Source organism: Callospermophilus lateralis, chromosome 1 (genome assembly GCF_048772815.1).
Source record: "Callospermophilus lateralis isolate mCalLat2 chromosome 1, mCalLat2.hap1, whole genome shotgun sequence".
Lineage (NCBI taxonomy): Eukaryota > Metazoa > Chordata > Mammalia > Rodentia > Sciuridae > Callospermophilus > Callospermophilus lateralis.
Window position 1 is genome coordinate 112,860,802 of NC_135305.1, and position 144,179 is coordinate 113,004,980.

A 144,179-nucleotide genomic window follows, 5' to 3' on the forward strand; every position below is an offset into this window, starting at 1 on the left:
TAAAGGGGACTCAAACACTCTCAAGACAAGATCCACATGAACCATGTTTACAGTAGCCTTGCAAATCAAGGAGTGCAAAGGATAAACAAAAGGATAAAAATACTACAAATGAGTAAAGAAATCACTGCAGAAAGATGTCAGAGAAAAACCCTAGACACTCAAGATAATGGAATACTTATAAGCAAAATATAAAACAAAAAATTTAAATGTTTATAGAACAGGCATGAAAAAGTAGAAAACATAAGAATAAAATACTCTCTAGAATGTTGGGAAGAATTAAAATTAGCCCAGGGATATTACAGAATGAAGAAGTATAACCAGTAATAGCCCCAGACTGGAAGCTGGATGTATAAGTGGCATTGTATTTATACAGTGGAATGCTCTGCAGCCATAAAAATGAATGGAAATAGCTACAATACAACCTGAGGGAATCAGAAACAAAATGTTGAGTGAAAGAGGCCAAATACAAAGAATTCTTACTATAGGATTATATTAACATATGTTTCAAAAGCACACCAGGCCTTTGACTTGTACACGTTAGGTGGATATGCATGTGAGTTCTATTTCAAACTACCCAAACTATCTTTTATATACTATCAATTGTCAGAAATTACAATTTATTAAAAGATACTATTTACAATAGAAAAATGTACGTGGATTTTAAGAACTTTATTAAACATCTACAATGTGGAGAGACTAATTTCATGAAACATCAAGTTCCATTATAAAGACATAATATTAATGTAGAATGAGATTTGTGCAACATAGACAATATGGCCAAGGGAAAATCTGGAGCCAGCACAAGACGCTTTCGTGTGTAAAAACTTGATGCATGTTGATATCAGGGGAGGCTGTGCATGTGGGGGGTGGGGTCAATGGGGAATCTGCACTTTCTGGTCAACTCTGCTATAATCTAAAATTCTGCCTTGATACAGAGGTGGCTTTATGGTCAGTGGACAGAAGATTTTTCTCCCAATGTTCAATGATAGAAAATTTGGTTTTATGCACATTAAAAATAAGAAGATAGATCCTTCCCACATATAATAATGTCCTAAATATAGAAAAAAATTAAGACTTTTAGAAGAAAAAAGACATTGTCACTATGGTATGAAGCCCAAGATAATATTTTTTGTGACACAAGGCACAACATATCAACTAAAAAAATGATATGTTGTGTTATGTTCTATTATTTTAATTAAATTAAAATCTCCTGGATGTCAAAATACATCATAATCCAAATGAAAATTCAAAAACAGAGACTTGGAGATGAAAACTACAAAGTGTACAAATTATAAACTGATGTACATAAATTAATATACATCAGTATAATTATAAGAGATACAAATGAGACAACTCATATCTGAAGAAACATGAAAATATGTTCCATATCACTATGAGCCAAGAAAATCCAAAGTTCATCTTCATTAGTTTGTATTATCACATGGATGATTTTGAATTTGTCAGTATTAATTGAACAAGGTGAGCCAAAACAACTTTTAAAAATTTGGAAATGTAAATTGGTAGAATGATTTGAAAGTATCTAATAAAGTTCAAAACCTTGTAATTACTCCTAGATAAAGTTATCTTAGAGAAATTCTTATGTATAACTCCATGGAAGCAATAGATGAACTCTCAGGGGCATAATACTTGCAATAATAAAAAAAAACTAGAAGTAATATAAATTTTTACAAAAGAATATATAAATAACTTGAAGTATAGGTATGTGAATTGAATACCACAAAAGAGAAAAATGTAATGAACTTCAGTTGCAGACATCAATATAAATACATCTTGAAATATTTTTTGAATGAAAAAGTAACTTTGTGAAAGGATATGTACTATGTGATGGCATTTATTTAAAGTTTAGAGATATGCAACACACACACAGGAGTCCTTGCTTTATATAGTCTGATATACATTTCAGATTTATGGTTTAGTGAAATACACCAGTCTCCAATGTGATCCAAATTTCAGTCATCAAATTATATGCAGCCTGAGTAATTGCACTATACACAAATTCTCTAAGCCTATGAACAATGTTCAAGTTTTATTGTTAGCTCTCCTGTCCACAAACATGGCATAAATAGAGATGCATCATGATCAGTGACCAGCACTCATGTCTTGCAAATTCTGTTGAGGACTGGCTGCTGCACATATGCTATTATTTTCAAAGAGAGTAAGACTTGTGGTTGTGTCACCTTGTTTCTCAGTGATGAGACTAAGTGACATCTTGAAAAGGGGACACTGGAAAGGGAATTGGTAAATGAAAGCAGATCAAAAGACAAAAGATAGCTGATGCAGGAAGTGGAATCTGAGTTGAACCCAAAGGGGGTTGCAGAAGAATCAGCCAACCTTGCCATCTTTTAAGAAGCTCAGAGTCTCCAGCCAGAGCAATCAAGGGAACTAATCTACATGAGGAGAAAAGTCATCATGGTGAGAAAGGACAGATGATGCAGCAGAGGAAGTGACATTGCCACCCTTCACAGCAGAGGGGCTATGTCACTATGTCAAGGCGTTTTGTGACATCAACAAAAGGACAAAATGCTGGAAGTGGATCCAGACTTGGAAAGAAGCACAAGGGGCATCTAGGTCCTCAGTGGAAGTCACAGCGGGAAGGGGAGGAGAAACAGTGCCCCAGCTCCTTCTGGGCAGGTCTTACATGGAAACAAAATGCTTTAATCTTGGTGTTTCCAGTGCTTTAAAATTCAGTGTGCCCAAATTATTAGTTTTCCTGATATTTTATTATAAATTCATCTACAGTAAGATTGTTTATGAATTTCAGCCACTGATTATTAATAGTGTTTGAATGGTTTCAATTTGCACATCCATTTTTATGATCTACTTCTGCACAAACCAAGAACCATACTCTACCTCTATATCTATACAGGTTTATGTGTATTATATGTTTGATAAATACAATACACTATAAAGATCTGCAAGTTAATGATACATGACATTTTCAACATAGATATTCCCTTTGAAGTATATGGAAGGGAAACTATGATTAAGGACAGAGGATCTCAATGGTACTTATTATGTTTTCAATGCTTTATCTGGTAGTGGCAGCTATTTGAAAATTATTTATTACTTTATGCTTTTTCTGTAAGTCTGAACTATTTTATTGGAAGGAAAAGAAATAATAAACATGTCAAAAAGGAAATAATGCTATTTTAGAAAATGTAAGTGATAACAGGAATCCTGGAAAATATAACTTCCTCCTTGACTTAGGCTGTCCGTCAGTCTTACAAATGCAGTGCAAAATCTTTAAAGAAAAACATGAGCTTCTAGACATCTCACTGTTTCTTTGATTACAAGTTGCTATTAGCAAGGAAATAAAACTGTACACCGTTACCTAACCCCTTCTATTCAACACACAGGCTGTTGCATGGCTTCAAGAATTAACTCCCTGGTTGAACTCAAGCGCTCATGAGTCACATCTGCCAATGCCATAAAGGAGTGCCCTGTGTGGGCAGTAGACAGTGCTCAGTGCTCAGCTGCTGGTTTGCACAAGTGGTAAAGGAATGGCAGGTGTGAGGAACAAAACATGCCTTCCTAGCTTGGAAACATCTCAGGAACACTGGCAAGTTCCCACTCCTCTAACACTCGTTTTAGCATGGTCCTTCTCTTAGGTTCTAGTAAAGCAAACTGCTGGACTCGCTGCCTTGAATCAGCACAAAGTTATCATCTTTCTGTAGGTGAGAAGTCTGACCTGGGACTTGAAATTGCAGGCTGCATTTCTCCTGAAGGTTTGGTGGGATGGGGTGGGGGCGCATTTTTGCTTCTGGAGGCACATTCCTCTCGGAGCCACTTAGCTATACAGTGCCCTTCAGCATCTCCCCTGCCTTGGGCGGAGGCAGGGTGTGCGGCAGGGCCCTGGGAGGACAGAACAGCAGGGCTGCTTTCCACTCCACAGGTGCTGCGATTACCTGGCATGAGGGAACCCGCAGAGTCGGCACAGATGAGCAACAAATGCTTCTGCACCCCAAATTCACACGTGGAAAACTGAATTCTTGGTGTGACAGGATTGGGAAATGGGCCTTGGGGAGGTGATTAGTCATGAGGGTGGGATCCTCATGAATGGGATTAGCGCTCTTGTCCAAAAACACTCAAGGGAACTTATTCCTGACGCCCTGTTGAGCCACGAGGGGAAACAGGCGGTCTGAGAAACAGAAGTAAGCTTGTCAGAAATGGCCAGGCTGCTGCTCTGACCTCTGCCTTCCAGCCTCCAGATCCACAATCTATAAATTTCTGTTGTTTGTAAGTTACCTGGTCTATGATGTTTTGCTATGGCAACCCACATGGTGAAGGCAGTAAGTTGTAAGAAAATTGCAGGAGCTGATGTGAGGCTAGCACACGAGGAAGAGCAAAACTCTCAATCAGGCCTATTGTTCCTCAGGATGAACAAGTAGAATCCGTGCCTGGGTCTACTCTGCAGTTCTCCCTATGTGTTCCACCAACTCTCTGCACTGGGTAACAAAGAGATAAAGATGCTCCCTTAAAAATTCTTTGCTGGGCCAGGCTGATAGGTACCCATGTGTTATGCCTCCTTCCTGTCCAAAACACAGAGAAAAACAAGTTCTATTTCAAAATAAAACCAAACTATAAGTAACAATGAGGCTAAGAGGTTAGGACGTAAACATTTCTATGATGAAAGAGAAAACATTTTAATTAAATAGTGAAGAACAAGGGTTGTGAAAGAAGCTTTATTTGTTTATAATGTTCTAGGAAGATACATCCCTGGGTCATTGTTATCTCGTGAGAGCTTGCGGGGAGAGTTTCCACATGAAAGGATAAGAAAAACAAATTGATGTCGGAAACTAAGGGACCTGCATCCAAGGACCAAGGAACAGTTTCTCATACTTCGTGAAAGGTGTTGTGCTCCTTGGAGATGCTGCATGGTGCTTGCCAGAATGAACATGGGGTGCTCTCAGCCATGTTCACATAATTGAGCTTTTCTTGTTAATGTTTTTTAAGAACTAAAAAGCTATTTTAATGCCATCACAAGTCTAAGAAAAATTTCTGTGATAATTCAAATTTACACTACAAAATTCATGTAAAGCAGACAATTGAGAAATACTTTTTAAAAGGCATAATCACATACTAGAAATTATATTCTAAGGTTAGGATGATACTTGAGGAGTTTGGAATTTTGGAATATTTGCTTTACCCTGGTTTAAAACAGACTTAACTTTTTGGTGGTATACTAACTACACAAGGAGGTCTTGTAGAGTTTAAACAATTTTATATATGCTATATAACATTATTTCATTTACTTTATTTCTAATATGTTTTTATAATGTTTTTAAAATTTGATGTTACCACTTATTGAATGAATTTGTGTAAGTCATCTTAAATCCCTTCTCAAATTAACCAATAAATCATTTAGACTTGTAATAGAAGTTTTTGTTACCTTCATTCAAGAAAATATACAGGAAATAATTGATAATGTTGAGCCCTGATTTAGGAATTGGGATACAAAGATAAATAACTAGTAGTTTTGCTGCCAAGATGTTAATTGTCCATTTATCTTAATTAGTAAAATCTCTAAGATGAAAACTCTACAAGAAAACCCGTTTGACAAGGGGGAGAAGCGATTATTGCCTTGGTCCATTCTGTGCTGCTGCAACAGAAACCATGGACTGGGTAAATTATAAAGGGGATAAATTTATTCTGACAATTCTGGATGAGGGAAGTCCAAGGTCGAGGGGTCTACCTCTGACGAGGGCCTTCTTGCCATGGTGTCCAGTGTTGGAAGATGAAAGGGCACAGGAGCAAGAGGTGGCCAAAGTTGCTTTCATTCCATACCTAGTCTCTGGACAGCTACCTGCTCCCCACATAATCACATGCATCTGCTCATGACCTCATCGCCTCTGAATATCCCACCTCTCAACACTGTTACATTGGGAATCAAGTTTCCAACAGTGAAAATGGAAGGAAAATTGGATGAAAGCAACACTGGAATGGAGTCCTGGGGTCCATTAGCAAAGGGGGCTTTGAGCACAGGTCCAGCTGAGGCCTGGACAGTGAACTTTGGTAATCTTCTCATTACAAGCATCTGGAATGACCGAAATACCAGCAAATTACATTGTGCCCAGAGAGTCCAGGTGTTCATCAAGAGGTTGTCAGACTCTTTGGTCATGCACAATTCTATGCTATCATCTTTTCTTTATCTTCTATGAGTCATGTCGGCCCTGCTCCTTCTCAATCTACTGTAGCCTACATGAGCTCCTACTTCTGCCTGCCTTAGAACAGTGATTCCGAAGTATCTGAACCCAGGTCTCCCACATTGCAATTCCTAAGACTACAAAATAAAGTTTCTGAGTTCAAACTTGCCGACATAACACGTGTACTCCGTGGGATCTATTCGAACTACAGCAATTATCTATAAATAATAAATTATGAAGTATTTCTAGAGAGTGGCTAAAGCTGTAAAATAATTTTTTATTTTTTTTACACCACATTTCTACATACACTTACCTAATGAGAATGACAATAGGAGCCACCCCAGGGAAAGATGCTGTGTGTTCCATTTGCCATTTTCTCCAATCCCACCTTTGGCTGCCCTCTTTCACTCCCCTAGCTCGCCCCCCGCCCCTTCAGCTTTGCCTCCTCAGTACTTCTCTTTAACAGAATCAGAAGGGAGGTGTGCTCCCTCTTGAACTCTTGGTGGTTCCATTTAATTTCAATAGCAAAGTACTTTTAGAATGAGAAGTGTTATGGTGGAGGGATTTCAGGAATGAGCCAACAGATAGAAAGTACTGGGATCTTGGAGATGTACCCAGAAAGTGCTTCTAATCTACTTGGAAGCCTCATTAATCTGATCAGCTTTTCAGGTGTTTGGGATGAGAGGTGGATGGCAGCTCTGATATTTCACACCCATCTCCAGTCCAGGACCCATGGCTGCCTGGGAAAGACACAGCTGAAGGCCCTTGAGCACCCTTGCCAAGGGCCACTGAGCATTGTGTCTTCTTCACTGTTCCCTATTGCAGAATGTACTCTGTCAGCACAAAAGGATTCCAGCCACTATCTCTGTTTTCCTTATATAAGTGAAGGGCAGGTCCCCTGGTCCTTCCTCTGTATTTAATTCAAATACCCCTTTCAACTTTCTGTAGGTCACACATCTGTTTGAGCACCATGTCTTCTTTAGTAGTGTGCATTAAGTTTTTATGAACACACAAAGTAGATGTTCATAATTTTTAAGGTCAGATACTAAGAGTGACAGTATCTGTGTTCTTTGAGTTCCTTTCAGGTGTAAATTTTCATGCTTGGTTTCCTTGCAGATGCAGATGACTAGGCTCAGCTCCCACTGAGTACACACTGGAACTTTAGTGGGGGAGCAAAATCGGCAAGGGAACCATAGTGACCAACTCAGTGTGTGGGCTTACAGATCCCGACCTGCGATGCGGCATCTTCATATCATTTTCTCCTTTACAGTCAAGATTTTGAGTAAAGTTAAGTGTGTTATTCAAATGAATTTTACTGGCTTTTTAAAAGTATTTTTAAGATAAGGGATTAACTCTTAGTAAATGGGTAATAAATGTTGGTCTCCAAAGCTGGTGTTCTTAGCCTGGGGACCACATGTGGCCTTCCGAGTGTTCAAATAGCAATGGGGATCACAAATCAGGAAAATCATAATTCAAGTAAAGGTAAAAAGCCACTGAAAGCTTCTTCTACATATGTACTCAGTCTGTTATATTTTAAAGAAATTCTCAGTGAACATTTTGCTTTCATTCTGAACAAACATATGCTTAACATCTTCCCCAAAGGAAAAGACATGTGGCCAGGGTAGATGTGGGAACTGGAGGAGGAAGCATAGTTGAACCATCAAATTTAAGTATCTTGTAGAAATTTGGAGATGCTTTATTTTCTCGTAATAATTAACCATACATGCAGCTAATTATGGTGCAGAATGATAGCACCAAGCCATGAAGAAAGAGTTTGTGAACTTAATGGTCTTTTTTAGTAGCAAGATCTTTTTTTTTTCCAGGAGCAGACTTTTGAGGCATAAAATGACTTATGTTTAATAAAAAATTTTCAGACATAGAAAATATGATCCATTTGGAAAACCACAAAAATAAGGTGAGTGTGAATTCATGACTGGTTAAGCTTATTTCTGAACTTGAGCTAGTGAATGAGTCTTACTTAACAGCTGAGCTGCTAAAAAGTAACACTTGAAACAAGCAGAAAGGAGAATCATATATATATATATATATATATATATATATATATATATACATATATATACATACATACATACATACACACTCTTCTATATGCTCCCCACAAAAAATAGTTCATTTTAAAAATCTTTCTCACAACCCATTCTTAGATAGAGATAAATAGACAGATAGATGATAGATAGATAGATAGAAACTCACTGGTTCTGTTATGCAGTACTGTATCGCTTTCCTACAGTCCAAATATATGTAACTCACAATTTGCCTTCCATGTATACAGCACCTTGAGCAAGAGTCCCAATTCTTTTATGCTTCCACACTCTTTATCTGGCCACTATAACTAATGTGATTATAACATTAGGCGTCAAGTTCTCTTATGCTTCAAGGAATATTGATCACAAGATACTAAAACACAAATTTTATATAATAAATGTGGTTTTAGCAATAACAACTAGGCCAGGGGGCCTTCGAGTTGGGCTGCTTGGGATCTCTGCTAGGTGAGTCACTCCCATGGAACCTGATCAACACAATGTACATAAAGCCATGTGTTCTGTAAAGATCTGTGCTGAGAACCTGGCCAAGGTCCAGGAACCACAGACGTGGGGCTCAAAGAACTGAAACTTTCCCCAGTGGATCCAGTCCTCAACTGGGCTGGGGACACATTTCTTGACCATTGTAGCGAGTTGAATATCATTCCATTCCCTTCCCTTCCCAAATCATATCCACCTAGAATCTCAGACGGTGGCCTGATTTGGAAAGAAGTTCTTTGAAGATTTAATTAGGTGAGAATCAAGATGAGATCATACTGAATTAAAAGGGCCCACAAATTGGATGAGAGTTTTTCTTATAAGAAACAGAAACAGAACATGAACACATGGTGAAGAAGGCCTTGTGCAGATGGGGGCAGAGATTAGCAGTAGATTTCCACAAACCAACAAATACCAGGAGTCCCACAGAGCCTCCTGAAGTAAAAGGAAGACCCTCTTCTAGGAAATGAATGTAGTTAATTATCTTTTCTGTGTTTGCAAGTACCAGGCTGTCAATAGCACTCTGGGCTCCAGAGCCTGCTAGGATGCAGCCAGGGAATCCTTGTTAAACCCAGGACGAGGGGTTCCTGGTCTCCATCTGGTGCAGCCTTGCTAAACCATAAAGGCTAAGTACGGGTTTTGCAGCCTGGCTGCCTGGGTTAGATGCCATTCTGTCATTCACTATGTATTAGAGCAAATTACTGATTTATTCCACCAGGTTAACAACATCACCTTCTTAGAATACTTGTGAGAATTAAATGAGCACTTTGGTACAGTGTGTAAGTGATGCATGATAGATGTGCAACAGATGGTACCTCTAATCATTACCTTATAATGATTATTATATGATTATCATTATTATCATCATTCCAGGGTCTCACTCAAGTACTTTTTCTCTTTGGGAGGGCAGGTACAAGGTAGCTCTATTAGTCCATTTTCTGTTATTACTATGAATAACCTGAGGCTGGGAATCTTAGGAAGAAAACAAGTTTGTTTAGTTCATGGGTCTGGAGGTTCAAAGGCACAGTATCTGCATCTGCTTGGCTCTGGTGAGGACCTTGTGGCAGGTGACACTGGAAAGGCAGGCAAGCTTGTAAGGAGAGAGTGATTAATAGAAGCCAGAGGAAGTGGCCACGCTTGCTCCTTTTATAGTTCTCTTGTGAAAACTAACCAAAGTCCTATGAGAAGTACATGATTCTCCTTAACCACCTCCCACCAGACCCCCACCTCTCGAAGTCCCACCACCTGTCATGTTGCTCTGCTGGGGTTTGAGCTTCTAGCACAGACCTTTGGGAGACAAACCATGGGGTAGATATTCCCTTCACAGAGTAGCCCCAGGACAGGAGCTTGGTTCTCCTATAAAGAAGAGTCACCGTCTTTGATCTTCCAACAATTTTTAGCCACTCTTTACACAACAAACACAGGCTGCTCCTCTTGCTCTGAGGTTTCCTCTGAGTAGGTCATTATTCTGTTAGGCTCTAGGGCTGCTTCTACAAAGTTCCACAATCTCAGTGGCTCAAAACAATAGACCCAGCAAGCAACTCAGGAGGCTGAGGCAGGGGGATTGCAAGTTTAAGGCCAGTCTCAGTAAGTTGGTGAGACCCTGAGCAACTTAGGAAGACTCTGTCTCAAAATAAAAAACATAAAGGGATGGGGGTGTGGGTCAGTGGTAAAGTACCTCTGTGTTCAATCCCTAGTACCAAAACCAACCAACCAACAAATAAATAAAGTAAAATAATAAGGCAAGGTAACATTTACCCTCCCACAGTGCTGGGACTAGCAATCCCGAGGCCTGGTGCTGGCTGGTTTGGTTCCTCTGGAGGCTTCAAGGGAGGGTCCACTTGCTGCCTCTCTCCCAGCTTCTGGTCTTATCAACAGTCTTCCCCACTCCCTGGTTCCTTAAGTCAGGGCAACTCCCATCTCTGCCTCCATCTTCATGGGGCCTCTCCCCTGCATGTGTTTGTGTCTCCTTTTCCTAAAAGGACACCAGGCCCTTGGTCCAGGGCCCACCCAAAGCCAGTATAACTTCACCTTCTGTTGATTACATCTGTAAAAACCCCATTTCCTAATCAAGTCACAGTCATAGGCAATAGAAGCTCGGATTTTCACCATGTCTTTTTGGGAAACACGATTGAATCCACAATAATCACCACATATAAATGAAACAAAACAGAAAAGCCAGAAGTTATCAATATTTTATGGATATATATATATTAAAAAAACCCACTACTATCTTTTAATGGAGTTTTCACACAATTAAGAAAGGTAGGGTTTGAGTGTCCCCCCGAAAAGTCCTGTTGAAATTTAATCCCCATTGTGAGAGATTACGGGATTAAAAACAGAATTGAACGACTGTATTTGGAGTGGGACTCTTGGAAGGTAGTTAAGGGTAAATGAGGCCCCCAGGGTGGGGCCCTTATCCACTGGGACTGTGGCCTTATAAGAAGAGGAGGGGAGACCTAAACTAGGATGCTCTGTCTTGACATGTGATGTCCCAAGTCACCTTTGGGTTCTGCAGAGTCCCTACTGGTGAGAAGGACCTCACCAGATGCAGCTGCAAGATATTGAACTTCCCAACCTTCAAAAACAAGGAGCAGAATAAATCTTTAGTCTTTATGAATTATGCAGTCTGTGGCATTTAGTTACAGTAACAGAAAATGGGCTAAGACAGCCTGCCCAACGTTAGTAACTTTGAAAATTCTTAAAAGGAAAACTTTGTATTATGATGAGCCAGTGGCAAATTTTGAATGTGCATTTACATTACATCATTGTCAGCTGTGGAACTATTGGGAGCCCATGATTGGATCACCTCATTTTCTCTGTTAGCAAATTTCCTTTATTTTTTAAAACATATATTGGAGAAAGATGAATGGCATGAGTATACATCTTTGCAATTAAGCATAAGTAAAGGGTTTGATATTTTAATTAAGTTAAACCTTCAAAGACTGCCCACTCACCTATTCCTATTTCTGGCTCACAAACTCTCCTCTCTCTGCAGAATATACTCAGCTCTGGGCTTAGCATAGGCAGGTTTTTCTGATTCCTTCTCAGGTCTCATTTTCTCATTCAAGTGATGCTACCTATGTGTTGGGTGCATTTTTTTTTTCTGCAAGAAACTTTTGTTTTATCCCTTTAGGCTACTTATTATCTAATATTCTCTAGCTTAAACCTTTGACTGACACTCCCCATGGAAAATGATCTTTCCCTTCCCTTGGGGGCCTGCTAAAGGTGATTTCGTGGTCCTTTCTAGAGAGAGGCATCTTTTCATCTGTCTCACTCTGAACCAGATTATAAATTCCTTGATTGGTCAAGCCTCTGTGTCATCAACCTGCCAAATGCCTTGTGTATAGTTGGTGCTTGTCTTAGTCTGTCATAATACATAACAAAGTTCCATAAACTGTGTGGTTTATGGACAACAGGAATTTATTTCTTACAATTCTAGAAGCAGAGAAGTTCAAGCTCCAGGCAGATTCAGTGTCTGGTGAGGGCCCACTTTCTGTCTCATACATGGAACCTTCTTGCTGTGTTCTCACTTGGCAGAAGGGGTGAATGGACTCTTTGGGGCCTCTTTCTTGAGGATACTATCATGGTTTAGATATCAGGTATCTTCCAAAAGCTCATGTGAGACAATGCAAAAATATTCAGAGGTGAAATGATTAGATTATGAGAGCCATAACTCAGTCAGGGGATTAATCCACTGATCTGGGTTAACTGGAAGATAACTATATGCAGGTAGGGTATGGCTGGAGGGAAAGTGTCATTGGGGGCATGACTTTGGGTTTTATTTTGTCTCTCTCTCTGCTTCCTGGCTGCCATGTCCTGAGCTGTTTTCCTCTACTACACCCTTCCACCATGATGTCCTCCCTCACCTTGGGCCCAGAGCAATGGAGTCAATTGACGGTGAACTGAACTCTGAAATCATGAGCCCAAATAAATTTTCTTTCTATAAGTTGTTCATTTCCAGTCTCTTGGGTTACAACAATGACCTAAATAAAACAGAGTAGACACTAATCCCATTCAAGAGGGCAGAGCCATGATTGGTTCCCAAAGGCTTCACTCCTAATGCCATCACTTTGGTAAATAGGTTTCAACATATGAATTTTGGAGGGACCCAAACATTCAGACCACAGCAGTGCTCAAAATATGTTTATCATCGATAAGTGATTGGTTCTTTTGTTCATTTCAGATTGTAATTCATTATTTCTGAATGAGTTTAATTTGTTTTTTTTAATTTAATTTTATTTTATTTTTTATTGGTTATTCAAAGCATTATCATAGCAGTTGCCTTCAGCAATTTGTATTGAAGCTTAATTTGTCTAGTTTTATAAAACTTATGGTTTTCAGGAAGTTTTACTCATTTTGTATAATATTTATAACTACCATTATTGATAACTTACTGCGCCAGTGACTGCTTTGAGCTCTTTACATACATTTGTCTCATTTTATTCCCATAGCAACCATTTGTACTAAGCATAATTATCTCTATTTTACAGATGAGGAAATTGAAGCTTAGTGAGTTTAAATAACTTCCCAATGTCACAGTGCTAACAAATGGAGAATTTGAGCCTAGGTCTGTCTGCCCTCAAATGTTGTGCTCTTAGTCAAAGTTTCTGTAATTTCCCAGTCATAAAAATCCTTTCAAAAACTTCTTAGAAAGAGAGTTCTGACTTTCCCGTGGAGCTCAGAGGTAGAGCACTTGCCTAGCGTGTTGCCTTGTGTCCTTTTGCTGTAGTAAGTCATGCCTGTGAGAGCTACATGCTCCATGCTGTGAGTCCCTGGGAGTCATGGGCCCTGGGGCTGGACTCAGAGCCCCCAGACATGGTTTCTGACTTCTCCATCTTGTCTTTCCTTAGTTGGTGTGAATTGGTGTTTAGTAGTCACACTTCTGTACACCCATCTCACATCACCTTCCCTGAAAGACTAGTGTATAGATCTAAGTTGTGCATGACTAATATTCAGCTGGTGGGCTGGAATTGAGGAGCACTGTGGATGGCAGAAAAAAGGTTGGGGTACAGCATGAGACTTAAAGGGGCCCAGAAATGGGGAGGTGGTAGTTCTGTGCAGTTCTTGCTGGCTAACCACAGGTCTGTTGAGGATGTCCCTGAAGCACTGTACACAGTTAAACTGACTCCCTTACCGGTTTACTTATGCCAGGGTCACCATAAACACAAGTGATGCATTGAGCTTCAAAGTTTGGAAGGTAGGAGAGCCAAGACATCACCAGACAATCAGCATTCAGCTCCATTGTAACCCCCTCACCCCTAGAGTGCTGGGGATTGAACCCAGGGCTTCACACAGGCTAAGCACATACTCTACTACTGAGCTCATTCCCCAACCCCACTCCTTGATAATTTTATGAAACTATATCTTAAATGTGGTCTTTATGTGGTACATGACTGTATTATCTCTTCTCAAAATATTATTATTTGGGAGTTTTGCTAGCATGCAAAATTTGAGATTGTAGTGTATTTTAAAATGAATCCTAAAATAAAGCAAAATTTAAAGAAGATGAAGCTGATTAGTATGTTTCTAAAGATACTCCAATTTGCAGGTAAGTTATTACAAGAGTAGCTTCCATAAATGAAATGAAACATCATAGAAATATTTATTTGGACTCAGGACACAATTCCATTGTAGAATATTCTTGCCTAGTATGTGCAAGGTCCTGGGTGAATCCCCAACTCTGAAAAGAGAAAAGAAGGAAGGAAGGAAAGGTAGAAAGAAGAAAGAAAAAAAAAGTCGTGTGAGTGTGTGTGTGTGTGTGTGTGTGTGTGTGTGTGTGTGTGTGTGTTTGAAAACTGTCGGCCATGGGTCAAACCTCTGAAATCATGAGCCCCAGATAAAAATATTCCTCTTCTAAGGAATATTTTACATCTCATTTTTTCTTTTTTGAGTATTTTAGTCACAGCAGTGAAAAGCTAACTAACATACCTGTCATCTCATTTTACTTTCTTTCCAATCCCCAACAAGAGTTCTTCCAAATACACTGGTCTGGAGCAATTTCAAACTTGGTCGGTTAATTGGATTAAAGTAGGTTTTGGACTGAGGTCACTGTCAACACAGAGGGCAAATGCTAAATTCTGAGGTCATCATGTGTGTGTGTGTGTGTGTGTGTGTGTGTGTGTGTGTAACAGCAGGATAGAGGAAATCTACATGGCAGCAGAAACAGTAGAGACCATATCACTTTATTCTGAAAGTAAGAGGCATCCACTGTTTCTTGATTCCGTAGTAACTGGTCCTCATGATGGGGATGTGTGTAGGTAGAAAGGAAGGCCAGCTACTGGAGTGAGATTGGCCAGGAGAGTTAGAGGAAAATTAGCAGTTTTCTTAGACATAGAAAATCCTGAGAACCAATGTCCCAAACTTTTACTTTTGTTGGATTCTCTTAACCTAACAACTTCACTCATTACTCTCTAGGTCATAAGATGACGTCTGGTCTTTACACTGTCCACTCAGAAATGACCAGTTTTAGATGTAATAAGGCCACCTAAGGCCCAGAGTGGGCTCCATATTTCCTTTTTTATCCTCAGCCCAGAGTAAGGGTGAAGTTTGCTGAATTACAGATGCTACCCTGAACTTTGGTCTTGTTTCCACAGATGCCATTAGCAAAAGCCAGATATGAAGGATTAAGTGGAACATAACACCTCTCTGAAATAGATAAGTAAAGAATAAATAAATTAAGATATTTAAATAAATAAAAACATCAGAGCATCTTCTCATCTGATGCTTGGGTCATGTACACTTTTCACAAATTCAGTTTCTAGGTATTAAATTATTTAACAAAAATGCGTTTTGTTTTTTTTTTTAAATAGAGAAAATTTAAGCAGTTGGAACTAACTTGGTATCTTTGGCCAAACAAAAAGGGAATAATCCTGGGAAATGATATCCAAAATGTCATCAAAAACCAAAAGGCAGAGAAACCCTGCCTTCTCAAACCCATTACATTATTGTCTCAGGGATATCAACAGGAAAACATGAGCAGAATATCTGAAAAATATACAACTTGTTTCTGTTAGATTATAGGCCATATTTTAAGCTCAAGTATTAATTTGCATTCTATTCAGTACAATAAAATTAAATTCTAAAGGTCTAAATACCATAAAACAAAATTGATTAGGGTAATCTAGTAGAATTGAATTAAGGAATACTTAAAGCATTAGACATAGGATTACAGAGAAGATTGTGTTGTCACTTCATTGTCTAAATCTTGAGGCAGTGGAGAAAACCCTGAATAGGAGAGGCAGGGCTAGAACTCTAATGGGCACATGACATCCAAAATGTCACCAAAAAACAGGGAATCCTTGCCAGTCTGGCTTCTCTATTCACATTTAGAAACAGAGATATTCCTGGTTATGCGTTAGTCAACCAACTAGTATATTTCCCCTCAAAGAAGTTTGAAACTATTTAACCTAAAACAGTTGACCATTGGAATTATTCAATGATAAAATGTGTATGAATGGAACACAGGGGGGTCTCCTTTCCTTCTTAATTTGGGAGCGTCCCTCTAGTCCAAAGAGCAGTTTATAATGCCAGTAGGTGGGAACAAATTCAAACACACTATTTCCTACACAATCCTCATAAATTTTGAATTAGGACTTATTTTAAAGAGAGTAACACAAATCTCATATGTGACGTTTACAATGGTTCTGTGCATTGTTTTATATTCTGATATTAAGATGGCTAATGTAGCACTGTGCTATTGTTTGGATATGTGGCGTTCCCCAAAAGCTCACAAGTTGACAGTTCCATCCCCAGTGTACAGGGTGGGGCTCTGGGGAAGTGATTGGATCTCCAGGGCTCCGACCTCATCAGCTAAATAATCCATTAGAGCTTAATGGGCTGTTAGGGGTGGTACAGGCTGGAGGAGGTGGGACCTAGCTGAAGGCCTGGGGTGTGCTCTTGAGGACTACATCTTGTCTCTGACCCCTTCCTCTCTCTCTTTTCCTGGTAGCTGCCAGGAGCGAGCAGCTTCCTCTGCCACACTCTTTGGCCACTGTGTGTTTCTGCCTTGCCTCAGACCTGAAGCAATGGAGTCAGCCCACCTAGGATGGAAACCTTTAAAACAAACTTCATGAAGAGTTTTACTTTTAAAGTTTTCTTCAGTGAAGTTCCCAAGTTTCCAAGGCTTGCACAAAGTTTGACTGTGCAAGGAAGCTTTGTGCAAAGCCAAGTAGGTATCATAAAATAAGTGAACTGGAACACGGTTTTAATTATGCCAGAGTGAGGTTTATAGCTCAGAGTTTAGCACCTGAACAATAGGGTTGAAGTACTGAATAATTGTAATTTTGTCAGTAATAACCTTGAGACATGGGTAAACAAAAGTGTGGAACACTCCCCTGGATCTCCGTGGGGCCAGGAGGGTTAATCTAATTTAGATTAAACAATGAGTTCTATAAATTTAATACTTCATGTGCATCTTAATTTAGAATTGCCAGAGAAAGTATAAAAAACTTTAATTTTTTTTTAATCCTTAACTTGAAGATAATCATCGGATTCAAGGGATTTTCAAGGTACAAAGAAATAAAAGTTTTCATTTAGTGAAGATGAATAAATGTGCAAAAACCTTGCTGAGGTTGAAAATGGTTGTGAATATAAATCAAGTGATGGCTCTTTGCTTGGACCTCCTGTAACAATTATAGTCTGTGCAAGTTTTCCACAATTTATCAGGGAGTGCCCACTACACTGCCTCCATTGTTAGTCTACAGTACTTATTTAAATCTTTTGTGGTTATCTAACCATCAAATGAACATATTAGAATGCTGTGATATGGCAGGGGCCCTCCTTGGCACTGGGCTGTAGACTTCTGCCTGAGGATTCCATCAACGTTGGGAGTGAAGGTGATAATAATGCAAATGAACAGAGAAAGGAGACAGATGTACCATCAATCGTTCATGTGGTCCTGAGTTCCTGGGACTGAGCTTGCAAACACATGGAGATTGAGTTTGATCACAGGGGCAGCGATGTCAGCCAATTGTGCCTGCATAATGAAATCTCAGTAAATGCTGTGAGCAGCTGAAGCTCATGGGGGCTTCAATGGTTAGTAGTGCACATTGATGTGACAGGAGAGTATGACATTCTCACTCAAAGGGAAGAAGATAAGGCAGCTCTGCATTTGAGACTCTCCCAGACCTTGCCCCGTGCATCTCTTCATCTGGGGAGTCTTGATTTGGGTTCCTTGTGATGCATCTCTTAATTCCAACATCCCTGAGTTCTCTAGGTCTTTCTAGTGAATTATGATGAAGGGATAGTGGGAACCCCTAAATTATAGTCCATTGGTCAGAAGCATGAATGGCTTGCAGCTGGTGTCTGAGTGAAGGCCACCTCCTGGTTCTGTGCTTTTATCCTGGACTGGCTGTGCGGATTCTGGGCTTTAATGTGGGAACTGTGCTGCATATTGCAGGGGTGGCTTCAGGCAGGGCTAAGTGGTATGGAGAAGGTGCAATGGCAGTGGGAGGTGTGGGCTCAGGAGGAGCCGGCTCAGGTAAGGCTTGGGAAGAGAAGCTTCCAGGCAGAGAAAGCCACCTGTGAAAGTTTCCAAGGCAGCACAAGTATAGCACACTGGAGGCAGGAGACCCCTACAGCTGGAATGGGGGACCTGGAAGGACTGAGGAGCAGGGCCGATCATGCAGGGCCTTTGAGGGTGGTAGGGTGTTTGCATTTTAAGACCCATGGGGAGCCACTGGATGGTTATAAGGCAAAAGAACTACCATAATTTGTAGCTTTGAAAACTTTCCCTGGATACCAAGTGGAAAAACAATTGTGGTGGTGAACATGACCGTCGAAGGCTTGTGTTCTGCTTGTCGACCTTCCTGCAGCTTCTTGATATCCACACAGTGCCCCAGATCATTGCTAAGCACGTGGAGGGTACTGTGTACATCTGGGTTAACCTGCGAGCATACACAGAGAAAGAGAAGGATAGGCTGAAGGGGAGAGTGAATGCTTACTCAGTATATACCAGCAGGTGAAATGTGAGGTTTCTATGACTGAGTTTAAAAAAGAGGTAAAATCTCAATTAAAACAGCAAAACATTCTGTGTAATATTATATATCTTCCAAATTTTATGTATTTGCTCAAATTTCTCCAAAAGATGTTAAATATCTAGTTCAGGGGGCAGCAAATGATGACCCTTGGGACAAATCCAGACTGCCACCTGTTTCTGTCATTAAAAGTGCTTTGGATTCCAGCCAGGCTCATTAGTTTACATATTGCCCTTGGCTACTTGTGAGTGACAGGGCTGAGTAAACAAGATTCCATTGGCTCACAAAGCCTACAGTGTTTCCTCTTTGCCTTTCTGGAAAGAGTGAGCTGACTTCTGATCCAGATGAGCTATTTGTGGTGGAATGGGTTGGTGAAGACCGCTACATTATTGGGATCTAAGTGCATTCTGTTGGGGTTCTCTAGGTTCTTTGAGGGAAGGTACAAGATGGCAATGAAGAGAAGGCTATTATCCTTTGGAGCCAGCAAAGAGGAGAAAGAAGATGAGGAATCATTTGTATGGAAGGACATGGCCCCTGGGACTCAGCAAATGCAGGTGGGCTTTAAACAGGAACTGGCCATGACCATCTCCACGCTAGGAGGATGCAAAATGAATGGCTGCCATTTAGCCAAGAGTGTAGGCAGGGCTTCTCCAGAACAGGTTCAGAGAGGAGGGTAAGAAGAGCTGACAGGAGAACACAGAGCAGGGAGATGGGCAGAACTTTTCTGATTTCAAACCTGCCAAACTTCACACAATGAATGCCGATAACAATGATGAGGGTGGCTAGTACTTAATGTGTACTTAGAATATGCAAAGGTGATAATTAGGCTTCATTTAAGTGACTTCAGTGATGTTGTTACAATCACATCATTGAAACTGAAGTAAGGCTGTAGGTGGGTAGTGGAAGCCTACAGAGGTGAAGTAATTTGTCCAAAGATACAAGTTGCCTGGAGGGAATCGGGATTTGGAACTAAGGGTGATACAACACATAGCCGTGCACCTTTGTTACACTAGGTGTGGTCCAAGGCCAGCTGCAGGAGTTCTTTATAGCATTTCAAGTTTCTGCCTAAATCAGAATCTGCATTTGACAACATCCCAAGTAACTTCTAAGAACTCTAATGTTTGTACAGGGCTGATCTATAAGGTCTCCAAGCTTTATTTTCAAACTCACAGGAGGAATCCAAACTTCCATCCTCACTCCCTACACTTTGTTAAATTTTTTACCCTCATTAAAGTGGAAACTGGTAAATAATTAGGGTCTTGTCCCGTTTTCCTAAGTCAAAGCTCTTAGGTTGAATTGATTCTAGGAGCACGAATCCTTCCGTGAGTTATAATCTGTGTCAACTAGTGTTTTTCTCAATTCCAAGTGTATTCCACACTAGGAAGTTTTGGAACCAAGAGACAAAACCTTATTCTCTTCTGCAAATAGTGAGACAGATCCCTTGGTTTGGGTTCCATGAAGGAACCCACCTATGGGGATTCAATTTCCAAAAAGATCTTTACTTTGGTGTTTGGAATAGTGACTTCTGCAGAGAGTGCCAAGTTCATTGAGGGACAGTGCCAAGTTCAGGAAGGGACAGTGCCCAGGGAGAGGACAAGCAGCCTCAGCCATTCAAACCTGCAGACTCCAGCCTGGACATCTGTCCCTCTCACACTGACTCCCTCCTCTGTGGGATGTGACTAATCCAAATACAAATAGTATCTGAAAGAACAGGTGAGAAAGCCAGTCACACACATACACAGCACTACACACAAGTAAAATGGAGACACCCTTAAAAATATTCCCATTTCAACAGTAAATTTGTAGCTGAAGTTGAATGGCCAGATCATCTTAAAGAGCTGATTCCTCCCCAGAGAAATATCCATTTCTTCTAATTGTTTAAAGTCACTCACTGTGAGTGTGGAAGACAAAAGAGAAGGCTCCCTTCTCCTGGGACAAAGTTGCTGCCTTTGTAATTAGGACAGATCCCAGAGATTCCCAGAGGCGCCATCTTTTTAATGGGAATCAGTCTAGGCTGTGATCCCTAAAATTTCACTTTCTGCTGGTTCCTAAAGCCTTTCCTGCTCCTTAGTTGTCAGGTGCCCAGGGCAGCAGCAGGTGCCCAGGGACATTAAGGGAAAATGGAGGTTAAAGATTTTATACATCACTCCAGGTTTCCCTCTGCCTTCCATTATCAGCCAAAAACAAACAAACAAACAATGACAACAAAAAACTACTAGGACTGGAAGTAAAAGAAAAGTAAAAGAAAAAGCAGCAGCTTCAACTTTCAGCTACCAACACCCATGGTTTTCTATCAAGTTTGCAGATGGCGGAGCTCGCAGTGGGTTAAGATCAGGGACTCTGGCACCACATTTTCACATCACTCAGCTGTTGATAGGCAGGGATCCAAGGTCAGAGTGTTGGTCTCAGCATTCATCTTTGTCCAGGGGAATTACTAAAGATGCAGGGTTTTGTCGAATTCTCTATCCATGTGGCTTTCCATGAACCAGCTCTGAGACTGTGGGCCAGGCGTCTTTTAACCTCAGGAGACCCAGATCCTCAGTGTAAGGTGAGAAGTCTGCACTGGCTGATCTCTGAGACTTCTCCACCCTGAGGAAGCTGGGCTTTGTTCTTGATTTGAGCTGTCCTTGAGGCAAGTGGGCACAGCTTTGTTTTATGAGAAGAAGTGGGGAAAGGAAAAAATATTGGAGTATCTCATCAGAACATAGTTGAGGATAGTGATCAAGCTCAATTTATTCTGGGGGGTGTGTTATTGCTCCATTGTGATCATTCTGAGCAGATCACGATGATGTAACAGTCACACAGGTGAAGAGAAACCCAAGCCCAAGTAAACAGGACTTAGTTCATGGCCAGGGCAGGGATGGAGCAGGCAGGAGGGGGTCCTCTGTGCTGATAACACAACCCTCACCACCCTGCATACTGTCCAGAGAGACTTCTCTTTCCTGGGCGGGGCTAAGGTAGTGCCAACCTTTCACAGCGAAGATAGGGAAGCAAAGTGAGCCACAGTCAGAGTCAACTACACAAGGAAGTGGCAGAAAGGTCAGGGCAGAAGCAAGAGCTGCACCCAAAGAGGGAGGAGAGGATCTTAGGAAAACAGGCTCCACCATCCAGATGACACAGAGGAAGTGCCTTTACCCACACCCAACTGTACAACCCTCCCAGAAATCAAGTAAAAAGAGGCAACTGTTAAATTTCCCACATAGGCAAACTGGCACGACAGTGCTTTAACCCTTACCTCGTTACAAGTGACCTGTAGCAATCTGATATTAACAAGTTCATTTTTTTTCTATTGTTTTATCTCTCTGTCACCATATTATAAGGAAGGTGACTTTGAGATGACCAGTCTACTTTTTTTTTTGTTTTTTCCAGTTCCTTCCTGCTGTAAAACAAAGCTCCTGTGCTCAGCCATTTGGATTGCAGACTCTATTTTTGGGGGGAATAAAGTGTTGCCTGATTCTAGAAGCAATTAGGGTCTTTAAGCTAAATTACTGCAATTATCCGTACCGTTAGGGGAGGCGGAATCTATGCAATAGGGGAAAGGAGCAATCCTTTTACGATCTGTCAGGAGGTGTGGAGAATGAAGCTGTGGCTTCCTTCCACCATGGATATGACAGGAGGAGACTTTGTCAGGTCTCCTTTATTCCTTCCACCTCCAGAACTAGCTTCAAATTCAGATAGTGTTGGAAGACACAGGTTAGCAGACACAAAACAAGTCCCCACCATTTCTTTCCGCAGTCATATGGGAAAATTGCACTTCCCCGCCACCCTTGCAGTTAGACTGGATCTCTGTGAATTTTGCACAGTGGATGTGGGCAGAAGTGAGTTAAGCCACTTATAAGTCATCCCTTAAAGATAGTCCTGTGGTCCCCCTGCTCCAGTTCTCTTCCCCCATACATTGTCAACTCTGGGGCTCCATGTTCTGGAGGGTAGACCTGGAGGAGGAAGGGGTGTTGAGGGCCACAGAAGAGTCGGGATGATGTATGGCATTGGGGAGAGGGGCTACTGTATTCACATGGGACCCCCTCCATTCCCCACACTTCCCAAGCTGCCTTTGCCCAGAGAGTCATTCTTCATCATTCATGTGTTAGAATTTATGATCCAGTGAGACTGGTCAGTATCACCTAACCCAGGGTGCCCATCTGCTGGGAGGGGACTGGGGCTTTCTTACAGAGGATGAAGTGGGTGCAGGATAGTCTGGGAAAACGCAGTGTGGGGAGGAGCCACGGGTGGCTTGAGTTGGGTGCTGCTGGTGGGATCTATCTAGGCAGCGGGCAGGAGAGATCCCAGGCACATGTGAAGCTGGGAAGAAAAGATTTCAAGGGTTTGGATGAAAGAGATGATTTTAAGATAATTCATTCCTCTTGGCCAGTGTTTAGATATGTCAATCCCAAGGAGCAAAAGAGGCATATTTCCCCTCTCCGGCTCCAAGCCTAATATCCAGGAGAGCAGAAATGAGGGCTCTGGAAGGAACCTTCTAGCTCCACCCAAGACCTTGCTTCTGCCTCCTTTTCATCCCACAGGGACAAAGCCTTCAGCTCTCCAGCTCCCAGGACATGGGGAGATTCGAGGAGGAGGCGACAGGACATGCTTGCTTTAGAGCCTGCACCAGGCCCTTTCCTTGCCTTGTCTCTTGGAAGCCTGAGCAGCAAAGTGGCAAAGAGGGAAGCTTCCCACCTTTCTCTGTACCAGGAAGCTGCCTCCTCTTCACAGTAAAAACTGTCCCCATGCCCCACTGAGCCATTTTCTGTCCCTCTGTTTGTCTACTCCTTTTCTGCTGCCCCAGCGTTTGGCAAAGAGCGTGGACACAGAGTTGTGTGGCCTGTGTGCATTCGTGGCATATTAACTGAGAGCTAGACCCACGTGGAAATATTTCATCCCTGGAAAAACACGTAGACCCACGCGTTGTGCTGCCTCGTGGTAAGGGAATGGCAGCATACAGTCCTGGTTTGTCAAATGCTTCTATTAGAGAGACTTGGCCTTACTATTACTCTAGCACATCTGATTATTTTCCCAAGGAACCAGCGTCCACTGTCCTTCCGATGCAACTCCATCGCCGGCTTCCTTGCTCTCCTGCTGCACGTTGCTCCCGCCTGCTGTGCTCCTGAACTGTGTCTACTGGCTGCCTTTCCTTTTCTTGTTTGCCTCTGAGCCACCTCTGCAGCTTTAAGAAATTGAGTTTTCATCTGAGACCCCCCGGCGTGACTCAAGTGAGTGTTCTGCCTGTCAGCTCTTGCAGCCAGAGCCAGTTGGTTTCTGGCATGGACTCAGGAGCAGTCCTTGAGCAACACATTTTCCAAAATTGTTTCTATCTGGGTTTATTGAAGACACTTGCTTTTGTAGCAAACTTGCTCCTAATTAATTGTTTCAAGTCTCTGCATCCCCAGAGGAGATATGGTAAATCTTTACCTTGCATGGCTGGACAGGCGGACAGCTGGCAGTGTGTGTCTCCACCTGAGTTACAGTTCTCCCTCTGCTCTAACCCTAAGCAAACTTTTAAATTAAACCATAAGGGACTTAAAATTTAAAATAAGGGCTTTAAAATTCTGGTCCCAACATCTTAACTTTTGTATTTGATCCACATACTACCAGTCAAAATCCTACTTACCTGGGCAGGTGGTCAGTGTAAGTCACCATGAAGCCTATAGCCTGCTGAGTCTTTGGACAGTCACTCTGTAGCCACAGAAGTCTCTTTGGGGAACACTTGCTGCTGAGACAAGCTTCCTCCAGGTCATTTGAATCTTGCCTGCACATTCTCCCTGAGAGCAGAACAAGGCCTTTGTGTAAGACCAGAAAGCATTCCCAAGTACAAGTGAGAAAAATAGCCTAGTGTGTATCAGGCATTCCCACCAGGAAGTGTGTTGCTTTGAGGAGGTTGCAGGGGAGAGAAACAGGGAAGAGAGGAATGGAAGGAGCCATCCTGAGTGGATTCACCACCAGCCACATGTACCATCTGGATTCTGTGACCAGCCTTCTCCCCAACCCCAGCCCCATGGGCTCAGCTGTCTGTTTAGATCCTGGGCCTGACGTGACCAAGAGACCCTTCCTAGGATGCCTGAAATACCACCATTAACTACACCTTTAGAACCAACATCTCCCTTTTCAGTCTTTTCATCCATAACCAAACCCAGTTCTCCTGGAGAAAGGAGAGAAAATAAAAGTGCCTGATTGTTTCTGTGGAATATGTTTCAGAATGTGTCTTTCTTAGGAGAAGTGAACCAAGAGAGTCCTGGACATGGTAGAAGGATCATGAAGTCTCATGACTTTTTCTGTGTTTGGATGTAAAGATCTCAAAAATACTGTGCTCAAAATGTCTTGGGAAACCAGCTAGGCAAGGTGGGAGAGGGTCAGGAAAATATTGGTTGGACTCATTGCAGTCTATGTGTATCTAGAAAGGATGTCATTTCTAAGATTAAAAGTGCACATCATTAACATCAGAATTTTGGTCACTGTTGAGAGATGTTCCCACAGCAAGGGGCCTGAGGGACTATAGCAATGGAGAGAGTCACTGATTTGCTCACCCCGTCTCATGACTTCACCTCTGATAGGACAAACTCAGCAGAAAAATCTAGACAGAATCTCAGACCCTACCTGGACCCTGATGATGTGCTCGCGTGTTTGCTCACATTCTTGTGCGAGTGCATGCTCTCCCTTGCTCTCTGTCAAATGGCATGTAATTGAATTGTTGTTAAGTTAAACAGGTGTGATTCCATTAGCCTGGGGGAAGAACATTATTAAGAAATAGAAGAGTTCTGCTTGGGAACGCCACGCATGCTGGCCACGGTGTCTTAGAATTAACTAAAGCAGACCTAGAGATAGCCCTGGGGTCTACTTTTCCTAGGTCCATCTGGACACTGGACACCTTCTTCCATAGGATATTTTGTTCTTTTTTGTAAAGAGCCGCTGGGTTGAGCAGCTGTTCTGATTGATGCATACTCCAATGAGACTCAATAAATAAATGACTATCTTGCCACACTTTCTGGGAATGTTTTAATGAAAAGTTCTCCAACATATGTGGGTACTTCATCTGCAATTAAAAAGGCAGGCATTGTAATTAATTATCAGTGGAGTGTTATAAAAAACACAAGTTGCTATGTGATTAATAAGAAATTATTTGAAAAATTAAATCTAATATCATTAATATCCTAAGGATTTCCTGAAGCCCTCATAAAATAGGCAATTACAGCTTTAATTAGTGTAGAGAACAACTGATTTAGAAATGAAGGACTTGGGGTCAGTTATTCTACAGAGCAGATAAATTGTAAGCAAAGTTGCCAGTCTTCTTTTTGAAAATCTAAGACTGTAAATGAATTTGACTGTATCAAAATAAGGGCCAGGGAGATTTTACCCATTCTTAACATCATAAAGAGCCATGCATTTATAATTTCATTTTATTATTTTTATTTTCAAATTAAATTACCTCTCCATTTACAGAGAAAATATGGTACCCGGGGGTGGGAAGCTAATTTTAAAAAATGAAATTATTATGCTATGGATAGATTGGAAGGACTACCACATTGTGTTATATTTAAATGTGTGGGTTGAAATAATTAATCCCATTCAAGTCTTTGAACAGCCTTAGAAAATGGAAAACAAAACCCAAATCTAAACCCATTACTAAGCAAAGCAGCAACTACTATCCTAGTGACTTCACTACAGCAATATCTCACAATGTCTACAAAAATGGTCATGCCTGCCTGTGTTACACTTGATCTCTGGGTTTCTGTTAAAAAATTGATCTCTTTATTGTGCTGAAATTGTCTTAGAGTTTCTAGAAGATTCTAGTCCCCTGTAGACACAGATTTCTCTATGACATTTGCTTGATTTTATTCAAGACTTATTACACTCCCTCCCAGTAAGTTGGTAATCTTTATTCTATGGCCCATTATCCACAAAACTCAGTCTTCAGTCTCAGTGATGTTCCTTTTCATGACAGGCAATACCCCATGATGTCAGGCTGTTGACTGGATAAAGCTTACCAGCATATTGTGTTTGCCACACGTGGTGTTCAACTTCTTCTCCACTGGGAGATTTAATAGCCAGATACGGACTTTGTGTAATGTTGAAAAGTTAGAATCCTAGCCATGCAGGTATTAGATTTGCATTAAAAGTGTTCAGCAATCAGCTAAGTTGGTCGTAAGACTATAAAGACCAAATACTTTAATTTGGTCACAATTTTGTGATTCTTTCAAACAAAATAAAGACAGTTATAGCATCAATTGCATAATCAAAATTTGATATTCCATTACTAAAGTGTTTGTGGCCCTTTGGTGTGCAACAGTAATATGATTGAAAAGATTTACTTTAATTCAAGATGTTTAAAGCTATTTTTCTCTACAGATTGCAAATATTTCACATTATTTTCTTTCTTGATGGAGACCCTAATGCCTGTTTACCAGAGTGATATTTATTGATTGGTAACTGTTGCTTTTAGGATATTTTGAAATCATTCCATGGCACTTGAGTTATTTCTTTCTTTACTTCTCTCTCTCTCTCTCTCTCTCTCTCTCTCTCTCTCTCTCTCTGTCTCTCTATCCTGAGATATCTTTTGGCAGAAACTCTTCTGAGTGTTTCACATGGATTATGCCATTTAATCCTCAGCATTGCATGATGAAATAAATACTCTTAAAAATCCCCATTTCATATTTAAAGAATTTGAATCTCTGAAAGATTAGAGGGATTGCTTCTAGCCACGTAGCCAGTGATCAAGGAATGAGAATTCATTCCAGGTTGGAACCGAGACCACTCATAGCCATATAACTGTTTTTCCAGGTTTTTTTTTTTCTGGAAAATAAGACTTTGCAGCCAACCCTGAACTACTAATTAGGTCAGAACATTTTGCAAAACCATTTATCCAGGCAATTAATTTGCTCACCTGAGTAAACAAGTTCATTTATCAGCCAATAGTTTACTAATTAACATCCTGACCTGGTTCTCTCCACCTGTTTTAAACAATTAAACCAAAAAATTACTCCAAATTCAACCAGTTCTGACTTTGAAAACTTCACCTTAAATACACTGAGCCCAGACACCCAAAGCATAGAGATTCCTCACTGTGCCCCCGCTTGTGAAATATTATTAATATCCTCTGAAATCCTCTTTCATGCAGTTGGGTGATTACTGCCATCTTTGTTCCTTAAAGAAGATCTTTTCTGTTGGTTTCTGTGAGTAAGTAGAAAAGGCCACAATAGGCAGCAACCTCATGGTCACAGTCACTGACTGTCACAGTGACCATATTCTGGTGCCACCAATAGGCTGGACAGTGAGATCAATGCTTGAAGGTGGCACCAGCCATTTCCCTCTTCTCCTCCGTTGTCTGTTTCACTCACGGCTCATGGCTCATTTAGCTGTGGCTTTGTGAGCAGGTAAGAAGCAAATTTGGAATTATTTTATAGACAAATGACAAGACTGTTGTGATCTAAACATCAGGAAGAATAGAAAACTTGATTTAAGAAAGAACAGCCCACAGGGACTCTGAAATAAATGAGTTCTACAAAGAGCTGTCACCTAACGCACAGAGAGTTGAATGCCCGCTGATCTGGGGTCCTAAAGGGCCTGTTTCCTGGGTGTTGACTGTCCCATGGATCTATGTAAACATTAGGTGTTGCAGCAGCTTCCCCTGGGGAAATTTGACTCTCAGCCAACCTGAGTGCAAAAAGGAATTTAAGGAATTCTTAGAAACAAAGAGAAGACAGGACATTTGAATAGAAAAATAAAAGCAACCCCTATAACATTGCCTCCAGGAAACTTAAATAATAATAAAAGCCCTACTCATAAAATTACCCTCTGCTTTTTGGGAATGACACACTGAAGCCAAATTAGCCCATGTTGCCTGGATTTTACTTGCTTCTAGGATTATCTTGACTCATGGAAGAGTTTTAATGTGTTGGAAGCTGTGAGAGTCCAGCAGGTGGTGATTGCTGGGCATGGTGGGTCCAGCCTTCGCCCTCCTCAGCAGTGGAAGGAAGTGCTGGGGACTCTTAGTGCCCTGCACATTTTCTTTTCTGACATGAGATGGATGGTCTCACATAAGAGCATGTGTATGTGTGTGTCCACAACACAGGCAGGCGGGGAGCCATCCATGAGCCATGTGGGAACTGAGCAATGTCCAAGCCACTAGGCAGGGAAGCCTGGTTTGGGGAACTCCCAGTCTGATTCCACTGGTTGGAGAAAGCCTGATTCCTGTGGTGCCCTGTTTGAGCTCACCCTTCATGTTCAAGCACAGCCAGGGAGTGACCTGCTGAGAGCCAAACAGCCTGCTTCTCCCCACCTGTACCCTGTTCTTTGTGAAGAAGCAAGCAGAGAGACAAGACTCCTCCCACCTCATACCTACCAAGACCTTTGATCTGCACTGCTATAAACCACAGCCAGCCTGGCTCCATCTTTGTTAGAAGCCATACCCTTCTGGTAAGCCTAACCTATCACTGTCCCTGCTGTTTAACATATATTTCTTTTATTTCTGAGTAATATTCCATTGTGTATCTATACCACATTTTCTTTATCCATTCATCTACTGATGGGCATCTAGGTTGGTTCCACTGTTTAGCTATTAAGAATTGTGCTGCAATAAACATTGATGTGGCTGTGACACTGTAGTATGCTGATTTTAAGTCCTTTGGGTATAAACCGAGGAGTGAGATAGCTGGGTCAAATGGTGGTTCCATTCCCAGTTTTCTAAGGAATTTCCATACTGCTTTCCATATTGGCTGTAACATTTTGCAGTCTCACCAGCAGTGTATGAGTGTGCCCTTTTCCCAACATCCTTGTCATCATTTATTGTTATTTGTATTCTTAATAGTTGCCATGATGACTGAAGTGAGATAAATATTAGAGTAGTTTTGATTTGCATTTCTCTAATAGCTAGAGATGTTGAACATTTTTTCATATATTTTGTTGATTGATTGTATATCACCTCTGAGAAGTGTCTGTTCAGTTCCTTGGTCCATTTGTTGATTGGGTTATTTGTTATTTTGCTGTTTAGCTTTTTGAGTTCTTTATATATCCTGGAGATTAGTGCTCTATCTGATGTGCAAGTGGTAAAAGTTTGCTCTTAAGCTGTAGGCTCTCTATTCACCTCATTGATTGTTTCTTTTGCTGAGAAGAAGAATGACATTTGCAGGTAAATTGATGGAGTTGGAGAATATAATCCTAAGTGAAGTTAGCCAATCCCAAAAAAACAAATGCAGAATGTTTCCTGATATAAGGAGGCTGATTCATAGTGGGATTGGGAGGGGGAGCATGTGAAGATTAGATGAACTCTAGATAGGGCAAAGGGGTGGGAGGAGAAGGGAGGGGGCAAGGGGGGTAAAAAGATGGTGGAGTGAGATGGATATCATTACCCTAAGTACATGTATGAAGACACGAATGGAGTGAATATACTTTGTGTACAACCAGAGATACGAAATATTGTGCTCTATATGTGTAATGTATAATATGAATTATAATGCATTCTGCTGTCACATATAACAAATTAGAATTAAAAAATAAAATTTTATATATATATATATATATATATATATATATATATTTTTTTTTTTTTCCTGGTCTTTGGTGTCTATTTCATGGTTCTACTTTCATAGCTTTTATTTTGCAGCTGGCCCATCTCTCTGATGGGAATCCATTCTGTCACCCACACCAGATGTGAGATAGGCAGATATGTGCATTTTTGTAATTGCATGCATGCATAGATGTATTTGATATCTAGAAATGTTCTCTTTAGGGTAATAAATCCTGTTTATTTTTCCCATCTGAAATCCTCATTGCACTGCTGACGGCATGTCCAAGTTTACCTCTTCTCCATTGACCACCTCAGGTGCTCCTAAGATGCCTCTTGAACCCATTCATCCCAAACCTCCTTCCTCCTGTAGCTGTGAGGAGTCCAGAAGGCACTGTGTTCCTTGGTAGATAGGAAGATACCTGCTTTGGTCAGCCTGGCACCCTCTTCAGAGCTCCACAGCACCACAGGAGTGCCCAAGCCTGAGGGCATCATCTTCCCTTCAACTCAGAGTTTACTGCGACCAAGACTAGAGCTTGACCAGGAGGTCACCCCATTGCCTCTCGCCTCTGAGCCTATTCCCAATAGTGATCCCCTTAATCTCTCTTAGTGGCTGGAAGTGGAAGAGTTGAAGCTCCAAAGACCATGCTTGGCTCCAACATGGACCATCCCTATGGTGCTCAGAAGCTGGAGAATCAGTGGAAAAGCACAACATGCCCTGGGACCATCTGCAAACACCATGCAAAGAAATGTCCTGCTTGCCGTGGATGACACGAAATCTGGTAAACTGCCACCCCTGCCAAATACGTGGCATAAACAGCTTTTGTAGAACTTGTTATTCCCACCAAAGTTTCCTTGCAAGTTCCCAAGGAAGAAATGAAACAGTAAGATATAAAACTCTCCCTCTGGGTCCTTCTGAGGCCACCACAGATTTCCACCAATGTTCACAAGCTGCTTCTGTAAAACAGCTTGCAAGTTGAGCCTGAGAAGAGATGGGGCTTTCAAAAGCAATGCACTGGAACAAAAAAGAACCAAAAGCTTAAATAGCACATCTGAAATGCATTGAAAGCATCCTACCTTCAACCGGAGACTATTTCTAATTTTAATAGCATAGATCTCAAGGGACATGTCCTCTTAGTATGTACTAACCTCACGTGAGGTGGTTCTTTTTCTATCATTTATTCTAAAACTATAACCTAAGCTTAAAGAAAATGAAAGAGAATGAAGGGGGATTTCCATTAATTGGACATATTGCATTTCTAATAAACATTCCATTTAATCCTCAGAGTCAAGTTTACAGGGGTACAAAGTAAAAATGAAGAAGCATCATGGTAAATGTTCTTGGTGAAGAAACAATGACTCATAAACTAATGTGGATCAGCAGAGAAGGAGGAAATAGTTCTCATTCCCAGCCACAGTGGAGATGGGTGCTTTTAACCATGTAGTGTTTTACTTAATAGTAGATGATGGAATCCTCAAACTGTGGTCCTAACATGGTCATTCACATTTGCTCAGATGTCTATCCCAATCTTTCTGCAGAGACGTTTAAGGCGTAGCAACAGCTTATGGTGGCAGTTAGAAAGCAGAGATTCTGCTATGCTAGCACTCAATTTTCAAGTGCGTGTGACCATCCCCTCCTTTCAAAAACATCTATGCAGCTCATCTGCATGCCCTCTGCAGGCATGTTTTTCTATAAATTAACTCATCTTCCCCCCTCGTCCCCCTGGAAGTGGTTTTTGGCCTCCCAATTTGAGGAAGGAATATTGCAGGTTGCAATTTGCATAAGGCCGGCTGACAATTAGGAACTCAACATGGACGTGCATGCCCTAGGCCACCAGCTCTCCAAACACTGGGCAGTATTGATGTAGGGGCTTAAATGCCCCGTGGCATTGCAAGTCCTCCTTGCTTCCTTCATTATTTGCTTTCTTCTCTCACTTGAGAATCTACCAAACAGAGAACCCTTCAAAGTAAGGTCAGACCCATGACGTCATACGCTTCCCCTCCTGTTTTATTTATCTTTCAGTGAGATCTTCAGTTATTGTTTATTACTTTAAGGTAAAAATGATGTTTTTTTTTTCTTTTTGAAATGACATTGCAATATTATGGGTAGTTGGAAAGTAAATACTGCTTAGCATGATGATTAATCATTTCTTAAAGGAGAAATATTTGCTTTTACAAATTAGTTCTGAATACTGAAATCCTATTGTCTTTATGTATATGAATAATTTTTGTAAAATGTAAAAGTCATTCAATTTTTTGATCTTCTGATTTCTTTATTGATTTAGTTTTGCCAAGTTAACCGATTATAAGCAATTTTATTCTGAAAACAACTTTCTTAAACCACTTCCAGTCAGTAATAATGACATACATGCCATTTTTAGCCTGCTTCTTCTTCAGGTGAGACAAGGTGACTTCCTGGTGTATCAGAGACCCCAGGCAGATCCTGTGGGTGTCCACTGTGCACTATCTGCTACAGTAGGTAGGGGTGGAGTTGTAGAAGTGCATAAGATACAGCCCAATATTTACTCAGTGGTAAATATGCTTCACTCTCAGAAATAAATGCAAACCTGGATTAGTAATTATTAAACAATGTGGGAAAGATCAGTACCAACCACAAAACTCAGCCTAGAGAAGTGGCCCAGCAAGACAGGAAGAACATAAACCCAGTTCTCAGTGGGAGAGAATCACGTGGTAAACATATTAATTGCATGTCCCAGGTGCCATCAACTGACAGCGAATATTTCTGAACTCAATCAAAATCAGCTGAAAAGTCACTTGTGTTTGAGGGATGTGAGTGGTAACATCACACCATGTGGGACCATGGTCTGGTGTCCCCAGTAATATAGAAACTCTAAGTAAAGACCTTATAAGCATAATGTTGGTAAAAATAGCTACCAGGTTGCTTGTGTCTTCAAATCCCCTAGCATCAAGAAATCTCTTTGCAGCAAATGGATTTGCTTGGGTGTAACTTCAGTTTGTTGGACATGGCGTAAGAACAGGGAGCAAATACATTAGACATTAACCACGCAGGGGATCTGTGAGGGTGCTGGGATCACCAGGGACTGAAAGTGTGATGGACCTCAGATTCAAATGTCCTCCAGCACCTGGATTTCAAAGACAAGAAAAAAAATAGGAAAACTGTTATTGGAAATGTTTCTCATTTATTCCATTTGCAGAATTGCCTTTGTGGGAAAGTGTTTGGTATGAAATCATAATCATCTGGTGAAACAAAAGTTAAAATCCATTTTTTCCTTTTGCCTTGCCCATTATCTGTATCTGATAAGACTAAGAAATGGAGATAATTATGAACAGTAAATGGAGACTGTACTTCCAGATGTGTGCCTGAAGATCAAGGGTACATTTTGTATTTTACTCTTTTCTTTTTTCCATTTGGAAAACTAAAGCTGAGAGGAAAGGCAGAAATTAACTCCACTACTTTAAGCCATTGTTCGTGCCTTTTGTTGTTTACTTAAATCACTGAGGAATGCTGTAGTCTGCCAGGGCTGGGGTCCTGGAGAAGTGTCCATTGTTCCAAGGCACCACTAGCTCTATTTTCTTCAAGCTGAGATGAAGCACATGGGGAGGTAAGCCATTCCCAGAATCAGGCTGGTATAGAAGCACCCTGTTACTCTGGGAAAAGATTCACAAATAAAATAAACCTGAATGTGGAGTCTTAGTTCCCCAGGGGACCCTGGTAACAGGGCTTTCAGCCTGGGGGTGTGGTGGGAACTGTGCAATGGGTGCAGATGTTGTCTTCACCCTACCTTGTAGGAAGCCTGCATGACCCAGCTCCTTTGCAGCTAGGTTGGGTCATGTGACTAAATCTGGCCAGTGGAATAGGGGAGAAATGATCATGTGGGATGGGCCATAAGATCCTACAGGATTAATGTGCACATAATTGCACAGCTCTCTGCATTTAATCCCATGAATTTGTGGCTTGTACTTTTGTTTAAGCAGAAAATGCCTCTGAGCATAGCAGCATTGTCCCCTCCCTCCCTCTTGTTTCAGCTGTGCATGTCAGAATTAGGTAGCACTCAATTACCTCTGGAGCTTTTTTTACCATAAGAGAAAAGTCCACCATGGAGAATAATAATAGTCAATGCCATCGAGACCTATGGAGCACAGATTGGCTTCTTTCTATTCTGTGCTAGGTATGGAGGCAGCCCTGGTGGTGGGAAATCCTAACATGGGCAGCTGAGACTGTAATCTAACCAGTGTGTGCGAGGAGGGGCGGGGCCGTGGTTTACTTTTTACACCCTGGTGGATACAGGATTTAGAAGGCAGGAGTTCCATAAGCAATTCAGTCTGGACTTCCAAAGTGACATCCTTCCTCCCTGGGCAACCTTTATCCCAGACTTCTGTCCTGCCAGTTACAGAAGGCAAACCTAGCGAGGCGGGGTGGCCCTTGCCTGTCATCCCAACAGATGAGGAGGCTGAGGCAGGAAGATTGCAAGCTAGCCTCAGAATTGAGTGAGGCCCTAAGCAAATTAGTGAGACACTCTCAAAATTAAAGGGGGAAAAGAACCCCCCAAACCAGGGGCTGGGAATGTGGCCCAATGGTTAACTACCCCTGTGTTCAGTCTTCAGTACCAATAAAAAAAGGAAAGAAAGGTAAACCCACAGAAACTCTGTCCATCTAGGAAAGCAGGTGAGCATGATGTGGGAGGGGCTCCTTTGCCAAAGCCAGCAGCTTGGTTTGTTGGATATTGTGCCCTAAAAGTTTGGAACTCAGAAGATTCATGCCACTGACATTTCTATTTCTTGGATACACATAAAAAATTTAGTTTATAATAGCTGGGGCTCAGTCATAGAATTCAAATTTTACTTTGTAGAAAAGGAGCAACATATTCAGAAAATAAATTAGGGAAGTAGATTTTACTTGATGATATTCCCTCTTAATATTAACTACTGTAATTCCAGATTTCAAATCCCTGGCCTTGGTTGTGTGGATAAAATGACTATATAACATTCATAGTACATAGTTACTTAATAGCATAAAATACATTTAAGTATTTCTTTAAGTTTCAGAGAAAAATTATAGCAGAAAGTGAGTAACCTAAGTTTTTATTCATGAAAGAAGAAATTTTAATATACTCAATACCCTAGGAACTAATACAGTGGCTCATTTTATTTAAGTTACTAAATAAATGTGGAATTAATGAGTTGAACAGAATATAACTTGGAATAAAAATAGAAACAAACACTGACTGATAGTCCTACCGGATATAATGAAATCAATAACCCACTGATTATTAAAATCTGAGATTTGCATATTTTAAAACATGATTTTTGGCCTTTAGAATATTTTTAGATTCGAACAAAAGTTGCACAGAGTCGACACAGTTACCAGATGCATAGCCTCCTTCCTCCTACATCTTACATCTTACACCTCTGTGGCTTATTGGTCAAAATCTCTCAGCCAATGTTGATGTGATTAGTAGCTAAAGTTTGTATTGAATTGTGATTCATTAGAGTTACCCAACGCCCCCTTCCTGTTCTAGAATTCTCTCTAGGAAACACTGCGTTTCGTGTCCTGACTGCCCTGAGGACAAAGCCTCTGCTCTAATCTGTTGTATCATATGCCTCCCTGTGCAAAAGGTGAGACAGGAGCCATGCAAACCCTGGACGACCCTTCCTGTGCAGTGAATCCTGGGCTGGACAAAGCAGACCAGGACTGAGATAAAAGGACTATATAACATTCATAGTTCATAATTACTTAATAGCATAAAATACATTTGCGACTCAGAAGATTCTGAGAAAAGACAAGCACTTGTCCTTGGGAGCTCCGACTCATCAACTGAATTTGGTTGCTGAAAAAATATCTTGAGGTAAAACTTAAGTCCTGACACTTTTGTTGGTTGGTTTGTAGAGTGTGATTCTCAGGCAGCAAGTGTGACTAAAAACCAGAAATGGAGCAGGAAGGAAGGAGGACTAGCAGTAGGCCAAGTGGGGGGAGGTCAAGGGGGCTCCAGCTTTCCACCAAGGGGCAGTTGACCACGGATGCACACAGCATCCTTTAATCGCTTCTCCAGAGTTCCTTTTGGGAAGAGTTTACTTGACCCCTGGGACAGGTCCAGGATGACCAATGTGACCATGAGGCCTTCAGGAAAGACCTTGAACTAGGGCCTTAGTGGGTCTCCCTCCAGGTTGCCTTGCTACAGGGTGGAACTTGGACATTATGCTGGGGAAGGCTGAGGTGACAGATGTCAGAGTTGAGGTCCTGGTGAAGGCGACTGGAGCTTCGGACACAGGGAACCACCAAGTGGGACTGCAGTTGGTGGAGGGGCAAAGACACCTCATGAGTGTGGAGGGGGACGTCTAGCCGGTCTAGTTCAAGAAGGACGCTTCCAACTCAGGCTCACCTTTTAGACCAAGGCCTGTACACTTTCTTGCTGGCTGTTTTGCAAGGGCACTGTCGGGCCTTAATCTAAGGACAGATTCCTTCTGAAGAAAGCATCACTGTGCAGACATCTCTGGTAGGTATAGAAAACTGAGAAGGCTGGGGAAGCATTAGGCAGTGTAGCCTTAGGGGACGACCACAGCATGTGGGGTCCATTGCTGAGCAAAGAGAGCCAGAGGATGCACAGCCGTGTGACAGCACCTGCCCTGCCTTTCTTCTCTAGAATTAGATGCACCAAAAGTTTTGCCCTTTTACAAGTGTCTGATTTTATTGGAAGACTTGCATCTTGTGGCTGGAGGTGCAACTTCTGATAAATATTGTCTATAAGAGGCTCCAGGGATCAGATTACTGATGGAAAAATGTCAAGCCTGAAGGAAAAGGTAAACACACCATGAGATTCACTGTGCTTCCCCAGTCTAATATGCAATGCCCCCCACCCCCATCCACACTTCATACCCATGTCTGGAAGCTGAGGAGCCAGGAGGGACACTGCTTCACCAGGAGCAGAAGCCACCACTCGGGATTCAGAGCCATGCCTGGGCCTTAATGTCACTTCTTAGCTTTGTGAACTTGTTCGCTCTTCTTCTTTCCAGTTCTCAATTGCTGCAGCTTTGTGAGGGAGATGACAGTATCACTTTCTGTGTGGGACGCTTAGGGGGAACTGGAGATGCAGCACTTCGCACGTGAGAATTCCTCACTTGATAAAAGTGGAGACAAGCTGTGGTCCATGGGCTTAGCAGTCATCTTCAACTCATTTATTCAAAGGTATTTGCTAGGTGCCTGATCTCTGGATCTGTTCTGGCTGTCACCTACTAAACAAAAGAGAAACGTTTTTATTCTCCTGTTGCTTATTTTCTACTAGGCGAATCAGAGAACTAATGAAACCAAGAAAGCAAAATCTTCCGTTAGGCAGCAACAATGCGGAAAACTGAAACCAGGTGAGTGGTGGAGGCCATCTGGGGCTGGTCTGTTCAGGGACAAGTGAGAAGGCTGGGTACTGCCACAGGGATGGAAAAGGGGCAGCAGTGACAGACTACAGGGTGGAGAGGCCACGCTGGGGACTGGCAGACTGGGCTTTGCATTGTGAGGACCTAAGTTTAATTCTGAATAGGATGTGAGCCAGTCAGGTGTTCCCATGAGAGGAATGAGATCAGGTGTCCTGTATTTAAAGTCTTGTCTGGTTCGTGTGTGGACAGGAGGGTGAGGCTTTTCTGCAATAACTCAGGTGGCTGTGGTGGCCAGTAGTGGAGCCAGTGGGTAGGAGAGGCTGGCTCTCTGAGGAACTTTGGAGGTGGAGAAGGGCTCACAGGTGTACTTCTTGAATTTGCAGGTTTTAATTTCTCTTGGCAAACTCAGGACGTTTTCAGCCATTTCTGCAATTATCTCTAACCCGCTCCCCTTTCCTCCCGGAGCTCTGAGGACAGTAGACGTTCACACAGCCCCTGGGCCCCCGAGAGTGTGGTTATTTCTTGGTTCCTCTGTTAGCCTCTGCTTTTCTGGCTGTGTGGCAGGTGCTGTTCTGCTCCAGCCTACCCATTTGTCCTTCTATCCGCCCGCCCCCCCGCCACCACTCTACCATCTACCATCGAGTGCCCATCTGTGAGGTTTTTGTTGTTGCTACTGTGTTTTTGCTTCTGAATTTCCATTTAATTCCTCGCTGTATCTCCTACTTCGGCTGAGACTGTTCCTTGGCCGAGGCTTCTTATTTGTCTGTGTTAACTGGAGCATGGTGGTAATTGCTCACGGGAACATTTGGATCAGGGCAGCTTTAAAATCTCAGTCCAACAGTCCAGCGCCTCCTTCCTCTCTGCCTGGGCGCCTGCAGATGTCCTTTCTTCAGTTGGCTTTTGATCTTCCTGGTTCTTTTTCTGGCAAGTGATTTTCTTTGTAGCTTGTAATTTGGGGCATTAAGCTCAGAAGCCCTTTGTCTTGTCCACACATCCTGTCCTAAGTGACTTTCTTTGACACACCTTGTTGGGGAAAGAAGGGAATACTGCCTGGTGTCTGCCATGCAGAGGTGGAAGTCCAGGACCCCAGCGAGGGGGAGTCCATGGCTTCTCTTGTCCTCTACTAGCACCTGAGGGGAGACCCACGACCCCAGGTTGTCTCTGCTGACACCCGAGGAGGCCACATTTCAACTGTTTGGTGGGGGTTTGTGTCAGTCACCATTCTCTCCTTTTGACAAAATCCCTGAGAAAATTAACTTAAGGAGGAAAGATTTATTTTAGCTCATGGTTCCATACATAGTCACTTGGTCCCATTGTAGGGGCCCAGGGAGAGGAAGAATAACCATGGTGGGGACACATGTGACAGAATAGAGCTGCTCACCTCATGGCATTCAAGAAGGAGAGAGAGAGAGAGAGAGAGAGAGAGAGAGAGAGAGAGAGGAGAGAGAGAGGGGTAGGGGGGAGACAATGCCAAGTTCCTACACATGTCAAGGCCACACCCCTAGTGACCTAATTACTTCAGCTAAACCCACCCTCTGAGGCTTCCCATGGCTCCCAATAGTGCCACCAGTGAGAACTAAGCCCTCAACCCAGCAGCCCTTAGGAACATTCCAGATACAAACTCTAAAAGGGTTGGAGTCCCAGTTCCCCACAGGCTTTCACCACTGGGGTAAGGTGGTCCCATCACTGTGGGCAGTAGTGGATTCTTCACTGCCCGCTGGGGCCTGAGTGGGCAGGCAGAGATGGGGAGAATATCTCATTACTGCTGGGGGGGCTGCAGTCACCTCCTCCTGCGCAGTTCCCAGGGAGGCTTTAGGAAGGGATGGGGACGGTGGCTTGTTACCAGCCGGCAGGATGGAGGGAGGTCTCAGGACGGAAAGCACCTGGCCTTCTCTAACCCCAGCACAACAGGGGTGTTGAGGCACCTAGATACAGTCCTGTGAGCATGCAAGTCGGAGCTGAGCACTGGGTCTGGGGGTCTGGCATGGGCACAGGATTTTACTGGGCTGTTGGATGGGTGTGGAGTCCTCTGGTCTACTGTGTCTTCACACCAGGGTCTCCTTTTCTAAGTGACCATGTTTATCAGGATGGTTTCCCTGTCCTCCCTGCCTCCCTCCTCTGCCTCCCTTTCCCTCTTCTTCCCTCCTTCCTTTCTCTGCCTGAGCTCATCAGGGATTCTCATTTTCTGGCTCCTTCAGGTCCAAGATTAGGATAGAAAACAGAAAGGAGAGCCCAGGGGACTGACCACCACCTTTTCCCTTGGGTCCTGAGGTCCTTCCCAGTGGCCCTCTCTCCATCTGTCAGGGCCTGCCCGTTTTTGTCCACGGAATGTCTGTGGGCCATGGGGACAGGGAAGAAAGCCACAGGTTTGTCCATTTGTTGAGAAGTGGAAGTGTCCTCATGTCATTGACCTGTTTACTCATGTTCATCCATGTCTCTAAGCCATCTCCAGTGAGTCCCCTAGAAGCTAGGTGAGGGGGCAGGGAGTGGAGCCTTGCACATGCACCTTTCCTAGAGGTGTGTCATGGTGGCACGCTGGCCCCCTCCCTTCAGAGGTGACCACAGTGCTGGCAGTCTGCGGACCAGGGTTTGTGGCTAATTGGATGGGGGTCGTCTTCCTCTTTCCATCTGTGCTGATCCTGTCATCACAAGAACCTGAGTACTTCCTTTCTGTGCCCCTCTGGGCAGTGCTTCTACTACGTTGGGACGGTGGAGTTTCCCTAATCATCCATCTTCCATAATTGGCCACACCACCAAGACAGTACTGTTTATGGCAGCAATTACACAGCTGCTCCCAATTAAGGCTGCAGCCAGTGCTGCAGGGACCCGCTCGAGGATGGTGGACCGACAGCTGGCTGCTCCTCAAGCTGCGGTCACTGCCGCCCTCCTCCCCCCAGGTGCCAAGGGCTGCAAATCCCATGGCAGCCTCTCTGATTGCCTCAACTGGTCCTGAAGGGTCCCAGGCCAGGGAGGTCACGTTCTCCCTAGGGTCCAGCTGGTGGGCACAGCAGAGTGAAGGGGGCACCCAGAGGCTCAGGGTGACCAGGATGCAGTGTGACATTGGTGCCATCAGGGAGAGGGGCTCCTCTTTCTCCAACCCTTTCATTTTCAAGACGCAGAAACTGTGAAATTGCTCCTTTCCCCCCACATTCTCTCCAGCATTTATTATCTTCATATCCTTGATGGCTGCCATTCTGACTGTTGTGAGATGAAAACTCAGTGTAGTTCTTTTTTTTTCCATGTATTTGCTGGCCATTTGTATTTCCTCTTCCAAGAAATGACTGATTAATTCATTTTCTCATCTATTAATTGGGTTATTTGATGTTTTGGAGTTAAAGTTTTTGAGCTTATTCATATATTCTAGTAGCTAGCAAATATTTTCTCCCATTCTGTAGGTGTTCTCTTCACATTCCTCTTTCCTTAGCTATGCAGATGCTTTTTAACCTCATGCTTTTTAATTCGACAGCATCATTTCCTGAGCTTTAGGATTCCTATTGATCAGGTCACTACCTGTGCCTGTACATAGGTAGTGACTTGATCAATAGGAATCTATGGAAATCAGTGTGGAGGTTCCTCAAAAGACCAGGCATGAACCCACCTCATGACCCAGCTATATCACTCCTCAGTATTTACACTAAAGAATTAAAGTCAGTATACTATAGCGATACATGCACACCCATTTTTATAGCAGCACAATTCACAACAGCCAAACATGATTTTTTCTCATATGTGGAAGCTAAGGGGGAAAAAAGAAGTGAAATGTGGGGGTGGATCTCATGACAATCAAAGGGAGATCAGCAGAGGAAAGGGACCAAGGGGAGGGAAGGAGGAAGTGGTGGGGAGGGGAATTGGCCACGCTAGATTGTCACATTGTGTGCACGTTCCAATATGTAATGACAAATCTCATTATTATGTATATCTGTAATGCACCAATAAAAATGTAGAAAGAGGGAAGAAAAAAAGATAAGAAACTAAGCCACAGAGCTGGACAAGGAACGAGCCAGGGTAACGAAGTGTGTTCTACACAAAGAGTTCAGAACAAGTTGAATGACAGTTCAGAGTTTCTTGTCCCCAGCTCCAACTTTTTCAGGTGCTCCTCATCTCCTCAGAAAAGCATGGAGGCCCTGCCAGGCCAGTGTGCCAATCCTGTGCCTGCGCACCCTTCCTCCCTCATCCTGCCCCTGGACTCCCCCACTCCCGCACAGCCCGAGGCTCTGGGTCCAGTTGTGCCCGGCTGCTCGCATCGAGAGGCCTGTGCCTTGGTGGGTTTGGCCAATTTCCTGCCCACTGGTATTTCTGTCAGTCAGCCTGGGCTGAAGCCTCACCTCCTCTGAGTCAAGCTAACAGCCCTGTGACACCTTTACCCTCTCACCGTGTTTATCTTTCTTACTGAAGCCTTGACAGATTGCACATGTGCTGTGCCACGTCCCTCCCCAAAGCACGTGCTCTAGATAGGGAACCTTTTCCTCTCTGAATCATTTGAGAGGAAATTGCAGAAATAATGCTTCATGACACCTAGATATATCAGTGTCTATTTTTATTTTTATTTTTTTAAATCACACTTGCTTACACAGCTACACGACAAACATCAAAAGAAAGAAACCAACATTGATATGGGGCTTCCGTCTCATCAAAAGACCCCATTGAAGTTTGGCCTGTGGGTCACAAGTGTGCTCTTAAGCCAATGCCAACAATAAAGAAGAACAACTATTCTTCTTTCTTATTATTATTTCCAGTGCAGGACCCAAGCAGGAGCATACATCTCCTTTGTCCTCATGATTCTTGTGTGTTTATTAATAAGAATGACACTTCATGCCTTTTTGGGTTTCATAACTGATTCTTTGGAAGAACCGAAGTCAGCTACTTTGTAGGGCACCCCTCCCCGTGGGGCTCTCTGATGTCTTCTGAGCATCAGCTTCAGGTGTTGCATGACTGACGGAAATAGAAAGCAATATTGTCCAGTCCTTGCATGGGAAACTGGGCCTCCCAGCCACCTTGGAGGGTACTCACCAGCTGCCCCATTGTTGGAAACATTAAGTTTTAGTCCTTGTGTAAGATTGTGTCCACCAGATTTCTCCATTTTATAGTTAATTAAGGAAGTGTTCTGTGCTCATTAGTTAATAAGTAATTTAACAAACATTCTGTGGAAAAATAACTTAGAATTATGTGTGTGTTCCACTTATCATTGTTTACCTGTGAAGTTCAGCACCCAGTGGTGGTGCTTGTCTTAATCAATTATGGCGATGTGGTTGCTGAACGGTTTCTAGTTCCACAAATCCTTTTCTATATTTGTTTGATGGAATTCTATTACACAAAAGTGTCCTCTCTTCTCCTCCATTTACTTGTTTATTCATTCACTGTTTGTAGCAGGATTCCCATTTATTTAAAAGGTTGAACTACTGCCCTACTACTTTTTATGTTTGAGGCACCCATGGCCAAGAGTCCCCTCAAATGCACCCATGTGTCCTTGTTGTGTTTTATCACTTCCTTGCTTTTGGCACAATAAGATGACGCCTGAGGTTCAGGATTTCCACTGCTGTCCCATCTTTGGAATCAGTCATCTCTCCAAGGAGTCTGGGTCCTTTCAGTAGAGTTCCCATCTAGGAGTCACAGATTCAGTGCTAGGTGTTCTCACTGCTCCTGGGAGGTCGATAAGTCTAGGTTCTACTGGTGCAAGAGGAATGTGCCCCACATGTCCACATGCATCGTGTACTCACATATTAAGAACTGAGTGTTCACACTGATGTCTCCCATTTCAACATCCCACAGGTTATCATGGATTCTCCCATTCCATATGTGCAGCTTCTTTCTCTGATAGTCAGAGCCTGGCTTCCATTTTTCTTAATGCATTTTATTTTCTGCCCGATCCCACTGGTGGTACACAGAATAATGTTGCATGGAGTTATCAGGTCCTGATCCTGGGACCCTGTGAGCACAGTCTTACATGAAACATGGTCACTGTAGTCATGAGGGGGTAAGGCTGTCATAACCTGGGTGTGCCCAACCTTTCCAGCCCTGGGGCACAGTTATAAGCCAACAATTTTATGACAGCTGAAGAAAACCAACACATCCCATATGCAATCAACCCACTAACCATGAGCACTGCCCTCTGCAATCAAACCTCTGCCAGCCAAGCTCTGCTGAGCCCAAATAACTAACCATAGTCCTTGGTAATAGGGCAATATTGGCATTTGGTCCATTCACGTTCTCCCTTTTAATCTTATTTCTTTTTTTCTACTTGTGTTCTAGTTAAGAATTCTAAGGAACAAATACCAACTCACAATAACCATGATTTTTCTCAGGATTTTGTAGGTCAGGGATTGAGGAAGAGCTCAGTGGGGCAGCTTTTGCATGGACTCTCTTACAACCGACACCAGCCATGAGCCCTGGCGGCAGGCATCAGAAGTCCTCTGGGCTGCAGGTCCCAGGCGGTGCTCACTTGGCTGGCCATTCTAGTTCAGCCGGTGGCTCTCTGGGGACTTACAATATACATACTTACAAACTTACATGGCCTCTCCCAATGGGGCAGCTAGCTTCCCCAGGGAAAGTGTCCCAAGAGAGCCCTGGGGATGCACATGACATTTTATTGCCTGGGGATCTGATATTAATATTTGAGGCTGTCAGAGAGCTGAGGGCAAGGAACACAGACCCTGCATCTCCACAGGAGGAATGCCAAGGATCGGGAAAATCGTTGGAAACCACACAACCCATCCCTAGCCCACCCATCATTCCTTTCCCCCAGAGGTACTGCTCTGACCTATTAGATATTGTGCATAAAAACATATTTGTTCTTGGAAGATATGCAGTGATTAGGTGGTGAACACAGTTTTCATCCACAGAAGTGACATTGTGTTCTTATTATTAGCCTGCTTTTAAACACATTTTCTTGGATTTTGTTGTTGTTGTTTGTTTATTTTTGAGACCTATCCCATTTTAACACCGTTGTCTGTGGAATTTTTCAGGCTACTTACATATACTTGATCCATGTAAAAATATTATTTAAAATTATATGTTTATTGCTGAATTGTGACTCCAGTAGGATATCTGTTGAGGTCTCAAGTGCCAGCACCTCTGGAATATGATCTTATTTGGAAAACAGAGTCTCTGGAGATGCAATTAAGACGTGGTCATGCTGGAGTAGGATGGGCCCCTAATCCATTATGAGGCTGTCCCTATAAAACAGAGACACATCTAGGGAGAACATCATTTGAGGATGGCAGCCTGTTGGGAGCGATGGGTCTAACTGAGGACAACAAAGCCCGTCAGTGACTTCTGGAAGCCTTCCCTCAGTCTCCAGGAGGAACTATGCCACTGACCCTTGATGTTAGGTTTCGAGTCTCCAGAACAACAGAGAACTTCCTACTGTTTGACATCATGTGATTTGTGGGGCTTTGTTACAGTGGCCTAGGACAGGTGATATTGCAACACACTGGGTCCAGTGTAGGCGATCTTGCAAAATAGTTACAAGAGAGAAACATAATGAGTAGCCTCCATTCCCCCAGCAGGAGCACATGCTCACACTTCACCCTTACATCACCTGCTCCCAGAGACAGGGAGGTGCAGTCAGCAGCTGCCGCCCTTCTCCCCCCTGGGAAGGTGGTTCTGAGGTGGAAGGGACACATCTTCTCCTGCTCCCCACTGCAGACACACCACCTCTGCGGGGTGGGGGGAGATGCCTTGGCTTTGTCCTTCCCCAGGAATGGCCTACCCACAGCATGGAGGACAGGGGTTCCTGTCCCTGAGAGCCTGGGCATCAGATTGACAGCTCCATCACTATCCTTCCAGCATCCACCCTGGGAAAGGGCCATGCTTGTGTGTTGGGTCCTCCCCTGGAGACTCAAGGACCTCGGCACCAAGGCTATGTCATGGAGGAGACTGGAGTCCCCTGCCCAACACTTGACATGAGATGTTTAGGGAGTATTTTGTAATAAATCCATGCAAGTGTCACTAGACAGAAATGGAAGGACAATTTACATATTTCTCCTTACCAAAGTAATCCTCGACTCAGAACAGAAGTGGCCTAAAAAAAAAGCTTCTTTTTTTGTTTGTTTGTTTGTAATGGGATTACAGAGGAGTATTGCCAGATACCAGGAGCAAATTCTGAGACCAGCACCTGGACTGGACCTTGTGTCCTCAGAACACTGTCTTACCATTGAGAGACCATTTTATCTGTGAAAAATAACACAAAAGTGGGGTGAAGACTACAGGTCAATTTTAAATAGGTGGCTCGGCTCTGAGGACCCCACCTCTCACTGGCTGTGCGGCATAGAGTGAATATTGAAAATGAGGTTCACAGGTAAAACAAAGAGATGAGACCCTGGGATCCTTAAGAGTATGTAGAATATATAGATCTCACAGCAAGGAGATAGATATTCACTGTCCCCTTCCCTTCACCCACAAATACACCAAATCCTGGCGAGGCTTTCACAGAGAAGCACAGAAGGATCTGAGATGTACCAGGAAGAAGGCAGACCTGCTGGGCCCCCAGGCCCGGGACAGGCTGCTCTTTATGTTTTATTTTCGTCCCACCTGTCTTTCAGGAGGGCACTGGAGAGCTGTCCATCCAGAGCCACCAGCAGTTTCAGCCAAAACCTTCAAGGAAAGTCTGCTTTCCCTGACCAGAGGCCTGGGAGAGGGGCTGTCTGTAGATGCCTGGTGGGCACTCCCACTGCCACTCTGCCCCTGGGCATACACTGGGTGCTCTGCCTGCAGCATGTCAGGGCACCTGTGGTCCAAGCCACTCACGCTGCCACCTGGAGCCCCAGTGGGATGACAGCAGCAGAAGTGAGGCCCTCTGGGCTCCCTCACCACTGGGGCTACGTGCAGTGGCATCCGTACATCAAGGAGCAACAGTGTCTGCACAGCAGGTGTCTCTGGAAAGTACTTTTGTAGACGCTGGCAGGACCAGTTGAAATTGGGTGGGTGCGCAGCAGCATCTGAAGGACACAGCAAAACAGAGAGACATGGCCAGTGCTCTGACTTTAGGTATCATTAAAACTACATAGCAAAATACAGGCCACAACTTCCCTGCTCCACCTAAACCTGAGGCAGTTACTCTCTGATGGAAGAAAAAAATTAAATAGGACCCAGTGTTATTTAATATAAAACCATCACTTCCTGGATATGTTGAAGAATAAGTTTACAGGGGCTGGGGCTGGGGCTCAGTGGCAGAGCACTTGCCTAGCACTTGTGAGGTACTGGATTCAATCCTCAGTACCACATAAAAAAATGAACAGATTCAATAAAGGTTTAAAAAAAGAGTAAGTCTATATAACATGAGCCAGTCTAAGAAAAATATAATCAATAGATATGAATACTGAGATGAATCAGATTTAGGAATTATTTAAGCAGAATTTTAAAGCAGGGATCATAAAATAATGTTTTTAACAAGATGTGAAAAATTCTTTTGAGATAAATGAAAAACATACAAAATTTCAGAAGTTAGAAAAAACACTCAAAAGAAAATTAGAGAACTATGAAAACACAGTGAAAGAAAAGAGATGAGCTGGATGGATTCAAGAGTAGAGTGGAAATGTGTTAGTTTTCCATCACTGCAAGAAATACCTGAGATAAATAAGCTTATAAAAAAGAAAGGTTTTCCCTGGCTCACAGCATTTGGAAGTTTCAGTACATAACCAATTGGCCCCATTGCTTTGGGCCTCTGATGAAGCAGCACATCATGAAGGGAACACAGGGTGCAGCACAACTAACTATTGATGTCAAAGGCCAGGATCAAAAGAAATGAGGAAGAGCCCCGGGTCCCATAGCTCCTTTGGCAGGTATGACCATAATGGCCCCAGGCCTTCCACTATGCTCCACCCAGAAAGTTTCCACCACCTTCCAACAGAACCACCAGTGGGGACCAGGCCCTCAACACATGGGCCCTGGGAGGATGTCCTGCTACAAACAGCAACACTGGGAGAGAGAGAAAAAATCGCTCGTATTGAAGACAGAAAAGAGAATTTATTCTATCCCAATGAGAGAGCAAATAGATTGAAAGCCAGTGAGCAGAGCATCAGGGAAGGAGAGGAAGGAGTGTGGGGCTGAAGTGGTGCACCAAGAAGTAATGGCGGGCACTTGCCCAGCGTGGCATCAGGAGGAGAACTTAAGGTTCAAGAATGTGAAAAGATTTCAAGTAGGATCAACCCAAAGACTCCGTGGCAAGACACATCGTGATTCCAGTTCCAAGGACAGAAAGCAACCATGACAAAGTACTAGAGCAGAGACAAGTGACACATCAGGTATGGAGGAAGACCAGCTCTAAGGACAGTGGACTCCTTCTCTGAAGTCACAGAGGTGACAAACTACTGAACCGAAAGACAAGACAAAACATGGAAACAGAATCTTAGGTGTGAAGCCAAGAGACGCACAAGACCAGGTGGGCACGGGGATGTGACTGGGGGCTGAGCCATGGGGAACCCCAACAGGTGAGGGTGGAGAGAGGCCAGGAGGCCTACCAGGCTGGCTCAGGGTGGGGTGCTCCAGCTTCCTTCTGAAACCCCTCCTGTCAAGAAGGCACTGGGGGCAACAGCTCCCCCTGGTGGAGAACTGAGTCGCAGGCCTGCAGCCTCCCTGCCTGGGGCTGGGACCACTTCTCCATGGTGAGAGGACACGGGGAGGGCTTCTCAGCTTCCCAAGCCTCATTTGCTCATCCGGGTTTGCCCCTTGGCATGTCCTGGTGGGTCTGTGGTGATCTGCAACATGTGCAGTATGTACCTGTGGGTCAGTGCAGGTCAGTGTGACCCCAGATGCAAAGGTCTGACACAGAAAGCTCCCCTGACAAACCTGTCACCACAACTGTCACTACCTTCTGTCACTACCTTATTTCTGTTGCCACCAAAGTCATGGTTTGATGACTTTCTTTTCCTCTGCTGGCCTGGTGGCTTGGCCTTCCAGGTCCACATGGTGATATTAGTAAATAAGCCCCTGTGGGTCCCCAGCACAGCTTGTTAAGGGAGCTGAGCCAAAGAATGTCTGCAATGGCATCTGCTGTGTCCTGAAATGTTTCACATCATCTGATGTGATGACCACAGGGAGCTAACGCTGCCTGCCACTGCTCTCAGATGAGCCTGCCCCACGCATGGTTTCAAGCAATAGCATCTCGGATACATGGATCCCCCTGGACTCTGACCCAGACTGGGCTTTGTTGTGTTCATTTGGTGCTACCCTCCAAGCCTGGAAGTGGAGATTTCCCTAAATGTCTGCCCACAAGTTTTCTGATGAAGGAGGAAGGTGCAATGGCTAATGTCAACTGGGCCTCCAGCTGAAAGCTGGCATCTCCTTTGCCTTTGGAGTAGCTGCAACTATGGGCTGAAAGTGGCTTCGTGTCTGTTGCATTTCCTGGGGGAAAGGAGCACTTTCCTGATCAGTGGGCCACCTCAAGGGCTGTTAAGTACTCCAGCATCTTTACTGCTGGGATGGGATCACACTAGGTCCAGGGAATCCATCCCATTTCTCTCCATGCAGCTCTGCATGCAGACAGGGAGTCCCTGAGCTCATTACCAGTGCGAATAGGGGGCCAGACTGTTTGGTGATTTACACCAGGTGTTTATCTCTGGTGAGCCCCTTAGCAGGTCCCCAAAGAGGCACAGTGATTCCTGCCTTACAGAAAGTGGGAAGGGTACCATCATTTCCTGACTGGTGTGCTGTTGAGAGCCACAGCCGAAGGGGCCCCAGCAAACTTCTAGCTGATTGGCTCACCATGGTCCCAGCAAACTTCCAGCTGCCAGCTGATTGGCTCCTCTGTGGTGATGCTCATTGGGCTGTTTCCCCACCCTTTCAGACCATGGAGCTGCTCATTGGGGGACACTTTTGGCTCTGCCCATGTGACCCAGCCAATCACCCTCAAGAGAGGAGGAGTGGGGGTGCTGGAAGCCGGTGGAGGCAGTTGGGATCTGAGGGAATTCCTGAAGAGCTGTGTGATGCAGTGTGTGTGTTCTAAAAATAAAGTTTGTTTCTGTTTGACAAGTGGCTAGTGAATTGTGCCCAGCCAGACTGCGGCAGTGTGCACTGTTCAGAGAGACTTCCATGTTTGAATCTATTCTTCCCAACATTCTTAACAGGTACAGATGGTATCATCCTCAATGCACAAAGGCCTGCAGGCAGATAGACAGAATGTGACGACCCAGGATGTGCCCATGTGGCCTGGGTTTGAATTGCTTTATGCACCACCAAATGTTTAAAATTGACTTCTGAACTAGTCAGAAAGGAAGGTATAATAACCCAAAAGTATGCAAGGATTTGTCACTTGCTTGTAGAGGAATAGTTTTAAACAGCGAGAGAAAGAGATGTTGTCTTGAATAAGGATACTGTGCTGGTTCTCAGAGTTTCATAATCTGACATAATGCGCCATGTGCAGGTGGCTCTGTATAAATGGAATTCTGGTCTGAAATAGATACTTAACCTAAACAAGTATACATTTGCCCATAAATAGGTGGGCAGAGTTAATGCCTTAGTGGTCCTAGATATGCATGATTTTTAAAAATTATTCAGGCTACCAGCCAGTACATCTTTTTCCTATAGAAAAAATGATTAAAAAGTAACAAGTTTGGCAAAGAGGAAATAAAAAAAAAAAGAAAGGGGAAAGTTTGAGAAAAACAGACTCAGAAGATAAAACCCATTCCCGCACTTGCTAGAATAAAACCTGTAATAATGCTTTATGTAAAAGTCCTAGATGAAGATCAATAAAACTCAAGATCTAACTGAAAATAAAATTCAAGATGTGTTGCAATATATTATTCATAAGATGTGCTTCAGAGACAAAAAGTGGTTCTATTCATGACTGTAAACTCAAGGTCATAAGGAAATTTAGTGGGGACCCTAAGAATAATTTGCCTGCTGATGTCAATTGGTGCTACATAATGATAACTGAACTTCATGGTACAATGGCACTTGAAGGGTATGTGAATCCTGCCCTCCTAGCAGGACAGGCCACCTCACACAGGGCTCACAGATCCCTGATGGATAGTGTGGATGCCAGGCCTTATTAGGTGGGGGACCTCACGCATGCTCTGTAATATAGCCTCAGGGCCCTCATCTCAACATGAAGTGAATATCCTTCTGACAGAAGTCTAATGCTGAGGACACGAGCCAGGATATGTAGAAATTATATTGTTTGTCATATAGTAAGTACTACATACCATAATTCAGCATTGACTATACACACTCTTATAAATACACACTGTGAATATATTGATTACATAATATCTACAACACAATATGTGATATACCTAATATATAGGATTTAATGCAGTGATTGGGTCTGCCAACATTATTAAAATATAAGTGAATTCATCAGCAAGATGCACTGCCCTAAAGTAATGAAGAATGACATCACTGGAACTGGAATACAACAGATCACACAGAGGCTGTCTCCTGAGAGGGCAGTTGCCATAGTTGCTTGGCACCATGTGCATCTCCTCTGACCTCGGCAGACATTGTTAATCAGCCTGGAATGTCTTTCCCATTGGCTTTCATTTTCAACCCAGCTCTTCATAGAGTCATTACCCATCAATCATGTCAGCGGTGATCCCTGGAGATCCCTGGTGGTTACCAATTAGGGAGACCTGTTTGCTCAAGATTGCAGAGTCACGTAGCATAGAACTCAATCATCTCAAAACCAAGCTCAAAGCACAGCTCATTACTCTGTGCTGCAAACCTGTGTGGGGTCTTCCCTTGGAAGAAGGGAACAGCCTCAAATAGGAGATGCCAGGATCAAAGTCCATGTTTTCTTCTCTTTATTTCTGGAAACTCCAGATAAAATGACTCCTAGAGCAAGAAGCAATGTGTGACCAGGGTCCCAACCATGATTTAAAGACCTGGTTCTCCTCTCTTGAAGTGGGAGGTAAAGGGTGCTGGAGTTGCTAGCACACAGATGTCCTACTGGAAGAGAAAGCTGGTGAAAAAGAGGTGTGGGGATTCTCTCCAGGTGCAGATGAGAGATGAGAAAGGAGAGCAAAGGACAAACATTTTTTTTCTGGAAAAAAATTAATGCTCCCAAATTAAAGATATAAAAAATGGTTTTAAAAGCACTATGTAAGTCCTGTGGCTAAGTACCTTATAAATGAATATTTTTAAATGAGGTTATTAAGAACAACTATAGAGCTATAGTAAGAAGAACAGCATAGCACTGGCACCAACCACACAGGAAGACCAGTGGAACAGAACAGAAGAGGCCAATCCACACAGATATGATCATCTGAGACTCGACAACAGTGCTCCAAACACACATTAGAGAAAAGATAGCCTTTGTAACAAATGACTGGGAAAACCAGATGTCCACATGTCAAAGAATGAAACTCCATCCCTGTCTGTCCTTCTTCCCAAAGGGATCAAAGACCTAGGAATTAGGTAAGAAATTTTGTCACTGCTAGAATAAAATGTAGGCTCCACATTCCAGCATAATGGTGCAGGCACTGACTTCCTTAATAAGAAACCTAAAGCTCAAGAAATAAAACTAGGAATCAAATAGTGTGACGGCATCAAATTAAAAAGCTTCCGGGCAGCAAAAGAAACGAGAGTGTGGAGAGAGAGAGTCTGCGGGAGGGAGAAGGTCTTGGGCACCTGCTCCTCAGACAGGAGATTAATATACAGAATATACAAAGAACTCAAAAAGCTTAACCCCAGAAGACAACCCAGCTGATAGCCAGAGAACTAAACAGACACTTCTCAAAAGAAAAAAAAATACAAAATTCCAACAAATATATGAAAAAATGTTCAATTGCTCTAGCATGAGATTTTATGTCATGCCAGTCAGAATGGCAATTAACAAGAATACAAATATTAACAAAAGCTGGCAAGGATTTTTTGGGGGGGATGGTGAAGGGATACACTGCTGGTGGAACTGCAAATTAGGACAACCACTTTGGCAAGGAGTTTGGGAGTTTGCTGAAAAAAAATGGAATGGAACCGTCATGTGACCCAGCTGTCTCACTCCTGGGTGTCCAAGAGAGCTAAAATCAGCATAGGCTAATTTGATAGCCACATCAATGTGTGTAACAGCACAACTCACAATAGCTAAGTCATCTATCCAGCCCAGATGCCCGTCAGTAGACAAGTGCATAAAGGAACTGTGGCAGATCCACACAGTCACTAAGGGGAAAGGAATGGCATTTGTTGGTAAGTGGATGGAGCTGGAGAGCATTGTGCTGAGTGAACCAGACAAAATCAAGGGTGGAGTATGCAGAAGTGAGACCAAAATAAGGAAAACAAGAAGGGATGGGGGCATCCCACAAAAATTCAAGGGGGATCAGTGGAGCAGAAAGAGAGATGAGGGGGAGGCAGGAGGGATGGAAAAAGGGAAGAGCAGGGGATAAAATTGACACAAGAGTGTTGTGTATATATATATATTCATATATACACAGGGAATTTCACCTGTGTATCTATAAAGCAAAAAAAAATTGAATTTTATATAAAATAAGGAAGGCCAAGGATAGTATGGGAAAGGGAGCCAGGGAGGTAGGGGGGAGAGAAAGGGGGAGTACTGGGGACTGAAGTGGAGCAGATTATATCCCACGCTTATATGATTCTGTCAAAATGAGCCCCAGGATTGTACATGATCTAATACACTATGATGCATAATATAATTGTGCTGAACTCTAATGCACTAACACCAAAGAGAAGGCAGCTGGCTTAGGACTATGTGATAGTCTGGCTTAAGGTCACATGCAAGAGTCTTGAACAGGATGCTGAGTGAATGAAGCCACACACAAAGGCCAAGCCTGCGATGATTCCATTTATCTAAATTGTCGTAAGAGGAAACCCACACAAAGAGGAAATGGATGAGTGGTGGCCAGGAGCTGGTGGGAGGGGGGAGTGAGTGTCCAGGGGCAGGGGATTCATTTTGGAGCAATGAAATGTTCTGGAATTAGATACATGAGACCGTCCACAAGTCTCTGAATGTCTTTAAGAAGCAATGACTCATGTACTTTTAAGCGGAGAGTGTTGGGGCGTGTGGGCCACATCTAAATAAAGCTGTTACTAACAAAAGCAAGACCTTCCTTCTGAGCTTCTTTAATTATCTTGGTTGATAAAAGTCCAGTGAGCTTTGGGGTAAAACTAAGGCCAAGTACAGGGTGGGAAAGAGCAAGGCCAAGTGCTGGACTCCTACAAAGAGGGATTAGCGCATTATTTCTGAAGCTTATTTTTACCACGGTGAGGCTGATGGGAAATGTGCTTCTGAATGTTCAATGATAAGTGCTGCCCATTAAGAGGTTGCGATGCCCACACAGAACACATTTAAGCAGCCCAACCCTGTGAAAATGTGAGTCAAGCAATCAGAGAGCTGGGGGCGCTTTGATCTTGGGTTTGTACATGGTGACTGTGATCGGATGATCACGGGTCCCAAAACTTGGAAACAGAGATGTCTGGGGCATCCCTGGGCTCAACAGTACAATTCAAGAGTAGACAGCACAAAGGCATTGCTTTCCCACCAGCTGAAACAGAGTTCCCAAACACTGCTTGGAGATAATCTTAGTGCACACATTGCCAGTGGACACACATCTTGGGCAGAGGTGGCTTCTGAAGCTGGATGGCTCCCATCTACAAGTGACCTTGAACACATATGTCCTACTCTAGATGCATCCTTCACTCTTAGTCTTACCAGTGCCTCCCACCTGCTATTCTAGCATCTCCTACAGTGCAAACCCAAATGCTCATCTTACTCTGTTCCTCCCCACTGCACTGCAAGTCTCCTCACAGTGCCTGAGTGTGTCCTGCATATCCCAGGGCACACTTCACCCTCAGAGCCGGGCTGCCTTCCCCTCTGCTGCCCCCACACCCCACTCCTTGCTCACTCTCCTGATGACTTTGCTCCAGAGCCTGGGACCTGACATCTGCCTTGAGCTGTGCTCACCTCCATGTTGTGCCCCAGGGCTGTAACACATGCCTCTACCCTACCTGCAAGGCTTCCCTGTCTGATTACTAAGGACCCAGCTGGGCTGTGCCTCCTGCAGGAGGGACATAGAAAATCCAACCACAGACTAGAATCCCATCCCATCACTGCATGGATATGGTGATTGATCTCTGCGTGGGCACCTGCCTCTTGGAAGGGAAGAGTGATGTCCCCGTCCTCCCTGTTCAGAGCCCTGCAGTCAGCTGAGTGACAGCCCCTCCACTGGGACCTGGGCTTGGGACCGGACCCTCTGCACCTGTCTGGTTGTAGCAGGGATCTAGTCTCTAAACTGGAGACCGTTGGCCTTGAGAAGAAACTGAGGCCTCATCCCACAGGTGAGAGACCACGTCCCCAGGACAGCAGGGGAGCTGCTCCCAGTGACAATCTAGGATGGTCAACCCAAGTGTCCAGACCTCACAGCTTCTGTGGTTGAAGAGCACTATTCTGACTTCAGGTAGCAATCGCAGCCCCTTTGATCTCAGGGGAGGGGGATCCTCCCAGCCACATGAGGAGAATCCTGATTGCTTAAATATTGGCTTTCTCAGCCTCCCTTAAAGGTAAGGTGCTCACATGGCACAGTTTAAACAAATACAAGGAGATGCCTGCTGGAGGGTCACCTAAGACTTTCTTCATGGATTCAGAGATTTCTTTTGGGAAAAAAGTTTCCCTTGTCTCCTGGATCTCCTCAGCTCTCATCCATTTCTTCCTATCATACATTGGTGATGCTGGAGCAACAGCAGCCATGGTATGACCAAGAGTTAGCACTCATAACATCAAAACACAATAAATTGAGAATATCAGAGAAAGAAGGTGCAATGATTATGAGTCCCTGAAATGAGCTGCTAGCCCATTCCCTGCGCACCAACCTTGATCAGAGTATAGATCAAGAAGTCATGGGAACCCTCCTCCCTTCAGATATCCAAGTAAGAGAAGCCTTTTCATTCTGAGGTCTAGCTGAGAAAACGTGAACCTGGAGGACACGTGAACTGTACTGGGTGGAATTGCTGGGCCAGCACTGGAAGTGCTTTCAACCTGCTCCCGGATCCCCAGCTGGTGCGCACTAGGCTTAGAGCTGACAGCAGAGAAGTGAAGAGGAACATGAAAGCCCCTGAAAACCTGGGATTTTAAGAAAATAACAATAAATTGTCACCAACCAAATATACCCACATTTACATCAAAGAATCTTTCAGTGGAAACTGCAAGGAAAACAATCTCATGCAAGATGTATGTGATTAATAAAGCATGAGCAGTTTTATTTAGCTGCTTCTACCATTCTAATTTTTTTTTTGCATCAGGGATTGAACCCAGGGCTGCTTAACCACTGAGCCACCCCCAAAACCCTTTTTATTTTGAGACAGGGTCTCGTTAAGTTGCTTAGGGCCTCACTAAGTTACCGAGGCTGGCCTTGCCTTGCCATCCTCCTGCCTCAGCCTCACAAGTTGCTGGGATTACAGGTGGGCACCACCACTCCCAGCAAAACCTATTTTTAAGACAAACAAAACATGGAGATCTCTTCAAATACAGCAAAATTCATTTGCTGCCGAAGACAGTTCTTACCTGCACTGATTCACATTTCTCCTTCGCTAAATGGACAGTGCCTCTCAATGTGACTCAGTCCCTCCCTGACGAAACTGCTTCTTTTCTGTATTTGGAGTGTCATTATTTAATCAAACTGCATGAGGATGGTAATGGCTTGAGGTAAGAGAAAACAAATTTGCTTCCTCCTTTCCTGTAGAAAAATCCATATGTCTTTCAGTGAGCTGAGAGTTTAATTTGTCACATTGCTAAGCACATTTCCTGAGTCTCTTCAGGGACAGGGACTACACCGGCAGGGTTAACACACAGCCAGACTGTGGTCATCCAGCCCTGACCTGGGGCTCCACCTGCACCTGTGACTTGGTGATTAATGGAAGGACTCCCACCAGCAGGAGGAAGGGGAGGGTTACGATTGCCCTTCCCTGACATTAGTGCCACTCTAGAATTCCTATCTCCAAGTGGAGGTCCACTTCCCCACAGGACTGAGACCTGAATGGGTACCAGTGTCTCTCCTGCCATGCTGCTGGTGTCCCCAGTGTGCCTGAGGGCTTCATGCACTGCCCCTTAATTATGCAAGTGCCTTCTTCCATGGGGAGTGACATATTATGGATCAAGAGCAGATCCCAGGACCACGAGTGTGGCGAATTTCCAAACATTCACAGCAACGGGGCTTCCGGACTTCCATGTACCCAGAAAACAGACAGCTCACTTGGAAGAACTGAGTCAGCTCAAAGCCAAGCCACCCCGCCCCTGATCGCTGCAGACCATGTGTGCTCCCAGTATCGCCCCTGCTTCCGTGTCGGCCTGCTCGGTGACTTACCAGGACAAAGTCAGTTGCCAATTTAAAATGGAGGGCACAGTAGAATTCCATTTCAAATCCTCAGTTTTTGTCTTCTCTTGAGAAGCAACAACAGTATCTACCCACAGCGGCATTTCATTTCTACCTGGAAACCGGGCCCTAGTATCTATTACCTCCAGCTGGGACTTGAGCTGCTCCTATTCCCAGGGTCTCCGAGTCCCCCAGCTCTGGCAGGCATTCACTTCCCCATGCAATAAACCAGACCAAAGCAAACCCCCAGGAGTGTCTTCATATTCTCTCATCCTGGGCGGGTCCTGTTACCTGCAGAGTGCCCAGTGTTCCTCCCACGTGAGGTGCCTGCACCTGTCTCTGCTCATGGTTAATGACAGAGCTCTGGAGTCATGCTGCCTGCATTTGAATCCTGACCTGGATTCCTACCAGTTGCCTGATCTTGGGCAAGTTCCAGATCTCTAGGGAGCCAGTTTCTTTTCCTGGTAAACTGGGGATGACATTAGTAGCCACTTTGGGGCCACGTGGGAAGAAATGAGGTCATGTTAGCAGGAAGACAGTGCTGTCTCAAAGTCCCTGTTGTCCACTGGCCAGGCTTCCCTCTGTACTCACCCCGACCAGGAGCACAGGTGGTCTGAGACAACCATGCCTGGGAGGTGCTACTCTGATGTCCCACCCATGCCTCAGCTCTTCATCCCAGGGATCTGAGTAGCAGGTGCCAAAGTCAGGCAGCCAGGAGCAGGCTGGACGGGAAGGAAGGAGCTTGGGCAAGGCAGGGCTTCCAAAGACTCCTGACAGTGGACAGGGGAGGGTGGACCCCCAATGTGGCCTCCTCAGTGTCACATATTCACCCCCGGCTCCGATGACTCCTGCATCCCCCAGTCTACTCCTCAGCCCACCTAAGGCTTCCACTGCTCAGGGACAGGGGAGCTGCTCTGTGACAGCACAGTCCAGGCCCCAGGGTGTGCAGAGCTGCACGATATGCAGGCAGCCCCTGTTGTCAGGGTGCTCCATTCTGGGAGTGACAGAGCTGTGGCTGGCAAGCTGAGTGACATTGTTCCAGAAACGGGCAGGTGTGATTGCCACAGTAAACCTGGGCAAGCGTTGTTCTAGCCTCGAACTTCTTGGGGCCAGGACTCTCTGGAGGGAGAGTGGAGACACCTGGGCAGGCTGGAGGAGGAGCCCCTGAGAAGGCGGAGCCAGGGCAGAATGCCTGCGTGGCAGGGAGGTGGCACCTGTGCTGATCAGACACACCTGGCAGGAGCATCGCCCACTACTGTGCCAACGGCTACATGAAGCAGGTGCTCTGTCCTCCCCTCCCTGTCCTATGGTTGGAGAAGCTGAAGGGCAGGTAGGTTGTTGGCTCTCTCACAGGGGAAGGAGGCAGGAACTCAAATTGGGACTCTCCCTTCCAGAGCTGGCTCTGCTACTCAGCCCTGTAGGTAGGTCCTCCTCACTTTCAGCTCCTGCTGGGCTCCACCAGCCTAGTGTCCCCTCCTGCTGGGGTCCTGGTCAGCTCAGCCCGTCCCTGTTTCTCAGTGTCTTCCTCTACCTATGTCTGGCCACCCAGGTGAACCTGCAATTTAGTCAAGCTTCTAACCTCTGCCAAAGGGCTGTTTTGGGAGGGTGGAGCAGTTGTGAGCAGAGACGTCTATAAAACACACATCTCCAGTTGATGCGAGAAAATCCCAAGGTGGTAAATTGGGGCTGTTCCTGTTTTGCTGCTCAGCCTTCACTACGATCCTCCCCACCTCTGCACTCCAGGACTGCAGTTAGCTTTAGAAAAGAATAAATATCTATACGAATTTACTTTTCCCCCCTAAACCAGGGGATGGTTGAGATGTAAAGATGGCTGTGAAATCTCTGGGTGTCTTTTAGTGCTCCGACAACTTGGGGAAGCAGTTTGCATAATTCACCGGGCTGTGTGTAAATCAGGGTCCTTGCCAAGCCACATGCTGTCTGGAGAGAATATCGGCCACTGCCCACTAATTGCCCATTAACAGGGTGCACTGGTGGAGAGAGGAGCAGCTCTGTGAGTGGATGAATTGAAAATATTGCTGAGGGAGCTGGAGGAGCTTAGCTAATGACATTTGGAAAGTGCACTCTATGGTTAGCAGTGATAATGAGAGGAAGTGGTATGATAGATACCCCTGCTGACATTTTGATGGGCAGTTACCACCCAGAGGTCATCCCCCTTTCCAGAAGTGGGAGCAGCCTGGAGGAGAGGTTGAAGTTTGGGACAGTGACGAAGTGGTCTCGTCTGCATCCTCTGGCCCTTAGGACACAAGCTTTTGGGGTTCAGACAAGGGGGGACCTTAACCGGAAGGGGACCTCAGCTCCAGTCTGGGCCTCCTTGTCTTTCAGGGTGAGAACAAAGGCCTGCCATGCTGTGCTTGTCCCCAGGGCTCTCTGCAGTCCCAGCCTCTGGCCTAGAGTTCTTAGGTCCCTGCAGACTCATGAATGAATTTTTTCTTAAATTTTTGTGTTTTTGTTTATTCTGCCCACATTATTTCCAGTTAGCTTCAGTAGGAGTGTCGGCCTTCCCAGAATTACAAAGATTATTAAAGTTCATTCATTTCTCTCTTACTTAGTATTTCTTGAGCTCTTATAATTTGACAATTATCCCTAAGTGTATTAGTCATTTTATCTATTTTCTTGTAATTATTCTGCCGAATGAAACTGAATAAACACAGAAGTATATTCTAATCACTTCTAGGTTCATCTTCGGGTTAGTACAAATTCACGTAAAATATCCTGGCTGCGATAGTGATTGTTGTGAAATAAGAATTTACATTCATCTGAGAAATAATATCAGTGATGAAATGACCAGCCCCTCCTCCGTCCTAAGTGTCCCTTCTCCCCAAGTTCCCAATGTTCTGTTTCCTGCAGTTCCCCCTTTTGCAATGTGGACCTGTCAGTTGGTAATAGAACTGATACTTCTCAGTCATTGTCCTTACTGGGACATGACACAAGTGAGTAACTAAAGCCACAGGTGGTCCTTGTTCTGCTTCCAAACACAGGAAGAGTTACTGCTGAGTTTTGTTTCCTTCTTAAAGGGCGACAGCTCAAAGCGTCTTTTCCTGCACTGCCCTGTTAGATCCTCCTTCCCCTGCTCTGTGCTCTATCTGGGGTAGCTCCTTCACAACTCCAGTTCTGCATTGGCCAGGGGCTCAGTGGAATTCAAATGATCCTCCAGTGAGGAGGAAGGAAGGATCTTTCACCTAGATGCTCAGGGTTTCTCACTGTTAGGGACAAGTTTACATCAGCTTTGGCTGGATACAAAACCAGGTAGCATCCTTCCAAGGCTTTGGGGAAAAAAAGGAGGAGGAGGAGGAGGAGGAGGAGGAGGAGGAGGAGAAAACGAGTAGCATTATAAACCCTTAGCTTCTATCAGCCATTTTTTTTGCAAGTAGTGGAATTAAACATTTTTTTTAAAAGTGATTTTTTTTATTATTTACACTTGAGTTTTACCTTATAGGTATCTCAGAAGATGTGCAAGGATGGGGAGCAATGGCATGTTCTCTCCCCTCTGTTTAGTTCTTACTGTCTAAATTACAAGTGATTCACAAGCCTTCAGAAGTGCACAGGGGCAGTACCTGACAGTCCTTTCTGGTCACAAGAGTAAAAGGCAGAGCAATGAAATCAAGACAGTGGGACATGGATGCCTCTTGTCAGGCCATGGGTGGTCTCGGCGGCTGACAGCTCCCAGAATGGACCCTGTGCATCTTGCCCCCGGGTATCTATGAAATCAGAATTTACCCTAGGGTCATTGAATGTGTTTCCTGTTCCTTCATACTGTCTTTATAAAATTAGCTGCATCCTGGGTTGTGTTGGAGAAATAAGACTAAAAGCTAAGCAGAACCCCTTCCCAATCCAGAGAATCTGTCCCCAGAGCTAAAAGAGAAGGAAGACAGCGTTGTCACTGAATGGGCATTAAGCCAGCAAGCAAGGCATGCAAGGGCACCTGCTCAGAGGTGGCCATGGCAGAAGGAAGCCTCAGCCTCTCACACAGCCAGGCAGCACCATCCATGACGCATGTGTTCTCTAGAGAAGTGACAACTCGTCCTTTAGTCACAGAATGCACATTAAGCTCACCTGCGCTTGGGATGGCCAACTGTGCTAGCTGCTTGGGTTGTGCAAGGGAAAAGCAGAGTGTTACCTTCATGGCAGGAGGTAGTTCTGTGGCTGGAGAGAGGGGTCCTGACTGTCCCAGGGAACTTGGGGGAGAGGGCCCTGTCTTCCCAGATAGCTGCATTCCAAAGAGAGGACCCCCTGGCTCCTCCAGGGAGACATGCAGCAACTTAAAACTGGAGGAGACTTACTGAGCATTTAAAAACAACTCTATTTCCATACACCAAGCAAGGACCAAAACATTTTCTAAACTCAATGATCCAAGAAAAGTGCACATGGTGCAGGGTTAGTGAGTGAGGGGACCCTCTGCTTTTGTCAAGAGTTAAACCCTTATTTTTTGTTGAGGGGCAATTCTGAGAGGAGTTCATTGTCTTGCCTAGAACATTTAATAAGTATTATTTTATGTGACTTCACTGCATCTTAAATATAACAGATTTCAGGTATTTTCAAAATGTCACTTTTCACAGCTCCCAGCACACTCAGTGTGGGTCTCACAGTGCACTTTGCACCTGCTGTGCCTCGCTGCTCTGTGCCCTTCCTTGTCTCTGCCATTGAAGTCTCTGCACATTTCCCCACTTTAATGGCTCTTCATGAAAGAGTAAATGCCCTCTCACAATTCTTTGCACCCCTGGACATTGTCTAAACTGTCCACTAGCAACTCCTTTACCTGCTCCATGATCATCTGCCCTCACTGCCTCCTACTTCATAAACTCCAGGAAAAGTAGTCAGGAGTTTCAACTAGTGCCTCCTAATGGATGGTCCAATGAGTCATCACTACACGATTCAAGCTATTTTAATATATGGACGTTTGAAGACAAGACACTGATGTGCATTATGAATGCATGTTGGTGAATGGTACGCCAGTTTCATAGACAGCGCAGCTAGCCCATGACTAGGTAGCAGGATGGCAAGGCTCCTGGGCTGTCTCGTGAGTCAGGGGCATGGGATGCCCCTGACTCACAGCTTAAACTTCAGCTTCTACTTCAGCCTATTGCCAGTTACGATTTCAGATAGATAATTGCTCGTCAGATGCAATTAGTCTTATTTCAGGGTTCAGCTAATTTTACAAAGACAGTGGCACTAATATTCTGTGAGTAGGAGTTTTCCTTTCTGGAGCTTTTATTTATCCATGAAATAGGTACATGTCACCTCTTAAAGTGACAGAAGTCACCACAGAGGGTGTACACAAACCTTCCAGTGTGCATATTGTTGTCTTCCTGCCTTGTTTACTCATCCTTTGCTGATTGAGACCCCCTGCAGGACTGCATAGGGTAACTTTTCATTGCACCCGTGATGGGTGCTACAGCGAGGGAAAGGGAACTTGGAGCACATGTTCTCTAACAGATGGGGCTGCCCAGGGTGTGCTCTGCAGCCCTGGTAACACCTCCATGTGGGGTCTGGGCAGCAACAGTGGACAGAGCCTGCCCGGGTGTGCAGCCTCCCTGCTGGGCATTACAGAGGAAGTCATTTCAAGCTCCATTAAACCATGATTTATGTTTACTTGCTGATGTACAGATTATTTTGACTAAATACATTTGTTTCCAGGAGCTGATATGCTTCAAAGATTATGTGCACAAGGGTTGGGCAGGACACCCTGGTTATTTTGCGGGTTTTAGAGCTCTTGAGTAATGTGCCGGTGGCTAAGAGGGACATAAATCCTTTATATTCAACTTGGAGCAGGATGCCGAGGCACTGAGTAATTAATTATTCAACTGTTGTAAGGCAAATGTCCTCAGGTCAGCTCTATTCAGAAATGCTGGGCTGTGTTTTTATAGTGTGACACCATTTGCAAAGGCCGGGACTCAGTCACTCAGCCTGACCCTGCCTGCCCTGTTCCTGGATCTTTCAGCACAGATGTCTCAAGGTCAAGGAAGTTCACATATAAAACAATCTGACCTACTTTTTTAAAAATTCCAAATATGACATCATTTTTAACAATTTTCTTTTAACTCATGATTGGTTCTTAGCTCAGTTAGAACTTTCAACATTCCCTATGAAAACAAGCAGGACCAAGGGCCTAATATTCATATTCACAATGTCGCACAATCTCCTATAGATCTCCTTCTTATAATAACGATTACACTTTATCCGTCATCTTCCATGTTCTGGGCCTGGAACAGAGGTAACACGTCCCTTCGCCACATAACAGCTAACCACATGGCTGACCTCAATGGGGGACTTATTACGTTGTCATGCACAGTCTTTTGAAATACACATGACTGATTGATTTAATCCTCCCAGCCACCTATGAGAGAGATGACATTCAATTTAGTTTTTAATTGCTGTGGTAACAAATCACCACACTCTGTGATACTTAAAAGAGCACCAATGTATTACTATACATTTGCATGGTTTAGAGACCAACAGATCTCACCATATTAATATCCAGGTGTTGGGGCTGGGGATGTGGCTCAAGCGGTAGCGTGCTCGCCTAACATGCCTGCGGGTCACTGTCTTCAGGATCCAGACTGCACGAGTCAACAGAGGCTCAGGCATGGTGTCCATCCACAGGCTATTTGCAGACCGTCCCTGGGCGCACATCTGTGTGCAGTCGGGATGCTTACCTCAAAGCCCTAGTGGGGTCCCGAAAGCTAGACCTCAGTGCAGAGTCGGCATACACCCCACAGGGTCCCCTACTCTGACCAGCCTTTGAAATGGTACTGTTTTACTGAAATTCCACCCCTATGTCATTTCTTTTAAGCTGAGAAAATAAAATATTTTAAAGGAGTAAAAACTGGTATTGAAGTAGGAAGTATGTAAGTGGAATCTACTTGAATTCTGGATACTTAAAGACCATTTTTATTAATTTTTTTAAGTAAATGACAGCAGAATGCATTACAATTCTTATTACACATATAGAGCACAATTTTCCTATCTCTGGTTGTATATAAAATATGTTCACACCAATTTGTGACTTCATACATGTACTTTGGACAATGATGTCCATCACATTCCACCATCCTTGCTAACCCCCTGCCCCCTCCCTTCCCCTCCCACCCCTCTGCCCTATCTAGAGTTCATCTATTCCTCCCATGCTCCTCCTCCCATGCTCCTCATCCCTACCCCACTATGAGTCAGCCTCCTTATATCAGAGAAAACATTCAGCATTTGTTTTGGGGGGATTGGCTAACTTCACTCAGCATTATCTTCTCCAATGCCATCCATTTACCTGCAAATGCCATGATTTTATTCTCTTTTATTGCTGAGTAATATTCCATTGTGTATACGTGCCTCATTTTTTTTTTATCCATTCATCTACTGAAGGGCATCTAGGTTGGTTCCACAGTTTATCTATTGTGAATTGTGCTGCTATAAACATTGATGTGGCTCTTGAAGAACTTTTGTTATTTAACAACACTGGAATTTTTCTCTGCTTCAAATTTTAGTCACCACTCAAACAACACCTGAGCATTAGTTGGTTTTTCAGATTCAATGCTTGGCAGCTGCTGAGCAGATAATTGCTCCACTCCTTGACTTTGGGGCATTTTCACCTCTTCCCAGATATGACCCTCCTTCTCATTTTTGCTGGTAGTAAAATCAATGTTAATTTTAAATTATTTTTTCACTTTTAACTGAACACATTTATGGGATACAGTATTAATTCAATCCATGCATACTGTGTGTAATAACCAAGTCAGGGTCACTAACTGTTCCCTCCTCTTAAACATTTTTAGAAGAATTTTTTGTAATAATTCTATATATATATATATATATATATATGGAAAAGTGTTAAATTTCAACACGTGTACAATATATACTGATCAAATCAGGGTAATTAACATTTCCATCTCCTTATTATTACAGAGTGTTTTAAGGCTTTGAGCTCCTGTCTTCTAAGCATTCATAAATTATCTAACAGAAATTATGAACTTATTATTGAAATTATATGAAATTATTAAAATATTCTATTCTGCAGAATAAGAATTTATTCCTTCTAGCCATTGTGTCTGAGAACTGGGTCTCCCTCTGCCTCCTCGAGTTCTTGCCTTTCTTAGCCTCTAGTAATCACTATCATACACTCCAACTGACTTCTGCTTCTTAATAATCATGTAGGAGAGAGAACATCTGGTATTTGCCTTTCTGACTAATTTCATTTAACATGATAGGATAACACTTTTTATGGCCAAATAATATTCCACTGTGAATACATACCACATTGTTTTTACACATTCATCTGTTGACAGGCATTTGTTATGAATAAGGCAGGATGATGTGGGTGACCCCACCCCCAAACTGTCCTTACCAACACTGTGTGAGAGTCCCTTTCTTTTCTCCGTATCCTTTCCAGCATTTGTTATTTTCTTAATTACTAATAAAAGCATTCTTGCTGGATTGAGATGATATCTCATTATGGTTTTGACTTGCATTTCCCTAATTCATTTGAGCATTTTCCCATAAATCATTTGAATTTGTTCTTTTGAGAAGTCTTACTCATGTCCTTGCCCAATTTTTAATTGGATTATTTGGAGTTATTTTGGTAGTTGTTATTGGATTTTCTTATGTTCCTTATATATTCTGCACACTAAATAGGAAAGTGATTCCAGAAGCAGACAGAAACATTTCAACACAGATTCATGTTTGATTGGAAAACCCACCAGAGTAAAGATGACCCACAATTCTCAGAGTTTCAAACCCTGTTTCTGCATAGATTTCCAAAACACAAGTCCACATCACAAGAGCTGTCTCTTCTTGCAATGTCCCTGTTTATGAAGACTGTGGTCACTAGGTGATATTCCTGGAGCTGGCCCTCATTCCCTGTGTCCTCTTTGGACCTGGAGGCAAGGGGAGAGGGTGAGCGTTCCTCCTGGTGGGATTCCTGGGCTCCACCCTGCAGCTGGGCAGGACTCCTGATGCGCAGGAGAGGTTTTCCCTGCACTTCCTCCAAGTGATGGCCGAATGCCCACACCTACAGACCCTGGCGTCCTCTGCTGGCCCATCCACAATTAGGCTTATCTCTCTTATCCCTGCACCTGCAGCTTCTGCCCTGCTACCTGGTATATAGGGGTCTCCATGGCAATCACATTGGAAACTCAGAGGCCAGGGGCTGAGGGGCCGTGCTTTGAGGGTGATTTTATCTATCTCCTCGAGACATGGGAATATAATGGTTTGAGTTTTCAAAGAATCAATAGTTTCCTTTCCCTTAAAGAAATGTCCAGAAGGTTTTCCTCATTGGTTATAGGAAGAGGAGTCTGGGAAATACGTGCTCATCCAGTATCAAGACTCATGGCAAAAATCTAAAGGAGTAAGCGAGATCCACAAATAAAACAAGTCCCTCCATGCTTTCAATCTGCAAGCGTGATGATGACACTGTAGGAGAAGATTCAAAGGCATTAGCATGCACAGAGAGGGAAAGAGAACCCTTTTTCCCAGCACTCCACTCCCCCGAGGTAGCTATTGCTGGCATTCGGGTGTCAGACTCCCAGATCAAATGAGTATCTGCAGCTAGGAGCAGATGGTGAACAGTTCCGGGACACGTTTACTTGATGAGGTCACCATCAATGCACTAAAGGCAGGTGCAGTCTGTCTTCCCTCTTCGGGAATGAATCCTTCCCCGCGGCCTCATTGCATTCAGGACTCTGACACATATTGCTTCCACAGAAAGGGCTTTTATGACATTCTAACTAAAACTCTGCCTCCCCAGAGATGGTCTAGTTTATCCTTTGCTTTATGACCCATCGGAGCAGACTCGTTGCCTGGAGAGCTGTTATCTTGTATTTTTGTATTGGTTTTATTGACCATCTTTCCCTAATTGAATATATGCCCCATGGGGACAGAGGCTTTGTCCCTTTGGGTCGTGACTATACCACAGTGGCTGCATGCCAACCACAGACTCTGACCTCGATGCTCATGTGCTTTAAAGAAGGAAAGAACCCATTAATGAGTGGTAGCTACCCTCCACAGGTGTCACTTCTGTCACATCCTGTGCTCATAGCCAATGTCTCCAACTTCTTCCAGAAAATTGTTTCTCCCATTTGGTCTGCTCATCATCTGGGGGCAGGGTCTCTTATAAAGCTCAGAGAAGTGTGGGCAAGGCATTGGAGCTGCCCCTAAATAGGAACACACATTCTCATGGGTGGAGGCCAGGCGTGTGTTACCTGGGGGGATGAAGAACTTGGACATCAATAGATCATGCTGATGCCGTTGTTAAAGTAACATCTCCTCCATGCCATTGCTTTCAAAAGTGGAGCAGCCTTTGGTCTCCAAGAGATCAGGGAAGAGACTGTAAACCCACTAACAGGTGAATAGTTAAGTGTATGAAAGTAACAGACCCTCCATCCTTCATCCATCTCTGAATTTGGTTTCTAAACTCCCTGGCTTCTTTTACTAAAGATATATTTAATTTCTAAAATTAGGATAATAATAGGATCTACTCCATAAATTTGAGTTGGCAGAGTTAAATGATAATCTATGCAAAGTACATGGGAACCTGTCACATGGCAAATTTTTTGGTTGTTGTTATTGGATTTTCTTATGTTTCTATTATTATTATTATTATTATTATTATTACTGTCATAGTTATTTTTATGATCTATAATAAGGGCCTCTGCTGTTTTTATCTCCCATAATGTACTGATTAGGTTAATGCTCTCTTACCCTAGTGATTTTACCTCAGAACATTCTTGCATTGTTTCAAACATGAACTTTTGGGGAACACCTCATATCTAACCTGTTAGAGCCAGTCATATGCTGTGACCTATGGATTGAAAGATTCTATCCCAGAAACAGACTTGGACGCCTAAAGAAGCAGTGCTTATTAGATAATCACTTTTCCCTCCTTCTTTGCTTTCTAAAACCTCCATTGAATTTGCTATATTCAATTTTATTTTTCCCACTGGTTTCAGATTATTCTGTTATACTTCATCTAGTTTAATATTAAAATTCTGAAAGTTTCTTACACTTAAACCAGGCAATTTTATTCACCAAATGCAAAATCCCCCCTTTTTTTTAAAAAAAAAAAACTGTTTAAAAGGTTTCTATACATATTTTCTTTAGTATATTCTAAATTTCTTTTTTTTTATTATTGGTTGTTCAAAACATTACAGAGCTCTTGACATATCATATAGTGCATACATTACATTCAAGTGGGTTATGAACTCCCATTTTTACCCCAAATACAGATTGCAGAATCACATCAGTTACACATCCACATTTTTACATAATGCCATATTAGTGACTGTTGTATTCTGCTACCTTTCCTATCCCCAACTATCCCCCCTCCCCTCCCCTCCCATCTTCTCTCTCTACCCCATCTACTGTAATTCATTTCTCTCCTTGTTTATTTTCCCATTCCCCTCACAGCCTCATATATGTAATTTTTTATAACAATGAGGATCTCCTTCCATTTCCATGCAATTTCCCTTTTTTCTCCCTTTCCCTCCCACCTCATGTCTCTGTTTAATGTTAATCTTATCCTCCTGCTCTTCCTCCCTACTCTGTTCTTAGTTGCTCTCATTATATCAAAGAAGACATTTGGCATTTGTTTTTTAGGGATTGGCTAGCTTCACTTAGCATAATCTGCTCCAGTGGCATCCATTTCCCTGCAAATTCCATGATTTTGTCATTTTTTAGTGCTGCGTAATACTCCATGGTGTATAAATGCCACATTTTTTTTTTTATCCATTCATCTATTGAAGGGCATCTGGGTTGGTTCCACAGTCTAGCAATTGTGAATTGTGCTGCTATGAACATCGATGTGGCAGTATCTCTGTAGAATGCTCTTTTAAGGTCTTCAGGGAATAGTCCAAGAAGGGCAATAGCTGGGTCAAATGGTGGTTCCATTCCCAGCTTTCCAAGGAATCTCCATACTGCTTTCCAAATTGGCTGCACCAATTTGCAGTCCCACCAGCAATGTACAAGAGTACCCTTTTCCCCACATCCTCACCAGCACTTGTTGTTGTTTGACTTCAGAATGGCTTCCAATCTTACTGGAGTGAGATGGTATCTTAGGGCGGTTTTGATTTGCATTTCTCTGACGGCTAGAGATGGTGAGCATTTTTTCATGTACTTGTTGATTGATTGTATGTCCTCCTCTGAGAAGTGTCTGTTCAGGTCTTTGGTCCATTTATTGATTGGGTTATTTGTTAACTTGTTGTCTAATTTTTTGAGTTCTTTGTATACTCTGGGTATTAGGGATCTATCTGAAGTGTGAGGAGTAAAAATTTGTTCCCATGATGTAGGCTAAATTTCAAAGTGTCTATTTATGCTTTTACAGAAAAAAATCTCATTTCTTTGGCACAGACAATGTTTTCTTTAAAAAATAGAAAAAGAAAAAATGAGAACTATCCATTGGGAAGATGCATAAGATTGTGGATCAAAAACCATTTGCTTCACGTATTCCTAAGGTTAATCAAACAAGAAATATAGTTGTGAGTTTTACTTCTTATTTGGGAGATACATTTAAAAATATGAAAAATTAGCAAGATACATATGAAAACAAACCTACCAACTCAGCAGAATTCCAGTTGAAGTCCCAGCTCTGCACATAAGACCAAAGGATTTGGGATGAGTCTTTGAATCTTCCACTTTCTTAGAATCAGGTACAATTTTTTTTTAGAGAGAGAGAGAGAGAGAGAGAGAGAGAGAGAGAGAGAGAGAGAGAGAGAGAATTTTTTAATATTTATTTTTTAGTTTTCGGTGGACACAACATCTTTGTATGTGGTGCTGAGGATCGAACCCGGGCTGCACGCATGCCAGGCAAGCACGCTACGGCTTGAGCCACATCCCCAGCCCCAGAATCAGGTACAATTTTGATGCTAATTTCTACCAGATAAAGGTGATACAATGATTAACAGAATTTTCTTCTTTGGGTTGTGGAGAAACACAGTGTGCTTTAGCCAGAGGTGGTCACATAAAATCAAAATGGGTCATCTGGATTTTTCAAAATTAGCGGTTCTAAAATATTCAATTTCTACAAAAGGTATGTATCAAAGACTTCACAAAGTTTTGAGCCATTTTAAGTAGTTTATAAAATGCATTATTGAAGTATTTGTCCTCTGATGATTTTAATACTGATTCAATCATTTTTAGAAGATGTTACTTTTATCTGAAGTTTTTACATATAAATTATCATGTTATCTTTTTTAAATAAAGCACAACAGTTAGGTCATTCCAGAATTACCTCAGTCTTGGCCTTGAGGTCATTTTCTATCAAGTGCAACCTAGGATGTAGGACACATCCACATCAAGAAAGAGGCTGATAGCTTTAATTGTGCAAGGAATTTGTGCTGTGAGCATCTCAACACAGGAGTCCAGAATGCGAGTTCATTGAGGCTGTCCTTACATTCCTTGTGGTCACTGGCCTTAACCTTCCATCACTACAAAGGGGCACAGACAGTGAGGAGTCAGCTTTCAACACAAGAAGTGCAGCTGCAACCAGGTCTCCTGTAACTCATGCATTTTTACTGAAAATGCCTAAAGAACCTTTATATTTAAATATAAAAAAGAAAAATCTCAGAAGTGCTAAAGTCTTAATGAGGCAAGTACAAAAGACATTAGAGCCCCTTAAAGCTGGTTGTTTTCCCACTGTGCAATGCCTCTGAGCGCATTTATTTCCAATGGTGAAAATGTCATGTTTGGCCATAAAGGTCAGGGGGTTGTTGATGGTTGAAGCTTTCTAACATTAAAAAATCATCTTCAGATGGTCACAGCCTTCCGTGTGTTCCACTCTGATGATCTCTGCCCCACTTTGGCTGAATAGTTGTCTTCTGCATGAGAAAGGGTGTTGGTCTCCATGCAGGAAGAAATGTGTTAGCATCTGAGCTGAGACCTGGTGCTCAGGGGAGGAGCTGAGAAGTTGGGTATTGGATGGAAATGCATGGAGGGGGCACCCCCCACAGGTGCCCAGGTCTTAATCCAGTACACATTGGGAATTGATTATAAGTCTATTTTATTACTGTAGATTGAGATGGGCACTATGCAGCAGATGGAGTTCAGGACGCTGGCCAACTGACATTAAAAGGGAAAGATTATTTAGAATTTTCTAGGTGGGCCTAACTATCTCAATGGCTAAAATGTCTTAGTGTAGAGAGTTATGGATGGGAGCAGTGGAAGGGCCAGGGCTGGGGAGGCATTGAGAAGACATTGCTTGAGGCTGTGCTGGCTTTTGAGGTTGGAGGGTGGGCTGTGGGGTTCAGACAGCTTCTACAAGACTGAAGGGGAAAGCAATTCTCTCCTGACCTTCTAAAAGTTACCTGGCGTTCTGACACCAATTTCAACCCAGAGGCCCGGGTATGTCTTCTCACCACTGACCTGTAACGCCGTCAGTTTGTGTCATTTTAAATCATGAGATGGTGGCAATTTGGCATAGAACTGCTTAAAAAAATAAAAAAAATAAAAGAAGTAAAACAAATAAAAAACACCAACCAACCTATTATTAGGGAGCTTGATTGAAAACTGTGAGGACTTGCACACATCTGAAATAAACATATCTTTTATTATTATTATTATTATTTTTGCTGTGAACTATTCTCCCCTTGCCCTCTCCCCGGACCCCACAACCGCGTATTTCTTTGTCCTCATTCTTGGAACAGCCAATGCTTGTTGGAAGCTGAGCTGTCCGTTCAGTCCCCACTCCCTGAGAATGGCCATGTTTTGAGGGTGTCCAGGGCACCCTCTCTGGCACTTACAACAGCACACAGCAACTCCTAAAAGGGATGCTCAGACCAGAGAACCACTAATCTTACAAAAATCCAGTTGTTGATGATTCCTAGTAAGGCTGAGGTGGCTCCTTAGCTTTAGAAAATCTGTTTAGATCTTGGTGAGAGGGATTTTCTCTCTCTAGAGAACTTTGGGGACAACCTTGAGAGGTACAGTGACTGAGAACATCTAAGCAGATTAACCAGAATCAAGGAACCCAACATCTCCAGACTGATGCAAATGTCCCCACCTGTGACCACTGCAGGACAGGCCACCTTGCCTGTCTGGGCCTGTAACAGGGCCTGGCAAGTCCTAAGAGGCCACAGTCTCTGGGGATCCTCATCTGCGAACAAGCAAATAGTGCGCAACCTCAGAGTCACCACTACTTTCAGTTCTATTACGAACCAGGGACAGAATGCAATCTTGACTGGTTCTGTGTACCCTGGGCCCTCGGACTGCTGCACAGGACACCCAGGACACCTGCAGTGCCTCCTTAGAGGAAGCCCTGCACAACTCTCCAGGGCTCCAATTACCTGAGCTACAGGGCGTGGCTTCCAACTAACAGGAAGCGGAGATTTTAGCTCTGACCTGTATTTGGCTGCCCTTCTCAATGCCCCAGGCCCAATCTAGAGCACTTCTTGGGAGTAGGAAGAAATGTCACTGTGGTGGGCTCAGGGGACATGAAGTGCCCCTCTACAGAGACTCTCAGACTGCTGGTGTCTCTCAAATCCCTTGCTCATTCCCACTCTGGTGACTATCAGGACTCCTAATGGGTCCCTCAGGTTCTGAGCCTTTGGAAGGGGCCTGGCACACACTGCAGGACATTCTGCCAGCCTGCCTTCTCCTGCTACCCAGGGCAGAGGGCTTCTCTCCACAGTGTAGCCTCACATGGCTGCCCCTGGCTGCTCTCTGGTGAGGCTATTGGGGTCACAGCCTGGCTTTCCCTTTTGCCTCTGAATGAAGATGCAGATTAGCCGAGGTGGTCAGTTCAATAATTTATTTGTTATTATTGCCCTGAAATTCAGGCAAGTGCAGTAACCAGGAGTCAAATGGATTTTCCAGACGTCCCACGGTGCTGGCTTCTTCTGGCTGGTGCAGGCCCACTCGGGACTCACTCCACTGGGTGCTGCCACCAGCACCACAAATGCCCGCTTCCTATCCACCCACGTCCCTGACATCTCTCTGGGAAAAGGCCCCCCTCCAAAGCACAGAGAGGGCTCTGTCAGAAAAACAGATGAGCTTGTTGATGAAAGGGAGGGAAATGTGAGTCATAATGAGCTACTGTCTCATAAAGGAGAGCTAATTACATTGTCAGTGCCATTTACAGTTTCATGTCAACTGAGATAAGGTTAAGTGCAAAGAAAAATTACATTTATTTAATGCTTACTAAGATTGCAATCCAGGAGACTCCAAATTCACTCAGCTTTGAAAATGTGTTCCAAGGCTTTGGAAGAGAGAGAGTGGCTGTTTCACACCTCAGACGGCATGTGACTTGTTAACCACATCTCCTGTGGGTCAAGAGGTGCAGTGGATGTGGTGGGTGTGGCCACAGTCAAACTCCTGTTGGAAAGAGATTGGGCACTGTCTGGGAGCAGGGACAGTTTCACAGACCGCCACAGAAACTACTGGATTTAGTTTCAGAAGCTCTTCTTTGCTCACAAGGCTCAGGTACTAGAGTGACCTCTGCCAGCAGCCCAGTTCAGCTGGGGACGAGCCCGGTCTAGCCAGGCCTCCCTGTTCCATTCATAGGACTCTTCAGTGAGGCTTCTCACCATAGCCACAACTCATCATGAGCGTCCTGCTGTGCACGGGAGCTAGAACCCCCTCCCCAAGTCAAGACTGTGCCTCCAGGTGATAAAGGTCGGCCATCATCAGGAAAGAGAAGTCCATGTTCAGGGGAAGCACACAGGCCGTGGTACTGAAATACTGAGTGAATCCCACTCTGCCCCTCAGGTCAGCATGAGCTTTCCCAAGGAAACACACATTATGCTGAAGTACACTGTTAAGGACAAAAAGTACACTTTCAAAAACTAAAGAATAAAAAAACCCTTACCATCATCTCATTTAGAGGTATTTATTCATATCATCATATTTCTGCTAAACATCTAAACCTTTTTGAACTTAGATTTATGGCATACATATTATGCCATAAATATTAGCATATCAGACTTTTAATAAATTCCATTAAGCTTATCAACCTTCTAATTAGATTATTTTGGACCCCAAGGACCCATGGCTAAGATTCTGATACACCTGAGTGTTTTGCAGTAGTTAATTTAAGCAGCTGAACAGATAAAAACAAAACCTGGCTTTGTCTAAAAGCTGAGTCTTTCCTCCAATGGCATGGAAATTTGAAGTATTGACTAGAAAAGATGAAGTAAGCTTTTATTATGACACAAGTCAATATTAAATTATAAATTACCACAGATATTTTGGAAGACATAAATTTTTCTTAAAACTAAAGATAGAATTAAAATATGAGAAAACTTGAAAAAAGCGAACATGAATGTATTAGCCAGATTTCCTTTGCTATAACAAAATAGTTGAGATAATGAACCTAAAGAGAGGAAAGGTTTATTTGGGCTCAGGATTTTGGAGGCTTTGGTCCATGGTGAGTGGACCCTGCTGCTTTGGGGTCTGTGGCAGCACAGGGCAGGGCTGCATGGAAGAGCAAGATGCCCTCCTCACCTGACCACCAAGCAAAGGCAGGAAGAGGAAGGGCTGGACTCCCCTATCCTCGCAAGGTGCAGCCAATGACCTAACTTCCTCCAACCAGGCCCTGCCTCTTAAAGGTGCAGCTGCCTGCAGACGGTCCCCACAGGCTGGGACCATGGGTTCAACACAGTTGCCTTCACTCAAGATCCAAATGGCAGCAGAGAAGCTTCTAGCTGCCCTGTGAATGGGTAAGAGTGGCAAACAGGGGCTCGACAATGACCGTGGGATTGCCTGGGTGCACAATTCCCTGGGCCACATGGACAGCCCCATGCCGGCCCACAGCACTTTTGATGTGAAATGGGAGCAGCCCCTCCCAAGAGCCCAGCTCTGCTCTGCAGCTCAGCTGAGTCCCAGCTGGACACAGCACCTTCCCTGCTTCCTTGATGTCAGCAGGGCCAGCTGTAGGACCCATCGGCCTCCATCTGCTGTGAGAGAAGAGCAAACCCCGCATCTCCCAGACTGCTCTGCCGCTCAGCTGGTTTAGATTAGTGCTGCAAAGCCACCTCCTGGGGCCCTGCTGGCACAAGACAAGCCAGTCAGCACTCACCAGGGTGACCCGGGCTCCTCTGTGCCTGAAGATGGCCACGCCTGCTCCTGCCTCAGGGCTCCCCAACCTTGGCCTCTTCCTCCTCAGAGCACAGTGTCCCCATGTCCTCCAGGGGAGCCTGCCCTGCCCCCGCTGTCTCAGCCAGCCCCGTCCCCACCCTGTTTCTCCATCTCATCACCCCTGATGTTACCTTCATCACACTTCATCCCACTGTCATTAAGGGCCACTCACATCACTGCACCGGGCACAGGTGTCACTCTCCCCAGGTACACACAGATGCGTCCTCTGTACCATGTGTGGAGACAGAACCCTAACCCGCCCCTGCTCTAAGGAGGTGGTGTGCCCGGCACTCAACCCTGGGTCCAGCTCCCTGTCCAGCAGGAGGTGGCTGGATGTCACTGGCTGCAGAGACATGCCCATTGCTCTCCATTCACCCAGAGGTCCTGTGACACTGGTGTGACAGCACCTGGGTCCTGTCCTCTCCTCCTGGACTCCTCTGCACCTGCAGGACCCAGGCTGGTGCTGCATCAGGAGCAGCTGCCCTCAGCCACCTGGGATGGAAATGACCGACCACAGGACCCAAGATGCTGAGTCTCCAGGGCACCCGGGGCCTCTGCCACCAGGAACAGTCCTGGTCTGCTAAACCAGATGCTTTGACGCAGCTTTACCTGCACACAACGCTGCAGGCTCCAAAGTCTCGTCCGTCCTGGCCTTGACTACTGTGAGGGGCCGGGTTGAGACCAGCACTGCCTCACTCTGGCTGAGCCTCCACCCAGCACAGATGCTAATGCACGAATTAATAAACTCAGCACTGATCACACTGATTAATCCCAGCATATGCTCATTACATGGAAATCAGGGGCTGTGTGCCCGCTTCAGGAAACACAAGAGCCTCTTAAACCCAAGCGCACACTGGCACTGTCTGTGCCCAATGATGGAACCACTTGGAATTTCCCTTGTGTGTTTTCTTCATGGCAGCAGTGTCTCCGAGGTTTGTGGGCCTCGTCGTGGGGTCTCACAGGAGCCGTGTTTAATCAGGCACACCTGCAGCCACAGCAAAATCAAACCTCATCCTGAGGATGTCCCACCCAAGTCAATAGGAGATATTAACCAAGGACAGACAGTGGGAATCATGTTATCTAAAAAGCCCAAGATGGAAGGGGGTGTGAGTGTGTGTGTGTGTGTGTGTGTGTGTGAGAGAAAGAGAGAGAGAGAGAGAGAGAGAGGATGTTGGCCTTACGAGGCATCATCTGCAGTAACTATTAAATGTCTCTGCAGATGTCCACTAGTATCTAGAGCATCTTTAACACACTCCATTCAGGTCTGGGCGTGGTAGCACATGTCTGTAATCCCAGCAGCTCAAGAGGCTGAGGCAGGAGGGTCCCAACATTGAGGCCAGTGTTTCAAAATAAAAAAAATAAAAATAAAATAAAAAGCCTAGGGTTGTAGCTCAGTGGTTAAGCAGCCCTGGGTCCAATCCCTATTACCAAAACCACACTCCATTAGAAGTTTTCATTTATTTCAAGGATACTAATACCACCCCCTTTCACAGAGAAGGTAACTGGCACAGAGAGCTGTGTGCCGCTGGCGCCCCCCAGTGGAGAGGGCCAGCGCTCGGGCTCTGACCTGTCCTCTGGCTGTGGAGCTGAGCTTGTCCTGGGCTCTGCTCAGAGTCCAGCTTGGTGGTCGATTCCCCAGGTGACTGAATAAGCCACGTTTCCTCTGGATCTCAGGTTGACTACACAGGAAGTGAGGTAATAGCACTTCCTTAGCTTGGGAGCATCAGTGAGGCCAGACATAGGCAGGAGAGCCTCGGTGCTGACACCCCTGCAGTCTAGGCTAATCATTTCATGATTGGAAGACTGAGCAGCCCCATTTCCCCGACACTGCACACCACCCTGTGTTCCCATCCTGCTGTCTCAGTGCCCTGCACAAACAGTTAACTCAGGGAGAGCCACCTCCCATATCCTCCCTCCTCACCAGGGGACCACCCCTCCTCCAATCCTGTTTCCTCTTCCACCTGATATGTCCCCTCTAGGGATCCATGGGTGTCCATCCACAAAGAGCCCAACGTCACACTCAGTCTCCCTGAAGTGACCTAGTGCTCGAGTCTTGTCCACACCCTCTGTGTCTTCCCACCCAATCCCCAGGCTCTCCAATTGGCACCTCATAGATTTGTTTGTTTGAAGGGATGAACCCGGAGTGCTCTGCCACTGGTCATGTCCCCTGCCTCCCCCCTTTTTAAAAAATTTTAACACCAGGTCTTGCTAAGTTGCTGAGGCTACCTTGAGCTTGCCATCGTCCTGTGCCAGCCACCCGAGTATCTGGGTCACAGGTATGTACCACTATGTTTTAAATATCTGTGACTCAGCATACAGTTTGGTTCACAGTGGGAAATAAACACTATGCATTGAGTTTAATCTACCCTGAGTGTGTACTTTGGGGTCCACACTAGTTGAAGTGCCCACCTGATCACCATATCCAAACATAGCCATGTGTTTCATTTGTTGGTACCAACTCACTGCTTACCTGGTGGCGATGGCTTAGCCTCTGGCTCATCTTCCCTGACAGGGGCTGTGAGACTAATTCTTCTCTAAGCAGCAGGTATAAGCTTTACAGGTGAGGCAAACTCAAACATGTCCACGTGGACTCTTAGCATTTTTCGAACTGGTCTTGGATATATTCCTTTCTACACCCTAAATGCAAAATTGTCCTTCAGGATGTTTGCATTTGGCATGAATAAACATGGATGTGTGCAAGATGAGCTTGAGAATGTTTTAAATTCAAACTTAGATCCTTTCTGAAGCTATTTAAGATGCAGGCCACAGTGCTCTATTGGGAAGCATCCCCTCTCTAAACACAGTGGCACATGCAGTCACAGTCCCTGAGTAGTCCTTGCAGGAATAAAGCAGGGAGTGTACTTGGCTTTTAAAAATCCCTTTTTGGCATGTATCTGGCCATGTATTCCCTGCTTCTCTATGGAGAAGCCTCAGGCTGGCTTTCAGTTTATATAGGGCCTGTGGAGTCTCACGTTCCCTTTCTAAAGGGAGTGGCCACTTGGTACAAGTTTTGTTTGTGGGCACCCATGGGGCCCTGAGCCCATTTTTTTTCCTTTCTGTTTGCACCAGGGTTTGCAAAGTGCCCAATAATTCTCAGACTCTTAGCTGCCACCTCATGCTGGAATCTTTTGCCTCTGGGTCCTTATTCAGCACAAGTGAGTAGCTCTCTCCAGAGTCAGTGTGTGGAGACTGGCAGGGTCATGTCTCTGCACTTTTGTTCTCTCTCAAATGCTGACCACAGCCACCCACCTCCATATTTAGTGTTCCCCAAACTGTGTCTGCTGAGAGTTCCACTGGCTTCTCTGCTATTTGATGTCACTTTTCTTCTCTTTGGCACCTCAGCCTCACCTCCCTGGCCACCCAGGACCCTGCTCCAAGGGTAAGACTTTCATAAGACACTTTCTTTCTCTCCTAGGACCTCATCCTTCAAGGTCCCTCAAGACAGGATGGAACATAGTTGCTCTTCTATGTGCTAACAAGATACAATTTCTTTGTCCATTGATGTAGTGTGTTGAGCTATTCTGGTAAGGGGGGCTGGTTCACTGGAAGCTGAAGTGTCTACATGGGGGTGATAAGTTCCCTGAAAATTGCTAAGTTAAATAAAACAATATAAATAAAATATAAAATCACATTCTTTGAATACATCTCAGCATATTTTTGGTCTTTGAGTTAAGTTTTTTGAGTTAGGTACCTCAAATTAATTTAATGGGCATTAATCTAAGCTTATTTAAGCTTAGACCAGGGCTCACAGCTGAAAGGGTGGGAAAAAAAAGAGTATTAAAGAAACTGGAAAGCATTTTCCATTCTATTTTAGGAGAGAAAGCTAAGTCCAATGATCTGTACTCTTCCATACGAAGTTCAAACCTCTATGCCATGCCACCATAATAAACTATTTACATTCGCACAATGACTGTTATTCAAGTATAAAAATGAGCCATGGAGCCAGGAGAAGATATGGAGGAAATGTGGGTGCATGCTGCTAAGTGAAATAAGTCAATCTCTAAAGGTTATATACTACATTATTTCAAATATACGGCAATCTCCAAAAGACAAAATTATGGTGACAATAAAGAGGATCTATTGGCAGGGGTTAGAAGGAGTGGGGGGAAGCAATAAATAGGGGGAGTCCAGGGATTTTTAGGGCAGAGAAATTATGATGTAAGGTACCTTAATGGTGCATTCAGGACACAAGGCATTTTTCAAAGTCCACACAATGTATGATACCAACAGAGTAGCCTCTTGTAAACTAGGGGCCTTAGGTAATAATGATGCAATGGTATTAGCTCAAAATTAGAACAAATGTAACAGGTCTATGCAAGATTATGCTGATAAAAGGGTAGCTGGCAGAAGGTGAAGAAATGAACAGAAACTTTTTATACTCTCTGCAAAGCTAAAACTGATTTAGAAGTAATCTATTAAGAAAGTCTCTTCCAAAACAATAAGTACTGTTTTCAGAGCATTGCTTGTGGACAGTCACAACAATATAATTAAATCCTTTCAAGCCTAGCATTTAAAAACAAAAAAATCATCTGGCTTTTTCTGTGGGATTCATAATATGCCACTCAAAATATTTTCCTGATTTATTTTTACAACAGCATTAGTTAGGCAAACAGAACTCAAGGCACTGTGGTATTTTAGGTAATAGAGCACATTTGCATAGAGTAAGCCTCTAGGGTGTCCATCAAGACATACCGGGAATCTCTGAGGATGGTAGGAGGAGGGAAGGGCTTTGCCTGAGCATCCTCAGTTGTCTGCAGCTTTAGTTCATCTTAGTTTCCATTGCTGAGATGGCCCTGAGTAATTAATGGTTTATTTTGGAAATAAATGCTTTGTCTCTGCCAGCCCATTCTCACTTTGGATCCCCATCATTTTTCCCTTGGTGAGAAACCTGCAGGAAGCCACTGTTCTAGGATCTACTTCCACAGAAGTGTGTTCATGGGAAGCAGAGCACTGGCTTGAACACCAGCAGGACACATTTCTGGAGTCTCAGGTCAGCTGTGCAGTCATGAGTGGCAGTGCAGGAAGGCAGCATTTAGTCCTTGTTTGTCCAGGCCAGGGGACCCTAACCCTGGCTGGGGATCTTATCAGTCAGTAGAAACCTGTGTGCCGCTCACACTTCATGAGGAGCTGAGGTCACTGAGGGTTGGAGCTGAGGCCAATACCACTCTCACTCTGTCCATCACTCTGTGGGTCCAAACCTTGTTGGACTATACAGTAACCAAACATAAACCAGCACATATGCTGAGGAACTCACCAGCCCACTTGCTATGGTTGGATCTCAAGTGTCCCCCCAATATCATTTTTTGGGGACCTATGTTGGTCAGCTTTCCATCACTGTAATAAAATGCCCAAAATAATCAACTTGTCAGTTGATTCCTTATAAGAAGGAAGGACTTGTTTTGGCCCCTGGTTTCAGGGCCTTCAGTCCATGATCCCTTCATTCCACTTTGTTTGGTGAGGCAGAGCACCGTGGCGGGAGGTCAGGGCAGAACAGTGCTGCTTACCCTAGGGAGACCAAGAAGCAGGTGTTTGTGCAACATTTGACTTGCACAGTACGAGGAGGATTCAGTAAGTGCATTGACAAGCTACGGTCAAATTCTCTGGCATGAACCCCCTACCCAACACCACACACACACACACACACACACACACACACACACACACACACGAGCATGCAGGTCAAAAGATTTGAAAATAAGTTGACAGGCGATGGGGACCCTGTTCTTCCCCCTTTCTCTTCTTGTTTCCTGGTTTCCCTGAGCTGAGCAGCTTCCTCCTCCCTGTGCTCCCAGCATGTAGTGCTGCCTTGCCACTGGCTCCAAAGCACAAGGACTGACTGATCCCTTGAAACCTCTAAAACTGTGAGTCAAAAGAAACCTTAATTCTTTTAAAGTGGATTATATCAGGTGCTTTGCTACAGGGATGGAAAGCTGATCAACACAGTCCATATTATTTTCAGCTTATTATTTGGCTTATCACCTAAACATTTCCAAATCCTTGAATTCACAGGCAGAGTCTTTCTCCAGTGAACATGTGAATAATACAAGAAGCAACTTCCCTGACAGCCCAGGTCCTTCATGGCATCTCCCTAGGAGGGCTTGATAGGGAGATTTCATGAGTTCTCCTTGCTGTTCCTGCTTAAGGATCGCAGTACAAGCAGGCCTCCTGACCACTAGCTCTCCAAATGGGATTTTGTTTCCCCCCTTTTATTTTTAAAATTGTAGAAAAAAGTTGATATAAGGTGGAGCACCATTAGCTTTAGAGAATGGCCCAGCACTGTACAAGTATTTAAACAGCAAGAAGTGATAATGCATATTTTTATTTGCCCAGGAAAATTAGCAAGAGTGAACTGTGATGCAAGGGAGGATTGTTAAAGTCCATGCTGTGGAGCTAAAGAGGGCACCACAGCAAAATAAGGCCTAGAGTTTTGTTGTTTTGTTTGTTTTTATGAGTCTTATGATTTCCCTTTGTCTCTATTAATGGGTTAAGCAATAAAAGTATAAAATGGGGCCAGTAGAGATACTAAAATACAGTATTACAACTTGTTTGTCTTATAAGTAATCACCTTATTATTATAAATTAGCTTCAGTTGTTACATTAAAATTTGTACTTGCATAAGGCTTTACCAGATAATAGTTTTAAAACTTGTAAAGATACTACAATATAAAACTAATAAGAGTAAAAGATTTAATTTTATAATTGTTACAAATTAAGGAATATAATTTTTATAATTTGAAACATTTACTTATTTATATATAGTATTTTTGTTTACTTTAGGAATATAGTAATCTTTATAACAAAAGCCTATCTTCTGAATTTAATTTTAAATAAACTTGAATAATTGTCTTAACTTGGAATGAGATGAAAGAATTTTAACTTAGGTATGGTGGCCACTTGTTCAATCTTAGGCAAGATGTCTTGATTTTGAAACTAATCTTAATTTTTTACTTGAATATTATTTTATAAAAAAATTATACATAATTTTTAAATTAATATTAATTAGTGAACATAATTTATCATTATGTATGAAACATGAAACAGACAAGGTAAGAGAGCTTTTAATTCCCTCTTCAGGGAAAGAGGCAAAACATTTTTAAACTTTAAATAAATTAGGCTCTCTTTGTTGTCTTTTAGAAATATATTTAAGTTGACTTCTCAGGAGAACATAAAATTTTATAACATTTCTCAGTAGCCATCATGAACCATAGAGTGAAGCTGCTTGAAGAGGTATCCCATCGGCTTATAGGAGGGTCCAGTTGGCTGAGTGAGGAGGTCAGTGGTGATACCCTGTCTTTCATCCATAACGAGGTGAAAAGGGTGTTTAGGGTTAGGAAGAGAGAGAGTGCAAGAATATGTAAGAGCATTCCTGAGCTTGTAAAAGGAATTGGCTACTAGCTTAGGGGAAGTGAGGGTCCAATGAGGGGGTCTCCTTAGTGGCCTTGTATAAGGAGTTGGAAATAAGTGCAAAGTGGGAACCCAATGCCTGAAAAAGTCTGCCAGACCCAGGAAGGAGAGGATGTAGTCCACTGCTTTTGGGTGGTTGTAGGTCATGGAGAGCTTGAATTCTGTCTGATGTCAGGCTTTTAGAGGTTGAAGTGAGAAGTGTACCTAAATAGTTAACTGAAGAGGTAGTAAGCTGGGCTTTGGCTGGAGAGGCCCAATAGTCCAGGGACCCCAGGAAATTGAGGAGCTGAGGAGTGTGAGTTCAGAAGCCTTGAGTGATGAACTGCATAGTAGAAGGTCATTCACATATTGTAAGAGTGTGCTACCCCCTAAGTCACAAGCAGTTAGATCCCATGCCAAGACTTGCCCAAAGAGATAAAGACTGTCCCTGAAGCCTTGGGGTAAAACTGTCCATGTCAGCTGATGAGACCTAAAGGATGTAGTGTCTTCCCATGTGAAGGCAAGAAGCTAATAAGAGTCAGGATGGAGGGACACTATAAAGAAGGCATCTTTAAGATACAGGACAGTAAAGTGAGTGCTCAAAGGGACATGAGGAAAAGAGTGTCAGGGTTGGGAACCACCAGGTGGATGGGAATAACTGTCTCATTAGTTATGCGGAGATTCTGGACTAAGTGATAGGCTCCTGAGGGTTTGCATCCTGGCAATATGGGAGTGTTGCAGGGGGAGTCAGTAAGAAAGAGGGGTCCCTGGGCAAGTAAGCAGTCTATAATGGGTTTAAATTGCTCCCTATAGGTTTTGGAGATGGGAAATTGGGGACATAAAGGAAGTTTAGTTTGCAGTTTCAGCTAAATATGTACTGGCTTGTGGTGGGAGGCTATGACCAGCTTGAAGATGTCCCAGTCCTGGAAATTGACTAGATCAGGGGACAATGGCACAGTAGATACTGTCTGGTTATTAGAGAGGGTAAAGATTAGAGGCAGAAGGACATGGGTGGTAGTATTCTCTGGATGTATTTTGGACCATGGCTCCTAGTAATTGGAGAACATCTCTGCCTAGGAGAGGAATCAGACAGGATGGAATGGCTAGAAAAGAGTTTGTGAATAGGTATCCCTTCAGGGCACAGGTCAGCTGAGCAGTTCAGTTTGGGGAGGAGGGTTTGCCTTCAATCTCCATAACTGAGACCTTGGAAGAAAACAGAGGCCCAGAGTGGGCAGGCAAGACCGAATAGGTAGCCGCTGTGTCCACAAGGATGGTTGTGGACTTAACCACTACCTGAACTGTTATCCTGGGTTCCGTGAGTGTAATGCGGGTCCTCAAGTCTGGGCTTCTTCAGTCTTCTGTGAACCCCAATAGTTTAAGAGAAGATACCACCTACCTGGTCATACCCCAATGTAGAGGCACCAAGGAAGGGCCAACCATGGGGCAGTCACCCTTCAAATGTTCTGTCTGCTTACAGATAGGGCATGGCCTGGAAGGAGGGTGTGGCTTTGTGACCTTTGCATCCACATTTGAAGCTAGTACCTGGTGTAGAGGAATAATGGAACCTCCATGGAGCTCTTGCTTGAGCTGTAGGTCTCAGGACTCTGGCAAGGCCTGGGTTTGAAGTGTTACCTTTTTCTGTAATTGAGCCTGCCTAGCTAGTTCAGCTGACTCCTCCTGGACATTATAAACTTTAAAGGCCATTTTCACCAGATATTGGATAGTGGTCTGAGGGCCCTCTTCAGCTTGTTTGAGCTGTTTTCTGATATCATAGGTTGATTGAGCCTGCTAGATGCAGGCTCACTCATGGGGGTAAGGATGGAGGACAGAACAACAGAGATGTCATGCCAGATAAGATCATAAGTCTGGGAGAGGTATTGGCATTTTTAAATATAAGTAAAAATGTCAGCAGAGAAGGACCTAAGGTGCTTTTCAATCTGGGAAAGATCTTGAAGTGAGAATGGGACATGTACTTGGACAATCCCTTCAGCATGAAAAGAAGGGTGAGTGGAGGAAATCATGGCTTCAGGAGAAGAGGAAGGAGGGGGGTGTAAGGGATGGAGGGGGAGGTGAAAGGTTGTGTCAGTAGAAGAGGTGGTCAGAGGAGCCTTGGCTGCAGGAGAAGAGGGAGTTGTAAGGAGTGAGGGAGGAGGAGCTGTGGTGGCAGGAAGAGGGGTGGAGGGGTAAGAGGAGTGGTAGGAGCAGATTGGTGTGTATTGGGAGGGGGAAGACAGGTAAGGTAGGGCTGAGAGCAGCTCGGGTAGTTCTGAGGATGTGGAAAGAGAGGTTGAAGAACAATGGTATGGAGTTTGGGATTTTCCAAGCAAGGAAGACTGGATCAGGAGAACAGATAGAACAGAAAGGAGAACAGAGCAGAGAGTAGAGGGAAGGACAGAATCATATCTCAGAAAGCCTGAATGTTTTTGCCCACTTTCCTGTCCAGTAACAAACTTGTTGAATTCAGTGAGGGTTTCAAATCAAAGTTTCTTCTGGGGACCATTGTGACTCATTGTTTAAGTCTGGTTCTTTTTCAAACATTCTCTCTCTGGGTTCATGTTCTGCCTTAAACCCCTTCAATCTTTCAGCTGAATTCTCTCAGATTCCTTTGATATTTTTAAAAGATTAATGTTTTGCATAGTTTGTCTGGCAAGTTCAAATATTTGGCATCAGTGCCAAGAAAATTATAGAATGTAGGAGGTGTCAGGTTTCCTTGTATTGTGAAATTTCTTGTATTTGTGCTAAATTTGCCCTGCTGATGAGATGGATATGTCTCTGCTATTTGTTTGTTTATTTATTTACATATGTATTTATTTATTTTTAATCTAGCTTGGAACACAGAGGAGCTTAAGCACTGAGGCAGCCACATCTTCAGCCTTTTTTCTTCATTTTCATTTTGAGAGAAGCTATCACTAATTTGAATAGGGCATCACTGTGTTACAGAGGCTGGATTTGAAATTTCAATCCTCCTACCTCAGCCTCCCATCTTCTGGGATTAAAGGCAGGCACTGCCATGCCCAGTTGTGTCTCACATTTGTTTTGGATCCATTCTTATCATCTGCCTTCCCCTGGTGCAGTTGGCTAGGGATGGTTTGGTTTGTGGTGTTGAGTTTCACTCCAGATGCACTCCATTGCCTCTATTCCCTGTTGCATCTCTAGCTGTGACTAGTGAGGACTGACCCTGGGCATTGAGTTCCACAGTGTGAAGGAGTGGAGTTCTCTGTTTGTCACAAGAGTGAGGAGCCTCTGGTGTTCCTGTGGTGTGATGTAGACAGAAGTGTCTGTGGGTCATGCCTCTCTACTTCCTCCTGTAGTTGGTAGGGAAGTGCCTACCACTAGAAGAGGTTTTCTTGAGCACTGATGGACATTGGTTTTGTCCCTTAAAATCTCATTTTGGAAGAGATATGTGTATGCAATTATCCAGGCCGCTCCTCTGAGGAATTGGAATGCTTATGACAGAAAAAAGAGGTGTCTCAGATGCCAATTGTGTGCCCAAAAGAGACTGCAAATGAAAGAGCTGCCAAAAAAAGTGGGCCCAATTTGAGGGCCGTATTGTTTTAAATATTTTCAATGAACTTCACCTACATGTCCAAGACTGGTAGAAAATTGAATGGAAAGGGGCTCAGAAGCACCTTAACGGTAACTATTGGGAGACAGCTTCCCCAGGGAGAGTATAGGTGACTCCTTTCAATGTAATTATGTTTTCACCTTTGTCTCAAAAGTAATTCACCAGTTGAGTAAATCTTGAGGAGTTCTTTGGAGACTGTGTAATGCCTGAAGACTCAATCAACATGGAACACACAAAATATGACTCACACCCTAAAATGGAGGTAGGGAAAGATCTGGGTATGCAGGTAGGAGACTTGCACTTACCAGGGTCAGGTTTCTCCTAACAGAAAGACGACAGTGGAACAGAATACAAAGACTACAGATGCAAGGCTGAGGTTCAAACAAAGGGTGAGACATGTGTTAAAAAGGGATAAACTTCAACACAGTGACCTTAACATGAGGGGAAGAAATGGCACATGAAGAGCCCATTGTCCCTGAATGCCTTACCAAGAGTGGGCTGGGGGCTTATTTTCTTAACCCTTAGATCCTTATAAAACCTGAGACAATTGCCACTCATTGGCAACCCTCTCTTTAGACCCCACCCATGCAGGAGTTCTGCTTTCTTTATATTGTTTTTGTAAAATCTGACACTTTGCCCTCACACTTTCACTATGTGTGTCTGTGAAATTCCTTCAGTGGATGAACAAGGCAGAGAACGCAGTCAGTTCCACGGTGTGTGTCACAAAATAACTGAGGACTAATTATGTCAGGAAACTAGATTGATATGGGAAATGATATTACCTACTGCCCAGCTCCACATCCTGTCTGTCCCAAGAATGGGGCTGCACTTGAACCCTTATGAGATTATACAGGGGAGTCCTTTTCAAACCTCACTAAGAAGAATGCATTCTCCACCTTGAAAATATGAAGACAGCACTCAATATTCTTTTCAGCTGCTGAAACTAATTCTGACCTCCATGCAGGAATTTCCTTCTTGTAGGACAACACCCTCTCCTCAGGACCCTTCTCATACATTCTAGGCAGGAGACTCAATCCTAATTAAGACATAGAAAAGTCAGAGATCAGAAGTGCAACTTATGGATAAGTGGACAGGCCCTCATGAATTTCTCCTAACCATGCACTCACACATTTCTAACCCTCATTCACCACATCTGAAGAGGAAGGACACCACCAGAAGATGATTGTCCTGCTCATCCTGGGAATCCACAGTCCCTGTTTAGCTGACAACCCCTCTACAAATCTCACATGTCTGTTCAGGAGACAAGCCCCAGATGGGACATACCAAGATTTCATGTGTTCAATTACTGTTCCTCTTGACCTTTTCTATCCCTCCCTCAATCCAGAGCAGATTCCTTTCCACCTGGTTACAGATTGGGCTCTCATTTTCTGATCTCTATCATCAGGTAGAGGGCTGGGACTTCAGAGAGCTCCCTCTGCTGGACACTGACTACCATGGAAAATTCAGGGAGCCATTCAAAGTACCTGGCAGCAGTCTCCTAACTGGCTCAGATCAGGGGGGAATGCTGTCATGCTCAACCAAAAATGCCTCCTTCCCCCTTCTAACCAGGAGAATCCTGAGATGTTAAAAATCAAGGCTGAGAAGAGAAAATATGTCTCTTCTAGAAAGAGAAGGAGTCGACACCACTCCAGACAAAGGCCATGGAGTAGATAATGGAGCCAGATGGCTACTGGCAGGAGAAGCTGAATGGATGAGAGATCCACCTCATGTATTGGTACACTACATGACTTTTGTGGGACTCTCCACCGAGTAGATTGGGTTCCCTAAAGATGTGGAATGCAACCATCACTCCAAAGGAGATCATGTGCCTTGGCCTATAGATGCATTCTTGCAAAATAAAGCATCCCCTTTTCTGGCCTATTCAAAATATTTCTTGAGTTGAAGGGATGCTGGCCCCTGATCTAGTGCCCCAACTGGAAGTGTAAAGGGAAGACTCACACTTGCTGTACAAGCTGCCACCTGTCACCCACTTCCTTGGTCTTGAAGGGTCTGCATCATCTGTCACATCCACTAGGGTCCCCACTGCCCATACTTTGCCCTTTCTGAGGTGGCCTCTTCTTTTTGATCCTTTGTGCAGTTTGTGAGACTTGGGCCAATCACCATCAGGAACATCTTCCACAGAGAGTGCGGGCCTGGTATCAGAACACCTGGGCCAGGAAGAACAAGAAAAGAAAACTCACTTTTTTTTGAACCTAGGGAAAAATTAATTCAAGGGTGTAAAATATTCTTGAGGCATTGGTGTCTTTCTGCTTTGACAGAGGAAGAGTGCCCCCTGAGTACATCTTCCCACTTTCTGGAATTGGGATGGTAGTAGAGTGTTTTCTGTGTAAACAAAAAACTTAATCACGGTAGAATGCACTAAGATGGTTATTCTGCACCTATTTTATAAATTTCATAAGGGAAAATTAAATGGTCAAAACCACTACCAAAAGTGGGGTTGGGGGAATGTAGTATCCAGGAGCAGCTCTTGGTTGGGTCATCACTTCTAGGATTCCAGCTCTCATTTAGTTGATTTGGATCACTTCACATTTCTACCAGGACACTTAATTTACCAAGAGCCATGTTGCCTGCCTCAGAAGGCTGACACCTGTAAAGACTTGTGTTGGTGTTCCTTTTAGGCTTCTGTCTCCTTTTCTCTTGGTTATTTTAGCATGGGGGCTTATCAATCTTGTTTACCCTTTTAAAGAAACAACTGTTTTATTGGTCCTTAGTGTTGTTATGTTTGTTGTCAAGTTCATTAATGTTGGCTCCGATTTTATTTCCTTCCTTCCTTCAATGTTTGCTCCTCCACCATAGCCTGGGTTTTACACCGTTTCCCATTTACACAGTGCATGATGTCGGCATCCTCAGTAGAGGGCGCTGACGTGACACTGCAGGAAGCAGAGGCCTCTTGTGGTTAAGGTACTGCACCATTGCTCTGTGATGCTGGTATGAGTCCATGTGAGGGCAGCGTGGATCAGGTGAGGAGATCCTCAGATCCTGAGGAAGGCTTTGGTCTCCAGGAAAATTTCCCAACACTTTCCAAGCTGATCTTAGGTGAGGGTGCCCTCCTAGTGAATGGTCCAACTGTATTGGGAGACACCTGGCTCTAAGTTCAGAACTTGGCAGTTTCTGACTCTACCCATGCCCACCTGAGTTGTAGCACACCAAACACACTGCCCTTACCAGGCACATATTCACAAGGGTCCCCCATCCCTTTCTGTTCAGAGGATGCTGTGAGAGCCATGGCTGCTGCTCCCTCAGGTAAGGAAGGTCCAGGTGGGCTGGGGAGTGGACAGCCCTGGATGCACCTACCATGTGGTCACCCATGCCCACCAGTTTGTCCCATAGTGATGAAGACCTGGAATAAGGCAGAATCTGTTGCAGAGTATTGAAGGTGCTGCTGACCTTGAGGAAGAAGGTAGGTGCAGGACACACATCTGGGAAGGCACAGCCAACTTGGGTGGGGGCAATGGTTCCTGGAGGGGTGCTCCCTTGTGACAGGAGCTGCCACATTGTAGGCAGGCTCACCCAGGATGAGCATCTACCTCTGGAGGGCTGGAGTGGTGACCTATATATTTAGGGTTCTGGGGCTGGAGGTATGGTGTACCTGTGGTGTCTTTAAGCTGTGTGCAGGGGTGGATGCAGTGTGAAGATCTTCCAGGTTGGGGGTATACCTTGAGGTGAGTGGTTAGGACCCCCTGTTGTGCACGAACAGTTGTGTGGGTCTCAGTGAGGGGGCCATACAGGAGAGAGAAGCTCCTGGGGACAGGTAGGCCTGTTTGGGGAGGTTCATGTTGAGTGGGCCTGCCAAAGAGGGCCCTGCATTCAGCAAAGGAAAGGTTCAGTTTGGGGACAAAAAGACTCCCTCCTGCCTCCACAGATTCGCAGTCCCCAGAGCCACCACCACCAGGACACAGAGGCCACTTCTTGCTGGTCTAAGGTCTGTGGACTGCTCCTGTGACAGGCAGGGTCTCATCATCTTAACCACCTTACACAGGAGAATGACAAACAGTCTTCTGCTGCCCTTCTGCCCTTTTACTGTCCCTTGGGCCATGGTGGAGATTAGTCCTTTCTCTGGATTTATAGCTAGTCACCTCTGAGGTCCCTGTAGAGGTGCGGAACATTTATAGTGGCGGGCTAAGGATGGCATCTGCAGATCTGGACTGAGTGTGCATGGGTGCACACATGGCTGTGTGTGTGTGTGTGTGTGTGTGTGTGTATGTGTGTGTGTGTGTGGTGTGCATATGTGTTGAGTTTTGGCTGCAGTGTGTTAGTATGAGAATGTATGTGCATCTGTCTGCAGATGTCCAAGTGCACTTCCAGACATTGCATGTGAATCTGTGTGAACTGTTTTTGTGAGTCTGTTTTGTGTAATGCACGAGTATATATGAATAAATAAGGCTATGATTTGTGTGTGGGTGTGTGTTTATGTGTGTGTGAGATTTGCCCTTCTCTTGTAACCCCTCACCATTGCTCAGCCTGGCACCCCTTTGCAGCCATGTTTGCATCTTGTGAGATCTCAGCTCAAGATCTTGCATGGTGTAGCCAGCCTGGTCTGTGTGTGTTTGTGTGTGTGTATGTGTGTGTGTGTGTGTGTGTGTGTGTGTGTGTGTATTAGGGGTGGCATCATGTGGTGAATAAACTGAGCACCAATAAGGCTCCCCTCCCCATGCAGATACAGATTGATCACTTACTCACATGCTTTCATTGAGAGTACAATCCAGTCTGAGGACAGGTAGATAAATAATAAGTTATGTGGCAGAAATAAAGATCAGAAAGACAGGGAAAGGGCTCACCAGAGGTGGTTGTCATCTTGGCCTCGCTGAGGGGATAATGTTTGAGCAGAGCATTGAAGGAAGGGAGGACATACACTTCTTCTGGAAGGGTGTTCCTGGCAGAATTATCAACACCTGCAAGATCTTGAGCTGGGAAGACACAGTAGCAAGGTGGCCAATGAAACCAGAGCAGAGTGAAGGAGAGTGACGATGAGGTCAGAGAAAGAACAGGGTCCACCATGCAGAGTCTCTTGGCTGCTGAGGTCTTTGGCCCTTACTCTGGGTAAGATGAGAGCCTTGGGGGAGTTTGGACCAGAGGAGGAACATGGAAGTATCAGGGACCAGTTGGAAGGAAGCACGGTCACTAGGGTGTCAGGCCAAAGAGGAAACTTTGGCCTATTCTTTGCAGAATTTTGCCTCTAGGCTGGGAACCCCAGGCTCAGTCTCTACTTTTCAGCATTTAGAATAGGGGTTGCAGAATCCTTGTTCATTGAATGGGCACAGAACTCCCAAGAAGGACATTTCTGGGTCCTCTGATTCCTGTAGGATTGACTCAGTTGAGCCAGACTCATGGGGGCAGAACTTCTCAAGAACAATGCAGTCCCACCCACATGATGTGTTTTGAGGCTGTTTCAGGACTCTGGCAGCACAGCTCCTGGGAGCTTTGGATAGTGTTGGGTGTCTGGTAGCCTTGATCTCCCTGGTTATCAGTAGTGAGAGTGGCAAGAGGAGCCTGGCTTTCTTGTTTGCTTGTGTCTCTGTGCCATCTTGTTGAGTCTCCCTTCAGAAACCTCACAAGGTGCTGTAATAGCTTGGGAGAGCATTTTATCATGGGTTAACAAGTAGTAAAGGGCACTTTTGTCACCCCCATGGGCCTGCAATTGCTAAGGCTTCAGGAACCTGATGTAACAGGACATGGCCTGAGTCCTTGTTCTCAGGTCTCTGTTCCTAACAACCATGTGATTTCTAAGAAGTCCCGGATCACATCCCCCTGTTCCTGCTTTCTAAGCACAGGAGGTTCTAGAGCTGACCACCACTTCTGGTGAGCCCTAGGTTCTAGCCACCAGCTGGCACCATGCTCTGTGATCGCGTCCTCCCTGGAATTTGCCAAGGCTGTACTTAAGATATAATAAAACAGCAGCTGATAAGGCTTGTTCCCCTCCAGGAAGTCCAGGATTCAGTTAAAGACATCCTGAGTAAATAAAGGCATAAAAACAAACCAACAAAACAAAAAATTACCATATGATACCTAGCTGTTCAATAGACAATCTCATTTAACCACCCCCATGCTCTGTGGAGTGAACAACACACCTTCACTGGTGCAAAAATGGGAGTTCATATCCCACTTGAATCAAAGTGTGAAATATGATATATCAAGAACTATGTAATGTTTTTAACAAGCAACAATAAAAATTAAAAAAAAAAAACTGGGACAAGTACATGGCAGGTATCTTGCCTAAGGTCACAGAGATAGTGAGTTGTTCACCCAGGGATCTGGCTGCAAACCGTGCTTTACATTGCTCTGCAGCTGCAACCAACAGCCCATAGGTGGTTGTGACCTATGCTGGGAATGTGAGTTGGAGTTGGCAAAGGGCCAGACTTTGGAATCAGACAGTCCTGGGTTCAAATTGTGGTCTGCCCATTTAGTAGCACCTGAACCTCTGGAATGACAGTCTCTTTTCCCTTGTGCAGCAGTGTTGCTGACCTCTTCTAGTGGTGCCATCTGTATGCAGGAAGGACTGCTTCGCTCACTCCAGTGGGAACAAGATGAACTCAGTTGCAGGGGGTCAGTTTCTGCCCTGTGCTCACAGATGACTTTGCAGATGCTCTCAGAGCATGAGCTTGATCACCTGGATAAGCCCTGGGTAGGGTTGCTGCAGGCCCCAGAGCGGTGCTATATGTTGAATGCAAGGGGTATTTCTTGATGTCCAAAGGGACAAGCCCATTGGGGGGAGCCTTCTGATCCTGCTATGGAGTTGTCCTGAGTCCTTGGGTGAGGGGTTTCAGAGTTCTAAATTCAGATGGGTCACTGTATTTTTCTTTTAGTGATATGAGAAGATGGAAGATCCATATTTTTATGCTTTTTCTGTGCCTGATGTTTTGGGAGCTCAGATTGTGGGTGTTCTTAGGAATGTGACAGTTGCTGCCATTCTGAGGCCACATTGAAAAATCAGATAGCTGAGGCCCTAGGAGTCAGACACTCAGTGGTACTTGGGTCTTTGAAAGCATTCCAAAAAATAATTGCAGTTATTCTTCAGTCAATTATGCTTAATTAGTAGACTAGAATTATAGAATCTTCAGTTCATCAAACATGAATCTTAAGTGCTTTGCCTTGTCTCATATAATCTACAAGGCTAACTTCCTCTCGTGTAGGTGAAAGTAGCAACTCCTCTTTATTTGCAAGGAAGTTGAAACTCTGAGGGTTTAAGGACTTGAGCCAAGGCCACACAGCTATGAAGCAGCAAAGTGGTCCACCTTTCAAATTGGATAAACCCTAACAATGTTATCTAGAACAACAAGTAAACAAGCATAACTTTACAGGAGAAAGAAAGGCTGAAAAGTGGATTGCTTTGGTTCACATGTTTGGAAATTGTGGGCTGAACACAACAGATTCAGGCACAGATTTATCTAGAGGTTGTAGTGTCATCATCGAGACACTGCCTCTCTCCATCTCCCTTCAGTGCCTTCTTTGCCCACCCTGTCTCTGGGGGTGGTGGCATGTTGCCAAGCAACTTTAGAGACACAATCTTCTAATTTGGCATTGGAGGAAAAGACAGTGTCCTAATAATGATAGTTAAAGTCATGGGCCAGCCTGGGTCACTGCTTCTTTGTGCCCATTATGGTGGGATGGATTGATCTCAGTTGTCAAGCCTGGAGGGGCTGAATCATTGTGTGAGAGAAAGAAAGAGTCACCAAAAATATTCAAGGGTAAATGACGAGACAGGGAGATGAAAGCCAAGCAGGCAAGCCACAGATGTCCCCACTGAAGGGGTGAGAGCAGCTGCATTTAGAACACAGCCCCTTGCAGTAGAGGTGGCTTATTTTGCCCCTGTGCCTGTCTCTAGTCCAACATGTTGCCTGCAGGCTTATTATTTGCCAGCTGTCCACTGGATCAGGTGAGCAGACCCTGATATTGTAGAAACAGACACCAACTTGCTGCATGGAGAGAATATCTTCAGCTTTCCTGGGTACCTCCAAGTGTCCAGAGTGCAGTACCCAAGCCTGGCTCAGATTGCCCAGGTCTGAATCAGTGGAGGCAGTTGTAACTATGACCATAAACTGTGTGGCTTTGAAACATCAGAAACTGATTTCTCACAGATCTGAAGGCTGGCAGGCCAAGATCAGGGGGCCAGGATGACAGGATATGGTGAGGGCCCTCCCTCAGGTTGCAGCTGACCCACTACTCATTATATCCTCACCCTATGACTTTTCCACAGCTTCCAAGCCCTCCTTTCCGATCATGGGGGAGCTGGGGAGACAACAGTGAGCACAAAGAAGGCCCCTCCCCTCTTGGAGCCCATAGTCTAGAAGGAGAGACTGAGCGAGGACAAGTAAACTGATGAAGAAATAGAAATTCAGAAATGGTTGAGGAAACAGGAGAGAGAGAGGGTCAGGGTGTTCCTAGGTGGCAGTCAGAATGGGCTTCTCAGAGGAAGTGTCATGAGCGCTGAGAGCTTATTGATGGACAGGAGCTGCTGGGCCAAGAAGTGGGAAGGGCAGCTCAAAGGTGCTCAGGCAGCAAGCAGCTGGCAGCCTCTGAGGGAGCAGGGGTGGAATGGAGATAAGTAGGGACAGCCCAGGGACAGAGAGGGAGAGGTGTGCCACCCTAAATCTGAGTCTCCTGTCAAGGCCTTCTGAGGAGGTGTCAGGCAGGGCTTCTGAGCTGTCACCATCAGACAGCTTCTGTATAAAGACCCCAAAGCCCCTTGAAGACCATGCTGTGCTGAGCTTGGAGAGAGGCAGGTTGGGAAGGAGGTGCTGGGTCTGTTTGCCCCAAGCTCTGGTTGCCTGCCCTCAGCCTCTCCCAGTGCAGAGTGACAAAGCACACTTCTTTCTCCTCTTGTTTTTCACTTGATAACTTTTTAGAGCATTTTTAAGCTCAAAATTAAGGGGAAGAACAGAGATTTCCCAAATGCTCCCATCCCTGCCCAACCTCTGCCTCTGTCACCATCACTACCCACCAGAGAGGCACATTTTTTCCAGTTCAGAAACTCACATCCTTGTCACCTAGAGTCTGGAGGTTACCTTAATCTTTACTCTTGCTGATGCACATTCTGTGGGAATGGACAGTTGTAGAGTGACATGAACCCATCTTTGGCCATGACCATGATGTTTATTGGCTGTGATCTGTTGAAGCAGTTGCGTTGGCCATCGGGACAGAGCAACCTGAATCCATGTGGAGCTTCACTGATGCAAAGTGAAATCTCCTCACAGGCATGATGGGCATTGCATTCCCAGGTCAGCAGCCTCATTGGAAACTTGGAAATGGTAAAACTGACACCTACATTGCATGGTGCTATGAATCTTTGGGTTTACACAGGAAGCACTAACTTACAGGAGGCACCCATAGGGGTTTGTTGAGTGAGTGAATAACGGTAGTCTCTTCCAGACTTGGTGTGGGACAGCCTGGATTTGAATTCCCACCCTGGCACTTGTAGCTGAGTATTCTGTGGCAAGTCATTTCATCTGACCATGACTCAGTTTCCTCATCTATAGAGGGGGGATATACCCATCTCACTGACTTACCGTGAAGAGTTGAAGAAATCATATCCCTGAGCATGGGCCAGAAACATAGTGGTAGGTGGTGGTACTAAAACAAATGTGTGTACATTTACTATGCAGCAGCTACTGTTTTTAATTCTTGAAAGGTACTGTATTCCTCCCAAAATCTGGACATTCCTCAGAAGGTGCTGGAGCTGCTGTGTAAAAGATGTGTATTGCTTCCAAGCCCTGGCACATGGCCATCTCCTGCTTGGTGCTGGGAATTCTGGGAACTCAGTCAGCTCTGAGGAAAGAAGTGTTTTCAGAGGAGCAGCCTGCCTGGATGTTTAGAAAACCCAGTAGGATGAGCCCAAAGAGTGTCTGCCTCAGGCCTGGTTCTGTGTAACTCTAGGCAGCCAATAGCTCTGGCCTTACCCTGTGGGCATATCCCCTCCCTGTGAGAAAGTTCTCTGCCTCAGGCCTCACAATTCTGAGGCTTCAGGAAAAACAATTTCCACATTTGGGAAGGAGTCTGTGGATTGCATCTGGGAGCATTCCAATATGCATGTAGTCAGAACTGGGACACTTGGGGAGAAATGAATAGGGTCCTGGCCCTGAATAGCTAGGCAGTATGTGGTTTGGTTCAGTTATCACTCAATTGTATGTGTAGCACCACCATGGGCCATCATTTGGCCTATTATTTAGGAATCAATGCAGACAAACCTTCTAGTCCTCCTGAAATTCCAATATTTTCAGGAAGTTAGTCATGCCCACCAGCCATCTTGGCAGATGAGGGGCACAGGATGTTAGAGGTGTCAGCCTCCTCACCATCTCTAGGGATAGAAACCTGCAGCCAGATGTTTGTGAGGAGTAGCTTCAAGGAAAGAAGGGAGTGTTCTTTGGGTCAGTCAGGAGGGCTCCTGTTTCATGGGGAGCTGTTATAAATGATGGCTGGGCAAACCCCAATTTCCACCCTGTGTGATTTCCAGCAGAGGACTCAACTCTGGGGTTTACCCTGTAGAAAGAATATATTGTGGTGCAATTGATTCTGGGCACCAAAGGAACAGAGTAGTGATTGGGGCCTCAGAGCCAAGTCCTGTGAGGATCCCTCCCCAACACAGCCAATCCAAACCCGGGTTGCCCATACTTTTCTGTACAGGGACCGGAGAGCAAGTGTGGAAAGCCCCTTACCCACACATGTGCCTCACAGGTTGCCCTTTTGATCTGGTGCATGGACCTGCTTGGCCACTCTTTGGGAACTCATAATGCAGGGACCTTGGAAGGTTCCAGTTAAAAGAGAGGCCCTGTACATCATGACTCCCTGTTTCACTCCACATTCCACAGCACCCTCTGCTCCATCATTAAAATGCAGCTGAACCTCTATCCAGAATATTTTTGAGGTCCCAATACTTGGACAATCTGAAGCTTCTCAGGACCTTCCTGTTGATCATTATGCCTGAATCAGAGGGGAATTTCCATGTCCTTCCCCAGTGGAAGAACACAGATCCTGTAAGTCTGAGCTCCCTGATGATGGGGTCTGGGGCAGATGACTGAATGTGTGTGTAGAGGAATCTCAGATGGATCTGCCATATGTTCCCAAGACACACAACGCTATCATCCTTCAGCTGGTGGAACCTAGTCTGGGAAGATGGCCAATTGTGGAGGAGGGCCAGGACTATTCTCAGAGGCAGGATTCTAGTGTGAATTGGGAAAGGCCCAAGGAAAGTCAGTCATGTTAGGTGTTTTCTCCTGCAGCTCTAGCACCATATCAAGTGATATAATTGCCTCCAGCAGCTGTGGCCCAATTTACTTGCTTACATTTGGGGGAACATATTATCACATTCCCTGTGAAGGAGGAGAAATAGCCCTCAAAATCAGAGGTTGGTCCTACAGCAGCATTGACCACACAGGAAGATATGGAGCCACCAGTGGCCACTGAACCTTCAAGAAGAGAAGGAAGCTTAGCTGCCAAAAAACAAGTCAGTGGATACTGAATATTATCTTCCACGTGGTATATATGTATGGTACATATGGTGCTCCAAGCTGCCATTCCATCCTTTGAAAGAGAGCCACCTTTCCTGGCAGTAATATAAATTCAGGGTCCAAAACAATGGAGGCAGGAGGTCAAGAAACTATTAGACCACAGCCCTCCACATCTCCTAGAATGTATCCTCACTTCCCTAGTTCTAAACATTTCAATGGCATCTCCCACATGTGAGCTCCTGAGCATTACCCAGTGCCAGAACCCCCAGCACAGCTATCCTTCCCCTCCCCTCCGAGATTATCTATTTTATTTTTTGTGATGCTAATTCTTATGGCATTGTAACTATTTTTAGTGACATTCTTTTATGTTGACCTAAAAGTGCTTACTCCATTCACCAGGCTGTGCCACCACCAGTACTGCATAGCTGCTTATGGAGCCCATGTAGAGCTCATAGGTGCTGTGAGAGAGGATAAAAACAGGCCATCCAGGAGGAGGTGAAATATATGCCCCTGTTATGGAGCAGAAGGGACTTCCTAATGAGTGTTGAAGATTTTCAGCCATTATAACTCATATTATGATCTATTTTAACTGTCATGTGGCACTATAAATCCCACTCATATAAGGGAAAAACCTTAATATGTACATTCTTATTGCTCCACAAATCATGGCTCACCATCCTCTTATTCTTCAAGACACAATATTGAAGTTAGAACCGTTATTGACTCAGTAATGGTCTGTACTGTTTAAGTAAAAAGAAGACTCTTACGTTTAGCACTTCAAATAAAAAGCTGTTCATCTTACACTACTTTGTCACACTGAGAATGCAAAGGAAATGTTCAAGAAGGAAATTAAAGTGCTGCTCCAGGGCATATGTAAGTGACTAGAAAGCAAAAACAGCCTTATTGCTGATCTGGAAAAACTTTTTATATTCTGAAGAAAAGAAGAAACAACCCACATTCTATGAAGATGAAGCCAAATCCAGATAAGGCCAATTCTCCAATTTTTAAATTTATTTTTTTTTAGTTGTCCACAGGCCTTTATTCTTTTCTGTGCAGTGCTGAGAATTGAACCCAGTGCCTCCCACGTGCTAGGCAATCACTCTGCAACTGAGCCACAACCCCAGCTCTCCAATTGTTTGACTGTCTTCATTGCTTAGCTGTTCTGGGGACAATACTAGGCCTCCTACTGTTCCTACCATGCAAGATATGTTACCTTTCACCAGTGCAATCCAACACAGACACCTACAGACCCAGAGATCCACTCAGCATTCACTCTTGGGAGGTTCCAGTTGTCATGGGTCTTGGCTTTTCCTGGATGGAAGGGCACCCTGACAGAGTTAGCTGTGAGGTTTCAAGCTCAAGCTTCCCATAACCCACTAAGCATCCCTGCATGCTCCTCCATGCTCAGCTATTAAGAACTGTCCCTCCTCCTCACTGGTGGAGTTCTGGGCTTGCTTCTGTACTGGGCAAAATATCAGTGAGTGGGGATCTGGAGGATTGAGGTTGGAGGGAGCCTCATTTGGGACTGTTGTCCCAAGTGGGTCTCCTTGGGCTCCTTCCATTGCCCATGGCCTTTTCTGGGTCCACTGGACCTGCAGTAATCAGTGAAGGCCGCTGGGTGAGGTTGTGGCAGTGCTCATCTCTCCTGGTGGGATAATTCCTGGCATTGCATCCTTCTGAACCCAGTTTGAGGTGCTGCCCAGTAGGCTGCATTGGGAATCAGGGTCCTGGAAGTAATGGAACCACCTGATGGGCCAGTGCAGCACAGACTTGCAGTGGGTGACAAAGTTGGATTTGGGTGGCCAAGAACATGGTCCTGGGGCTCAGTGTCTAGGTCCTTCCTCATGCCACACAGCTGAATTGGCACTTATCTTGAACTTTCCTCTGGAGTGGCCAGAACCAGAAGCTCCTTCACTTCCCGAGTGTCATGAAATCATAGTGCTTTTGAGAAAATGGCTGGAAGATGGGTTTATGGCCCCCACCATAGGCCTCCCCACAGGCTTACGGGCTGGGAAATTCTCAGTTTCCTCTTCCAGTCACCATTTCCTGCTGCATAGGAAGGAAAAATGGACACCCTCCTAGATCATGCCTGCCTCTGGAGTCAGGGTACTGACTGCATTGATGGACGGGGTGACCAAATGTGGGCCACACCTGAGTGGTCCTGGAGTCTGAGGTTGGCCAAACTCTTTATTTTCTACTAACAAAGGTAAACACAGTCTTTATTGCTTGTTTTATTTCTTATTAAATCAGCAATTCATGCTTGGGGTAGATCAGATAGAAAGTACAGATTGCTAAAATTCCTTGGAATGTGGCCTTGGTTTGAGTCTGTGGATAGTGTTGTGTACAAGTGTTGTTCAGTCATTTAAAAGGAATACACATTGTGGTGGTCACAAACATACACCTGTAGGATGAACTTGTAAATATACTAAGCCACATGAAGGCCTCACTGTGGTTTGTCAAGATCATCCTGATTCACAAGGACCCGTCTTTCCCTCGCCTTAGAGGGAACAGAACCCAAGTCCTGGAAACTGCCTTTAAGACTCCAAATTTGTTTTGGAGAGGGTAAAAAAAAACACCAATGTTGGAGAGAACTATTATGAGTCATATTTAAAAATTGATTTCTAAATGTGGAATCAGAATAAAGTAATACATGTATAATATAAGCATATATCATTGTTTCTAAATTATCATGTTAAATTTCATAAATATCTATTAGATCTCCTAAAAAGTTGATATCATCAGGAAAAAACTCCATTTTTATCCTCTTCCTGTGAAATATTTTCTATTCCCACACTGAAATTTTTTCTTAAACTTGGTTTCAGCTTTTTCTTTGACACCTGTGTTTGCATATTTATTTTTTTAAATTGAGGGTTACTTGCATATATCATCTAATCACCTGTTTTTAATTCAATGTAATCATACACACATGCAGACACACACACAAGCACATTGATCAGGAGTTATTGCCATCCTTTTTCTTTATGACGCAGCAGAAGCACAGAGAAGATACAGAATATGCCCAAGACTCCACAATGCATTCCCTACTGAATGCTTGTGTCTCCTCCAAATTTATGTTGAAGCCCTAATGCCAATGTGATGGCATGAGAAGTGGGGCCATTGGGAGGTAATCAAATTTCGATAGGCTGGGGGGGTGGGGGGGCATGTCTCCCAAGATGAGATTAGTGTTCTCAGAATTTGAAAAAGAGACCAGGGCTTACTTGCTCTCCACCAAATGAGAATACAGTAAGAAGCAGCCAGCTATGAGCAAAAAGAGGGCTCTTTCCAAGAACTCAACCTATCAGTACCTTGACCATGAACTTCCCACCCTCCCAAATGGGGAGAAATAAATGTTTCTTAAGCTTAGAGTATTTTGTTGTAGCAGCTAGAACTGACTAGGACAGTCAGTGAAAGGACTTTGTGAATATTCAATGAAATAATGTATGCAAAGTGGTCTATGAATATAAGCTATTGCATTATCACCTTCATCATCATGAACATTTTTCCTTGCCAAATGGCATAGAAGCTATTTTTCACACCTAATTCAATTCCAAAAGAAGTCACTGATATTTCTTCAGCAGAAAGAGGTTATGACTGCTCCAGATGAGTTACTACCTAGATTTCAGGTTGTTTGTGGCCATTTTATGAATCTATATAAACCTTTGGCTGCTCTGTAAATGAGTTTTCTGGCCCATGATGATATTTATACCCCTGTGCCATCAATACCATCCCCTTTTAGGGTGTCCAATTATGACCAGTCATTTACATCTTGAGCCATTCTGAAATCCATGTGGATTTTCTCTTCCTCAGAAGTCTATAAAAACATGAATGACAGGTGATGTCACTGAACAACAAAGAGGACAGCTTGAAGAGCCTGGAGAGGAGCCAGGCAATCAGAGAAAAAAAATAACACTAAGAGTGGAGGAGGCCAACCTCTGTCCAGAGGGCTCTGGGAAGAGCCAGCCTGATTTCCTTCTGGGACCTGCTCAGGATGGATTGTGGCTAAGATTTTGGTAAGATAAGGTCAGCCATGAACTGTGTAGAAGTAGGATGCATTGGGGGTGATAATGGAACTAGATTTGTATTTCTGCTTTAAAAAATATCTCTGAATAATTAGGTGGAATTCCCTGAGATTCCGTTTTCTCATCCAGCAAATGGGCCTAGTAAATGAACCTTCTCAACAATGACAAGGTGAAGATGTCATGAGGTTACATTTGCAAAGCAGTTATAAACTATAGAACCAAACTAGGTGCTGTTCAAGAGATGAATTAATAAAGATGATGTAATACATATACATAATGGAATATTACTCATCCTTGAAGAATGAAATTATGGCATTTATCAATAAATGGATGCAGCTAGAGAATATTATGCTAAGCGAAATAAGCCAATCCCAAAGAACAAAATGCCTAATGTTTTTCTCTGATATGTGGAGGCTAATGCACAATAAGGAAGTGGAGCTAGGAAAAAAAAGAAATACTTTGGATTAGACAAAGGGGAGTGAAAGGGGAGAGGGGTATGATGGGAGGAAGAAGAGCAGAATGAATTGCAAATTATTACTCTATGTGCATATATTGTAAAGGTGACATTGCAATAAATTACTGAGTTGATTTTAAAGCAGGAGTTGGAAACTTTATTCACCAGCTGGTAGTCCAGATGCACCATCCAAGGGATAGGTAGGCTGCAAATCTATACCCTTCAACCCCCACTCGGGGTGTGATTACACATTTTGTAGTCCAAAACCACATTAAAGAATAATAATGGCTCTTTGTATAATTCAAAACCATAAACAAATGTCATGAGATCTAAAATCATAAGCAGAATGAAAAACACATTTTTAGTGACAACACAAAATAATTTTAAATTATTTTTATTTATCAATTTAGGAAAACACTTTTAATGTTTAAGTATGTTACCCTATAAAATTTCAGAGTCAAGAGTACTTGATGTTATATTTAGCAGTTAACATTTTAACTTTGTAAGCCAATTACTTGTATCTAACAAAATTATTTAAAATTAATTCTATATATGTTAAATAAAATTTACTTATTTTTTAAAATCAAAGATATCAGAGAAGTGCACTGAACAGTATCATTTTTTTTCAGTTGAGGAAAAATCCTAGAAACAATGGATATTAGACATTTTATAGACATTCACATTTTTTCAACAACTGTTTGATGACCTAGAAACAAAACTGCATTGGTAACTTTAAAGACAATGTTACTTCTTGTTGTTGTTGTTTGTTCACCCAGCATGGACAAAAATGTCATGTACAAGGTAAAGAATGGTTACTAATATCTAGATAATCAATCTTTGACAGAACACACTGTCCAAGAAAAATGGGAACCAAAAAGAAAACACTTTTACATTGTATAAGAATTGCCATTTTGTGTTTTTGTTTTTTCTCAGCACTGCACAGAAATGAATAAAGGCCTGTGGACAACTAAAAAAATAAATTTAAAAATTGGAGAATCTTGATAACCAAAATTCAAAGAAAGCAACCCAAATATGAATAAAACTCGATTTTGTGAGCACACAGCTGGGTTTTTCTGGTTTCCACACAAAGAGAAAGGACTGTGCACAGAGGGTAGCATTCCCTCCCAGCCTGCCCTGCTGAACCCCTCAGCCAGACTCTGGGGGATGCCTTAAATGCATTCTCAGCAGCTGTTCCCTCCACTGTTCCCAGAGGAAGTGCAGGAAGACACACAGGCCATGATCCCAAAGCTGCCACCACCTGAAAATGCTGCTCAGTCAAGAAAATTGCCCCCCCAGCAGTTCCCCTTCTGACTGGCCAGGCCCAGGCAGGACAGCAGACAGAACTCTGACAGCTCAGGGGCGGGGCATGAGCTGAGGGATTCTTGCCATTGCAAGAGCTCCTGGCTGTCAAACTAAGTCCCGCCCACCCTCAGCAGAGCAAGGCTAGATACAAACACTAGCTCACACCTTCAAGGGAGGACAAGGTGTGCTTGCCCAACCCCAGCAAGCGAGATCCTGGAGATGCCACCACCACTTGCTCACCTGCTGGTGCCCTGCCTATCTAATGACATTGCTTTCCCCTTCAGAGGCCCAGGGAGGCTACCCCCTGCTCCAAGCTTGGAGGCATGGGGGGCGCTTATATTGGGGCCATGCCACTTCCCGCCTTTTCAGAGAAGAGCACTCCTGAAGAGGCACCGACCTGTCCCTGTACCGGAGGTGCAGGTACTGCCAGCCAAACACCCGGTCATCACCCTAGTCCGCACGTGCTCCACGCCCCAAGAGCTACCCTCAACCCGCAGCAAGAGCCTTCTCAGCCCTCTGGCTGCCCCCACGTCCATTGGAGTTCAGCCCATCTGTGCTGCCATCCTGGCTGCCTCTGGGGAGGGGCGGGGTCGTTGCACCAGTCTGAGGGGAGAGATCCCTGGCCTTGCCATAGCTCCCACCCCTCAAACCCAGCATCTACAACCCTTCCAAGATGATCCGGAAACCTCACTGGGTCAGGAGGTGGGTGGACCAGCGCGATCTGAATCACATCCCAGTGTCAGCACTCAACAGTGCCCCCAGGACCCACGCACGCACCAGGCACGCGGTTCCCTTGCCTATTTCTTCCGCAATGGTGCAAGCACGTGGACTTTGCACGTGTATGCAGACTTTGCACGGGCACGCGGAATTTGCACGTGCGTGTCCGTTGTCCGTTCCTGGCGCAAGCCTGCCTCTTGCCCAGTATTGACGGTTTTTCTCACGTGCTCGCGTGTTCTCCACTCATTCCTTCCTCAGCTGCGCCCTGGCAACAGGTCTGACAGCCATTTCACCTGAAGCTGCGTGAGCAGCCGAAGAAGGCCTTCTGCGATGGACGCTAGACCATCTAGCGCCCACTGGCGCCTTCGCTAAGACTGCCATGGAGACTTCGCAGAGCAAGTGTTGTCCCTCACCCCTGCCCCCGGCGCTGAGGGGCAGAGACCTGCCAGAAGGGTCCCACAAGAAGCCCGGTCATGGGCCACGCCCACTTCCCTATACTGGGTGGACACTAAGGGCTTCCTGGGCTGGTGGCATCACTCGCAGGTCATCTTGCCGCCATCCTGCAACTGCTCCTCAGCGGTTGGGAAAAGTGCCTGCCCGGTGCTTTTCCAGGGTCCTGCGGACCCTTCGATCTTTTCTCGGAGACTTGGATGTTGCCTCCTCCCTCCGCATGCCAGGTCTCCTGAAGAGGACGCTGCTGTCAACTGCAGCTTTCATGAATTCCTGCATCCCAGGCCGCAGACTCAGACAGCCGCCTTGTAGGGTGCAGGGGCAGGAAGTGGCTCCTTGCCAGCTTCCAGCACCCCAAGAACCCTGCCCAGGGAGGACTGTGATCACAGCCCCTGGAGACAGTGGCCAAGTGGTGGCTGACCAAGCAGAGCACCCTGTAGATGGAGAACATCAGAGGGGGTGCCCTCAGGTCACTGGAAGAGTATCTGCTTTTAGGCCCCTGGGGACCCATAGCTGTGTGCCTGCCTTTGTGCCCAGGCCTGGGCCTCTGTGGAGAAACCTCTGCACCCAGAGCTCCCAAGACAGAGCTGAGAGCTCCCGGGCCATCTGCATGAGCTCCTGCCCCAAAAGAAACCCCATCAGCAGCTCCTACAGCTCCACGCGTGGTCTCCGAGCCCTGAAGAGGAGGGCTCCAGACCCATCCAACGGGGAGCCGCCCCTGGGATGTTCTTCATCCCCAGGGATTCCCCCAAAGAAGGCCCAGGGTGAGAAGGTGGCAGAAGGCAGGGCGGGACACCCATTGCCCAAGAGGAAGATCTCACCCACGGGAGACACCAGCAGGCCACGGAAACGCAAGTTTCCTCTCCTGCAATGCCGCCGACGGGAACCTCTGAAGCTGCCACCGCCTCTGTTACTGGCCTGTGCAGTGACTGCTGAGGACCTAGACAGGGAGAAGAAGAAAGCTCTGCAGCGCATCAACCGTCTTCTGATGGGTGAGACCCAGGCCATTGGGAACAGCTGTGCCATGGCCCCACAAGCCCATGGGGGGGTCCCCGCTCCACTGGGAGGGGCCAGGCCTCTGGCATCAGTGGGCCTCAGCCAGAGCTTTCCCCATCCCCCCAGCAGCACAACCATGGTGGCCCACACCCCAGTGTGGGTCAGCTCTGCTGTCTCTTCCCAGAGCCATCCTCCCATCACCAATCTTACAGGACCGCTCTCCCCCAGCCTGCCAATTGCTGCTTTGGCCCTTCCTCCCAGGCCCTCTCTCAGCACATTGGCAGGCTTGGCTGCACAGCCAGTGGCCCCCTTTGGGGTCACACCCTTGAACACCACTATGCCTTCACAGCCCCCACATCTGGGGCCTCCCTCCACCTTGGGTAGGAGCTTCCCGGGCTCTCACCAGGGCCCAAAGCCCTACTGTACTCACAGGACCTCACCTGTAGCAAGCTCCAGCTCTCCAGCTCCAAGAGTGCGAGGACACAGTCCGCAGGGTAAGCAGCCTCTCACCCCTGGAGTCACCATCCCACCAAGTTCTGGGGTTTCTGGTGGGATGAAGCCTGGAGCCCCTAGCTTTGTCAGCTGTCATCAGCGTGGACACGTGGGAGCTCCAGGTCCAGGGGCAGCTCCGATGCCACCCTTGACTGTGGGCCCAACAACCTTGGGCAGCCTAAACTACTCAACCCCTGGGTCTGACAAAAATAGAAACTCCACTGTGGGTCCTCCTGGCAGCACCCAGACACATTCAGTGACCTCAAAGGCAGCTGGGAGGAGAGACTTGTCCTTGGGTCAGACATCACGCAAGGAAATATCCAGCTCAGAAAGTAGAGAAACCCCCAAAACTAGAGAGCACCGTGGGGCAAGTTTGGGAAATGACACCTCCAGTGGCCCTAGCCAGAGCACCACCATGGCACCCAGAAAAAACACAAAAGAGGGTAAGAAAGGGCAAGGAAAGAGTGGAGTTCCTACCCCGAGTGCCATTCCTCAAAGCCTGCCCATCCAGAAAGACCAAAGCTCACCTCCAAGGACAAGTACTACAAAGGGTGTCTCTAGTTGCCCTTCAGTCTCTGGGACATCAAGGAGATCAGAGAGCCCAGACTTGCTTCCTGAGCTCATGTCAGCCTTTGGGGCCTGGTGTAGCTCCTCCCAAAGAGGAGAAACCCCAAGCAACAGGCAGCCAGAAGGAGCAATGTTGGAACAGAACACCTCCAGTGCCCCTAGCCAGAGCACTACCATGACACCCAGAAAACACACAGAAAAGGGTAAAAAAGCGCAAGGAAAGAGTGGAGTTCCTACCCCGAGTGCCATCCCTCAAAGCCTGCCCACCCAGAAACATCAAAGCTTACCTCAGGGGACAAGCACTCCCACTGAAAAGGGTATCTATAGTTTGCCTTCAGTCCCTGGGACATCAAGGAGATCAGAGAGCCCAGACTTGCTTCCTGAGCTCATGTCAGCCTTTGGGGCCTGGTGTAGCTCCTCCCAAAGAGGAGAAACCCCAAGCAACAGGCAGCCAGAAGGAGCAATGTTGGAACAGAACCTTTCCAGTGCCCCTAGCCAGAGCATCACCATGGCACCCAGAAAGCACACAAAAGAGGGTAAAAAAGAGCAAGGAAAGAGTGGAGTTCCTACCCCGAGTGCCATCCCTCAAGGCCTGCCTCGACAGAAACACCTAAGCTCACCTCAGGGGACAAGTACTACCACTGAAAAGGGTATCTCTAGTCTCCCTATGGCCCCTGTGACTTCAAGGAGATCAGAGAGCCCAGACTTGCTCCCTGAAATGATGTCAGCCTTTGGGGCCTGGTGTAGCTCCTCCCAAAGAGGAGAATCCCCAAGCAACAGGCAGCAACATGGGGCAAGTTTGGAACGGAAAACTTCCAGTGCCCCTAGCCAGAGTACCACCATGGCACCCAGGAAAAACACAAAAGAGGGTAAAAAGGGGCAAGAAAACAGTAGAATTTCTACCCTGAGTGCCATCCCTCAAAGCCTGCTCACCCAGAAACACCAAAACTCACCTCAGGAGACAAGCACAACAAAGGGTATCTCTAGTTTCTCTTTGGTCCCAATGACATCAAGAGGATCAGGGAGCCAAGACTTGCTCCCTGAACTCATTACAGCTTTTGGGGCCTTGTGTATCTCCTCCCAAAGAGGAAGTACCCCAAGCAACAGGCAGCAACATGGGGCACAGAACACCTCCACTGCCCCTAGCCAGAGTACCACCATGGCACTGGGGAAACACACAGAAAAGGGAACAAAGGGGCAAGGAAACACTCGTGTTCCTACCCTGACTGCCATCCCTCAAAGCCTGCCCACCCAGAAACACCCAAGCTCACCTTGCGGGAGAAGCAGTACAGCCAGTAAGGATACCTCTGGTTACCCTTTGGTCCCAATGACATCGAGAGGATCTGGGAGCCATGACATGCTCCCTGAACTCATTATAGCTTTTGAGGCCTTGTGTATCTCCTCCAAAAGAGGAGGTACCCCAAGCAACAGGCAGCAACATGGGGCACAGTTAGAACAGAACACCTCCAGTGCCCCTAGCCAGAGCACCACCATGGGGACCAAGGGACAGAAAGCAAGGCACACCCCAGGGCAAGCAACCTCTGGTGTGGCCACAGTTACTGCCATCCCCCAAAACCTGCCCACACAGAAAGGCTTAAGCTCTCCTGGGGGAACCAGCACCACATCCTCAAAATCAACCTCTACTTCGACGTCCACCCATAGTCCATCTATGAGGCCTGGGAGCCCAGACTGGCTCCCAGATCTGATCTCTGCCTTTGGAGCCATGGTCATCAGCCCACGTGGAGAAACAAGAAGCGCAAGAAAGCACTAAGAACACACTTGGGCTTTAACACCTTCAGCCCCCCTACCCAGATAGGATGATGCTAATTTCTTTAAGGACTGACACTGCCTAGATCCCAACAGTCCTCCACTGCCCTCAGCGGGGCCTCAGCTGGCCCTGCCTCCACTCCATGGGGCCACTGGGCATCTGTGAGCGCACTCAATTTGGCCAGGGCATCCACCCCAGTGAAGCAAGGTCATGGAGACAACAGCCCACGGGAGCAATTCCAAGGCCAGCTACTAAAATACAGTATTACAACTTGTTTGTCTTATAAGTAATCATCTTATTATTATAAATTACCTTCAGTTGTTACATGAAAATTTGTACTTGCATAAGGCTTTGCGAGATAATAGTTTTAAAACTTGTAAGGATAATACAATATAAAACTAATAAGAGTAAAAGATTTAATTTTATAATAGTTATAAATTAAGGAATATAATTTTTATAATTTGAAACATTTACTTATTTATATATAGTGTTTTTGTTTATTTAGGAATATAGTAATCTTTATAACAAAAGCCTATCTTCTGAATTTTATTTTAAAAAAACTTGAATAATTGTCTTAACTTGGAATGAGATGAAAGAATTATAACTTAGGTATGGTGGCCACTTGTTAAATCTTAGGCAAGATGTTTTGATTTTGAAACTAATGTTAATTTTTACTTGAATATTATTTTATAAAAAAATTATACATAATTTTTAAATTAATATTAATTAGTGAACATAATTTATCATTATATATGAAACATGAAACAGACAAGGTAAGAGAGCTTTTAATTCCCTCTTAAGGGAAAGAGGCAAAACATTTTTAAACTTTAAATAAGTTAGGCTCTCTTTGTTGTCTTTTAGAAATATATTTAAGTTGACTTCTCAGGAGAACATAAAATTTTATAACATTTCTCAGTAGTCATCGTGAACCATAGAGTGAAGCTACTTGAAGAGGTATCCCATTGGCTTATAGGAGGGTGCAGTTGGCTGAGCGAGGAGGCCAGTGGTGATACCCTGTCTTTCATCCATAACGAGGTGGAAAGGGTGTTTAGGCTTAGGAAGAGAGAGAGTGCAAGAATATGTAAGAGCATTCCTGAGTTTGTAAAAGGAATTGGCTAGTAGCTTAGGGGAGGTGAGGGTCCAATGAGGGGTCTCCTTAGTGGCCTTGTACAAGGGGTTGGTAAGAAGAGCAAAGTAAGGAACCCAATGCCTGAAAAAGTCTGCCAGACCCAGGAAGGAGAGGATGCAGTCCACTGTTTTGGGTGGTTGTAGGTCATGGAGAGCTTGAATTCTGTCTGATGTCAGGCTTTTAGAGGTTGAAGTGAGAAGTGTACCTAAATAGTTAACTGAAGAGGTAGTAAGCTGGGCTTTGACTGGAGAGGCCCAATAGTCCAGGGACCCCAGGAAATTGAGGAGCTGAGCAGTGTGAGTTCACAAGCCTTGAATGATGAACCGCATAGAAGGTCATTCACATATTGTAAGAGTGTGCTGCCCCCTAAGTCACCAGCAGTTAGATCCCATGCCAAGCCTTTCCCAAAGAGATAGGGACTGTCCCTGAAGCCTTGGGGTAGGACTGTCCATGTCAGCTGATGATACCTAAAGGATGTAGGGTCTTCCATGTGAAGGCAAAGAGCTAATAAGAGTCAGGATGGAGGGACACTATAAAGAAGGCATCTTTAAGATCCAGGACAATAAAGTGAGTGCTCAAAGGGGGGACATGAGAAAGAAGAGTGTCAGGGTTGGGAACCACCAGGTGGATGGGAATAACTGTCTCATTCGTTAGGCGGAGATTCTGGACTAAGTGATGGGCTCCTGAGGTTTTGCATCTTGGCAATATGGGAGTGTTGCAGGTGGAGTCAGTAGGAAAGCGGGGTCCCTGGGCAAGTAAGCAGTCTATAATGGGTTTAAATTGCTCCCTATAGGTTTTGGAGATGGGAAAATGGGGACATAAAGGAAGTTTAGTTTGCAGTTTCAGCTAAATATGTACTGGCTTGTGGTGGGAGGCTATGACCGGCTTGAAGATGTCCCAGTCCTAGAAATCAACTAGATCAGGGGACGATGGCACAGTAGATACTGTCTGGTTATTAGAGAGGGTAAAGATTAGAGGCAGAAGGACATGGGTGGTAGTATTCTCTGGATGTATTTTGGACCATGGCTCCTAGTAATTGGAGAACATCTCTGCCTAGGAGAGGAATCGGACAGGATGGAATGACTAGAAAAGAGTTTGTGAATGGGTGTCCCTTCAGGGCACAGGTCAGCTGAGCAGTTCAGTTTGGGGAGGAGGGTTTGCCTTCAATCTCCATAACTGAGACCTTGGAAGAAAACAGAGGCCCAGAGTGGGCAGGCAAGACCGAATAGGTAGCCGCTGTGTCCACAAGGATGGTTGTGGACTTAACCACTACCTGAACTGTTATCCTGGGTTCCGTGAGTGTAATGCGGGTCCTCAAGTCTGGGCTTCTTCAGTCTTTTGTGAACCCCAATAGTTTAAGTGAAGATACCACCTAGCTGGTCATACTCTGATGTAGAGGCACCAAGGAAGGGCCAACCATGGGGCAGTCACACTTCAAATGTTCTGTCTGCTTAGAGATAGGGCATGGCCTGGAAGGAGGGTGTGGCTTTGGGCATTGGTGATTTCAGTGACCTTTGCATCCACATTTGAAGCAAGTACCTGGTGTAGAGGCATGATGGAACCTCCATGGAGCTCTTGCTTGAGCTGTAGGCCTCAGGGCTCTGGTAAGGCCTGGGTTTGAAGTGTTACCTTTTTCTGTAATTGAGCCTACCTAGCTAGTTCAGCTGACTCCTCCTGGACATTATAAACTTTAAAGGCCATTTTCACCAGATATTGGATAGGGTTCTGAGGGCCCTCCTCAGCTTGTTTGAGCTTTTTCTGATATCATAGGTTGATTGAGCCTGCTAGATGCGGGCTCACTCATGGGGGTAAGGATGGAGGACAGAACAACAGAGATGTCATGCCAAATAAGATCATAAGTCTGGGAGAGGTATTGGAATTTTGAAATATAAATAGAAATGTCAGCAGAGAAGGACCCAAGGTGCTCTTCTATCTGGGAAAGATCTTGAAGTGAGAATGGGACATGTACTGGGACACTCCCTTCAGCATGAGCCACTTCCCTGAAGGGACAAAGGAACTTTGGATTATCTGTTAAGAGGGTCTGGTGGGACTGGGTGTGGGCACTGACAGGAGAAAAGAGGGGTGAGTGGGTGGAGATAATCATGGCTTCAGGAGAGGAGGAAGGGGGGGTGAGAGGGATGGAGGGGGAGAGGAACGGTTGTGTCAGTAGAAGAGGTGGGCAGAGGAGCCTTGGCTGCAGGAGAAGAGGGAGTTGTATGGAGATAGGGAGGAGGAACTGTGGTGGCAGGAGGAGGACTGGAGGGGTAAGAGGGGTGGCAGGAGCAGATTGGTGTGTATTGGGAGGGGGAAGACAGGTAAGGTAGGGCTGAGAGCAGCTCGGGTGTTTCTGAGGATGTGGAAAGAGAGATTGAAGAACAATGGGAAGGAGTTTGGGATTTTCCTAGCAAGGAAGACTGGAGCAGGAGAACAGATAGAACAGAGAGGAGGACAGAGCAGAGAGTAGAGGGAAGGACAGGATCATATCTCAAAAAGCCTGAATGTTTTTGCCCACTTTCCTGTCCAGCAACAAAAATTGTCCAATTCAGTGAGGGTTTCAAATCAAAGTTCCTTCTGGCGGCCATTGTGACTCATTGTTAAAGTCTGGTTCTTTTTCAAACATTCTCTCTCTTGGGTTCATGTTCTGCCTTAAACCCCTTCAGTCTTTCAGCAGAATTCTCTCAGATTCCATTAATATTTTTAAAAGATTAATGTTTTGCATAGTTTGTCTGGCAAGTTCAAATATTTGGCATCAGTGCCAAGAAAATTATAGAATGTAGGAGGTGTCAGGTTTCCTTGTATTGTGAAATTTCTTGTATTTGTGCTAAATTTGCCCTGCCAATGAGATGGATGTGTCTCTGCTACTTATTTATTTACTTATTTATATATTTTTAATCTAGGATGGAACACAGAGGAGCTTAAGCACTGAGCCAGCCATATCTTCAGCCTTTTTTTTTTTTCATTTTCATTTTGAGAGAAGCTATCACTAATTTGGATAGGGCATCACTATTTTACAGAGGCTGGATTTGAAATTTCAATCCTCCTACCTCAGCCTCCCATCTTCTGGGATTAAAGGCAGGCACTGCCATGTCCAGTTGTGTCTCACATTTGTTTTGGATCCATTCTTATCATCTGCCTTCTCCTGGTGCAGTCGGCTGAGGATGGTTTGGTGTGTGGTGTTGAGTTTCACTCCAGATGCACTCCATTGCTTCTATTCCTTGTTGCATCTCTAGCTGTGACTAGTGAGGACTGACCCTGGACATTGAGTTCCACAGTGTGAAGGAGTGGAGTTTTCTGTTTGTCAAGAGAGTGGGGAGCCTCTGGTGTTCCTGTGGTGTGATGTAGACAGAAGTGTCTGTGGGTCATGCCACTCTACTTCCTCCTGTAGTTGGTAGGGAAGTGCCTACCACTAGAAGAGGTTTTCTTGAGCGCTGATGGACATTGGTTTTGTCCCTTAAAATCTCATTTTGGAACAGATATGTGTATGCAATTATCCAGACAGCTCCTCTGAGGAATTGGAATGCTTATGACAGAAAAAAGATGTGTTTCAGATGCCAATTCTGTGTCCAAAAGAGACTGAAAATGAAAGAGCTGCCAAAAATAGTGGGCCCAATTTGAGGGCCATATTGTTTTGAATATTGGCAATGAACTTCACCTAAATGTCCAAGACTGGTAGAAAATTGAATTGAAAGGGGCTCAGAAGCACCCTGAGGGTGACTATTGGGAGGCAGCTTCCACAGGGAGAGTACAGGTGACTCCTTCAATGTAATTATGTTCTCACCTTTGTCTCCAAAGTAATTCACCAGTTGAGTAAATCAAGAGGAGTTCTTTGGAGACTGTGTGATGCCTGAAGTCTCAATCAACATGGAACACACAAAATATGACTCACACCCGAAAATATAGGTAGGGAAAGAGCTGGGTAGGCAGATAGGAGACTTGCACTCACCAAGGTCAAGTTTCTCCTAACCGAAAGACGACAGTGGAACAGAATACAAAGACCACAGATGCAAGGCTGAGCTTCAAACAAAGGGTGAGACATGTGTTAAAAAGGGATAAACTTCAACACAGTGACCTTAACATGAGGGGAAGAAATGACACATGAAGTGCACATTGTCCCTGAATGCCTTACCAAGAGTGGGCTGGAGGCTTATTTTCATAACCCTTAGATCCTTATAAAACCTGAGACAATTGCCACTCATTGGCAACCCTCTCTTGGGACCCCACCCATGCAGGAGTTCTGCTTTCTTTATATTGTTTTTGTATAATCTGACACTTTGCCCTCACACTTTCACTATTTGTGTCTGTGAAATTCCTTCAATGGATGAACAAGGCAAAGAACGCAGTCAATTCCATGGTGTGTGTCACAAAATAACTGAAGACTATCTCAGAAAACTAGATTGATATGGGAAATGATATTACCTACTGCCCAGCTCCACATCCTGTCTGTCCCCAGAATAGGGCTGCAGTTGAACCCTTATGAGATCATTCAGTCCTCACTAAGAAGAATGTATTCTCCATTTTGAAAATATGAAGACAGCACTCGATGTTCTTTATAGCTGCTGAAACTAATTCTGACCTCCATGCAGGAATTTCCTTCTTCTAGAACCACACCCTCTCCTCAGGACCCTTCTCATACATTCTAGGCAGGAGACTCAATCCTACTTCAGACATAGAAAAGCCAGAGATCAGAAGTGCAACTCATGGATAAGTGGACAGGCCCTCATGAATTTCTCCTAACCACGCACTCACACCTTTCTAACCCTCACTCACCACATCTGAAGAGGAAGGACACCACCAGAAGATGATTGTCCTGCTCATTCTGGGAATCCATAGTCCCTGGTTAGCTGACAACCCCTCTACAAATCTCACATGTCTGTTCAGGAGACAAGCCCCAGATGGAACATACCAAGCTTTCATGTGTTCAATTACTGTTCCTCTTGACCTTCTCTATCCCTCCCTCAATCCAGGTCAGATTCCTTTCCACCTGGTTACAGATTGGGCTCTCAGTTTCTGATCTCCATCATCAGGTAGATGGTTGGGACTTCAGAGAGCTCCCTCTGCTGGACACTGACTAACTTGGAAAATTCAGGCAGCCATTCAAAGTACCTGGCAGCAGTTTCCTAACTGGCTCAGATCAGGGGGGGATGCTGCCATGCTCAACCGAAAATGCCTCCTTCCCCCTTCTAACCAGCAGAATCTTGACATGTTAAAAATCAAGGCTGAGAAGAGAAAATATGTCTCTTCTAGAAAGAGAAGGATTCGACACCACTCCAGACAAAGGCAATGGGGTAGGTAATGGAGCCAGATGGCTACTGGCAGGAGAAGATGAATGGGTGAGAGATCCACCTCATGTATTGGTACACTACATGACTTTTGTGGGACTCTCCACCGAGTAGATTGGGCTCCCCAAAGATGTGGAATGCAACCATCACTCCAAAGGAGACCATGTGCCTTGGCCTATAGATGCATTCTTGCAAAATAAAGCATCCCCTTTTCTGGCCTATTCAAAATATTTCTTGAGTTGAAGGGATGCTGGCCCCTGATCTAGTGCTCCATCTATAAGTGTAAAGGGAAGACTCACACTTGCTGTATGAGCTGCCACCTGTGACCCACTTCCTTGGTCTTGAAGGGTCTGCATCATCTGTCATCTGTCACATCCACTAGGGGCCCCACTGTCCACACTTTGCCCTTTCTGAGGTGGCCTCTTCTTTTTGATCCTTTGTGCAGTCTGTGAGTCTTGGGCCAATCACCATCACGAACATCTTAAAAGAGAGTGCAGGCCTGGCATCAGAACACCTGGGCCAGGAAGAACAAGAAAAGAAAACTCACTTTTTTTTGAACCTAGGGAAAATTACTTCAAGGGTATAACATATTCTTGAGGCATTGGTGTCATTCTACTTTGACAGAGGAAGAGTGCCCCCTGAGTACATCTTCCCACTTTCTGGAATTGGGATGGTAATAGAGTGTTTTCTGTGTGAACAAAAAACTTCATCACAGTAGAATACACTAAGATGGTTATTCTGCACCTATTTTATAAATTTCATGAGGGAAAATGAAATGGTCATAACTACTACCAAAAGTGGGGGTGGGGGAATGTAGTGTCCAGGAGCAGCTCTTGGTTGGGTCATCACCTCTAGGATTCCAGCTCTCATTTAGCTTGATTTGGATCACTTCACATTTCTACCAGGACACTTAATTTACTGAGAGCCATGTTGCCTGCCTCAGAAGGCTTAATTCTGTGAAGACTTGGGTTGGTGTTCCTTTTAGGGCTTACTCCGATGTCATCAAACAAATATCTTGTGGCATTTTTTCTATATTAAAGGGTAGGCTAATAGACAAGTCCCCTCTCTCTTCACCCCCCAGAGCAAATAAACAGTGGTTTTATGTGAAATGTGATACCTCTCATTTTTTGAGAGCTGTTCCATTCCCTTAATGACTGGTTGTCTCAGTTGTTGGGGTTAGTATCAAGATTTCCTAGAAATCTTTATCATTTTCCCCATATTTTTACTGATGCAGTATGGCTCAGCTCCCCTACCCCTACCCCTTGGTCCCTTTTCTGTACTCATCTTTCCCACATTTCTTTTCCTTTTTGTTCTTTATATTTTGCATATCAGAGAAAACGTATATCCAATATTTGTGCATCTAAGTTCTTTGGGGATGTTGATGTGTAAGTTTTTTTTTCCTTGATGTGAATCCTTATCTGGTTTGGGTATGTGTGTGATGCTGGCTTTATAAATTTGGAATGTGTTCCATCCCTTTGTATTTCATGGAGTAATTTGAAAACTTTTGGCATCACTTCTTCTTCAAAGATTTTTGGTAGACCTCAGCTGGGAGTCCATCCAGCCCTGAGTTTTTCTTTGTTAGAGACAGTAACGAAAAGCCTTCCATCTCATTACAAGGCATTGGTATGTTTGGGTTTTCTTTTGCTCTGGATTCAGTTTTGGTAGATCCTATTTATCTAGAAATGTATTAATTTCTTCTAGGTTTTCCAATGTATTGGAGTACAAGTTTTCAAAATAGTCTCTAATGATCCGCTGGATTTCTGTGATATCTATGATAATTTCACCTTTTTAATCTCGATTTTATACACTTGGCTTCTCTCTCCTTTTCTCTTGGTTATTTTAGCATGGGGGCTTATCAATCTTGTTTACCCTTTTAAAGAAACAACTGTTTCATTGGTCCTTAGTGTTGTTATGTTTGTTGTCAAGTTCATTAATATTGGCTCCGATTTTATTTCCTTCCTTCCTTCAGTGTTTGCTCCTCCACCATAGCCTGGTTTTACACCATTTCCCATTTACACAGTGCATGATGTCGGCTTCCTCAGTAGAGGGCGCTGAAGTGACACTGCAGGAAGCAGAGGCCTCTTGTGGTTAAGCTACTGCACCATCACATTGCTCTGTGATGCTGGTATGAGTCCATGTGAGGGCAGCGTGGATCAGGTGAGGAGATCCTCAGATCCTGAGGAAGGCTTTGGTCTCCAGGAAAATTTCCCAACACTTTCCAAGCTGAACTTAGGTGATGGTGCCCTCCTAGTGAATGGTCCAACTGTAGTGGGAGGCACCTGACTCTGAATTCAGAACTTGGCAGTCCCTGCCTCTAACCATGCCCACCTGAGTTGTAGCACACCAAACACACTGCCCTTACCAGGCACATATTCACAAGGGTCCCCCATCCCTTTCTGTTCAGAGGATGCTGTGAGAGCCATGGCTGCTGCTCCCTCAGGTAAGGAAGGTCCAGGTGGGCTGGGGAGTGGACAGCCCTGGATGCACCTACCATGTGGTCACCCATGCCCACCGGCTTGACCCCTAGAGATGAAGACCTGGCATAAGGCAGAAGCTGTTGCAGAGTATTGAAGCTGCTGCTGACCTTGAGGAAGAAGGTAGGTGCAGGACACACATCTGGGAAGGCACAGCCAACTTGGGTGGGGGGCAATGGTTCCTGGAGGGGTGCTCCCTTGTGACAGGAGCTGCCACATTGTAGGCAGGCTCACCCAGGATGAGCATCTACCTCTGGAGGGCTGGAGGGGTGACCCATATGTTTAGGGTTCTGGGGCTGGAGGTATGGGGTACCTGTGGTGTCTTTAAGCTGTGTGCAGGGGTGGATGCGGTGTGAAGATCCTCCAGGTTGGGGGCTTAGCTTGAGGTGTCTGGTTGGGATCCCCTGTTGTGCAGGAACAGTTGTGTGGGTCTCAGTGTGGGGGCCTTAAAGGAGAGACAAGCTTCTGGGGACAGGTAGGCCTGTTTGGGGAGGTCCATATTGAGTGGGCCTGCCAAAGAGGGCCCAGCATTCAGCAAAGGAGAGGTTCAGTTTGGGGACAAAAAGACTCCCTCCTGCACCCACACATTCGCAGTCCCCAGAGCCACCACCACCAGGAGACAGAGGCCACTTCTTGGGGTCTCAGTTCTGTGGACTGCTCCTTTGGCAGGCAGGGTCCCATCATCTAAACCACCTTAAACAGGAGAATGACAAACAGACTTCTGCTGCCCTGCTGCCCATTTACTGTCCCTTGGGCCATGGAGGAGATTAGTCCAGCCTCTGGATTTATAGCTAGTCACCTCTGAGGTCCCTGTAGAGATGCGGAACATTTATAGTGGCGGGGCTAAGGATGGCATCTGCAGGTCTGGACTGAGTGTGCATGGGTGCACACATGGCTGTGTGTGTGTGTGTGTGTACTTGTGTGTGTGTGTGTGTGTGTGTGGTGTGCATATGTGTGGAGTTTGGGCTGCAGTGCGTGAGTATGAGAATGTATGTGCATCTGTCTGCAGGCGTCCAAGTGCATTTCCAGACATTGCATGTGAATCGGTGTGAACTGTTTTTGTGAGTCTGTTTTGTGTATTGCATGAGTATATATGAATAAATAAGGCTATGATTTGTGTGTGTGTGTGTGTGTGTATGTGTGTGTGTGATATTTGCCCTTGTCTTGTCATCCCCCACCATTGCTCAGCCTGGCACCCCTTTGCAGCCATGTTTGCATCTTGTGAGCTGTCAGCTCGAGATCTTGTATGGTGTAGACATTTTGGGCCAGCCTGGACTGTGTGTGTGTGTGTGTGTGTGTGTGTGTGTGTGTGTGTGTGTGTGTGTGTGTTAGGGGTGGCATCATGTGGTGGTCGAACTGAGCACCACTGAGGCTACCCTCCCCGTGCAGATGCAAATTGAGCACTTACTCACATGCTTTCATTGAGAGTACAATCCAGTCTGAGGACAGGTAGATAAATAATAAGTTCCATGGCAGAAATAAAGGTCAGAAAGACAGGGAAATGGCTCACCAGAGGGGGTGGTCAGCTTGGCCTCACTGAGGGGATAATGTTTGAGCAGAGCATTGAAGGAAGGGAGGACATACACTTCTTCTGGAAGGGTGTTCCTGGCAGAATTATCAACACCTGCAAGATCTTGAGCTGGGAAGACCGAGTAGCAAGGTGGCCAATGAAACCAGAGCAGAGTGAAGGAGAGTGATGATGAGGTCAGAGAAAGAACAGGGTCCACCTTGCAGAGTCTTGTGGCTGCTGAGGTCTTTGGCCCTTACTCTGGGTAAGATGGGAGCCCTGGGGGGGTTTGGATCAGAGGAGGAACATGGAAGTATCAGGGATCAGTAGCAAGGAAGCACGGTCACTAGGGTATCAGGCCAAAGAAGAAACTTCGGCCTATTCTTTTCAGAATTTTGCCTCTGGGCTGGGAACCCCAGGCTCAGCCTCCACTTTTCAGCATTCAGAGTAGGGGTTGCAGAATCCTTGTTCATTAAATGGGCACAGAACTTCCAAGAAAGACATTTCTGGGTCCCTTGAGTCCTGTAGGATTGACTCTGTTAAGCCTGTGTGTGGGCTCATGGGGGCAGAACTTCTCATGAATAATGCAGTCCCACCCACATGATGTGTTTTGAGGCTGTTTCAGGACTCTGGCAGCACAGCTCCTGGGAGCTTTGGATATTGTTGGGTGTGTGGTAGCCTTGATCTCCCTAGTTTATCAGTAGTGAGAGTGGCAAGAGGGGCCTGGCTTTCTTGTTTGCTTGTGTCTCCTGTGCCATGCTGTTGGGTCTCCCTGCAGAAGCCTCATGAGGTGCTGTAGTAGCTTGTGGGAGCATTTTGTCATGGGTTAACCAGTAGGAAAGGGCACTTTTGTCACCCCCATGGGCCTGCAAAGTTGCTAAGGCTTCAGGCACCTGATGCAACAGAACATGGCCTGAGTCCTTATTCCCAGGCCTCTGTCCCTAACAACCATGTGATTCCTAAAAAGTCCCTGCTCACATCCCCCTGTTCCTGCTTTGTAAGCACAGGAGGTTCCAGAGCTGACCACCACCTCTGGTGAGCCCCAGGTTCTAGCCACCAGCTGGCACCACGCTCTGTGACCGGGCCCCTTCTGGAATTTGCCAAGGCTATACCTAAGATATAATAAAACAGCAGTTGATAAGGCTTGCTCCCCTCAAGGAAGCCCAGGATTCAGTTAAAGACATCCTGAGTAAATAAAGGCATAAAAACAAACAAACAAAACAAAAAATTACCATATGATACCTAGCTGTTCAATAGACAATCTCATTTAACCACCCCCATGCTCTGTGGAGTGAACAACACACCTTCACTGGTGCATTAGAAAACTGGGACAAGGACATGGCAGGTATCTTGCTTAAGGTCACAGAGATAGTGAGTGGTTCACCCAGGGATCTGGCTGCAAACTGTGCTTTACGTTGCTCTGCACCTGCAACCAACAGCCCATAGGTAGTTGTGACCTATGCTGGGAGTGTGAGTTGGAGTTGGCAAAGGGCCAGACTTTGGAATCAGATAGTCCTGGGTTCAAATTGTGGTCCTGCCTATTTAGTAGCACCTAAACCTCTGGAATGACAGTCTCTTTTCCCTTGTGCAGCAGTGTTGCTGACCTGTAATAGTGGTGCCATCTGTATGCAGGAAGGACTGCTTCACTCACTCCAGTGGGAGCAAGATGGACTCAGCTGCAGGGGGTCAGTTTTTGCCCTGTGCTCACAGATGACTTTGCAGATGCTCTCAGAGCATGAGCTTGATCACCTGGGTAAGCCCTTGGTAGGGGTGCTGCAGGCCCCAGAGCTGTGCTATATGTTGAATGCAAGGGGTATTGCTTGATGTCCAAAGGGACAAGCTCTTTTTGGGGAGCCTCCTGATCCTGCCATGGAGTTGTCCTGAGTCCTTGGGTGAGGGGTTTCAGAGTTCTAAATTCAGATGGGTCACTGTGATTTTCTTTTAGTGATATGAGAAGATGGAAGATCCATATTTTGATGCTTTTTCTGTGCCTGATGTTTTAGGAGCTCAGATTGAGGGTGTTCTTAGGAATGTGACAGTTGCTGCCATACCGAGGCCACATTGAAAAATCAGATAGTTGAGGCCCTAGGAGTCAGACACTCAGTGATACTTGGGTCTTTGAAAGCATTCCCTGAAGTTATTCTTCAGTCAATTATGCTTAATTAGTAGACTAGAATTATAGAATCTTCAGTCGATCAAATATCAATCCTAAGTGCTTTGCTTTGTCTCATATAATCTACAAGGCTAACTTCCTCTTGTGTAGGTGAAAGTAGCAACTCCTCTTTATTAGCAAGGAAGTTGAAGCTCTGAGGGTTTAAGGACTTGAGCCAAGGCCACACAGCTGTGAAGCAGCAAAGTGGTCCACCTTTCAAATTGGATAAACCCTAACAATGTTAGCTAGATCAATAAGTAAACAAGCATAACTTTACAGGAGAAAGAAAGGCTGACAAGTGGATTGCTTTGGTTCACAGGTTTGGGAATTGTGGGCTGAACACAACAGATTCAGGTACAGCTTTATCCAGAGGTTGCAGTGTCATCATCAGGACACTGCCTCTCTCCATCTCCCTGCCATGCCTTCTTTGCCCACACTGTCTCTTGGGATGGTGGCATGTTGCCAAGCAGCTTTAGAGACACAATCTTCTAGTTTGGCATTGGAAGAAAAGACAGTGTCCTAACGATGATAGTGAAAGTCGTGGGCCAGCTTGGGTCACTGCTTCTTTCTGCCCATAATGGAGGGATGGATTGATCTCAGTGGACAAGCCTGGAGAGTCTGAATCACTGTGTGAGAGAAAGAAAGAGTCACCCAAAATATTCAAGGGTAAATGACGAGACAGGGAGATGAAAGCCAAGCAGGCAAGCCACAGAAGTCCCCACTGAAGGGGTGAGAGCAGCTGCATTTAGAACACAGCCCCTTGCAGTAGAGGTGGCTGATTTTGCCCCTGTGCCTGTCTTTGGTCCTAAGTGCTGCCTGCAGGCTCACTATTTGCCAGGTGTCCACTGCATCAGGTGAGCAGACCCTGATATTGTACAAACAGACACCAACTTGCTGCATGGAGAGAGCATGCTCAGCTTTCCTGGGTACCTCCAAGTGTCCAGAGTGCAGTACCCAAGCCTGGCCCAGATTGCCTAGGTATGAAAAAGTGGAGGCAGTTGTAACTACGACCATCAACTGTGTGGATTTGAAACATCAGAAACTGATTTCTCACAGATCTGAAGGCTGGCAGGCCAAGATCAGGGGATCAGGATGGCAGGATATGGTGAGGGCCCTCCCTCAGGTTGCAGCTAACACACTTCTCATTATATCTTCACCCTATGACTTTTCCACAGCTTCCAAGCCCTCCTTTCCAATCCTGGGGGACTAGGGAGACAATATTGAGCACAAGGAAGGCCCCTACCCTCTTGGAGCCCACAGTCTAGAAGGAGAGACCGAGCAAGGACAAGTAAACTGATGAAGAGATAGGATGAATTCAGAAATGGTTGAGGAAACAGAGCAGAGAGAGGGTCAGGGTGTTCCTAGGTGGCAGTCAGAATGGGCTTCTCAGAGGAAGTGTCATGAGAGCTGAGAGCTTATTGATGGACAGGGGCTGCTGGGGCAAGAAGTGGGAAGGGCAGCTTAAAGGTGATCAGGCAGCAAGCAGCTGGCAGCCTCTGAGGGAGCAGGGGTGGAATGGAGATAAGTAGGGACAGCCCAGGGACAGAGAGGAAGTGGTGGGCCACCCTAAATCTGAGTCTCCCCACAAGGCCTTAAGAGAAGGTGTCAGGCAGGGCTTCTGAGTTGTCACCATCAGACAGCTTCTCTATGAAGACCCCAAAGCCCCTTGAAGACCATGCTGTGCTGAGCTTGGAGAGAGGCAGGTTGGGAAGGAGGTGCTGGGTCTGTTTGCCCCAAGCTCTGGTTGCCTGCCCTCAGCCTCTCCCAGTGCAGAGTGACAAAGCACACTTCTTTCTCCTCTTGTTTTTCACTTGATAACTTTTTAGAGCATTTTTAAGCTCAAAATTAAGGGGAAGAACAGAGATTTCCCAAATGCTCCCATCCCTGCCCAACCTCTGCCTCTGTCACCATCACTACCCACCAGAGAAGCACATTTTTTCCAGTTCAGAAACTCACATCCTTGTCACCTAGAGTCTGGAGCTTACCTTAATCTTTACTCTTGCTGATGCACATTCTGTGGGAATGGACAGTTGTAGAATGACATGAACCCATCTTTGGCCATGACCATGATGTTTATTGGCTGTGATCTGTTGAAGCAGGTGCGTTGGCCATCGGGACAGAGCAACCTGAATCCATGTGGAGCTTCACTGATGCAAAGTGCAGTCTCCTCACAGGCCTGATGGGCCTTGCCTTCCTAGGTCAGCAGCCTCATTGGAAACTTAGGAATGGTAAAAGTGACACCTACATTGCATGGGTGCTATAAATCTTTGGGCTTACACAGAAAGCACTCACTTCCAGGAGGCACCCATAGGGGTTTGTTGAGTGAGTGAATAATGGTACTCTCTTCCAGACTTGATGTGGGACAGCCTGGATTTGAATTCCCACCCTGGCACTTGTAGCTGAGTATTCTGTGGCAAGTCATTTCATCTGACCATGACCTAGTTTCCTCATCTATAGAGGGGTGATATACCCATCTCATTGAGTTACCATGAAGAGTTGAAGAAACCATATCCATGAACATGGGCCAGAAACACAGTGGTAGGTTGTGTTACTAAAACAAATGTATGCACACTTACTATGCAGCAGCTACTGTCTTCTATTTTTGAAAGGTACTGTATTCCTCCCAAAATTTGGACATTCCTCAGAAGGTGCTGGAGCTGCTGTGTAAAAGATGTGTATTGCTTCCAAGCCCTGGCACATGGCCATCTCCTGCTTGGTGCTGGGAATTCTGGGAACTCAGTCAGCTCTGGGGAAAGTAGTGTTTTCAGAGAAGCAGCCTGCCTGGATGTTTAGAAAACCAAGTAGGATGAGCCCAAAGAGTATCTGCCTCAGGTCTGGTTCTGTGTAACTATAGGCAGCCTATAGCTCTGGCCTTACCCTGTGGGTATATCCCCTCCCTGTGAGAAAGTTCTCTGCCTCAGACCTCACTACACTGAGGATTCAGGAAAAGCAATTTCCACATTTAAAAGGAGTCTGTGGATTGCATCTGGGAGCATTCCATGATGCATGTAGCCAGAATAGGGACACTTGGGGAGAAACGAATAGGGTCCTGGCCCTGAATAGCTAGGCAGTAGGTGGTTTGGCTCAGTTATCACTCAAATGTATGTTTAGCACCACCATGGGCCATCATTTGGCCTATTATTTAGTAATCAATGCAGACAAACCTTCTAGTCCTCCTGGAGTTCCAATATTGTCAGGAAGTTAGTCAAGCCCACCAGCCATCTTAGCAAATGAGGGGCACAGGATGTTAGAGGTGTCAGCCTCCTCACCATCTCTAGGGATAGAAACCTGCAGCCAGATGTTTGTGAGGAGTAGCTTCAAGGAAAGAAGGGAGTGGTCTTTGGGTCAGTCAGGAGGGCTCCTGTTTCATGGGGAGCTGTTATAAATGATGGCTGGGCAAACCCCAATTTCCACCCTGTGTGATTTCCAGCAGAGGACTCAACTCTGGGGTTTACCCTGTAAAAAGAACATATTGTGCTGCATTTGATTCTGGGCACCAAAGGAACAGAGTAGTGATTGGGGCCTCAGAGCCAAGCCCTGTGTGGATCTCTTTCCAACACAGCCAATCCAAACCCTGGTTGCCCATGCTTTTCTGTACAGAGACCGGAGAACAAGTGTGGGGAGCCCCTTACCCACACATGTGCCTCACAGGTTGCCCTTTTGATCTGGGTGCATGGACCTGCCTGGCTACTCTTTGGGAACCCATGATGCAGGGACCATGGGAGGTTCCAGTGAAAAGAGAGGCCCTGTCCATCATGACTCCCTGTTTCACTCCACATTCCACAGCACCCTCTGCTCCATCATCAAAATGCAGCTGAACCTCTATCCAGAAGATTTTTGAGGTCCCAAGACTTGGACAACCTGAAGCTTTTCAGGACCTTCCTGTTTGTCATTATGCCTGAATCAGAGGGGAACTTCCATGTCCTTCCCCAGCTGAAGAACACAGATCCTGTAAGTCTGAGCTCTCTGATGATGGGGTCTGGGGCGGATGACTGAAGGTGTGTGCAGAGGAATATCAGCTGGTGCCCCTGGGATCTGCCATGTTTCCAAGACACACAACGCTAACATCCTTCAGCTGGTGGAACCTGGTCTGGGAAGATGGCCAATTGTGGAGGAGGGCCAGGACTATTCTCAGAGGAAGGGTTCTGGTGTGAATTGGGAAAGGCCCAAGGAAATTCAGACATGTTGGGTGTTTTCTCCTGCAGCTCTAGCACCATATCAAGTGATATAATTGCCTCCAGCAGCTGTGGCCCATTTTACTTGCTTACATTTGTGTGAACATATTATCACATTCCCTGTGAAGGAGGAGAAATGGCCCTCAAAATCAGAGGTTGGTCCTACACCAGCATTGACCACACAGGACGATATAGAGCAACCAGTGGCCACTGAACCTTCAAGAAGAGGAGGAAGCTTAGCTGCCAATAAGCAAGTCAGTGGATATTGAACATTATCTTCCAGTTGGTATATGTATATATATATATATATATATATATATATGGTACATATGGTGCTCCAAGGTGCCATCCCATCCTTTGAAAGAGAGCCACCTTTCCTGGCACTAATATAAATTCAGGGTCCAAAACAATAGAAGCAGGAGGTCAAGAAACTATTAGGCCACAGCCCTTCACATCTTCTAGAATGTATCCTCACTTCCCTAGTTCTAAACTTTTCAATGGCATCTCCCACATGTGAGCTCCTAAGCATTACCCAGTGCCAGAACCCCCATCACAGCTATCCTTACCCTCCCCTCTGAGATTATCTATTTTATTTTTTGTGAGGCTAATTCTTATGGCATTGTAAGTCTTTTTAGTGGCATTCTTTTATGTTGACCTAAAAGTGCTTAATCTATTCACCAGGCTGTGCCACCACCAGTACTGTGTAGCTGCTGATGGAGCCCATGTAGAACTCACAGGTGCTGTGAGAGAGGATGCAAACAGGCCATCCAGGAGGAGGTGAGATAGATGCCCCTGTTATGAAACAGAAGGGACTGCCTAATGAGTGTTGAAGATTTTAGGCCATTATAACTCATACTATGATCTATTTTAACTGTCATGTGGCATTACAAATCCCACTCATATAAGATAAAAACCTTAATATGTACATTCTTATTGCTCCACAGATCATGGCTCACCATCCTCTTATTCTTCAAGACACAATATGGAAGTTAGAACTGTTAATGACTCAGTAATGGTCTGTACTGTTTAAATAAAAACAAGAGTACTAAGTTTTGCACTTTAAATAAAAGGCTGTGCATCTTACACTACTTTGTCACAATGAGAATGCAAAGGAAATGTTCCAGAAGGAAATTAAAGCGCTGCTCCAGGGCATATGTAAATGACTAGAAAGCAAAAACAGCCTTATTGCTGATCTGGAAAAACTTTTTATATTCTGAAGAAAAGAAGAAACAACCCATGTTCTATGAAGATGAAGCCAAATGCAGATAAGGTCATAACTTTAGATTGTTATACTAACAAGAGAAATGAGTAAGCTGCAGAAGAATTTTGAAGGTGCCAGAGTTTGGTCCATTATGTTTTTAGCAAGAGGTCCCTCTCCATAAAATAAAAGTGCAAGGCAAAGAAACAAGTGTTGATGTAAAAGCTCTTGCAAGTCATCTAGAAGGTCTTGCTAAGCTATTCGATGAAGATGTGTTGTGCTTTAGGTAGTAGGTGTCTCCAGAAGCACATGGGTGAGCCAATACAAGGATTATCAGTGAAATGACTCAGTTCTGAGAGCTTTAACCCAATCAATGGTTTATTTCCCCGACAGATATGAACAGGCAGCAGGCATGGAAGGGCATGTGCTGGACCCTTCCCAAGCCTGGAGGTATAGGCGGCACCTGCAAAGGCATGTAGTGGCTGTGAAAGAAGTCTGGTTTCTAGGACTGAAGCATATAGAAGCCAACCTCAGCGTTCCACTGCAGGGTTTCACATTGGAGGTTCTCAGTGACCCGGAGCAGTGTCAGAATCCTGTAGCAGGGGCATCCATCAGTGGGGAGAATGTCAAACAGCGAGCCTAAGTGTCTAAAGAAAGTTTGAGGAGCCCAGATGTATCAGTGGCAGAATGGAGAATTGGCCTCAGGCTTGGAGGACAGCCATGGGCAGGAGCCTGGGCAGTGAAGCCTTGGCGTTTGCAATCTGTGGAGGTATTGGTGTCTGAAGTTCAGTTATGGCAGTGGTGGCAAAGGAAACCAAGGAGTCTGTAGGTGGCAGCGTCAATCGAGGCATCCAGAAAAGAGCATTCTCATCCTTTGGCAGTGGCAGGAGTCTGTTCCCAGTGCAATGATGATTGCTGTGGTATCACTGGTTGCCCTTTGGGGACTCCAGTGGCCGCAGTGAGGAGTTCTGTTAGCGGTGATGGTGAAAGCTTGGGACAGCAGGCCTCAGAGTCAGAGGGTGAATGGAGGCTGTGATGGCCTCTGCAGTGGCTCCTCCAGGCAACTGGTATTGCTCTTGGTAGGGCCTGCCTGATCAGGAAGCAAGGGACAGGAGCTGGTGGTACCCAGACACCTGCTGAGGACTTTATGCTGCCCATTCCAGCAATGCCTGGCATTGGCCTTGAGTCCACCAGGCTGTTCACCTAATCCTTGAGTTCACCCTGCCCCTCCCTGAGTTACAGCCTCTGAGGGATGAGTAGGCTTGCTGCCAGCTGGGGCAACCTTGGGAGAAGACACCCACCCTCCCCAGCTACATCTCCCCTGGGCTGTGGTAGCAGAGTGCAGAGGTGGGAGGTGGGGGGGCCTAGAAAATCCTCACCCTCCAAGTGCATCCCTGGAACAGGACAAGGGTGGAGGGCACAGGTGGCAGTGGGAGTCTAAGGGCAACGAGTTCTCTGTCTTGGTCTTCTGCCACCCACAGCCACAGAAATGCACTTTGGGGGTGAAGATGTCCTAGGACCTCTGCTTTCTGCACCCACAGTTCATGCAAGATGTGTCTGGGGATGGTGAGGTTCTCTCCCAAGACCGCCCCAACCTAGCAGACAGCCTAGTTCCTCAGTGGAGAGGCTATATCAGGGGATGGGGTGAGCAGACACACAGTGGGCACATGGTCAGAGCTAGATATGGCAGCTGTGGGCAGCATAAGGTCCTTGGCAGCTGCCTGGGTACCACCGCCTCCCACGTGCTTCTTCCTGAACAGGCCAGTCAACCAGGAGCAAGATCAGGGCCTGGAGCCTCCACCACAGAGGCCTTCCCAGCTACTGGTTACCTTCTCACTCTGACATCCACTTTCCCATGCCCTTGCTGCCATGCCAGCCTGGAGCTCTTCACTGCAGCCAACCAGACTCCCCACATGGCTACTGGATGCCACCTTCACTGCCCTGCAGCCAGAACCCCAGTTACTTCTGCAGGATGAAGATGCTCACTGCTGGACACTGCCTGTTGTTGTTGCCTCTGCTTCTGAACTCTGATGGTGCCACCACCATTGTGCAGCACTCAAACTTCCAAACTCCAGATGGACTACAATGCCCACCAAGGCCCCAATGTCTTTGCACTTTATCCCACACCTGGTGCCCAACCCCTATACTGAGGTTAGACCCCTGATGCAGCTGCATGTTGTCCCGCCCCTGCCAGACTCTGGAGCTCCACCCAGCTGCCACCAGACTTTAACATGAATATTCGACAGTGACACTCAGTACTGGGGCCAACTTCATTGCAACTGCAGCCAGACCCTTGTCACTATTGCAGATGAAAACACTCATGACTGGATGCATCTGTTGTTACAACCACTGTTTCTGGATTCTCCCACTGTCACCGTCACCATGAGTAGGAAGCAAGGAACTCCCAAATCACAGCTGCATGCTGACACCACCACAGTCACCCCCACCCCACGCCAATACTCAACTCCTGACTTTTGATGCCTGATGCCCTATGCCCAAAACAGCAGGATGCTGCTCTTGCCACCATATCCCACCATTTCTTATGGTGCCATTGCAGTGAATTGACCCCAAGGATGCTTCTCTGCTCAAGATGTATAAGACCTTGGAATCTGATCATTCTGCATTATAGTCACCTCACCAAGTTTCACTGCATGATGCCTCCCTTTGGTCACCCCAGGACCAGCCACCAGTCCTCAGTACCCTTGAGGAGATGTGGCCCTAACTCAGGGAACTCATCCAAATAAACAAGTGAGCACTTTATTTATTTATCTATTTATTTATTTATTTATTTTTGATTGGTTGTTCAAAACATTACAAAGCTCTTGACATATCATATTTCATACATTAGATTCAAGTGGGTTATGAACTCCCATTTTTACTCCAAATACAGATTGCAGAATCACATTGGTTACACATCCACATTTTTACATAATGCCCTATTAGTAACTGTTGTATTCTGCTACCTTTCCTATAAATAAGTGCTGGAGTCCTCACAGCAGGCAGTGGGTGGGGCTAGGTGGGTCCAGCTCACTGGTGAGAGGGTGGGGTTAGAGCCTGGGAGCTGCTGGCCAGGTCTAGACCTGATCCTGTAGGGCAAGATAGAGAGGGATCTCTGGCTGCTCTGGGAGTCTAGCCCTGGAAGAACCTTCTGGTCCTTTCTCTTGAACTTTCCATGGTGTCTCCTTCCCCTACTCCTCCACTCTTCCCTGAGGTGACTGTGTCCTAGACATAGGGTCATCTGGGCACAGGGTCTCTGGGCAGTGGTGTGAGGCCCCTGTACATTGCAGCAGGCTGGGGACAGCCAGACTGGCCATACCTGGACTTGTAGAAAAATAGCCTATTTGGAAAATACCCTCCTAGATCTACCAAATTTAGCCTAACACTGGCTTCTTCCAAGAGATTACCAAGAAAGGAAAAATATAAGTAAGCAAATTTGTCTGGCTAAGGGGTAGTGTGAGGAGAAGTAAAGACTTCAGATTGGGTAGAGCTGGATTTAAATCCCTCTTAACTGGGTGACCTTGACCAGGGTGCAGAACTAGGTACAACCTTGGGTTTGCATCTGGTAAAGTAAAGTTGGTGAGAAGGATAAGCCAGGTGTAAAATTAAGCTGTTGAGGAGTACCTAAACTTTGAGAGCCAGGAAGGCATTTGACATGATTTCCATGCAGAAATATATTCTGAGATTAAAGTCAACCCACTTAGAGGTGCACCTTTGGAAGGCAACTGACCTGTGAGCAGGCGGTTGAATTTACTTCATTTTTTAGATGAAATAATAATATATGGAAGATCATAAGCCAATGTTGTTCAGGCTTGTGAAATTATAGGCTGTTTTCAAATTTGTTTAAAATTACATTGAGTTAAGTCTACTTTGTTCAAGCCTCCTGGGATGTCCCCCACCTCTTGTTACACCCCCACATAGAACACTATCTACAATCCCTTACTCTTTTTAGAGTGTCACCAAATATGTCAATACATGTATATACACATGCAGAGATATACATTAGGTAATACTTTGTTCCTTTTAACCTGCTTTGGAACCTCATGAAAATAAAATCTCTTATTCTTATGTACATTGTTTTGCAGCTTTCCCTCCGTAATTTGTACCCCTTAAGCTGAGCATCAGGAAGAAGGTAACACCAGAGGAACTCAAAGATCCGAAAGACACCGACCACTGAACCTTCAAGAAGAGGAGGAAGCTTAGCTGCCAATTAGCAAGTCAGTGGATAATGAACATTATCTTCCACTTGGTATATATATATATATATATATATATATATGTATATATATATATATATATATTAGTACATATGGTGCACCAAGCTGCCTTCCCATCCTTTGAAAGAGAAAGAGAGCTATCATTCCTGGTAGCAATATAAATTCAGGGTCCAAAACAATAGAGGCAGGATGTCAAGAAACTATTAGGCAACAGCCCTCCACATCTACTAGAATGTAGTTCTAAACTACATTCTAAAATAACTTAACATAAACTTCCCTAGTTCTAAACTTTTCAATGGCATTTCCCACATGTGAGCTCCTGAGCATTACCTAGTACCAGAACCCCCAGCACAGCTATCCTTCCCCTCCCCTCTGAGATTATCTATTTTATTTTTTCTGAGGCTAATTCTTATGGCATTGTAAGTCTTTTTAGTGGCATTCTATTATGTTGACCTAAAAGTGCTTAATCCATCACCAGGCTGTGCCACCACCAGTACTGCGTAGCTGCTGATGGAGCCCATGAAGAACTCATAGGTGCTGTGAGAGAGGATGCAAACAGGCCATCCAGGAGGAGGTGAGATAGATGCCCCTGTTATGGAGCAGAAGGGACTGCCTAATGAGTGTGAAGATTTTAGGCCATTATAACGCATACTATGATCTATTTTAACTGTCATGTGGCACTACAAATCCCACTCATATAAGATAAAAATATTAATATGTACATTCTTATTTCTCCACAGATCATGGCTCATCATCCGCTTATTCTTCAAGACACAATATGGAAGTTAGAACCATTAATGACTCAGTAATGGTCTGTTTTGTTTAAATAAAAAGAAGAGTCTTACGTTTTGCACTTCAAATAAAAAGCTGTGCATCTTACACTACTTTGTCACACTGAGAATGCAAAGGAAAGGTTCAAGAAGGAAATTAAAGTGCTGCTCCAGGGCATATGTAAATGACTAGAAAGCAAAAACAGCCTTATTGCGGATCTGGAAAAACTTTTTATTTTCTGAAGAAAAGAAGAAACAACCCACATTCTATGAAGATGAAGCCAAATCCAGATAAGGCCATCACTTTAGATTGTTATACTGACAAGAGAAGTGAGAAAGCTGCAGAAGAAGTTTGAAGGTGCCAGAGTTGGCCCATTATGTTTTTGGCAAGAGGCCCCTCTCCATAAAATAAAAGTGCAAGGCAAAGAAACAAGTGCTGATGCATTAGCCCTTGCAAGTCTTCTAGAAGGTCTTGCTAAGCTATTCGATGAAGATGTGTGGTGCTTTAGGTCGTCGGTGTCCCCAGAAGCTCATGGGTGAGCCAATACAAGGATTATTAGTGAAATGATTTAATTCTGAGAGTTTTAACCGAATCAATGGTTTATTCCACCGATGGATATGAACAGGCAGCAGGCATGGAAGGGCATATGCTGGACCCTTCCCAAGCCTGGAGGTATAGGTGGCACCTGTAAACGCATCTAGTGGCTGTGAAAGAAGTCTGGTTTCTGGGACTGAAGCATATAGAAGCCAACCTCAGCATTCCACAGCAGGGTTCACATTGGAGGTTCCCAGTGACCAGGAGCAGTGTCAGCATCCATCTGTGGGGAGAATGTCAAACAGTGAGCCTAGGTGTCTTAAGGCAGTTTGAGGAGCCCAGATGTATCAGTAGCAGCATGGAGAATTGGACTCAGGCTTGGAGGACAGCCATGGGCAGGAGCCTGGGCAGTGAAGCCTTGGTGTTTGGAATCTGTGGAGGTATTGGTGTCTGAAGTTCAGTTATGGCAGCGGTGGCAAAGGCAACCAAGGAGTCTGTAGGTGGCAACGTCAAGCCAGGCATCCAGAGAGGAGCATTCTCATCCTGTGGCAGTGGCAGGAGTCTGGTCCCAGTGCAGTGATGGTGGCTGTGGCATCACTGGTGGCCCTGTGGGGACTCCAGTGGCCACAGTGTGGAGCTCTGTTAGCGGTGATGGTGAAAGCTTGGCACAGCAGGCCTCAGAGTCAGAGGGCGAATGGAGGCTGTGATGGCCTGGCAGTGGCTCCTCCAGGCAACTGGTATTGCTCCTGGTAGGGCCTGCCTGATCAGGAAGCAAGGGGCAGAAGCTGGTGGTACCCAGACACCTGCTGAGGACCTTATGCTGCCCATTCCAGCAATGCCTGGCATTGGCCTTGAGTCCACCAGGCTGTTCACCTAATCCTTGAGTTCACCCTGCCCCTCCCTGAGTTGCAGCCTCTGAGGGATGAGTAGGCCTGCTGCCAGCTGGAGCAACCTTGGGAGAAGACACCCACCCTCCCCAGCTACATCTCCCCTGGGCTGTGGTAGCAGAGTGCAGAGGTGGGAGGTGGGGGGGCCTAGAAAATCCTCACCCTCCAAGTGCATCCCTGGAACAGGACAAGGGTGGAGGGCACAGGTGGCAGTGGGAGTCTAAGGGCAACGAGTTCTCTGTCTTGGCCTTCTGCCACCCACAGCCACAGAAATGCACTTTGCGGGTGAAGATGTCCTAGGACCTCTGCTTTCTGCACCCAGAGTTCATGCAGGATGTGTCTGGGGATGGTGAGGTTCTCTCCTAAGACCGCCCCAACCTGGCAGACAGCCTAGTTCCTCAGTAGAGATGCTATATCAGGGGATGGGGTGAGCAGACATGCAGTGGGCTCATGGTCAGAGCTAGACATGGCAGCTGTGGGCAGCATAAGGTCCTTGGCAGCTGCCTGGGTACCACCGCCTGCCGCGTGCTTCTTCCTGAACAGGCCAGTCAACCAGGAGCAAGACCAGTGCCTGGAGCCTCCACCACAGAGGCCTTCCCAGCTACTGGTTACCTTCTCACTCTGACACCCACTTTCCCATGCCCTTGCTGCCATGCCAGCCTGGAGCTCTTCACTGCAGCCAACCAGACTCCCCACATGGCCACTGGATGCCACCTTCACTGCCCTGCAGCCAGAACCCCAGTTACTTCTGCAGGATGAAGATGCTCACTGCTGGACACTGCCTGTTGTTGTTGCCTCTGCTTCTGAACTCTGATGGTGCCACCACCATTGTGCAGCACTCAAACTTCCAAACTCCAGATGAACTCCAACAATGCCCACCAAGGCCCCAATGTCTTTGCACTTTACTTCGCACCTGGTGCCCGACCCCTATACTGAGGCTAGACCCCTGATGCAGCTGCATGTTGTCCCGCCCCTGCCAGACTCTGGAGCTCCACCCAGCTGCCACCAGACTTTAACATGAATATTCGACAGTGACACTTGTACTGGGGCCAACTTCATTGCAACTGCAGCCAGACCCTTGTCATTATGGCAGATGAAAACACTCATGACTGGATGCATCTGTTGTTACAACCACTGTTTCTGGATTCTCCCACTGTCACCGTCACCATGAGTAGGAAGCAAGGAACTCCCAAATCACAGCTGCATGCTGACACCACCACAGTCACCCCCACCCCACGCCAATACTCAACTCCTGACTTTTGATGCCTGATGCCCTATGCCCAAAACAGCAGGATGCTGCTCTTGCCACCATATCCCACCATTTCTTATGGTGCCATTGCAGTGAATTGACCCCAAGGATGCTTCTCTGCTCAAGATGTATAAGACCTTGGAATCTGATCATTCTGCATTATAGTCACCTCACCAAGTTTCACTGCATGATGCCTCCCTTTGGTCACCCCAGGACCAGCCACCAGTCCTCAGTACCCTTGAGGAGATGTGGCCCTAACTCAGGGAACTCATCCAAATAAACAAGTGAGCACTTTATTTATTTATCTATTTATTTATTTATTTATTTTTGATTGGTTGTTCAAAACATTACAAAGCTCTTGACATATCATATTTCATACATTAGATTCAAGTGGGTTATGAACTCCCATTTTTACTCCAAATACAGATTGCAGAATCACATTGGTTACACATCCACATTTTTACATAATGCCCTATTAGTAACTGTTGTATTCTGCTACCTTTCCTATAAATAAGTGCTGGAGTCCTCACAGCAGGCAGTGGGTGGGGCTAGGTGGGTCCAGCTCACTGGTGAGAGGGTGGGGTTAGAGCCTGGGAGCTGCTGGCCAGGTCTAGACCTGATCCTGTAGGGCAAGATAGAGAGGGATCTCTGGCTGCTCTGGGAGTCTAGCCCTGGAAGAACCTTCTGGTCCTTTCTCTTGAACTTTCTATGGTGTCTCCTTCCCTTACTCCTCCACTCTTCCTGAGGAGGCTCTGTGTCCTGGACATAGGGTCATCTGGGCACAGGGTCTCTGGACAGTGGTGTGAGGCCCCAGGACATTGCAGCAGGCTGGGGACAGCCAGACTGGACATACCTGGACTTGTAGGGAAAATAGCCTATTTGGAAAATACCCTCCTAGATCTACCAAATTTAGCCTAACACTGGCTTCTTCTAAGAGATTACCAAGAAAGGAAAAAGATAAGTAACCAAATTTGTCTGGCTAAGGGGTAGTGTGAGGTGAAGTAAAGACTTCAGAATGGGTAGAGCTGGATTTAAATCCCTCTTAACTAGGTGACTTTGACCAGGATGCAGAACTAGGTATAACCTTGGGTTTGCAACTGGTAAAGTAAAGTTGGTGAGGAGGATAAGCCAGGGGTAAAATTAAGCTGTTGAGCAGTACCTAAACTTTGAGAGCCAGGAAGGCATTTGACATGATTTCCATGCAGAAATATATTCTGAGATTAAAGTCAACCCACTTAGAGGTGCACCTTTGGAAGGCAACTGACCTGTGAGCAGGCGGTTGAATTTACTTCATTTTTTAGATGAAATAATAATATATGGAAGATCATAAGCCAATGTTTTTCAGGCTTATGAAATTATAGGCTGTTTTCAAATTTGTTTAAAGTTACATTGAATTAAGTCTACTTTGTTCAAGCCTCCTGGGATGTCCCCCACCTCTTGTTTCACCCCCACATAGAACACTATCTACAATCCCTTACTCTTTTTAGAGTGTCACCAAATATGTCAATACATGTATATACACATGCAGAGATATACATTAGGTAATACTTTGTTCCTTTTAGCCTGCTTTGGAACCTCCTGAAATAAAATCTCTTATTCTTATGTACATTGTTTTGCAGCTTTCCCTCCTTAATATGTACCCCTTAAGCTGAGCACCAGGAAGAAGGTAACACCAGAGAAACTCAAAGATTTGAAAGACACCAACCACTGAACCTTCAAGAAGAGGAGGAAGCTTAGCTGCCAATAAGCAACTCAGTGGATATTGAACATTATCTTCCACTTGGTGTGTGTGTGTGTGTGTGTGTGTGTGTGTGTGTGTGTGTGTGTGTGTATATAGTACATATGGTGCTCCAAGCTGCCATCTCATCCTTTGAAAGAGAGCTACCTTTCCTGGCAGCAATATAAATTATAAATTCAGGGTCCAAAACAAAAGAGGCAGGAGGTCAGGAAACTATTAGGCCACAGCCCTCCACATATACTAGTATGTATCCTCACTTCCCTAGTTCTAAACTTTTCAATGGCATCTCCCACATGTGAGCCCCTGAGCATTACCTAGTACCAGAACCCCCAGCACAGCTATCCTTCCCCTCCCCTCTGAGATTATCTATTTTATTTTTTGTGAGGCTAATTCTTATGGCATTGTAAGTCTTTTTAGTGGCATTCTTTTATGTTGACCTAAAAGTGCTTAATCCATCACCAGACGGTGCCACCACCAGTACTGAGTAGCTGCTGATGGAGCCCATGAAGAACTCATAGGTGCTGTGAGGGAGGATGCAAACAGGCCATCCAGGAGGAGGTGAGATAGATGCCCCTGTTATGGAGCAGAAGGGACTGCCTAATGAGTGTTGAAGATTTTAGGCCATTATAACGCATACTATGATCTATTTTAACTGTCATGTGGCACTACAAATCCCACTCATATAAGATAAAAATATTAATATGTACATTCTTATTTCTCCACAGATCATGGCTCATCATCCTCTTATTCTTCAAGACACAATATGGAAGTTAGAACCATTAATGACTCAGTAATGGTCTGTATTGTTTAAATAAAAAGAAGAGTCTTACGTTTTGCACTTCAAATAAAAAGCTGTGCATCTTACACTACTATGTCACACTGAGAATGCAAAGGAAAGGTTCAAGAAGGAAATTAAAGTGTTGCTCCAGGGCATATGTAAATGACTAGAAAGCAAAAACAGCCTTATTGCTGATCTGGAAAAACTTTTTATATTCTGAAGAAAAGAAGAAACAACCCATGTTCTATGAAGATGAAGCCAAATCCAGATAAGGCCATCACTTTAGATTGTTATACTGACAAGAGAAGTGAGAAAGCTGCAGAAGAAGTTTGAAGGTGCCAGAATTTGGCCCATTATGTTTTTGGCAAGAGGCCCCTCTCCATAAAATAAAAGTGCAAGGCAAAGAAACAAGTGCTGATGCATTAGCCCTTGCAAGTCTTCTAGAAGGTCTTGCTAAGCTATTCGATGAAGATGTGTGGTGCTTTAGGTCGTCGGTGTCCCCAGAAGCTCATGGGTGAGCCAATACAAGGATTATCAGTGAAATGATTCAGTTCTGAGAGCTTTAACCCAATCAATGGTTTATTCCACCGACGGATATGAACAGGCACCATGCATAAAAGGGCATATGCTGGACCCTTCCCAAGCCTGGAGGTATAGGTGGCACCTGCAAAGGCATCTAGTGGCTGTGAAATAAGTCTGGTTTCTGGGAATGAAGCATATAGAAGCCAACCTCAGCATTCCACAGCAGGGTTTCACATTGGAGGTTCCCAGTGACCAGGAGCAGTGTCAGCATCCATCTGTGGGGACAATGTCAAACAGCGAGCCTAGGTGTCTTAAGGCAGTTTGAGGAGCCCAGATGTATCAGTAGCAGCATGGAGAATTGGACTCAGGCTTGGAGGACAGCCATGGGCAGGAGCCTGGGCAGTGAAGCCTTGGCGTTTGGAATCTGTGGAGGTATTGGTGTCTGAAGTTCAGTTATGGCAGCGGTGGCAAAGGCAACCAAGGAGTCTGTAGGTGGCAACGTCAAGCCAGGCATCCAGAGAGGAGCATTCTCATCCTGTGGCAGTGGCAGGAGTCTGGTCCCAGTGCAGTGATGGTGGCTGTGGCATCACTAGTGGCCCTGTAGGGACTCCAGTGGCCGCAGTGTTGAGCTCTGTTAGCAGTGATGGTGAAATTTTGGGACAGCAGGCCTCAGAGTCAGAGGATGACTAGAGGCTGTGATGGCCTCTGTAGTGGCACCTCCAGGCAACTGGTATTGCTCCTTGTGGGGCCTGCCTTCTCATGAAGCAGGGCGCAGGAGTTGCTGGCATATGGTGGCAAGAGCAGCATCCATCTTGCCACACCTGCTGAGGACCTTATGCTGCCCATTCCAGCAATGCCTGGCATTGGCCTTGAGTCCACCAGGCTGCTCACTTAATCCTTGAGTTCACCCTGCCCCTCCCTGAGTTGCAGCCTCTGAGGGATGAGTAGGCCTGCTGCCAGCTGGGGCAACCTTGGGAGAAGACACCCACCCTCCCCAGCTACATCTCCCCTGGGCTGTGGTAGCAGAGTGCAGAGGTGGGAGGTGGGGGGGCCTAGAAAATCCTCACCCTCCAAGTGCATCCCTGGGGCAGGACAAGGGTGGAGGGCACAGGTGGCAGTGGGAGTCTAAAGGCAACCAGTTCTCTGTCTTGGTCTTCTGCACCCCCAGCCACAGAAATGCACTTTGGGGTGATGCTGTCCTAGGACCTCTGCTTTCTGCACCCACAGTCCATGCAGGTTGTGTCTGGGGATGGTGAAGTTCTCTCCTAAGACTGCCCCAACCTGGCAGACAGCCTAGTTCTTCAGTTGAGAGGCTATATCAGGTGATGGGGTGAGCAGACATCCAGTGGGCACATGGCCAGAGCGAGACATGGCAGCTGTGGGCAGCATAAGGTCCTGGGCAGCTTCCTGGGTACCACCGCCTCCCGTGTGTTTCTTCCTGAGCATGCCAGGCCACCAGGAGCAAGACCAGGGCCTGGAGTCTCCACCACAGAGGACATCCCAGCTACTGGTTACCTTCTCACTCTGACACCCACTATCCCATGCCCTTGCTGCCATGCCAGCCTGGAGCTGTTTTTTGCAGCCAACCAGACTCCCCACATGGCCACTGGATGCCACCTTCAGTGCCCTGCAGCTGGACCCCAGTTACTTCTGCAGGATGAAGATGCTTACTGCTGGACACTGCCTGTTGTTGCTGCCCCTGCTTCTCAACTCTTATGATGCCACCACCATTGTGCAGCACTCAAACTTCCAAACTCCAGATGGACTCCAACACTGCCCACCCCACACCTTGTGCCCGACCCCTATACTGAGGCTGGACCCCTGATGCAGCTGCATGTTGCTCCTGCCCCTGCCAGACTCTGGAGCTCCACCCAGCTGCCACCAGAGTTTAATATGGATAATAGACAGTGACACTCAGTACTGGGGCCAACTTCATTGCAACAGCAGGCAGACCCTTGTCACTATGGCAGATGAAAACACTCATGGCTGGATGCATCTGTTGTTACAACCACTGTTTCTGGATTCTTCCACTGTCACCGCCACCATGAGTAGGAAGCAAGGAACTCCCAAATCACAGCTGCATGCTGACACCACCACAGTCACCTCCACCCCACGCCAATACTCAACTCCTGACTTTTGATGCCTGATGCCTTATGCCCAAAAGAGCTGGATGCTGCTCTTGCCACCATATGCCACCATTTCATGATGGTGCCATTGCAGTGAATTGACCCCAAGGATGCTTCTCTGCTCAAGATGTATAGGAGCTGGGAAACTGATCATTCTCCATTACAGTCACCTCACCAAATTCCACTGCATGCTGCCTGCCTTTTGTCACCCCAGGACCAGCCACCAGTTTTCAGGACCCTTGAGGAGTTGTGGCTCTAACTCACGGAACTCATCCAAATAAACAAGTGAGCACTTTAAATAAATGCTGCAGTCCTCACAGCAGGCAGTGGGTGGGGCTAGGTGGGTCCAGCTCACTCGTGAGAGGGTGGGGTTAGAGCCTGGGAGCTGCTGGCCAGGTCTAGACCTGATCCTGTAGGGCAAGATAGAGAGGGATCTCTGGCTGCTCTGGGAGTCTAGCCCTGGAAGAACCTTCTGGTCCTTTCTCTTGAACTTTCTATGGTGTCTCCTTCCCTTACTCCTCCACTCTTCCCTGAGGAGACTCTAGTGTCCTGGACATAGGGTCATCTGGGCACAGGGTCTCTGGACAGTGGTGTGAGGCCCCAGTACATTGCAGCAGGCTGGGGACAGCCAGACTGGCCATACCTGGACTTGTAGGGAAAATAGCCTATTGGGAAAATACCCTCCTAGATCTACCAAATTTAGCCTAACACTGGCTTCTTCCAAGAGATTACCAAGAAAGGAAAAAGATAAGTAAGCAAATTTGTCTGGCTAAGGGGTAGTGTGAGGAGAAGTAAAGACTTCAGGTTGGGTAGAGCTGGATTTAAATCCCTCTTAACTGGGTGACCTTGACCAGGGTGCAGAACTAGGTACAACCTTGGGTTTGCATCTGGTAAAGTAAAGTTGGTGAGGAGGATAAGCCAGGGGTAAAATTAAGCTGTTGAGCAGTACCTAAACTTTGAGAGCCAGGAAGGCATTTGACATGATTTCCATGCAGAAATATATTCTGAGATTAAAGTCAACCCACTTAGAGGTGCACCTTTGGAAGGCAACTGACCTGTGAGCAGGCGGTTGAATTTACATTTTTTAGATGAAATAATAATATATGGAAGATCATAAGCCATTGTTGGGTCAGGCTTGTGAAATTATAGGCTGTTTTCAAATTTGTTTAAAGTTACATTGAGTTAACTTTACATAGTTCAAGCCTCCTGGGATATCCCCCCTCTTGTCACACCCCCACATAGAGCACTATCTACAATCCCTTACTCTTTTTAGAGTGTCACCAAATATGTCGATACATGTATGTACACATGCAGAGATATACATTAGGTAATACTTTGTTCCTTTTAGCCTGCTTTGGAACCTCCTGAAAATAAAGTCTCTTATTCTTACGTACATTCTTTTGCAGCTTTCCCTCCTTAATATGTACCCCTTAAGCTGAGCATCAGGAAGAAGGAAACACCAGAGAAACTCAAAGATCCGAAGGACACCAACCCTGCTCAAGTCACTCTGGAAGCTGACCAGCCTGAATGTGCCCAAAGCTTGAGGAAACATCAGCCCTGCTTCAGCCACTCTGGGTTGGATGTACAAGGTGAAAGATATACTAACCAAAAGGCAAATGGACTGTTTCACTCCTTAAGACAGCTCTTATACTGTCATTGCCACACTTCTGTCATACACAGAGTCCTTTGTTTTGTCTTGACTCTAGGACTGATAGCAATCAAACACATAGTTAATAATATCAGAAAACAAACACATGTACCAGTTCAATCCTGAAAGGGCATTGCAGTTGAAATCCAAGCTCACTATTTGGAGGATGCTTTCCTTTTCTTGGTGGATTCAAAAGCTTAATTGACATAGCATGGATTATGCTATGAACTTGTTTGTTGTTTTCATGTTTGTTTCCTCTTTACATTAAAACTAGTGGTTCTACAATAGAAGCAGGTTTTTTTTTTTTTAAAAAAAGAGAGAAACAACAACTATGTTATTACATTATATAAAGCTTTAAGCCAAGAAGATAATAATGTCCTTTGACTTACAGGATTAAATACTGAGCATCAAAGGGGGTAATGCTGCAGTTCCCAAAAGACTCCCTCCTTAATTGTAACACACAAGTCTCACTCCTAATCAAGGAGAGATTATTTTAAGAAGTCAGCAAAATTTCCAGAGCACTCATTGTGCTTTGAGCTCCTTTTTGTTGTAAAGGCCAGGTTTCTCTTTCTTGGAAGAGTTAGGCCTGCAGGGCTGGGGTTGTGTCTCAGTGAGAGAGCACTTGCCTAGCACATGTGAGGCCTGGTGTTCAATTCTCAGCACCACATAAAAATAAAGGTATTGTGCTCCTCTACAACCTAAAAAAAAGTCTCCAATCAAGTTTGTTGATGTGTGAAATTTCTGTTTTCTGTGTAAAAAATTGTGAAACCTCTGTCCAACCTATGAATGTGGTACAAAATTAAGTTATATTAAACATTGTGCTGTGTAACCACCCTCTAAAATCTTAGAGAATTTCCAGACCTGGGGTCCAGAGCTTGTTTGGTGTTAGCCCCTCTGGATCGCTGCAGCTTAAATAAATCTGCTTCTTCCAAATTCCTCAGGTGTCCAGATTCATCTTTCCTGCATCAGTGCCTGCTTGAAATGCTAGAATGTCCTAATTGTTGAAGGGCCTGAAGAGACAGTCTCTCAGACTCTGTCACAGTATGAATTCTAGGAAAAGTAATTCATCACAATGAAACTAAATTCAGGTTTCATTATAGGGACTTCCTGGATGTAATATCAAAGTTGCATGATAAAACTTGAATACGTCTATTGAGTTGCCATAATATACTCCCTAAAGATATATAAATGATATATTTGAAAAAAATTAAATCTGGGGGCAAATATGTTTTGTGAGAAATCTAAAGATATGCTTGCATTTTGTGTTGTTTTAAATACTATGCTGTAATAATATTAGATTTTATTATTACATTTTTAAATCTGAAAAAGACATCAGAATTTTGTACCATAATATTGTCAAAAAGGGAAAATTTTATTGATTAGAACATACGCTTTCCTGTTTTTAGAGCTAACAGTTGAATTAAAGTTTTGCACCAGACACCAAGTTCATCAGAACCTCAGTCTGGTGAAACCACATCTTGGTGCCTGCCCAGGCCAGTGCCCATGTGTGCCTGGCTCTTTGCCACCCAATAGATATGAGCCCTGAACAAGGGTGGTGGGACCTGAAGTCCAACCCCCTTAGTGCTTATGTTTGGGCCACTTGGACAGCTGTGCTCTGCTTTAATTTCTTCTCTGTGAGGACTTGTGTCCAATCTGTACATGGGGCTGTTGAAGATCAGTGAAGAACTTCACCAAGTTTTAGGAAGCCTGGTTGCTGTACAGCGTGAGGAGGGACATCCTGCCAAAGGTAGCTCTGTGACTGACCCCTACCCTCTACCTGCTTTCCTTCATGGTCTTTGTGGAAGGCAAGGGGATTTTGTTCATCTGCCATGCGACTTGCCAGCTCCAAGGCAAAGGGACTCTCCTCTGACCTCTACCTGCCAAACCAAAGAAGGCCATTGTCAGTTCTCTCAGTGGGTGAGAGCTGTTAGATTGCAGTTAGTAGTGAGCACTGAAATGCAAACCAATAACAGCCAATGTCATGGGTTTTCTTTATGTTGCTCTTAAGGCTTTCTTTAAATTACTTTTAAGGCAAGTGGGTAGACAGATAATGCAGAAAAACAACAGGTACACAAATAATCAGAACAAAGAGAGTCAATTAAGAAATACACCAAGAAAGATTAATGGGGCTATTACTAACTCTTGTCAGGGTCAATTGGGGTCATTGCGAAGCTAGAATTTATGGTCATAAGGGTCTCAATGAATTTCAGAAGAGACATTTTCTTAGAATTACAGGAGAAAAAACTTAAGTTCTTTCTGGTCATTGACCCCAATACCCACAGTAACATAGTATTTACTTGTAAATGAAGCCCCCCCCACTTAATATGATGGCCAATATGTCAGTTCTGGAGAAGAACAACTAAGTAAAACCTCTACCCCTTGACATGAAGGAGTTGAACACCTGATTGTCAAAAAGTGATGAATGTGGACCCAGTTATCAGGGCAACCATAAAATACCAATGAATTTGGAGACAGCACTCTTTCCTTCATTGTTCTCTGCTGGGAGTGAACCACTGTTTGGAGAATGCTCTTTGTTTGAGCCTTACTTTATTTTTACTTTAAGAATCAGTTATCTTGCATTATCTTTGGTTTCTGACTTCAAATTTTCTTTCTTTGGAACACAATACCTGAGGTTTGGAGTTTCAACTCCCCACTCTCCAGCGACATCTAATCAAGTGCCTTGAATCAGATTCACAGCCATCTACAGGAAGGAATTTAAACTTAACCTTATTCCTCTCCCAGCTTTGGTTGAGATTATGTCTAGCTTAGCCTCTGATATCTTACAGTTTGCTTTAGTTTCTCTGTCTACACTTTCCTCTCCTGAAACCTCTTCCATATGTCACACCCATGCTTTGTCTAATGTCATTTATGTTGTCACTGTTAATCTTTTTTTTCCCTCTTAATAACAGTGACATTTTTTTCCTGCTGACATATAGATGTACACTTTCTCTTGCTTTTTGTGGCATTCTTTTGAGCAGCCATCAGAGAGGCAATGAGGCTCCACTGTTATGGCTGTTGCCGTATGGTGTCCCCCTGTCTCTCTTCAGTAATGGGCATCACACCACCATTTTTATAGGTTACTTCCAGAATCTGGAGGGCAATGAGTTAACCACCTTTATCTACTTACAAATCTTCTCATGGGGAACTAGTTGAAGATCCCTCATAGCTAAGAAATATATTCTCAGTTGGTATCTTTTCTTCACCAAAGTGGTAGTCATGGTCCTTATTCTATAGTGCCTTTGCATGGACCCCATGTCCCCTCCCATTTATTATTCCAAAGGAAAGCCAAGGAATACAATGATACTTGCTCTTTTCTATGTCAGTAATCCTGTTGTTATTTTTGGAATATGTTTCCAATAGAGTGACACAAAAACTCTTGCTCCCCTCCCCCACTTTTCAATATCATGCCCATCCTACTCTGAGGAGGTCTTTCTAGTCAAATGAGTCAAAACATTACTGGCCTAGGGACCCCCAAACCACACCTTCCTTCCTCTCAACATGTACCTAACACTCATCTGTCAATATCAAATTCTCCCACTCTCCTCTGTACCCACCATTACCTGCTCCCATTCCTGCAACCCTATTTCCCTCATCATGAGTCTGTCCCTATTTAGCCTACTACCAGTTTATACACATTACAAGAGGGAAATGGAGAATACTGACTGGTAAGAATGAAGGTACCTTTTTCTATGCAAGATCTAAAACAGGACCAACAGGATTTAGGAAGATTTGCTGATGACCCTGATAAATATATAGAGGGATTCAAACTCAGGCCTTGAGTT